Consider the following 144179-nt stretch of genomic DNA (forward strand, 5'->3'; position numbering starts at 1 on the left):
CTACAGTATAAAATCTACTCAGTAAAACGTGTCTAATAAGATGCATTAATTTTCTATAAGTAAGCATTATCCGCATTTACACCTTAAAATCCTAAAAGCAAATTTAGTAAAATTTACATAACATCTTTCAATACAATCCATAACTCTCAAAATTACTGGTGAGCAGTGATTCACTCTTTATAAAAATCAGTGAGTGACAGTTGCTGGATTCAAGGTCCAGCTTTCCAGGAATTGGACCACCAACTCAGCGCTCCCTTTGTGGCTCATGTGAAGTGAAAGGGTTACAGCTACAGCTCATTAGTGATAATTAGTATCACACTACACAGCGATCTAATGCGGGTACCTTCATTAGCACAGCTACTCTCTACACTCATGATGTTCCCACGCACAAACCCACAGGACACCATAATAAAATCATTGTGGTCCATCAGCATTGACTAATATTACTAATTAGATGTTACACTACTCATCACTTGATAATAATAAGTGATATATTTGATTTTCTCACTGTTATTGTTGTAGACAAGTGGAAGTCCTCGGCAGTAAAATCATGTAAAGTCTCTAAAAGCCTGGCTTTACTTTTACCAGGAAAACGAGCCTCTGAAGTAAGAAGACTCAACGAACATCAAGCCCCTCGCCCCCAGCACAGCGATATAGCCCATCATCATCCTCCAGCGTGAAGAGTCCACCTGGGCGGAGGCCAAGAGCCAGCTGGGAAAGGAGCAGCAGCACACACAGGATGAAGGGATAGAGAAGGAGACAACTGACACGAGATATGTAGGAAGACAGAGCCAAAGAAAACAGGTGATGCACTGGGCCCTGACGATGAGTGGAGTCAACCCACTGATGAAGAGAAACCATTGGAATTGCTCAGTTTTGGCATCTAAAAGGTCATTTCTCTTATTTTCAGGCCAGGTTTTGTGTTTTTTGTTTTCTTTTGCCCTCTTAATTTGCATATATTTGGCCAAACTGTTAAATTGCTGCCATTTTTTTCTGAGAAACAAAAGGAAAAACAAAAATGTCAACTGAGTTATTAACTACAAATTGTTTTGCATTCATTGAACTCCTCTTCACTCAATTTGTTGGTACTGGGAGAAAGCTTCGGGAGTAGAAGGTAAAGTTGAGCTGTGGGATATTAATTCTGTTATCTTCACTGCCAAAAAAAAAAAATAGTCTCCCTGAATTCAGAGTTTGTTTTAATCCAGTATTTTCCAGCCAAAAAGGAAAAAAAATTAAAAGGTGCTGTTATAGTTTGAGAATTACTGAGTACTAAATCTATAATTGTCCAACTAGATCTGACACGTTTGCCTCATGTTTTATTTATGCTTGACATCTAATGAGTCTAGAGCATTTTTATTCTTTGCTTCCTCCTTGCTCATGAATTGGAATCACTTGTATTTTCATTTTTTTTTTCTTGTTTTCACACCAGATGGAAATTTACTGTTAAAGATGTTAAGATTTAAATTCAAATATTCACAATAACATCAGCTCAAGCTTCTTTTTTAATTAGATACAGCTTACCAAAAAAAAAGAAAAAAGAAAATCTGATTTGCAGAAAACAATTTTCTCAAGGGCTGTAAAGCATAATGAAGTTCGCCCGAGTGCGTGTGAAATGTCTCCCCTCTGACTCGCTGAGCTAAAGTTTCATCTTGATGATCGCAGTCCTGTAACAGTTTCGCTGCTGAAAAAACAGATACGATGGCATAAAACAGAAAGCAGTGGTGTGATTTGGAGGAGATCACAAAGAAGGTCGCAAAACAAGGAAATATTTATGGCTTTATGAGAACAACTTCCATTAGGAAATTAATCAAACTGGTAGTTATAAAAGAAAGTAGCACAGGAGAAAATTTTACTCCTGCCTTATCTGTGTGTCCTTGAATTTCTTTCGCAGGGGAACTTCATCAAACTGGTAGGTAACTCTGACAAGGACGACATGCTAATGCCTTGGGCTGATGGTGGAACATTCAGTCTGATCATATAAATATAAATATACAAATTCCCTGATATAAATCTCCACATCCCAAAGGTGCACTAGTGGATTTAGATCTGATGACTATTGAGGTTGTTTGAACTCAGTGAAGTCATTCTCGTGTTCAAGAAACCAGTTTGTCATGGGCCAGCGGCCCGAGGAAGATGAGATGGACACAAGCGCAGGATCCAAACTTTTTTTTTCCCACAAGGTAAACATAAAATCCAAATTTAAACTATGACACTATATTGCAGCACGTTTGCATGGTGGTTAGCACTGTTGCCGCACAGCAAGAAGGTCCTGAGTTCAATTCCACCATCAGGCCGGGGTCTTTCTGTGTGGAGTTTGCATGTTCTCCCCGTGTTTGCGTGGGTTCCCTCCGGGTACTCCAACTCCCTCCCACCGTCCAAAGACATGTAGTTTGTGGGGATAGGTTAATTGATTAATCCAAATTGCCCATAGGTGTGAATGCGGGAGTGATTGTGAGCGCGAATAGTTGTCTGTCTCTGTGTGTTAGTCCTGCGACAGACTGGTGACCTGTCCAGGGTGTACCCCGCCTCTCGCCCTATGAGAGCTGGGATAGGCTCCAGCACCCCCCGCGACCCTGAAAAAGATAAGTGGAAGCGAATGGATGGATGGATGGACACAGCTCTAGAATACAGGGGCACAGCTGTGACTGTGGGGGGGTGGAAGCTGGGCCGGGGGGATGCTATGAAGAAACCGGGGGACTGAAATGAGAGGAGAGCACAGTCAGAGTGGTCCAGCAGTAATCAGCGAGTTCCCAAAGTCAAACTGAATCATCTTACTTGGTTACAGGTGGAGGGAAGCAAGAGGGGACGGGTGGAGCCCAAGGTCCAGGTGAGCTTGAGGCCGAGGCGCGGGGAGGCAGGCAGGTGAGTGACAAACAAATTGGCAATGGTTTACCAGCAGCAGGTGACCAAGGTCCAGGTAAGCGGGGATGACTGAGGCGAGAACCCCACTCCAGGAGCCGACTATGAAAACAGGAAGAAATAGGTAAATTTTCACACAAGATATAGACTGAGCGATAGTAACACCACTGACTAACATGGGATAGCAGATACTCAGGCGATGACTAATTGAGCGTGCAGGTCTTATATGCTGCTGGAATAATTGCCCACAGGTGGTCGGCCAGGGAGGAGCAACCAGTCTCCACCCAGAGGAGGAGGGCTGCTGCTGGATAACTGCAGAGACCCACCCAGACCATGACACCATTTGAGATGGCTTGAGCTTTGTGACATGGAGGCAGCTACCAGACGTTCAGTACACTGCTGTCATAAAGGGATGGACATGGGCTCCACAGACTGGACCACATTTTTCCAATCTGCTACTGTCCAGTTTTGGTGAGCCCATGGAACTGTAGCCTTTCAAAGAAATTTAAAAAAAAAAATGTGGCATACATAAAGTGCTTTACAATGTCTGCTGTTGTGAACTGGAATCAGAGGTGAAAGCTGAATCAGAGGTATTTTTTTTTCTGTCTCAATTAAATCCATCCATCCATTTTTCTTAACCATGCAATTAACTTATCCAATTCAGGTTCAATTCAACTGATATAAAAGTGTGTTTTCCTGTTCAGTGTGAACAAGAAATATTTTGGGAGCCTTGAAAGTGCTGCAGTGTATGAAGTCTTCTCTTTTAAACGCCTGTCTATAGTTACATTTACCAAACATGGGCCATTTTTCAATGTTGGTTAAGGACTGTGGTTTTAATTAAATAGACATGTTGTCTTTCCAGTCACTTTGTACTTTATCCGTAATAACCCAGACTGCAAACACACCTAACAAACATCAGCGTCCAGGAGTGAAAAATGAAGGCAATGCCATGCGTGTTGTGGCTGCTTCCAAAAGTGACTCACGCCTACTTAAATGCCCTATAAAATGGCAATTAAAAGCCAGCTTACAACGTGGTACAAAAAACATTTTTGGTCTTTGTGGATTTCTTTTTTCATAACAAGTCTGGTTTGGGCTCCCACTTGAGGTCCTGATGGTGGTACCCAGGAAGTGGAATGAATCCACAGTGGTGATGAGGGTGTCAGTCAGGATGATGTGGGGGAGTGGAGCTGTGTGCTTCCTGAAGTCCACAATAATCTCCACTGTCTTCTGTGCATCCAGCACCAGGTTGTTGCAGCTGCAAAAAACCATCTGCTTCAACATCCAACAGTTGTGCATTCAGAGATGCTCTTCTGCATACCTTGGTTATAATGAGTGGTTGTTTGACTAACTGTTACCTTCCTATCAGAAGCAGTCAGGTTGTTCACCTCTAATCTCTGAAATTAACAAAGCATTTTCACTCAGAAAACTGCCACTCGCCGGATAGTTTCTCTTTTTCAGACCATCACCTTTGTAAACCCTAGAGATGGTCGTGTATCTTCCCCATTCTGATGCTAGGTTTGAACTTCAGCTATTTAGAAATTGTATTAGTCAGTCAGCTAATCCTGGTAACTCAGATTTGATGGTTTATTGGTTTCTCCAGTAGAAATAGATTAGCCAAGGCATACATGATAAGAAACACTGTGATTGGGTAAATGACAAATTAATATGCAAGAGAGAAATAAATATATCACATCAGCTGTAAGCTGACATAACCAAATAAAGCATAAAAGTCAGCCAGAAAAAATGATGGATGGCAATCTAAAAGCTAAACTATGAAAAGCAGAGTCGAAGAATAAAACACCAAAAGCACAAAGACATGAAAAGAGGCAAATGTGTCACCTTTTTAGCCACAGTCACAGCTGCCTTTGTTTATCCACTGTGATAATGATCTTATCATTTTTACACCCTTATGATTTATTCGTTAATATTCAGAGCACAGAGCAGCCCACTGAGCACAACAAGGAGCAAAAAAAGTAAATTATGAGCATATTGTTAAAAAGGGTGTCAGCTGAAAACTATTAATTAATAGGTCACAGAGCAATTAATGTTCTCTGTCCTTTAAAAGTAAATAGAAAGAGGGCAGAAACAGAGGGAAAATTGTTACTTATTACTATACATTCAGTGAACATGCCCCCCCCATACAGTCTATGGGCCTGATACATGGATTCTCAGAGGTCTGTCAATTCATTCCTGGTTGCTAGTTGCAGACCAAGTTGACCCTCAGGGCACCAGAAAATGTCCCTGCGCTCCCAGTGGGCATGCTCTCTTTTTGCCCTCCGTTCAAGTGCAGAAGTTAGTCCTTTTCACATGTGCTCACCTTTACAGTTTTCCTCACCGACCTAAAAGCAGTGAGGGACTAAGACAACCACAGCCTGTTCTCTGACACAATCTCCACTGAGTCAATACATCTGCACACAAGGTGTCATTAAAGGTTTATTGACTGAAATCAGCTCCAGTTCAGTGAGCACACTAAAGCAAGACACATTGAAATTAAACAAACACATCATCCACTGTTGCTGCCTGGCTTTGTTTTTATTGCTTTTCTTGTTGAGAGGGTGACTTCCTGATGTCAATCAGTATCAGTAAAGCAAACAGGGGCATGGCCTCGCCGACATTAAATGCCAGAAAGTGCACAAATATTCTGTCACTCTGAGTGACAGCATGGCATGAAAAGAGGAGAGGAAGCAAACTATTTTAGTTTTTAGGCTTTAATATTAGGAGTCATTTGTCTTTGTGTGGAGGCATCACTGTTTAGCATGTCTCATTGAACACGTGTGCCTTGTTGCATTGTTGTCTTTTTGCTGTTGCGCAGTTGCAAAACAGAAATTTGCCTTTTTGTTGCCCAGTTGATACTCTTATAACTCTTATATGCAGATGAGCGATGGAGACTGCAAATTTGAGAAGGCTCCTGATATTTTTAAAGGAAGGGGAGTATAGTTTCCTTCTTCTCGCCCGCCCTTGTAAACACATCCACCTACTTTGTGTTACATTGCTGTCAGATGCAAATACTGCTTTCCTTTTTGGATTAGACTCCATTTCTGCCACCTGTGGCTTCTAGTGGAAGTTTTCTGTTGGCCTCCAGTGCATCTGTAAACTTCACCACATGCTTATATGATTGCACTGAAAGGCATGTGTTGCATTTGATAAGTCCCAGCTTTTTTTTGCAGTATAATCGAGGGAAGAGTATTGACTAGAAAGCCTGGAGCAACTCATATACATCCACTAAAGACTTTGCTTTGCCTTTTAAAAGCAGCTGAGCTTCAACCATTAGCAGGCTGAGAAAATAATCTACATTAAAAACACGTTGCCTAACATGACAGCACGACCCATATGCGGGCCTACATAATGGAATCCAGATTGTCTTAAACCGTTATCAGCTGAGAAGCGCATTGTGGACGGCTTTTTGTATCTGAAGGGATTTACTTTGACTGAATATCAGATAAGCTATAACTCATGGAAAGTCAGGCAAAGCAACAAAGAAAGTTTGCAGGAGTCGAGATACCCCGCCTGTTTCCCTAAACTGCTGCGACTTCTCTTTGTGTTTTCTTCTGACTGAACTAAACCCTTTCTAATCTGAACTCCTTTCCCTTGGATATCCTTCCCTCGGCTCTCAGCTGCGTTTACAGGGAGCAGTTTATTTTAGAAATGTTCTGAATTCAATTAGAGAATCAATTTGACTCATTTCAAAAATCCCCTATAACAAATGGAAATGTGTAATTTCCAATTACTTTCTGTCACTTTCCTAAATTAGGCCTTTAAATAATTATCATATTTAGTGATCACTTTTGAGGAGAAATCCTTTCAGACTGAGTTGATTTGGGATGAGAGAGATGGCGTATGTAGATGTGGTCTGTTTTATATTTCTGTCAGCAGAGTGACTCCACACCACTGTAAGTCCCTTTAAGCGCTGAATCAGAGCGAGACGGCTGCAAAGGTCTACGTATCAAGATGGAAGAGTAAAGAGGCAGGGTAAAGAATAATAGGCGAGACAGCCACCTCACTTTTTTCCCCCATTGCATCACTTTTTTTTTTAAACGTTCTTTGTCTCCACAGGACTTCTACTCTCTCCCATTTCTTTTCTCTGGTCAATTTCTTCCCAGTGTGTGCCACTCACAGTTTCTCCTCTTTGGTCTTTTTGACCTTTCTCACTCTTTTTGTGCATCTCTCTCACGCGCTCTTCGGGTCTTTGCTGAGCTTCATTGCTCCCGCCTCATTCGGTTGCCACTTCACAGCGTAGCCACAGCGTGACATTTAGGGGACAATTGAGTTGTGGTAGTTATAGATCGTGACTGCGACATTTTTGAGTGACGTTTTTTTTTTTTTTTTTTGTCGTCTGTTTGTTCTAAGCGACCGATAATCGATAACCCTTCCGGTGTCTTTGTTCACCCATATACCCGTCCACCACTGTAAGAGAAGCAGCTGTTATAGCTCTCATTAGCTGCACTTAATCAGAACAGGTTGAGGAGACAATAAAAAAAATATGTTGACCTAAATAAAAGTTAGTTGCTCTTGTTTCATTTTTCTACTGCCATAAAATACTTTTTATATAAGCATATAATTTTGTTATGTATTCTCCCCAAACCTCTCAGAGCTTAGTCATCCAATACAGTGCTGAAACTGAAATGTAATACCACAAAGATTATATGATTATCAGTGTTTTTTGTTGGGTTTTTTAGGTCGGGGAATTTGGGGTTTTGGTTCAAACCAAAAGCCACAAGCCATAAATGTCTCATCCAGAGTGAGAACACTCTGAGCCTAGGACGAAAACCGAGCACCAAATGACAGAAAAAAACACTTGGAACTTGCATAGTGCAGTATTTATCACTAAAGAGTGTGATATTTCCTTCAGGAATTTTGAAATCTCAATCAAATTTGTCTTTTAGAGATAGCTGACACAACAAAAAAACATTAATGTTGACTTCTTTAGCTGTAGCCCTACAGTGCCAAGTAATTGTCCCCAAACTAAACCTAATAACTGGTTTTGCCACCATTGGCAGCAAGAACTGCAGCCAAGCATTTGTCATAATTGGTAATGAGTCTTTCACATCACTGTGGAAGAGTTTTGGCCCACAAAATTCTTCCACAGTGATGTGGAAGAATTTCAAAATAATTTTATTGAAAATTGCTGTTTGCTGTTTCAGCCTGTTTGAGGTCATGCCAAAGCATCTCGGTAGGATTTGAGTCCGGATTTTGATTAGGCCACTCCAAAACCTTTGTTTGTGTTTTTGTTATTGGGAGCCATTCAGAGGTGGACTTTGCTGGTGTGGTTCGAATTATTTTCCTGCCTCATAATCCAAGTTCACTGAGTTTGGGGCACGTACTGATGGCTGGATGTTCTCCGTCAGGATTTCTGGTAGAGAGCAAAATTCATAGGTCCATCACTTACAAGCAGTTATACAGGTCCTGAAGCAGCAAAGCAGGCCCAGGCCATCATATTACCATCAGCAGGTTAAGAAATAATCAGGGCGACAAATACTTTTTCAAGCCACTGCATGTGCAAATATGCCTACTCCATAATGATTCAATCACTTAGTTTCAAAGGAAAGTCAAAATGGCATGCATATAAAGCAAATCAGACGTAGTAGAGCTGCAGCTATAGGATTTACTGCACTAATGCTAGTTAGCTAGCTTGGCTAACAAGCTAGATCTGGGGCTTTTTCCAGCTAGTAATAAACAGACTTAAAATAAATTGCACATATCAGGAAAACTGAATAAGCAAATCCTTATAGTATATATTTACTGATGTAATAAACCAAGTGAAAAGTAGCAGCATGTTGTCCTAAACTTCTGTTGAGGTTTTGCACACATATGTCAATTATTGATGTGATGTTAACTTATCGTGGTTACGAGATGGTCTAGTAACCACTACTAACATATCCCATCCATTATGATGGACAGCTACTGAGGTCAATATGCACATAATGTCATAAAGGAGCTGCTGCCTGGTGGCAACTAGGAAGAATACAGGTTTGTGTGCTAGGATTGTTGGGGTTTTATCTCTTTTCTCTGTATTCTACGGTCTTTACCTTACAATATAAAGCACCTTAAGGTCGTTGTCATTTGGCGCCTTATAAATAAAATAAAACTGAATTGAATTGACTAGACGGAGCTGCTCTCTTTTGTGGCCACTAAGAATGCTGTTTTATGTACTTTTACTTTGAGTTCAGATGTGAGTGGTCCCTGGAAGCCGATGGCAGTCACGTGGATTTGCTAAAGTCTCAGTCATGCAGGTCTACAGACCGGCCAGTGACCCCCTGGAAAGCACCTGCCACTAGAGGAAAACATGTATTCCCCAACCAGTTGGCAAAAAACTGGTTGCTTGAAAAGAACTGCCAACCACCATCACCTTTCTGAGAAGCTTCAACGTTTTTCACACGCCTACTAAGTAGTCTCCTACATAAACACATTTAATCCCCTTTAAAAATATCTATTAATATGATTTTATAAGGTATAGAGAAGAAGAACAGATTAGTAGATCCAACTAAAAATGCTTGTTTTATTTACAGGCCAATGGCAGCTCTGAAATGTGGTATTTTAGAGAAAGGAGCCATAGTAATGCTGATTATGTGATGTGATATGAATTATGAATGTTTTTGATGTTTGTAATGATCAGCTCTATCGCATATATTATAGTTTATGACTATTTGCTTTGGACATAAGTACGAGAGACGATAGAAGGACAGGAAAAGATATAGTGGCAGTCAACAAAAGAGAGGCTGAACTGACAGAGCAGTCATTATGTAAGAAGTGAGAAGGAATAGGAGAAATAATGAAAGGGAGGAGGGAAAACAAAAGCAAGTTAGTGGAGAACAGAAGGCAAGAAATGGCAAAGAGCCATAGCAGGAGGACATACGGTAGGGAGAAGAAAGAAAGGGTGGAGAAAGGTCCAGAGATGATGAGGGTGCAAATAGTTTAAAAGCTAAACGCGGAGAATAAAAAGAAGGAAATATTGACACAAACTGAAAAATACATGTATTGTCTCTCCAGTATACAAACCAGGGAAGCAGCAAAGAAAGACTGTTTAACACAAAAGGTTATTGTAGAAGTGTGTGGGGGGGTGGAGAGTTGTCTAGAGCAGAGACTAATTTCCACTGCAGCAATGCTGACGGATGGACTAAAGGAACCTTATTTTACCCCATAAATTTTTTATTCCTAGATCCTCCAAACTATTAGCTGCTCCCCCTTTGTTCCTCTCCTCTGCCTCTCTACCTTTCTTTCACCTTACTTAACCTCCCCTAAGCTCTCTACTGGGACTAAACCTTTAAAATAACCGTGGCTTTGTTCTAAGTCAGCTTTTTCTTAAAATTACTGGAATCGGGCTGGAGCTTCCAGCCTGAATGATTAAACCCTAGACAGTACTAATAAACTACGCTCCATGTACACCACATGTACTGTTGCAGTACTACTGGATAATTGCCCAATTACAGTAGCCTTTACATTTATGGGGGCAGTTATGATACTGTTTGTGTCTAATGCATTATTTAGCTGACTTAGTTTACCTTTGTAAGGAGAAATTTGTATACTGAATAGCCTAAATTCAGTGCTCTGTACTGAGGCAGACAATGCCCTCATGTACCCTTGATTTAGTACCAGTAGGCTATCTTTGTCAATGTCTGACTTGATTTATAACTTAACTCTATATAGGGAAAGGGAGCCTGAAAAAAAGAGAGTTTAAGTTATAAATGGTCAAGACATTTCAGATATAACCTTAGAACTGTGTAGTATAAATTGGATGCTTTGATCTTAGAAACAGTGTCTAATCTGCCAACATGTGCATGTAAAGCGGTGGGAGTATACAAGTATTACTTCTTCCCACTGCTCTTTGAGCACCCGGTGTGCTAGAAGACAATATTTTCCTTTCTGTGTATATGCTCTATCTTGTATATGTGTACGCATATGCTAAAATAAATCATCAATCAAACAAGCAAGGATACAGTATGAGTTTAGAGCTATGGTAAGCTTAATAGTATATGCTTTTGGAAAAGGTACATTCCTGTTTAAGACATTGATTTCCAGCTTTTCCCCCGCTAAAAATAAAGATTTTTAATGAAACGCCCTCAATGCAGGGAATATAGACTAACGAACAGCCATAATACTAAAACTCCTGATGGGTATGTAGCATCTGTAATGTTGCAAAAAAAAGAAGAAGAAGAAGAAAACACACCAAAAATTGTTTTTTATTAACCTGCTACCTACAATCAAGGGCAGCCTCTGCACCATAAAAAGGGAAATCAGAGTTGAAGTGGCAAAAAGTGCAGTTCCTCTTACAGAAAGCATAAAACATGGATGCTGCTTTACAGACGGAAAAATGAAGCAAATAGGGAAGTGCCTAAAAAGCTGCATTCTATTTGAAGACGGCCAGATGATGATAGCTGTGGCTGCAAAAAATGACTTTGGTCCTATGACACTTTCCTGCTGAGTTTATGGGCTGAGTCACTCACTTGGGTCATAGTGAATAAAAAATTAAGTCTCTTTTACAAATCTTGGTTATACCAAGTTTCAAATTGTGGTATAAAACTGCACGCTCAGTGGCTAATGAGCTGTTATTGAGCTTATGGTTTAACAGTCATTGTGAAATCCTTTTTTTTCCTTTTCTTTTTTGAACCAAGCAAGCAATCAACCAAGATGGCAACAAAGGAAAAATTCATCTCGAGACTTTAGAACAGGACTTATAAACCCCAGTCACAATCTTTTAGGCTTTATCCACTACTTTGGGTCATTAAACTGAAACTCTTTGTCATGTGTTTGCTGTTGGTGCCTTTTTTTAGACATTTTTAATAAATGGTCTGCCCGATATTTAGGATTATTGCGTGTTATTGATCATCCTTGAAGTTTGTGCTTCAGTTCTGAAAAGTGTTTTATTAGTTACTTAGCACAAATCAAAGCACCAGGCAAGGCAGGCAACTGCTTGAGGCCACATGTCAATGAGGAACCCATGTGGTCTGGCAAACTGCAGCAGTGGCAAGTTTTTTAGTTACAGTAGGAGAGACCCTACCACCCTCAGGGGGCCTCACATGACTCTGGTCACTCCAGATGCCAGTTGTGTGCATGATTCAGTTTAAACAAACCCAATAACAACAAGCTATTCAGAGAAACTAAAGAGCAGTTATCATTCTGGGAATGAAAAGGAAAGAAGAAAACAAGGAAGAGGAGAAAAAAGCAAGATAGTGGTGAGTGAGGCAGATAATAGCAGTTAAATATCATTTTAAATAACTACATGCTGTTAGTCTGGCATTAACTGTGTGGGGTGACATTAGTTAGCTTAGCTAGCAGAGCAGCCTTGAGCTCTACTGACTGTGAAAGGAGGGACAATCTGTTATCCCTGTATTAGTGTTGTTCCTGCATCTCAATAATAATGTTGGTCCAGGATCAGTATTGCAACTGACCAGTAGTTGTCTGAGCATTTATTTAGCATTAACCAAGAAGGTAGCTAGCACGTTTAAAAACTAGCAAAAGAGTTTTAAGGTTTTTCTTTTCCCTTTTCCCCCCACATTGCAAAGCTATCAGATAACATCAGTTTCAATGTTGGTCCTGGACCAGCGTTATTATGAAGTAAAAACACAGAGACATCAGATACACTCTGACATGACTGAATTGAGTGTGCAGTTTTTGGCCCAATATATGTGTCACAGCACTGGACCTGTACTACTATGCAACTTGCTAATCAAGCTTGCTAGTGTTAGCTGAAAACTAAGCACTACACCCACTCATCCATATGAAATAACGCCTGGCCTCAAAAAACCAACACGGTACCAACAAAAACGCTTAAAGCAGAGCCTAACTAATGGGTGTCGTCACAATGGCTACATCCATGTTTTATACTGTGTATTATGCAGACATGTAGTAGTCTATGCAGTGGCTTATTGTGATTCTTGTCCATTACTGAAGCTAGGTGTGTTTGTGCGCACCTTCAAGTACACGTGCAGTATTGTGTTTGAACTCAATAAGCTGCTCTTAAGCCTCCAGATGTGTGCCAACACAGATGACTCCAGCTTCTTCCTCAGCAGGAGGAAGACTTGTAAGAAAGAACACAACAAACACAGACATCTTGTCTTTGTTGTATTTGATTTGAGATAAGCCAACAGGACAAGTCTTTCATTTTCAAAGGCTTGGAACACACTTAAAGCCCCAAAAGGCAGCCCACTGAAAAGTGGAAGTTAATGTTTCCCTCAAAGACGGCCCATTCAGTTGCACAGTCTCTTTCACAGCCGTTCAAAGATAGCATTCCCATGACTACCTTTATATCTGGTGAATTTCTCAATGCGACTGAGACAAGCTTTGTACTCTGTGATCCATGTGTTGTTTGTTTGGTCTCGTCATTAAAAAAAAAATCATGGAACTGCTGAAATTGTTAGAAGCTTGATGAAGGAGTTCAGATGGACGACCAGCCTCGTCAAAGTCTGTCCAACTTTTGCATCTCCATCCACTTCCTTCGAACAACAACAATGAAACCTTCACTTTGCTGTGTGCTGTTGAAGTTTTTCATTTTAGCTCTATGTGAATATTCTCCTCCACTCGTATCAATAAAGTTGAAGTGAAGACAGGTGTGAGGGTGGATGTTTTTTTGTGAAAGCCAGCGTGTTTTCATCACATTTTTCCTGCCGTACGCAGAAAAGTTTCAAGGTTTCGCTGAAACATGACGCCGAAGGTTGAGAACAACTGTACGCTTTCTGTATTTGATTAAGAAAAACAGTCCCCTGCAGTGTGTGCTCTTGTGATGATCAATACTTGTCTTATCCTTTTTCTTTTTCTGACAGCTGAGGATCTGTTCATGGCGGCTTCACTAAAGAGAGCAAGAGAGTGTGTGGGTTTGTGGATATCTGTCACTCAGCTTCCGTTGCTTTTTTCCATCAGTGCGAATTAGATTCGACAAAGCCGAGTTCAATATTAACGTGATCACAGGAGGATTTTTTTTCTTTTCCCTTCAGCTCGGAGTAGAATCTGGTGTTTATTTAGTCTAGTTTAGATAATGATGTGGGCCCATGATTTGAGACTTGTTCTAACTTAGCAAGTTTGACTAAAGTTTCTCCTTTATAAACATACATTAAGACCTAACTTCCTCATCCTGTGCATTCACTCTCTCGTCACGTACTTTCTTGCTTGCACTTCTCTTCCTTTACATCTTGTTCGAAGATGCTCTTAACACCTGATTTCGTAGCTCTAATAAGCTGTTGAAGGTGTTGACGGTGCGCTCTCAGTATCTGAACTGCATGTCCTTGTGCATCATCTTCTTCATTGTTAACAACCTCAGTGCTTTCTTTGTGGAGCTGCCTGCTCTCCACCGCTCTACAAGCTGTGAGTGTCAGCTGTTATCCCATCAATCCCCGTTGCTTCCTCTGTCTTGTTCTACACCATCACTCTATCCATGTGGTTGTCTCTCTTTTCTCTCTGCTTGTGGTTCAGGCCGTCCACCCACGCTCTCCACCGTAGCCCTCTTTTTTTGTTTTTTTGGATTGACTTTTCAGGCTAAAATGTGTACCAGACACTGACGGAGTGCTAAAGTACTCTGTAGAGGTTTAGTTATTTGTTTTGCGCGTCACTTGTCTAGTTCACTTGGATTGAGGCGCACTTGAAAACACACGATTTCACAAAATACCATCAAAGGGTAACTGTCAGTTACACTTAGTTACATTGTGTTGGCTCATCCGTCCTCACTTTCGTTCTCTGTCTTTGTTGACTCTATTCTCCAGCGCTAGGACTTCTCTGATCTTTGTTGTGTCTCTTGGAGTGGACCCCATGGGCGCGCTGATGGAACTGGCTGAGGCCTTTTGACACGAGCAAGCACTTGAGTCTTTCCTCTGTGGGCCAGTGCCAGGCCTCAGTTGCCAGGAACATGATAGAAGAGGGCGTCAAGAACAGTACAGCACCATCATCTTTGCTCCATCTTCCTGCCTGCCTCTCTGTGATTTGTTCTGGTGCTTAATAGAATTTTTTTTTCCTTTCACAAGTGTGTTTTTTTTTCTTTTTGGCTCAAGTGTCATCTGTGAATATTTGATTGATTTGGTTTGTTCAGATGAATCTTTCACTCCCAGTATCGACCCACTGTTTCCCAGCTCTCTCGTGCTCATCAGCATGATTTGCAGCTATTTATTATACCAGTGGAGACTTGACTGTCACTTTCTGGGGTTTGTTGCTTATCAGACACGCCTTTCTGTAACTGGGGAAATGTCACTGTCATACATCAAGCGATTTGTTTGTTTGGGGAAGTCGATCTTTATTGTCTTTCCTTTGATTCATTTTCATCCCTCCATATTTACCCCCCGTTTTTGTCTTAGATATATAACAGCTGGCTACAAGTAGTACATTTTACTCTTTGTAGTCCAGTTTGATTTTCACCACATTGAATGCATGATGATCCATTGCTCTTAAAATGGCTGTGGCGTGTGCAGAAGAATATATGTGATATATGGAATATCGAGGACTAGACCCATTCATTCACTGATCTATCACCGAGCTAGTAAAGCTAGCACCTACAAAAGAAAACATTGCATAGCACAAAAACCACAAAAGAACCATCAGGACATCTAGTAGTCTTGTACTTCTGAGACATGCCATGACATTTGAGCATAAAATCCACCTATAAAACTCTAAAATTACACCAAGTTCCTCTCGCTGTGCACCTATGGATCAGATCTAATGTATATAGCACGTACAACAAACTGTTCACCATGTGGTTTTTGTAATATGTATAAAACAAACTGTATATATTGTGCTAAATGTTAGCATCAACCATGCAGCAGCACTTTAATTCTATACACGGCACTTTCTGCATTTTATATTATGCCTGTACACTTCTAGTTAGATCCTGACTCAACGTCATTGGCTTTGTGCCGATGTTTTGCACAATGACATCTAAGGCAGAGTTTTGGCCACACCAACAGAATTTTCCTTCACCACCCACCACACTTACCTGATTTTTGTCACATTTAAAGCAGGTAAGCAGGTTTTTCTTTTATGGGAAGAGTTGGGGAACTTGATGCTCACACCTCATACTGTAACTGCAGTGCCCTCGGTTCATTTCCTACTGGGGGCCATTGTTGTATGCTTTAGCTCTGCTTTTCCTTTAATAAGGAAAAAGAGCAAGTCTGGACAGACAACAGAGTGTTTATATTGCTCTTAATAGCTATTGCCATGGTGTACTTGCGTGCTTGTACCATCTAATTAGTATTTATGTTGGTAGGAGTCGAAGGTTTGGTGGAAAGAGATGGTATTATTTAGTTAAAATGAAGAGCCTCTTTTTTTTAAACTCATTCATCTAGTATGTTTATTAAACCTTGTTTCATCACCCGGAGCGCTTCACTATCGGTGCAGAACAACACACAGTTTTGGTTTATTCTCCAGTTGGAGGTATTGATTGTTAGAGGGTAAATTTATTGCGATGAGATTTAGGTCTGATTTCAAATGTAGGCTATATATCATATCAGTGCTTGTATGAAACACCCTTAAAGGTTTTGATGTAGCCTAATAAAGAATCATTAGGGATCATTTTGGCGGAGGGTTTTTGTTTGATATCTATTGCTGTTTTAATTTAATTCTTCCTTGAAGACGATGCAGAGATGAAAAGACAGAGCAGTGCACGCACTATTATGTTTATATCACTGTAATTTAACCACACATAAATAAAGCAAGGTCAACAATTGGTAGACAAATTTCTCCTCTCTGTGTCTGTCATAGATGTCTGAGCTAGACAAGCTCAAACGTGACACATAAACTTCACATTTTACTTCATCTCTACCACCCAGACCGGCAAATGTGAAAAGTCCAGATAACTTTAGGTTATTTGCTCATGCTGTGTTGCATTTGTCAGAACCTAAAAAGACAGCCCATAACCATAACAAAATGTACATAGAACCATGAATACTTAAACTCAGAATGGTCCTAACAAAAATATTTCCAGAGCAAAAAGTTTCTACCTGTCCCCTTAAGCGTGTTTAAACCAAAATAAATGAATATGACCTTCTTATCATGCTTTTTTTTAAAAACAGCATCTTGCCTTAGAATAAGTTTGCACAGACTGGTTTGAAAAACAATCCATGATAAAAAAAAACTTTGCAACCCAAAGGAAACTATGACTTATTGCCACACGCAAGATTAGATGGAATGCCATGAAAACAGTAGATAAGCTAATGCTGAAACCCAGCAAATGATACAGTGGAGTAGTGATTTTAGTTGTGATGGTGATGACTCCATGGAATTTATGCATGGCTGATGTTTCCTTGTCAGTAATCTGCTCTAAACCACAAATAAAGGCTTAACTCAAGCAGAAAGGTCATTTCATACCCTGTCAGAGTAAAGGCCAATTAGACTAATGGATAATGACAATCTCACTCAGATACATGAGACTGAAGCCTTCTTATGGCCTTTGTTGAAATGTCTTTCTCACCACTTCTATATTTACCACTTTAGTCTACACTCTGCTGAAGAACTGTTTCGCTTGCCCTTGGCATGCTGTCTTGCATTTCGAAATCAGTCGCTTAGGATCCTCGTCTTGATGCCTCCCAGGTGAGTGAGAGTGTGCTCAGTCTGCATCTATGTGTGGAGAATCCCAGGGATCCACTGGACTATCTCATAGCAGAGGTCCCTAATAAGGTCTTGTCACAGATGACTGGAACGGACGTCTTCAATGACTTGAACCGAGAGCGGACTTAAAAGCAAGGATCACACAGCACTCACAGTGAAGGTCTGTAATCACAGTTTTGATCAATGAAGCAGGGGTCACACACAAGTAAGCAGCAACAACAAAACAACAAAAGGAGCATGCAAAAGGCAGGGTCAGAGTCCCAGATCCAAGACGCAAACACAGACGCTTAGAGGGTACAGGCTGGAAACAGAAATAAGAAGTAGAACCGAAATCCATTCAACAGATAAGTAATTTCAAAATAAAAGAGGAAGCGATTATTTACAATCAGTTTATTTACGATCCACGAGAGTCATCTGATGCTGTCATAAAGCAGCCCTACTTTAAGAGAGACTGTGCCACACTGTTTATTCAATATGGGCATAACGTAACCTGATGCTATGAAGTCTCTTCTCGAGGCAGTTAACAGAGCTCAAATGTGAAAACGAGAATTATGAACAGCACCTTTAACCTCAACCTACGCAATAATAAAGGTGCTACCATTTATTTCGCTTCAGATAAATTAAAGTACGTGTTTGAGTTCAGACGTAAAACCCATTTGTTTTTTTGAGGAAGGACACAGCTGCACTTGGAGCTGACAGAGGCCATTTCATCTCCTTGCAGAAGCTCCTCACGGCCGCAGAGTGCCAGCACCACCAAGTGGCTCCTCGGAGCATTTCATCCTGGAAAATATAGACACAGTGGCACCCTGATGAACAGTGACAGGAACACTTAGTCCTTGCTTTTTTTCTTTCTTTTTTTTTTCATTTAATCACTTACACAAATACACACAGGCACTCGTGTCCACTCGTTTCATGTCCAACATTTCTAACCAGCCACTCTCAGATGATTTAAGACTGGGTCCATTCTAGTGGCAGAGCAGATAAAATGCAATTTCTTATTTACAGAACTGCAGTCTGCAGAGTGTGTTTGCACATGATCCAGCTGTCAAGACGTGATTAAAGCGTTGAGTGTACTGCGCAGTTTTATCCGTAACATGCTAAGAATACCCAACAAGAGCATGAACGTGGCAACTGATTATTAGTTTTCAGCTCAACACAGTTCAGTTTTATTTAGAAAAGCACCAAATCACAACAACAATCACCTAAAGGAGCTTTATATTGTAAGATAAAAACCCTACACTAATAGAGAAAACCCTGACAATAAAACAACCCACTTTGAGTAAGCACTGGCAACAGTGGGAAGGAAAAACTCCCTTGTAACAGGAAGAAACCTCCAACCGAACCGGACTCAGGGAAAGGCAGCCAGGTGGCATGACTGCTTGGGGCTGAGGGTATAAAAAATAAAAGTTTTAATTACTTAGGATGTATTTGTTTAATGATTTTAGTATTCTATATGTACATTTTATTAAAAGAAATGGAATAATAAAAAGAACTGAAGACTCTTCAGGTGAAAAGATGTTTTTATGGGTTTTTTAAAAAACGTACCATAGGTGTGATTTACTTTTGAGTTCCTCAATTTGCAGTGAATTTGCTTTTGCTTGGGTCTCAGTGTGTTGATAAGGGTTGCTTGCTGTTTTTTTTTCCCCCCGGCAAGTCTTCCTGTGGGTGTGTGAGTGTTGTCAAGGCAGACAACATCGGTAATCTATTACGCTGAATTTGTGAACGCGTCTCTGAAAACAGCTAACAGAGCGGCACAGACCACATGTCCTGTTGCTTCTTTAACATTATTTTTTTCATTATTCTTAAAAAAGCAAAAAATAAATCACTGTGCAATTTCAGAAGATCCAGATTAGACAGGGCGACAGCAAAATTTCCACTTTAAGTGGGGGTTATGATGACAGATTGTCAACTGAAACTGTGTTTGCGGGTCTTTTTTTTCCGTCTCCTGTGGAGCTGAAGAAAATGGTCAAAGGCTTAGCGGTGATGTCATGCAGTTTTCAAAAGTCCTTTCGCTGCATTTGTCAAACTTAGAGGTGATGTCATTCAGTTTGGAAGAGTCCTTTCACTGCATCTGTGAAACTCAGGAAGCACTACGGTGCCAGGCCCACACACACAAACATGCACAGTACGCACATTCCAGTAACATCATCCTCTCAGCCTATATTTTTCAAGGCTACTGCTACTGCTTTTATGTCTTCATTCATTCTTTCCCAACATATAATTATCAATTTATGCCGCTCCTTGAGTTTCTCCCTGAAGTGTTTGTGTCAATAATATCGAAACAGCTGCTCTTTGGAGAATGAGCCTTGAATAAAACAAACAATTTTGGGTGGAAAAAGTCACGATGAAAGCAACATTTACAAGTAAATCTTTTGTTTTTTTACATTTTTAACACTAGCTACCTGATCAGTGCTTTATTACCAAATTCAGGCAGCGAGCCAGCATTTATTATTCACATAAATAGAGTTATTCTTTAATATGATCTCCTCCTTGTATACTGTTCTGTGGGATTTTGATCTGCTGTGATTTCTTCTCCATTCAGCCAGACAAACAGCTGCCTGTCTTTGTACTGAATCATTGGTCTGTTATTAAAGGTGTATTTATCCATCACTCTGCGTGGCTGCACAGATAGAAACTCATTGTTCCCATCACTCTCACTCACACACACACACACAGAGTGATGGATCTCTGGCTTCATTATCACTGGACCTCTCTTTACAGTGGGGAGAGAGAGCGCAGGGTGCCGTCAGCCCGGGTCAAGGGGCTGGAAAAGATTCTCACTACAAGGGAGTGAGTGTGTGTGTGTTGGCTGAGCAGGGGTCGGTCAGGGGAGTATGCGTTTTAATTCATGGGTCAGATTTTTTCCTGGCTATGCATGTACAAGAAAGCATATATTCAGATGTGTGTTTGTTTGAGTTGCACCTACCTGTGTATACTTTTGAGTCCCTGCTCAGCGGAGTGTACCTCAGCCCTCTGCGGCTGAACAAAGCCAGTGTCTGTGAACTAATCGTAGTGTAATAAGCAAAGTAAACCTTCCAAGGCCTGCTCACTTTCCTAAAAAGACCCTGAGCTCATTGTACTACTTGCGCATCGCTCTGCTTGTATGTGTTCTGTCTTCACTGAAATACTGAATTGTTATCAAGGTTGCTGCTACCCAGTTGAGCTTCTCTATTAAACTGACCAATTGTAAACTAGACAACTCTTTTTTTTCCCATTCTCATTTTTAAATTTCTTCATATTTGTGCTCCTCTGCACTCACGTCTTTTCTCATTTTTCAAACTAATGCTGTATATTTTCTGGCCTTATCTGATGTAAACAGCCCATCATAGACTCCGTGTCCTATTTATCCTCCCATCCCTCACTTCTCCAGCCCTCCTTGGCCTGGCAGCCTGTCATTAGATCTGAGCTCACAGACTCATGGCTTTAATTGTGGCCTGCCTCTCTGCGTCTCTGGCAATTTTCTAGCTGGGTTCTACACAAGTGTGTAGTGTGTGTGCGTGTTTAGTGTTCATATGACGCATCCACTGTAGGTCAGGTCTGTATGGCAGGCATAGGTGCTTTCATCTGCCTAATCCACACATGTATGCATTTGTTTCCATCTGTCAGCAACTCCCTACAACCTCAATGCAGGCTGGACATTTATCCAGGCTTGTGCTGGCAGACATAATTGACCAGGGAAACAGGAGTAGCTCTGTTACTGGTCATTTTTTATATATATGAGCCACAGAGGGATGTTTTCATTTGTTAATGGCTCAGGTTTAATATTACCTAGACATACCAGGGTCTGAAATTGTAAATGCATTAAGAATTTGAAGTTTTTTGGTGGCACATTTCTATTCTCAGCAAGCACTGAGTGGAAGTTAAGCAATTATCTGATGGTTAATACTGCAGCTCTTACATGTGTAAAATTTAGTGCATGTTGTAGCAGAAACTATAGCCCAGTAGTTATATTAAAATGCTAGCAGGCTAACCTGTGATGTCTACTGTTAGATTCTAGCACATGTAGGTACCTGGGGGATTCTGGCCATGCCAAAGTTCTAAATAGGTTGCAGTTTAACATAAAGGGTGATGTCAAGGGCAAGGAGAGTATTTACAAGCCTGATTGATTTGAGAATAAAAGTATTCAGCACACAACCAGCTGTGGTGCCCCTGAAGGGAAGAAGTATGAGTCATTTGTCCCCTGTATTGCCCAAAGTAAGTAAAAGTTTGTATAACTGAAGAGTATGAGCACATGGTTATTACCTGGAAGAGGCGGTATTTACCAGTGCAGACTTACATGACAAATTCAAAAAAACTATCTGCATAAAAGATTCATTCATTCATTTCTGGTCTGCACTAATTACATCTCTCCGTGACTTCACAGGCTCATGTTCGGATAGAAATGTGACAAATTCCCAGGTTAGCACACATGCAAACGATTCAGTTAATCAAGTTGAAGTAATTAATTTTATACAAAGAGGTATTTTTCCCAAACTGAAGGAGGCAGTGACTGGAGGAGAAATTAACCTATTCAAACAAATGAATTCTAATGACGCTTCAGAGACAAGATGTTTGGAGTTGTTCATTCTGGTGAGAGACGGAGAGAAAGCCCAGACTTCCCCACTGGAAAGGACTGAAAGAGAGGAAAATAAAAACAAGAGAAGGGACCCTGAAGAAAGTAAGCTAAGAGGATGAATAATCCTGTAATGAGAGGAGCGGGGGTCTGAGTTCAAGGTTGTATTCAGATTTAAGGATTGTCCCCCTCAAAGACCAAACACAGGCTTCCTTGAGGTTTAAAAGCCTCATATCAGACAAAGCTTATTGTGACTGTGCACATACAGTCCATTGTTCAGTGGTGAAAGGTGTATGGGGCGCATTTGACAGTATGTAGAATTTAAATGAAGTCAGGCTTATTCCAAATTTGAACTATTGTTCTTTACTGTGGACTTCATTAAGGACTAATTAAGTTTCAAATTTAATAGAGAAAAATAAGTGTTTACTACAGTGTACAAATACTAAACATTCTGTAGCTATTATGCCTTACATAAAGTGAAGTTATTGTTAGAATTCTTTTTCACATTTAAATTGTATATAATCTTCTTAATCTCACTATCCCTACAACATCAGTACACCTTCACTTATGTAAATATTGTCACTTTTTTTACTCTCTTGCAATTTTACACTACATAAGTTTTTAGTATGAGCAGATCACTACGTTGTCCCTAAAAACAGAAATATTCTGTTAATCCATGGAAAAGGTTTGTTTATTCATTCATTGGCTCATTCATTCATACTGGTTCATAGCGGTTTATCAATAATTTATGCATCCCAGAAATTTAATAGAATACCTAAGGCAAAACAATAAATAAATAAATCTCATCTTCAGTCATTGAGTAGTTTATCTTTTACTTACTCCATTTATTCTTAAGGAGAAAATACAGTCAAAGTCCAAAATGTACATCTTCCTTGTCTGAACTTTTATTTTACAAAATCATGTTGTGGGTCATTGGTGACCATATTTGCCACCAATGAGGTAGAAAAACACATATTAGTAATTAAACGAATCAAAGGTTTATTTAATTTAGGCACAGAATTAATATGATTACGAACACCCGTGTGCACGTTTACCATATATGAACAATAAAGCTCTTGAATCTTGAATATATGAAAGCGCGCATGTGCACAGAATGTAGAAAAAAATTACAGATTTTTCAATTACAAAATAAATCTTCCAACAGCCCCAGAAAAACTAATTTGTAGTTTTATATACTGTGGGGGAAAAAAACAAAAACAGTATCGCCAACAATATCGCTCACGTGTCTGCCGCGCTCTGCCCCCGTCCACGTGGGTTCCCCTGGCAACCAAAGGTTTCCAAGGTGACGAGCACACACATCTACAGGGTTCACTGTAAAGGGACAGGAAGGACCAGATAGACGAACATTTGTGTAATTACCGATTAAAGTTTGGTCACAATGACCGCACGGAAATGTTTTGGGTTTTTTACTGGTTTACAGCTGTCATGTCGGAGGGTTTAAATAGAAAGGTGAAGTTAATATTTTTGCTGCCGAGGACTTCTCTCCAAAGGTAACGACGTCGCTAAAACTTTACCAACTACTATGAAAACTATTATGTGGTAAGCTAGTCTGTAACACTCATGCTACAGTAACGTAATCATAATGGTTTACTAAACTATGTGTGTGTGTGTGTGTGTGTTTTAAACTGATGCTTGATTTTACTGCTGCACTGTAGCCTGTGTCTTATATTCGTGTCCTTAATCTTTCACAGCCATAGAGAAAGAACAGAAAACTTGACGGAAAAAAGAAGAAATGGAAGAGGAATACTCTAAGGCTATTCGTCAGGTGAATGTGATTTAGAAATTAAACTTTTTCTTCCACCTTAACGAGTTGTGGCAATTATTAATCAACTTTTCCTCCCCACTCCTCTACACATACTCATCCTTTCATCTCACTATCATCTAAGTTGTTCATCGACTGTGTGGCTATTTCTGGTGTAACCGAAGAGTCATGGACAGAGGAGAATAAGAAAGCTGTGGATCAGTTCATTGAAGACACCTCTATCACAACCATGGTAGTCTACCTGGACACCAAGGTTGGACTTCGGGTGGAGTACTCGATGCCCTTACTGGTACAACACTCTTTCCTCTCAGCATTGTGGTTGGTTGATTTATTTCAGTTGATTTTACTGGTCTTGTAATGTTTGAGGGGAAAATATAAAAGTGCCTTTTTTGTTTTACTGTGCAGGGTCTTTTCAGTCATTTTTTGTAACTGTACTATAACTACTAAAAAGCAATGGTAAAAGGAAATACTGGCTAAGATTCTGTGAGCTGGTCGACCTTATCTGAAGGGTTGGAGTTCCTCTTCTTCTTCCTGATGTTTTGTTTGTTAATTCAGTTCCCCCCTTTGCTTTCTTTTTCTGTCTCTTTCACCACTGCATCTGAATATTTATCTTCATAGGGAGAGGTGGTAGAGCAGCTGTCCTATTTTGTCCGTGTGCCAGAAGCCATAATCACACTAGAAACGTTTGATACAGCCATACAGTTTGGCACGGTGCGGGGCAACCCCATCCAGAGGCTGCTTCATGACATGACCTGTTTGCACGCCCCCCCAGTTGCCATTAGTGCCTACAGGGAGCAGAGCATCAAGGACAACTATACCAAACACATGCACTTATATCTCGCCAGCCTTACAGGTGGGTGAATTATTTTTTTAAAAAGAAACAGGCATTTCACTCCTTCAACACTTAGTCTCACATTATACGGTTTATTTGACTTCTTTCAAGTTATTTATCTTTGCTTTTCGCACTATGATTTGTCATTGAGACTCTTTAGGGCTCATTAAAGAAGAGTTTACACAGGCAGTTTGTTAACTTCCTTTGAAGTATTTTTCCTCATCTTACTTAACAGAAGTACTTCTGCTTCCACAAATATGTCCCCCCCACCCCCGCTTGTTTATGCTTCCGATCTGCAAACCCTGAACATAGGCAGTAAAAATCACACTAATCTTTTACTTCCGACTTTTTGCTGCTTTCCAGTTTGACTTTAGGCTTACATAGTATAATGTACCTTTGTACCAGTGCCTTGTACTCTTGATGATAAATACGGAAGGCAAGCTTAGCTTTTCTTGGATATTTCTGCCAATATTCCTGCAAAATCATTCAAGCTCAACCCCACTGGCTGGTGAGCATCGTTAAACAGAAGTGATTCAATCAAGCTCCTCTGTGATTGTGAATTGTCTATTTATAGTATGCATAGAGTATTTCTTTAAATGGAGGAAAAGGTATTTTATGGGCCTCTGAGTGCAGATTGTGCTGTATAACAGGACTTTAGGTAGGAAGGATGAAAAGAATGGAACTTGTCAGATGACTTGAGTTGATGCCGTGAGTAGTTGATGGTCACATATGAGCATTATACACGTGGTGTAATTTTATTTTATTTTTGAACAGATGATGTGCAAAAGAAGTTTGGGAACACTGTTCTCTACATCCCAATGGAAGGCCTGCAGTGCAGTGCTGAGGAGGCCAGCAAGGACAGGAAGCTGATGCAGAGAATGGAAAGTAAGCTAGAGGAGCTCTTTGTATGCATCTGCATGCAGCTGACAAGGGTTGCTTTTGGTTTCCATGTGTCTCTGAAGGGTATGGGTTAAAAGGGTCACACTTACAAATGTCTGTTCTCTGACTTTATACTGAAGACAACATTGAAACTGCACCATGAGCTTTCTGTCTCAGGCTCCAGTGATTTTATTTCATTAAATGTCCAGCTTACAAAATTTGCACCTGTTCATGTTTTTGGCTACTTCTTTCTATTTCCATCATCTATGTTCAGAACTCTGTTGCATTCTCATATCCATGACATTTCTGTATTCATGCTTAGTAGTTATAGCATAACACCACTAGTTTATGTCTACTGATTATGTGTCTTTCCTATATTTTTTGTTCCTACCTTAATTTCATCTGTCCTCCATTCACATGTTCTACATGTTTTAGTTGTAATGATCCACTGGACTGATCAAATCAAGGAGCTACTAAATGCGCAAGACATTGTGAACATGAGAGACAGCTGTGGTCCACTGCAGGAGATATCCTTCTGGAAGACTCGCTCTACCCAGCTGTTGAACATCAGCCGGCAGCTACAGAAGCCAGGGGTCAAGCACATCCAGAACATCCTCCAGGTTGCAAAGTCTCTGTATGTACAGCGCTTCTGTCAACTGGCCCATGAAATACAGGTACGGGAAATCTGCGCAAAGTCAGCTCATAATAAAGATTTACTCAAAATAATGTCAACATTTTATTTACAAAACAAATAGCATCATAAGCACAAAGTGTTGTGCTACGATGTGTTGCAGTCTAGAGTCACTAGAAATATGCATACCTGATGCATTATTGCAGTATTTCTTTTAACTCGTTAGTTTACATCAGTTCTTTTTCACTTACAGATGGAGCATGTGCTTAACAATCATGGCTGTTACTATAGCCATTCTAACTACTCGCTTCTTAGCTGGAAGGCTTCAATATGTGAACATGAAAGCTTTGGTGAATGTGACTGAAATAATAGTAGTAATCATTAATATCACCTTGACTTTGTGTGTGTGTTCTGCCCAGGATTGTTCTCTTCAGGCACAGTCAAATCTGACCTTCTTGTGCATATTGAAGGAGCCTTGCGAAGAGCTTGAGCAGCTCAAACCAAGCCAAATTGCTTTCAAGTTGAAACACATTGTCAGTCTCATTCGAATCATCTGGATCAACTCCCCCTACTACAATACCAGTGACAGGATCGTCAACCTCTTCCGCCAGGTACCTGAAATGTTAAACTCTCTCTAGATTTCAACATTAGACTTAAACCAGTGTCATTTTCATTATACAGTCCATTTTATGGATTTTATTTTGACAGGGCAGTGCTCATTAATCAACAACTGTCAGTACTTAACACTATAGGCTAATTTTCATCTATTATCCCTGGCTTGTACTGTGTAATATCCTAAATATCAAAATGAAAAACAGTGTTTATATAAAAGCTCTGGTACTTTCATTGTAGATTTGGTGGATTGTATCTAACTTGTCATACGATATATATCAAATGTGGAATGTTCATACTGGTTGTTTTTCATCATAGCTACAATATAAGCTATATAAACTATATCAGGTTTTTGTTAAATAAACCTAAAACTTTAAAACTGACGTTTTTTTCATGACCTCCAAAGGAAGGGTTAGACCCAAAACAGACATCTAGCAGTATTTGATCAGGCATGTCAGTGCCAGCACAAACATAATTCAGGATTTGTTTTTTAGTTTTCATCTGTCAACAGTTTTTCTGGCGACCAGTCCACCTTTCTTCTATTATGAAGGTTCAGTTCACTGATAACCACCAAGCAAACATCCATCCTCTTTTAGGTTTCTGTTTTGGTTAACATGCTTGCTACTGTAGATTGCTGTTCTGGCAATCCTCAACATAATCCAGCTCCTTCAGTGAGTCCGGCACACAGTTGGACACACTTGAAAATGACTGTGTTGGAGCTGAAGTCCATCCGTGGGCCAAGAGAATCACTTGAAAGGCAGCTGACTGTATTATACATTGTTCTGTTAATTATTTATCACATATTTTCATTTTGTGATAAATTATTTTTCTTGGAGCACCTTTTTAAGCTGTATTATTTTCTGCTTTTGTGCCTTCTTTTTCTTGCATACTGGTGCTCATCATCACCATCATCATCATCAGAGACCATGAACACCCGTTTTGAATATTTAGACATCAGAGTTCTGATATCTAGCAAGTCAATGGACCAAATAAAATATCTGATCATTTTCACTGCACGACTTATTTTTACATTTAAAATGACAGCTCCACAAGCAGAGGGATAAATTATAATAATTATAAAATTATTATGTTTTGAGTTAGCATGCTTGCATTACTTTTTTTTTTTGCTCAGCTTCACTTTGTCTGGTTAATATAATTCATATAATTTGTAAATCCTGAAGGCTGCAGGGTAATGACTTGTGACTGGGGTAATTTAACAAGTATCAGACGGGCGATGCTTTCTTTGTTTTCCTTATAATAAGTTAATAAGAGCAAGAAAAAGCTTAGCTGCCAAATATTTAAAAAGTATGTTCCTGTGTTGCAGATGACTAATGAGATCATCCGTCTGTGCTCTCAAAGCATCTGTCTGGACAGGATTTTTGAAGGCTACGTGTTATCTAGCAAACAAATCCTCAGTGACTGCATGCAGTGTTGCCTGACCTGGAAGGAAGTTTACCTGCGTGCCTCAAAAATTCATCACAAGTAGGAGAAATTTTACATGCATAGAAATGCAAAGCAGAGTTTTCTTGATTGTTTTAAATTCCTAAATATGTTGTATATAGATAGTCTGAACTTGAAGCTAAATTCATATTTAGGTGAGACTATGTTAAATAAGTTCAGTGATGTTGGTTACAGTGATCATCACCTCAGATCTTTTTGTATTTTGTTCTCAACCTTGAAATAAAAGCCGAATTCCAAAAAGCTGGAGGAACATTTTGTAGCTAATTAGGTTAACTGATAACAGTCAGTCAGTAATGAGTATCTTAGAGAGGCAGTTCAGTGGTCAGAGGTTCACCAAAGAGCAAAAAAACTATTAAATCTGAAACAGTTTCAGAATAATGTTCCTCCAAGTCAAACTGCAAAGACTTTGAATATCTTGCCAACTACATAATATAATCAAAAGATTCAGAGAATCTGGAAAAATCTCTGTGCACAAAGGACAACGCTGAAAATCAATATTAAGCCTGTGTCTTTGGGCACTCAGGGATCTGCAGTAAAGAAAACAAACAAACAAAAAACAACAACATGCATGTTCCTGCCATGAACATCACTACATGGGCTCAGGAACACTTCCAGAAATCAGTGTCTGACACAGTAACCGTGTCATCCACAAATGCAGATTAAAGCTCTACCGTGCAAAGAAGAAGCCACATGTGAACATGATGCAGAAATGCCATCTTCTCTGGGCCAAAGCTCATTTAAGATGGACTGAGGCAAAGTGGAAAACTGTTCTGTGGTCAGACGAATCCAAATTTAAAATTCTTTTTGGAAAGGCACCACATCCCCTGGACTAAAGAGGAGAGAGGGATCATCTGGTTATCAGAGCTCAGTTCAAAAGCTTGATGGTGCTTGGTGCCTATGGAATTGGTAGCTTGCACATCTGGAAAGGCACCATCAGTGCTGAAAGGAATACACAGGTTTTAGAGCAATATGCGTGCTCCCATCCAGATGATGTCTTTTTCAGGGAAGGCCTCGCATATTTCAGTAAGACAAACCACATCCTGCATCTGTTACAACATCGTGGCTTCGCAGTAGAAGTTCAGACCTTTCACCAACCGAAAACGTTTGGTGCATCATGAAAGAAAAATATGACAAAGAAGAACAAAGAAGACGTAGAGCAGCTAGAATCCTCTATCAGACATGAATGTTCTCCTCAGTTCACAGATGTTTACGGACTGTTGTTAAAAAGGAGCTAAACAGTGTCAAACATGACCCCGTCCCAACTTTTTAGACACGTGTTGCTATCAAATTCAAAATGAATGTTTTTCTTTAAATGAAACACATTCTTAGTTTAAACATTTTGATATTCTGTTCTATTATGAATAAAATGTAGATTTTTGAGATGTACAAGTCCTTGCATACTGTTTTATTTACATTTTACACAGTGTCCAGACTTTTTCTAAATTGGGTTCATAGTAAGCAAACAAATTTCAGACAGTCTGAAGACTTTAGCGGGATTGAAACTCAAAGAGAGGTCAGAGATGCCCTTCATATACACAGCTGTATAATGGTATATACCAGCGGTCCCCAACCCCCGGGCCACAGACTGTACCGGTCCATGAGTCACTTGGTACCGGGCCACGAGAGTTGAGGCTCGGGTGTGAAATTTATGGTTTTCAGAGTTGTTATTTTCCCGTGTGTTATGAATAAATCTTCTTCTTTTTTGGTACCGGTACTGGTTTTATTTTGTTGTATTTATCCACACCACCTTAAAGGCTGTGGCGCAAAAAAGGTTGTGGACCGCTGGTATATATACAGTGTCCTTTTTCTTTTTAAAGATTTCACAATTGATAAACTTCACTCGTCCTATTCATAACCTCTAAAGATATATTATAAAATGAAAAACCACTTCATTTAGTGTTGCCCACCAACCTCCAGCCATCCAAGCCCATTTCCTGCCTTTTTTCTGCTCCATTGTTCTAGCCTTTTCCTTTATCTTTATCCTCTCCATTCACATCAGGTATTCCCGAAAAGGCTGGGTCCTGGACAAAACAACGTTTATCGTGGTGATTGAGTCTTATGTTCAGAGGCTCAGAGACCTAATTGAGGTAAAAATTTTCTCTCGGTAGCACAGAACAAGTAACACTGCATACTGAATCATAATTATCACATTAACCATCATGAGCAAAGGAACAATACTAAAAAGACATATTTCAAAAAAAGAAAGAAAAAAATGGCACCCACCTTGTGCTGTCCTACACTTTCAGTAGCTCTTTTGTAGACAGAACTCTTCTATAAATGCAGCTTGGGCTCCTGTATCTAATCACAAAACACCCAGAACAAAAACTGAAAAGAAATTATGTTTCTATTTAAATACAATTTCTTAAACAGTATACAAAGTATAGTGAGTTTGCTCATTTGTGTGAGTAAGGTGGCCTTTATTGTTGACAACATTATAGATAGTCTTATGAGTCAGCAGGTGATCACTTCCAATATAATTTCAGAAAATCCCTTTATGTATGGGATAGATAAATATGTTGTTTGATATGAGGTTATTAGCTTCTCTTGTCTGCTCTCAGATATGTGACTGCCAGCATCAGTTTGCCCGTTGGGAGGATGGTCAGCAGAGGGCTCTGCCATGCTTAGGTGGTTGCAAGGGACCAGGGTTTACTGGCACCCTCCTGAAGAATGAAAGCGACTTCCATCGTAGCCTGGAAAAACTACGCTCTGTTGACAAGGGCATACTTGATGTCAAGGATACCACATGGTGCAATGAATTCAACAGGTTAAGCTTTGTTTGTTTTAAAATAATCAAATGAATATGGAATATAATAGTTTGAAAGGGTTTTTTTCATGCTTATAAAAGATAATTGTTGTTTGTGGGGAGCCACGGGCAGTTAAATAAAGGGAGCACCAGAACCTATGCAACCCAAATGAGTGGTTTGGCAGAAGGTGCTTATATTGGTGAACAAATATAAAAGCTGTTTTTCTGATCTTACCTCTGCGCGTGCTTATTATGTTAATACATCCCTACACGATTTTAACTTCTCTTCTACATGAATGCGTCTCTGCGGATATCAGTGTTAGTATGCGTGTCTACACTTCTGTTAGCATGCCTTTGCTAAATTCATTAAGTATTTTGGCATGTAGACATGTTTTGGTGTGTGTATGCATGTGTACAGGTTTTGTGCGTTTGTAAAAGATCTGGAGATGAAGATTCAGGGCCTGATTGGTTCAGTGTTTACGACGGGGAACACAGTTGAGGAAGGAATTCGACTGCTGGACGTCTTTACGCCTTTGTTCGCTCGTGAGGTACTCTTTCACAAAGAGATTCACAGAAACAGTTACACAAGTTTTACCATTGGCTAAATTTGTGCTAAATTTGTGTTAAACAATGTAACACATTTTCATTTGTTTTTAATTAAATGTTACAGGTTAATATCTGGTCCTGTGTTGCTAATTATAATAAATCAACCCAGTATCATCGCAAAACCCTGTTGGGACTGCAACTTCTACACGTGTCCATAGACACGATGGAACAGCGTATTACATGATTTGCCATGATAAGAGGGTGCATAAATTGCTGTGCTCAAGTTTGTGTGTTTGTTAGAGTAAAAAGCAGTTGCACACATGGGTGAATTGTTTGCCTTTGTTGTACTAGAGACCTTTAGATTTGTTCCGATTACAGGTTTCATTCAGTGCAATGATCGATCAAATGCTATTTTTCTGTTTTCATTACAGCTAAACTTTTCTCTTTGCCCTATTTTTTTCTGTTACCATCATGTATCTTTGAATTCCTCCATCGCAGTCCATTAAGCGCACTGTAGAAGAAAAGCTGGAGGAAACCCGCAATATCTTTTACAAAGAGCTTAAAATGGGAAACAAAGAGCTGAACCAGACCTCATTGTCTTACCCTGATCATATGCCCTGGAAAGCAGGCCAGGTCTACTGGGTGACGGCCCAAAGACATCAGTTAGAGAGATTCATGGAGGTGAGGCGTTTAGACAATAAGAAAGACCTTTGATTTTTAGTACACAGTTGTTGCTTTGTGCAATTACTAACCACCTTACTTCCATCTCCTCTGCTCTGTTTGCTCTCCTTTGCCTCCAGGTGCTTCAGAAGGCCCACATAATACTGGATTCTCAGACCTGCAAGGAGTTACTTACCACCTGTGGTCAAACTATGCAAATTTTGGATGAGATTGTGAGGAAGAACTTCAGTGAATGGACTCAGAAGTTGGATGTGCAGTATCTCAAACGCCTGGAGCAGCCACTCATGGTGCGCTGCAAGGACAAGAAGCTGGACATCAATTTTGACAAGTGGGTCAAACAACACGAGCACACATGACTTAAACGCAAGAGGTACAAAGCTTACATGCTAAACTCTGTGTAATAAACCTAGATACAATATAACTGATGGTAAATACACTTCCAATGTGCTCTTACACAATAGATTCATGCAAAGACCAAACATTTGGGCACAAATACAAAGACACAAATGTGTACATGTATATTTTTTATATAAATGTGTGCAAACAGATTGATGACTGTGAAATTAAACTCTATGAGTTACAAAAAAAAATGTTATATCATGTGCAAACTATTGGGCACCCCCCTAAATAAGTATTTACAACAGCTTTGGTAGCCAGCTAAAAGTAGGCCTTGGTGGAATTTCAGGGATGCTTTTGCTCAACCTTGTATTGCAGAAGTTATACTTTAAATGTTTCCAACAAGACAGCTGTTTACTGGAGGCAGTGTATTTAATGTTTTAGCTTAAAACAGTCATTAAAGTGTATAATTTCCCAGGGGTCTCCATACATTTACGTACAACTTTACAATCTAAGGTACTTACTCGATATCGTTATTTTGTATCTTTTTTGTCTAGCAACCTGTTGAATCTATTCTCTGAGATCCAGTGCTGGGATCGACTAAAGTTTGAGATCCCCCAGAGTGTATCTGACATTTACCAGGACAGAGAGGACCTCAGAGGCCTGAGGCAGCAAGTGCTGCTACTGGTCCGCGAGTATAACAGGTCTGACTTGGAACCCTTGCTTGCAGCATTACACAGCATCACCAATCATCTGGAGAGCTTGACCTGTTTTTGTGTTGTGAACACGTTTTGTGAATTAACATCCTTGTAATTGTGAGCACTATAAGAAAAGCTTATTAATCAGTGAGCTAATTAAAATCACTTAAATTAAAGGTCCCGTGTTCTTCCACTTTTATACAAAAGCACACAGATCAATTTTTACCTGGTTTGTATTAAATCAGTGTAGGAGGAGTAGGAGAGAAGCAAACAGATGTAAATGGCTAAAAGATAGCCAGATAAGTTTAAATGTAGCAAAGCACATGAAGCACAAAGCAGCACACAGAGAGTTCTCCTCTATTCGCTATGAATTGCTCTTTAAAGTTTCCACAGTAAATAGGCATCTGTCAGCATTACATTTTCCCCAGAGCTCTGTCATCTGTGCATGCGATCAAAGATAATAATTGTGTTAGCCACAATGAAGGCAACAATACGTTGGGTGCTTTTTTTGTGTGTTTGTTTAGTTTTTATCTCTTCAAAAAGTGTTGTCTGACCTCAGCTTACATACATCCCACAGTTAAACTGAAAAGGATTTTTGTTGATCAAAATATATTTTAAGCTTTTTTTTAGAAAAAAGGCTTTTATATATCCGAAGCCTTTTTTGGAGCATTGTAACAAAATGAAAAGCGTGACACAAATACTGATCAACACCTGTAAGACTTTAATGGATTTACACACCTACAAGCACAGAGAAAGATGTACATACTATATTTGATAATCTTGCCTGTTCAGATATTATTCAGTCAGTAAACAAAACATATTTACCTAATGCCCTTCTGATCTGTGGGTCACGTCTGTGTGGCAGGATCACAGAAATGCTCTCTCCTGACGAGCTGGGTCTTTTTCGGGAGAGAATACGTTTCATTGATAAGAAGGTCCAGCCGGGTCTGACCAAACTCCTGTGGTTGTCTAAAGGAGCTTCTAACATCTTCATCCGTGACTGTCTCCTGCATGTTGACAAGGTTGTAAGATTGCAGTTCACCACTTTTTTTTTTTATTTTTTTTTTTTTATTATTTTGAGCCTCAGACTGGTGACAACAGTAACTAGACTAGCAACAATCACATTTTCCTTAACCGTAGCATATTTAAAACCTGTAATAAACCTCTGTGGATGAGTCTTACTTAGCAGCTTCACTTGTCTTCTTCCCTCTACTTTCCTCTTATTTTCAGCTCCATGTGATAATTGATAATTACAAAGTGTCCAGTCAGTCCATCTTCAAACACTGTCATCGGATTAGTGAAGCACTTCTGGTTAAACTGGATGGAAAAACTGTGTACAGGTAAGAACTGATTTAACAACTCATTTTCATTACATTATAAGTCTGTCTAATAAATACATAAAATAAATTCAATGTAAAGTATTATTTATTTTATTTTATTATTTTCATTTAGGAATCTGGAGTTTGAGGATGACCAGAAGAATCACCAGCAGAACATTCTCCAAATACTTCGCTCAGCACACCAGGATATTGTCAGTATCATGACCCGGATCTATGACATCTTGGCAGATCATGGACCTGAGGTATGTCCTCTGTTCATCTGCCATTAAACTATTTGGGGCTTTCAAATAGAAATGTTGACTCATTTATACCAAAGTGCTCTGGCATTTTGGTGAAACACTTTGAAAAACACTATGTGATAGGGTTATGGTTACGGTTAGGGCTGGAACGGAGGGCTGGAGCCTCTGTTCGATGGAACCCAGAGCGTCTCATAAGGACGTGTCTTTCGTGTGTGTATGTTATGCGCTAGGAATGAGAAAGCTCTGGATCAGTTCTTGCCTTGGAACTGTCCCATGGATGCCATTTTTGCCCAGTTACTTTCTTATTATTGAATCATGAACACTGACTCTTAACTAAGACCAGGTGAGGCCTGCAGTTCTTTAGATGTCGGTCTGAGTTCTTTTGTGATCTCTTGTACGAGTGTGTGATGTCCCCTTGGGATGATTTTGGTCACTGGCCACTCCTGGGAAGTTTCACCACCTTCCTGCATGTGGCAATCACTTTGTTAAATAGGTCTGGAAAGCTTTTTTCCCCTAATACATGACATTGTCCTTTAAAAACTGCATTTTGTCCTTACTCTGGTCATTTTTGTCAGAAAAAAAAAATCATAAACAAGTCTAAAATAGTACAACTGAAGTATAAACAAAAAGACACTTATTCCAAACCTTATTCATACGCCCTTAGTGTCTCTAAATTAATATTAGTTTCTATTGCTGTATTTTGTATGTTAAAATTGTAAAATGGTTTTTAAGGTCCAGGAGCACTGGGTGAACTACATAGAGAGGGTGGATCATATGATAGAGGAAGCTTTCAACAGTAACATCACAAACTCCTTGAAGAAGCTATCCAAAGCGATCAACGGTGACAGCAAGACTACACACAGTCCCCTGTTTAAAGTCCTCGTTACCCTCCACAGAGCAGCTCCACAAATGGCACCAAAGGTACCAGATACCTGTTTTAATCCGGTTCGGTCATTGATATTGATTTGTTTACACTGTGAAGGGACATGTCCATATATGTTAACAGTTTAAAACAAGAGTATGTGGGTCTCTTTTAACAGGTAGAGTTTTCCCCAACTCTCAGAAAGCTTGCTCAGGTTGTGAATATTATGCCTCAGCTCATCAGTCTCATCTCAGAATTTAAACGACTCCAAGAACTTCTCTCCAACCAAGAGTCCCAGAAGGATCCCATACACATCATTATAGGTCAGAACATTTTTTTTAAACATAAAAATACAGTATAAACATATATGTCACCATGTCTGTAATTCTATTCTTTATCGGGTGTAACTCTGATGCTGTTTGATCCACCAGGGCAAGATGAGGGGATAAAAAAGATTCAGGCTGCAATTGCCTCAGGGATGACAGCCAATGCCAGCCAATTGCAATCTCATTTAAAAAACTGGGACAAATACAGGGACATCTGGGAGATGAATAAGGATTCCATTATACAACGCTACCAGAGACTTAACCTACCGCTGTCTTCTTTTGATGCAGATATACAAAGGTACTGTGAAATATAATCTAAATATTTAACAGCATTCTCTCGAGTCGTACACAAAGTTTTTTTTCTGCAATATTTTGTCATGTCTTGACTTCCAGGTACTCAGAGAAGGCCAGCAGTGTTCAACAAGAAGAGACGGTGCTTAACATCCAGTTTGTCATGCTGGACTGTTCACCGCTCAAGTCTTCCTTGGTGCAGCACTGCAATGAGTGGCAAACCAAGTTCACTCAGCTTCTCAGTGACATGGCCAGCATGCGCCTAAAAGAACTTCATGCCTCCCTGCATGACAGTGCCAGCAGGTGAGAAATCAGTGAAATAACCTTATCGTACAGGGTTTTTTATGTGTGTTAGGGCATCGCTGACTCTGGGACCTAGTAGATGCTTTCTTGTGAATATAATTAATCAAGAGTTAATGTTTGAGGACTCATTTCCTACAAATTCTGTATGTTTTAATGTCAATATTTAATGTTGTTTGAAGTGAAAAAGTCTTATAAAAGTTTACCAAAAATATCATTCTGCTGAGAAAAAGACATCAGTTATATAAGTGTTATCAAAGAGGAGTTCAGTTCGTGTGAGCTGTGCGCTATCCAGTACATGCTTTGATCATGAATTACGAACTGAATGTCAGTGCTTGTTTGCCTGGTCAGGTCAGCCCACGCAGTGCAGACTGCTTTGCCCACACACACTTGCAATCTTGTGCGCTTTTAGCAGAAAAATGTAATTGTATACTACACTTAACCGGCATTTGATACAATCTTTTCCAAACTTAACTTCAGAGCAGTCGGCAGCGCTAAGTGTATTTAATTAAGCAGAGACCTTGTGAAAGAATTGAAAATAATTTATCGAAGCACAGAGGTTGGGAAGTAACATGCAATTACAATCACATAACAAGCAGTTATTTTAGATGGAGTTTGGATGCTGGGTAAAATATAAATAGAGCAAAATACAATGATTTTATTCACATTAGAACACAGAAAACAAGTTAATGTTTAAACTGAAAAAATGAAAGAAAAATATTCGCTCGTTTATAATTTAATGGCAGTAACACATCTGGGACACAGACTGTGTTGCATCCCATCCTCTGTGAATAACAATCCATTTACAGCGGTAAACTAAGTACACCAGCTGCTGGACTTTTAGGAGACGAATGTTGTCCAATAGTATTGTAGCTGTTCAACAGTCCTCGGTCCCCTTTGTGTTTTTCGTTTCATGATGCATCAAATGTTTTCAGTTGGTGAAAGGTCTGAACTCTTCTACTGTGAAGACATGCAGTTATATTAGATGCAGTCTGCTGCTTAACATTGCTTTGCTGAAATAACCAATAGATGCATTTTTTTTTTTGCCCATGTTCATTTCTGAGAAACTGTCTCTCTAAGATGCTCTTTTTATACCCAGTAATGTCAGTGACCTGCTGCCAATGAATCTAATTAGTTGCAAGATGTTCCTTCAACTCTTTCATTTTGGTACCACGCATTTTCCAGCATTTTGTTGCCTTATCCCATCTCAGTTTAAACATTTTATATGTTTTATGTGTTTTTAATGTATTAATGAGTATACAGTGTGGGTTTATGATATCACAACTTTCACAACTTTCTTGCTGGTGGGGTTACAGTTATGCAAAACATCACATATGTCATTAATTTATTCTTAATAGGCTACCAAACTGTAGCCTTACGAGACTTTTAGTGGGTCTTATAGTCTGTTGTATTTGGGTGACATGACATTTCATCTCTTCTGTCCTCTGAACACTTGCAGTTTTAATGGGCACTTAATTGACTTTTGACTTTTTACAAATCCTGCAAGTGTGACTATATCGTGCATATTAGGGCATGTTTTAGGGTACACTGTTGAGGAGTAGGTTGGCTTTATTTAAGTTTGATTGCTTTAGTCTTCAGAACACAAAGATGAAGGAAAGATCCAGTTAACATTGCCGAAATGAATGTTAATGAATGAATATAATAAAAAGCGAATCTGACTTTGTATTGTATTTGTTTGTTTGTACTATGTGTGCTTAGGCTGGAAAAATCTCCCCAGACACTGGCGGAGCTCAGTGAGAGCCAAAAGCTCTTGGAGACTCTCCAGAGCAATTTGGCCAAGACCGAAGCTCAGATTCCTGTCATCCATGAACAGTTTGCTATCCTCGACAAATATGAAGTCCCAGTGGAACAAGATGTAGGTGCCTTGTTCATCCCTAAACAAACAGAAAAAGCATATGTTTTTGTGTATGTATTATATACAACCACATTGTGTTTGTATCTTTGTAAAGTCTATCCAGTTATCTCTCTCAGTTAGAGTACTGCTGGTGTTGCTTATGAGCGACATGCCAAGTAAAATGTCCTTCATATTGTTTTGATATTGACAGTAACTGTGCAGTTAACTTTGGCCTCAGAGAGTAACAAAATATAGTTTACCAACCAAAACATTCAATTCAATTCAATTCAATTTTATTTATATAACGCCAAATCACAACAAAAGTCGCCTCAAGGCGCTTTATATTGTACAGTAGATAGCACAATAATAAATACAGAGAAAAACCCAACAATCATATGACCCCCTATGAGCAAGCACTTTGGCGACAGTGGGAAGGAAAAACTCCCTTTTAACAGGAAGAAACCTCCGGCAGAACCAGGCTCAGGGAGGGGCGGCCATCTGCTGCGACCGAAAACATATCTTTTCTAATCAAGGCCAAATTTATTTTGTACACCTTGAAGATTTCTGAGTGTCTGCTCACATATACACAGTGTTGGAACATGTCATGAAGAAATGCATTCCCTCTAATCATGATTCACTTCTGCTGATCGTGTTCGGTTTCTCTGCAGGTGCAGGAAATGCGTGATGTGCTGAATGAGGAATGGGTGTGGTTCCAGCAGGTGTTGATCGACAGTGACATCAAGCTGCAGAAACAAAAGGAAAAGTTTAAGAACAGCCTGGTAATCTCTTACGAGGAGTTGAAGAAGCAGATTGAGGCCACTGTGGAGGAGTTCAGCACCAAAGGTCACAGCCTCTATGTATCTCTCTCCCTCATTTGCTCTTTCACACATTCAGATACTTTATTTTCAAGTTTGTCATGATTTTTTGATTGCGCACCTTTCACTTGCTCTGTTTCTTTTTTTCTCATTAACGATCTAAGTTAAGCCTCTTTTGGAACAATACCCAGTTTCTAATCTTTTCTTGACCCTGTATTACTATGCTTTGTTACTCATAATACTTCATCTTTGTAATGCTCCTCACCTTTTCCACCTCCTCTGCCTTTTCCTGCTGCTTTTATATCCCATATTATCTTTTTTTCCTATTTAGAAGGTGATACTATTGTTTCATGTCCTATTTTCATTACTTCCACTCCAAGTCTTTGTATGTTCAGTGGTTGGTGAATAGACTAATAGACCAATATAAAATCCTATAAAGCGATTAAAGAAATGGTTCCACAGTTACATAATATAAACAGAAATATTACATAAGACTTACTACTGACGACAACTTTGGTAGAAACTGTATGACTTAACCTTTGCTCTTATTTTTTCAAGGCTTATGTCATAGTGTGTTCGGACAATGTTTGTTTCTTCATTTTTTTTCCCAGTGCTAAACAGATGATTAAGGTTTAAACACATAAGTGTCTGTGTTTATGTGCCTTCATGAGTGCATACCTCACTACGTTTTTACATTTGCATACCCAGGTCCATTTAACAGTGCACTGGGTACTGACTTGGCCTTAAAACAAATAGCAGAGCATCGTAGCCAACTGGAGACTCTGAAACGGGAAGAAAGCACCATCCACGATGGGCTGAGCTTCTTCAAACTAGAACAAGCCCCCTCGAAAAGCATACGGACTCTGGAGAAGGTTTGGACCAGCACTAGGCTCAGAATCTTAACATAGCATTGGCGCAACACAGTAACATTTGATGACAATAAATTGCGCTATGTGGTGTGTAGGACTTGGACCAACTGCAGCAGGTCTGGGATATCACAGAGGAATGGAACGCCAACTGGAATATCTGGAAGGCTGGCCAGTTTGGTACACTGCAGACAGAGAGCATGGAGACTGCCGCACAGGACATGTTTAAAAAACTCCATAAACTCCAGAGAGATCTGAAGGTCAGTTCTGCCATATATTCTTCATCGAAGACAGTCTAGTGACTTCTAAATTTACAAAATTTGTTGCCAAAATCACAAAATGAACTACTTAACAATACTTACAATACATTTTCATTACCCAGCCGTGAGAATGTGATCTCTGTCTGATTGCAGGATAAACAGTGGGATATTGTAGATTCCTCCAAGAACAAGATTGACCAGTTCAGGCAGGTCATCCCGCTCATTGCTGATCTGAGGAACCCAGCCATGAGAGACAGGTACTGACTGAAAACAAGCTCTCTGTTGTCATTTCAGTATATGTTGGATAAAATGCATGAAGCATCTGTGTGCGTAATGGGGTTGGTTTACAACTACAAGTGAGCATCATTAAAAGATTAGAGAATTAAGACTGTGAACAGTTTACTGCTTATAGCTAAGTTCCTAGTGTCTCAAATCAAGAACAGCCACAAAGTGTTAGCTGACACTCCCTCTCTTTCACACTTTGTTTCTTTCTCTTCTTACAAACAGATTTTCCTAGCTTTGTTTTTTAGATACAACAGACATAAGTTACATTACTGCATCATTATTACCACACTGTTTACACACTAAAAATTCATGATTGCTTTTTAAATAAAGATATGTGTGTTCTTGCAGTATTTCAAAAGAAAAGTGGGACAAGAATAACTTAACTTAAAATGCTTCTTTCAGGCACTGGAAGCAGATCTCTGAGGAGCTGCAGTATTCTTTTGACCCAACCAGTGCCGAATTCACCCTGGAAAAGATCATATCTCTCGGCTTCAACATGTATACTGGCAAAATCTGCGAGATCTCTGGAGCCGCCACCAAGGAACTCTCCATAGAACAGGTGTTTTTTTACAAATATAGACAGATGCTCAGTGGGAACTTTAGTAGCACTGTGAGTGAAACCGAGCCTGAAGGGAACAATTGTTTGATGTGGTTTAGTCAGTATTACCCTGTCAGGATCTGAAATTTAAATTCTCCATTAGGTTTCAGAAAGTGTTTCCTTCCAGGGGTTTTAAGAAGGAAATGTACTTTTTGTATTACTGATAAAATCTTTTCCCTTAATAGACATATAACACCAGAAAATTCAGAGTAAAATAAAGAAAAACTTAAGTCCAAAAAGTATCTGCCAAAAGAGATGTATGTGTGGGTCACACAATTCATCCAGCCATCCATTTTCTGGGTTATGGAGCCAGCACTCTAAGCCAAGACCTCCCTCTCGTCAGCCTCCTCCTTCGGCTCATTCGGGTGGGAGATTATATCTCCAGGCCTTCCAAAGTCAGCCTAGAGATATAATCGCTCTAGCGAATGTGATGCCCAAACCACCTCAGTCGGTTATAGTAGCAGTAACAGAGTCGCAGCTCTAATCTGAGTCCCTACCAAATAGAAGAACTACTCACTTTAGTGACAAGGGAGACCTCAGCCACCCTCTGGAGGAAGCTCATTTCTGCTGCTTGTATTTCCAACCTCATTCTTTAAGTCACTACCCAGAGCTCGTGGCCATGGGTGAGGGTAGGAACATAGATCGAACACACTCTTTCACACTCTTCACTACAACAGTCCACTACAGCATCCGCATTACAGCAAAAACAGCACTAATCTTTAACAGCACTTTCCCCTCTCCACTCTCTGATCACTTATTCATAATACCTTGAGATACTCCTCCACTCAGGGCAGCACCTTGTCCCTGACCCGGGCTGGACACTCCACCATTTCCCAGCTGAAACCAGCTCGCACTCGGAGGTGCTAATTCTTATTCCCGCCACCTCAGACCCAGTGATAGGAAAAAGAATCTCTTGGAAGAGGTCACAAAAGAGCGATTGGAAAAGAAATTTTGTCATTATGCAAATTTAAAAGTTCTCCATCCCCAGTGAATTCATACACTACAAAGCTAAGATGAATTGTGTTCTGTCATTAATCAGGTCATATGACTGTCTCATCAATCAAGTTTGGTCAATATGAAAAGAGTGGAAATATTTCCTCATTATTTAGCTAGGTCAGTGTGGTTTTTCTCTTAACAGTACTTTTTATGTGTGACATTGAAGGGTCTGAAGGGTATCACCAAGACGTGGCAGGAAATGACCCTGGACATAGCACCTTACAAAGATGAAGGCCACTATCGACTGAGGTGAGAAAGTGAGCCTTGAAGGCACGGTTTAGAGAAGAAAAGAAAAAGAAGTTTTCCATCAAACTTAAGTATCCATCATACATTTATGTACTTGCATCACCCACAGTTCAGTACAGCTCAGCACTGTCATGCGGTTAGGTTTTCATACTCTACACGCCTGTGTTACGTCTCTGTATACTACAGAGCGTATATCGAATGGATCTGAGAGTAATGTGCCTTGTTTATGAAGTTGGAATGAGCAGATGTGTCAGCGGGAATGTTTAAGCCATCAGCTGCATACAAACTGAGTCAGACCTCAGATCCAGTTTAATCAGCAGGCCTGAGCCATTGCCGCTGATTTGACAGTGCTGCTGATCCACACTGAACATGATGAAAGCAGGCAGAGGGGAAGATACACAGTGACACTGTAATTCAGCAGACTCTGTGCACGGCTAATGCAGAACAGGGCACCACAGCTGTGCAACAGTTTCACTGAAACATTGTTACTGCGTCAAGCTAACAGAGTGAAGCAACATTAGTCTTACAATCCAATTTTAAGCAGTCGTCAGGGGTCATGTTTACCCTCCTTGTGTCTCCCAGGAGCACAGAAGAGGTTTTCCAGGCACTGGAGGACAACCAAGTTATTTTGTCCACAATGAAGGCATCTCGCTTTGTCAAAGCCTTTGAACAGGAGGTGGACCACTGGGAGCGTCAGCTTTCCCATGTGCTGGAAGTCACTGAGATGATCCTTAATGTGCAACGGCACTGGATTTATTTGGAGGTACAAGCAACCCAGACAGAGTACTTAACTTTTAAAAATATATTTGATCATTTTATTGTATTTGAATACTAGTTATTTGATTTATACATGTATTATTTTTATGAATTATTTTGTGCATGCAACGGATGGAAGTTTCTTGTATTGATAACATTTTAGTTGCATGTTGTCATTCCTTTTCAGTCTTTGTCCATCGCTGTCTTGTTTTGTTTTCTCATTTCAGTTTTCTTGCTGCTCTCTTTGAGCATTTCATTTTCTTCTTTTTTGAGGATAAAATGGAGCTTTCTTTGTTCTTTAGTGTCTGTAACTATATATTTAAATGCTCTTTTATTCCCCCAGAACATTTTCCAAGGAAAGGACATCCGGGAGCAGTTGCCTCATGAGTGCAAAGAATTTGAAGACATAAGTTCTAGTTGGAAAACCATTATGGGTTGTCTCCACAAGGATAAAAATGCCTTGCAGGGAACACACCAGCCTGGTATGACATGTTACTTTAAAGAATGTGCTCTTATTAAAACTGTAGCACACAGTATTTTTTCTGAATGTCTTCAGGCCCTAAAAATCACTTAACAACTCTATAAGAATGTTTCATGAGTTCAGAGCTCAAATGTAAGTTTGAAACTTTTTTGATGTTATTAAAAAATATTTAACATAATATGTAACATCTAGAATATCAGTATAGAAGAGGTTACCAAAACAAGGATTTGGATTCACCAAAAAGACTTCCATCTAATTTGTAAAACTGAAATGTGTCTTAAGTCTATTATCAACCTCTGTGCCTTGCAGGTTTGCCAGAGAAGCTGTCACAGATGGGTTTTGAGCTGGAGGAAATCCTTAAAGCGTTGGACATATACCTGGAGACCAAAAGGCAGATCTTCCCGAGGTTCTATTTCCTGTCCAATGATGACGTGCTGGACATCTTGGGACAATCACAGAATCCACAAGCCATGCAGCCTCACCTGAAGAAGTGTTTTGACAACATTAAGAGCTTGTCTACTGAAAAGGCAGGAACAATCATACTGTGTGATCAGTGCTACACATTTACTGTTAACAAAAGAGTTAATTGAGCGCAGCCATGTAAATATGTAAGGAGCAGTAATCGTTACAAATTTTCATGGCTTGTGTTTCTTCATATCTGCTTTTTGATGCAATTTCATATGTATTTACATTTTTTGGATTGACCAGAGATAATTAAAGAGAGTTAATTAAAAGCCCTTGTGCAGTGTTCTTAAGGAAACTGGTGAAGTTTTCTAAGTGTTCTCTTTGTGTTGATTGTGCTTTAAATAATATAAAACCACATTCTATGTACTGGAAGCACTCCGCTTTGTCCGAAATAACTGGATTTTCTTCAAAATGTGTGTTTTCTAGACAAAGCTTAAAACACTAGCTGCTGGGATGTTCTCTGCTGACGGCGAGTTTGTTTCTTTATATGAAAAAGTGGAACTGAACAAACCTGTGGAGGTACAGCACTAACAATGACCCGAACTATATTATGACAGGGGTGTTGTGGTGATAAATGCAGTGGAGAAGATCATGATACTGAATGTGAGCACCAGTTAATTTGCACGTGTGCTTGCAGGAGTGGCTGTGCAAGCTGGAGCATAGCATGCGCCTTTCACTAAAGGAGGCGCTGAAGGACTGCCTTGTAGATTTGAAGAGGACATCAGGACCAAGAGACAAATGGGTCCGAGCTTGGCCAGGACAGGTATGTCTGTTTTTGGCTTTCCTGTCCTGCTTTTTCTTTTTCTCTTATATGATTTTCTCATTCACTGACACTGATGCAGTTACTGATCCTGCACATCCTGTTAATAATGTAGAAATCCCAGTGGCTTAAATAAAACTTATTTCCTTCCAGTTTAAAAGAGATTTACTCACCTTGTGTATTTGGATAGTTTAAGCAATACACTACTTTACTCTACTTATATATTATTTGTATCAAATTTATTTCATTGTCCTTTTAGTTTATAAAGTTAAGAAGTCATTACATTTGTAACCTGTATAATTTTAATATTCAAGTAAGATTAAAACAAGGATTATTTCTTCCTGTTTTAGATGATAATCACAGCTAGTCAGATCCAGTGGACTGCTGATGTCACAAGAGCTCTCATTATCTGCAAAGAGAGGGCTGACAAAGCCCCCCTGAAGTCCATGAAGAAGAAACAGGTTTGACTGACTTTTTGCCACTTCACTAAACTTTTCTGAAAGTGTGTAAATATCTTCTTTTTTTGGTTGTTGGTGTCACACTATTTTATATCCATAAAAACATTTGGGTATTCAAGTCAAGGTCGGTATTGTGTGCAGTTATAGTGCATAGCTGTCATGTTGGCAATAAAAATTGACCACGCTTTAAGTAAATTTGTCAAATTTTTGGTACAACTGTCTTTCTCAGGTCTCCATGCTTCAGTGCTATTCAGAGATCATTCGTGGTAACTTGCCCAAAGTCCTGCGTTTGAAGATCGTAGCTCTGGTGACAGTAGAGGTTCATGCTCGGGATGTTATTGATAAGCTGGCCAAGGCAGGTTGCTACGATGTCAATGCCTTTGAGTGGGTCTCTCAGCTGCGGCTTTACTGGGAAAAAGACCAGGTAAGCTGACTGCAAGACACTGATAGAACAGGTGAGTTGATAAATTGCTTTTATCAGTGGATTATGGTGGTTAAAGGAACATTTATGCAGGTGGTATAAGTAACATTTAGTAAAGATGGGATTAAATTAGCATCTTCTTTGTTATAAGTTAAAAAACAGTACTTAGTCTGAGCTAGCCTGCTGTGCTATGTTGGTCTATACAGCTTTCATATTGTATAGACAAATGAAAGTACTAGCTAATCACTTTCATTAGTTTAATGTAAGCTTAGTAATTTAGTAAAAAAATATTTGAACTTTTTTTGGTTTGGTTTGGTTTTTACTCCAGGGGAATGCAATGAATTGTATAATACGACAGACCAACACAGAGTTCAACTATGGATATGAGTACCTGGGCAACTCGGGACGGCTCGTCATTACTCCGCTTACTGACAGGTGACATCATATTACTCAGTTAATGCACCATTTAACAAATGCAGTGCCCTGTTCAGCCTGTCATTGTCACAAGTTTTCATAAAGATGTTAAATATATTTTTGGGTTTTATTTTTGGACTTTTTGGACACCTTTTTTTTTAGGAGTGATTTTCACTGGGATTAGTATTTTGTATAATTCAATAGCTAACAATGATAGAGCAGGATGCTGCTGTTAGTCTTTTACTGTAGTCTATTTCAAGTTTGGTTCACGTGTAATTGCATATAAAAAGATTAGTGAAAGCAATAGCAAAAGCAAAATTACTAATTTTAAGATTTATTAGTTACTAGCCTCGACATCCAGATATAATGATTTTCACCTTGGGCATCTTTTTGGTCCTAGAAAAAAACCTACTGTAGCACGCACTGGCACTAAAGTGTTTGTCAAAAAGTGGGCTGGAGTTAAATTTTCACTTCTTCAAATATTTGTTTTTTGTTTATCATTACATTTTCCATTTTTTTATTTGGCTAATATTTGTAAAAATGTGGAAGATATATAGCAATTCAACTTGGATGCTTTGGAAATGATAAGTAGTGCTCACAACACAGTTCCCTGACCCTTGTTGAGCATCAGGTACAGTGACTGTGTAAAAGTTTTCTGTTTTCTACATTCAATGATCAGATTTATGATATGCCAAGGTTGTGTTCTCCCACTACAGGTACACGTCTTTCCATCTGTTCTTTTCATTGACTGACAGACAGAGAGATGCACATAAAGGAGTTCTTGGATAGTCACTAGACTGTGTGTGAAAAATAAAACAGAAGACATTCTGTCTGTCAAGATGGTCTCTGAGTGCTATTTTTGCATGTAAATGTAGACAAAACCATAGCATAGCTATGTGGTGCATTTCGGTCATATGTCCTTACAAGTCCTTAAGTACACATTATACAAGACAGTCACAAAATTTTACAGGTTATCAAGACAAAAATTAAATTCACGTTTAAAGATGGCTGTGGTTTGACTACTAAGACTGGTGATGACTACGAAGCAAAAGTTATCAGTAGCCCAATGGCCCATAATATTCTTCTATAATAGTTATGTATTTGTAGCTCTTCCTATAATAAATCTTTGTCTGTACAAAATATATAGCTACACCAGCTTAACTGGTATTGTTTCAAATATGTGTCAGAATATGTATGTGTTTATGTCATAATGGCATATTGGATAACCTTATAGATATACTATACTGCCAAAAGTGATCCCTCATTTACCTTCACATATACACATCCCATTCTTAATCCACAGGGTTTAATATGATGTCACAGCTGTAACAGTTTCAGCTGTTTTGACAACTTCTGACGATTCTTCTAGAAGCGCATTTGTGAGGTCAAACACTGATGTTGGACGAGTAGGCCTGCCTCACAGCTTTTGCTCTAATTAATTCCAAAGGTTTTCTGTCAGGTTGAGGTCAGGACTCTGTGCAGGCCAGTCAAGTTCTTCCACACCAAACTCACTCAGCCATGTCTTTATGGACTTGGCATTATGCGCTGGTGTGCAGTCATGGTTGAACAGGAAGGGGCCGTCCCCAAACTGCTCCCACAAATTTTGAGCATCAACTTGTCCAAAATGTTGGTGCTGAAGCATTAAGAGTTCCTTTCTCTGCAACTAAGGGACTGGATCCAAATCCTGGAAGAAAAAAAAACACACCATAATCCCCCCTCTGCCGAACTTTACTATTGGAACAGAACAATGAGACAGGTACCATAATACCGTATAATACCACTAACAGCAGACTGTTGAATATTTGGCAGTGAGGAAATTTCACGACTGGATTGGTGGCATCCGATCATGGTACCAATGCTGGAATTCACCGTGCTCCGCTCTTTCACCAATCTTTGTAGAAACAGTCTATAGGCCTAACTGGGTGAATTGGATGGGTATCTTGAAACTTTGACATCTGAGTGACTTGAAGATACAGATAAAGCAAAAAACTTTTTTTTTTGTTTTTTTCTTGATTTTTTGCGTCTTGTGCGGGTAACAAAAATATTAATACCATGTTGCACAATTAACTAGTTAAGTATTTGTTTAATACTTGTATTGCAACATTTTTATTTGTCTGTAAAGTAAATGTCAGTGTTTTACTTCAGGTGTTACATGACACTGACCACAGCACTTCATCTCCACCGTGGAGGCTCTCCTAAAGGCCCAGCTGGTACTGGAAAGACAGAGACAGTAAAGGACTTAGGAAAAGCTCTAGGCATGTATGTCATCGTAGTCAACTGCTCTGAAGGACTGGACTACAAGTCCATGGGACGCATGTACTCTGGCCTGGCACAGGTAGGGAGTAGTAGAGATGATGATATCGGGTGACCACAATAATTGTAAAAATTGGTACATAATGCTTTTCATGGCTTGAGTAATTACTAGCTGTGTGTAGTACATGACTGTTACATGACTGGTCACTGTAATGATGTCAATATGAAAAACATCTGGCTGAAACCTTTTTGGCTTCAGTAAATTCTGAATAGCGTTTTCTTTTTGTGGTATTGACCCTTAGGCAGGCCAAAGGTTTTGCATGTCAGCTAAGGAAAAAACATAACCTACATAATCTGATTTCACATTTGTGTGTATTTCATTATGTCCACCTCAAATAGACAGGAGCGTGGGGATGCTTTGATGAGTTCAACCGTATCAACATTGAAGTGCTGTCGGTGGTGGCCCAGCAGATCCTTTCCATCCTGTCTGCTCTCTCAGCTCTGCAGCCCAAGCTCTATTTTGAGGGACAACACATCCGTCTAGTCTCGTCATGCGGCATCTTTGTCACCATGAATCCCGGTAGGTCAACAAAATTGTGCAATTGTCACCATATGTTGAACATTAACCTATAGAGCAAGAGTTGCCAGAAGAGGGGACCTGTACATGAAGATCTGTTTTATCCTAATCTAATCTATTTTCTCTTTTTGTTTTGTTTTCCTGAGGTTATGCTGGTCGTACTGAGCTTCCTGACAACCTGAAGTCCATGTTCAGACCTATATCAATGGTGGTGCCTGACTCTACTCTAATTGCTGAGATCCTGCTCTTTGGTGAGGGCTTCAATGACTGCAAGGTATTAACACACTCTATGAAAACTGTATCCCAGCACTGTTCTGGGAAGGTAACAGAAGGCATTAATGCTACAAGCAAAGTAAAGCTAAGTGATATTAGCATTTAAGGCTGAAGTGTGCTCTTTGCTAAAAGCATTAGATTTGTTGCTCTACAGGTCTAACACAAATATGTTGCTTTGGTTTTAGTGCAACAAAACAGTAATATATTCTGCAGGAATAATGCTGCAAGCAAGTGTTTGAATGGTAATGTTGTAGTCTTGGTTACTGCTTAAAAGAGTTGGAGTTTATCCTGGAGCATGAAGAGATTACATTACAGTATATAAGTGTTGGGATAAACAGATTTATGAGGTGCAAGGACGAAGTAGGTCACAGACAGTATTGCAGGTAGTTTTCATCTATCCATGTATCTACTTCAAGGTTGCAGGGGGGCTGGAACCTATCACAGCTATCATAGGATGAAAAGGCAGGGTACACCCACACACAACACAGGTTGCCAGTATACCTTAACACAGAGAACCATTCACACTTATGGCCAATATGAAATAACCAGTTAATTAATCATGTATGTTTTCAGACTGTGGGAGAAAGCCGTAGAACCCATGCAAACTCCACACAGAAAGGCCAGAGCTGTGTGGTGAATTTGAACCGAAGACCCTGCACTCATCATACCACCATGTTACTAAATTGTCATAGGAACTGTTTTTTTTTTTCCAGTGAAAAATGGCAGTTTTAAATTATTGTTACTAGTATGCCTTAAATTTATCTCCCCAGCAGGGGTGGTAATTTAATTTTCCCAGGGGGCCACATGAGAAACTGGGACGGTTGTGGAGACCTGCGCTAATAAGCTGAACTCAGTTCTGCTAATTATTAATTTTATGTCTTTATAAAGTGCTACTGATAAGAGGAGATGTTACAATTAGGCAATGGAAATGTAAAATGCACCTTAAAAACACTTATGCAAACTAAATGTGGATGTTTTTGAAAAATCTAAAAATCTCAGTGGGATGAACAGGCAAATATATCCCGTACGGCTGAGAGCGGCCGGCCCGGGTTTGAGTCCAACTCTTAGCCGCAGGTCTTCCCCTCTCTCTCTGCTTTCCTGTTAGTCTTCACTGTTCTTATCTAATAAAGCCAGAAAAAGGCCAAATATAACATTAAAAAAAGACAATTAACTTCATACAAAATGCTACTACTCTGTTGGTTAGAGTGTAAGTACTTCATTGAGTGCTTGCGTGCCAGCTCCTCCATAATCTTAAACTCTTCAATTATCCCGTGCATAACAATGAGTGACAGAGCAATCTGTAAATTGTATACACAAAACTAAAATGTTGTAAGAGTCCTGATGATACACCAGATTAGATTTTTTTCTTGCTTTTTTGTTGACAAACCTCACTTAAGCCTCTTAGGCTGACTTCTCTGCAGGTTTTATCTGCATACCTCAGGTGTCAGCCTAAGAAATGCTATCTGTGCACTAGTTTTACCCTTTACACAGTTCTGAATGCAAACAATAATTTCTTTATCGTGTTAAACTATCACAGCTTAAACGAAGAGCTGAACCAATCAGCAGATGAGATTTTTTTACACAGATAAAGATACATCTTTATTACCAGTATTCCCTTACCTTATCAAGTTCATCACATTCTACAAAGCCACTCAGTTATTCAAAGACCTGGCATGTGGAGGAGGTGGAGGGGTTAAAAACCCACATAGCTCCAAAATGATGCCTCACATTTTAGTGGTGCCTGTTAGTGTATTAGTGCTTTTTTCGTTTGGATCGACCTAAGGTGAAGCCTTCTTTGCTGTGACTTTGCTGATCACATGTGATCTCCCTCTGGTGAAAAAGGAGTGCCCTCTTACTGACCTTGTGTGAGCATTGTGAGCATGTTCACACTTTCTAGGGTAAATGGTTCTTTTTCAGTGCTGAATCCTGTTGGGAGCTGCAACTAACCAAAGGTCTAGACAATTAAGGATATTGACCAAGCAACAAGGGCAACAAAAACCCACGTACTGAAACAGCACAGCTTCTCAGTGCTGCTAAATTTAGAAGTGCATGTTGTTGTTCTATGTATGTGTAAGCTGGAGAGTCATACATACATAAAGGACACCAACTTGGGCAGGTCTTGGTTCCTGTTATTAAAAATATTTTCATATAATGCTTTAACAAGTAATAATAAGTATGCAAATGAAGCATTAGTGAAGCTTAAGTAAATGAAAGTGGTAATTGTGCATGAGCTGTGAATACTCACATCCAGTACAGTACACACTCAGACAAAAAGGGTTTCCACAGCTACAGCTTTGGAACATTTTAAATGGACGTTACCATTTTATTTTATTTTATTAACCTTGTTTTCTTGCAGCATGAAGATTACATGCCTATTAATGTTTTGTCCCACAGAAGAAGCTGCTGGTGTGGTTAAATACACGTGCTGCATTTTGTGGATTGTCTCATTTCTGTCACACTGTAATTTTAATCCTATGTACCCTTCTTCCCTTTTCCTCCTTTTTTCTGTCTGTCTTTATGCTAATTTTAATTTCCCTCTCATGTTGTCCTTGTAGGTCCTTGCTAAGAAAGTGTTCACTCTGTACTCTCTGGCGGTGCAGCAGCTGTCCAAACAGGACCACTATGATTTTGGCCTTCGTGCTCTCACCTCTCTGCTTCGCTTTGCTGGAAAGAAGCGGCGCGCTTGCCCAAATGTTCCTGATGAAGAAGTATGTTTATCTCTTCCTGTCTCTCTCACACACACACACACACACACACACACACACACACAAGTGGTTTGAAGGCAATTGAAAAGAATAAAAATATAAATACTGGAACTTTTATCTTTTAGGAACTCTTAGACATCTACAGCCATACACACTACAGAAACTAGTTGATATTGTTCACAAAATAAGAGATAAAGAAAAAACCCAAATATTTGATTTATTTACACTGCTTTTTTTTTTAAGTTTAAAAATGGGTCAAGTTTGTCCAAAAACACAGAAACAGGCTTGTTTTCTGTTTTCATATGAGTGCATAATTACTAATTTCATTACTAATGTGCTAAATGAGTTATTAAAAGTTTCTTACAGCACACGAGATGGTTACGAAGAGAAAACTCGTCTGTTACAACCACAATTCAGAGTACTCACTTACTTGCTAATGCTAGCCGTTTTTGTATAAAAAGTGAAGCTCATAACTGATCTCAGAGCAGTGAAAGCAGAGCCAGCAGCAGCAGCTTGCCTTGCACACTAATTTCCCATTAGAGAGTCACAGTCCGCATGTGCAAGCAACTAGCTGCAAACTGCTTGTCTCTGAGTCATGAACACGCCCGTGAGAACGTCAACCACGTACAGATTTCTGTAGCTCTGCAAACTGCCTTCATTCTGTTTCCAGAGATGGTAGCCAACTGCGGTCACAAGATGGCAGTAATGTAAAGTATGGATGCAAACATTCATGAATGAAGATTTATGACAAAATCCTTTCTTATGAAAGGAGAGCGATCGCTTTACTGTGTGTTTTAATTAATGCCTATTTTTATATTTCACTATATAAGCGCTGCTTGCTTCTTGTTGCTGTCCTGTTATTCCATTCCCATTTAGTGAATCAAGCTCTTAGAAATAAGCTGACCAATGGGAAATCATGAGTAACTCTGTACCTGTATTTGTATTCTTAGGTCCTACTGATGGCTATGAAGGATATGAACATTGCTAAGCTGACCTCTGCTGACCTGCCATTGTTCAGTGGAATCATTCAAGACTTGTTCCCTGCCGTAGAAACACCTGTAATAGACTACGGCAAAGTACGTTAATCTAAATCAGCAGTCAAGATAAGCATGGATTTGATATACAACTGGTAAAAAATGGAAACATTGCAGGAATGTCTTTTTCTTTCTCTGTGCGGACAAAGCCAAACAAATAATATAATATCTCTCTTGGTCAATGTTCTTGTGCATTAAGATGTCAAAAATAAGTTTAAAAAATGTGACCCTATGATCTTTCATACTGTATCACATTTTTTTCTGAATATATGCAATCTCACTTAGGGCGTCACAGTCAGTGATCACACTGACTACTTGTCTATCTTTGGTCTCTTTATTTTCGCAGTTAAAGGAAGCCGTGGAGGAGGAGCTTAATCGGAGTGGTTTGCAGGTGACACCCTTCACCGTGACCAAAGTCATCCAACTTTATGAGACTAAAAACTCTCGACACTCCTCCATGCTGGTGGGCAAGACAGGCAGTGCTAAGAGTGTTACCTGGAGGACCCTACAGAATGCCATGACTGCTCTGCATCAAAAAGGAGAGCCAGGCTTTCAGCAGGTCCAGGTTAGTTAGGACAGAGAAGAAAGCATTTCTTTTTTCTTTTTTTTTTTATTGTAATACTGCTTTTTTAATCAGAAAGAATGTTTTGTTGCCGGACTTTGAAGTTTGTATTCTTAATGGTAAAATGCATGCAAACTGATGAACCTAAAGAAATACAGTAATGAGTGAAGTTTCTTGGATGAGCAGTTCTGGAAAAAAACATAAATATTAAGTACTGCATTGGGGTTGGTGGCACTTATCAACATGATGGATTGCACAGATGGCTCTGTTCAGCATGGGTTTCCCAGGAGAGCACGCTGCAACTATGAACCTTCAACTACTGCCACAGGATTATTTTTTTCTTTTTTCATGCAGTTACAGAACAGGCAGTAAGCATCGCCGTGATTAGATCTAAATAGGCAAACATGAATTAAAGGGACTGAAGCTGGCTGCTTGCTTCAGTTTGATTAAATGAGGTCAAATCTTTTGTCCATTGTACGTTTTTGTCCCAGACAGACTACTTTTTGTCCAGAGTTTGAACCCTCCCTCTTCTCAGTGAAGTAATTGGAAGTCACATAAGTCTCTAAGTGTGTGACCTTTTGCTCCTCCAAGCCCATCGCTGAGAGGAAAACTCACAGTATGAACTCCCTCTGTAATAGAGAACAACTACACCTCAGATCCTGTAGACTCACTCTCCACCATCACTGCCACTTTTTGAATATTTATCATAATGTAGCTGAAATCCAATTCTTACTAAAGCTTGTGTTATGCTTGAGAGCTGACAAAGTGTCATATTAATATCTAAATGGTTCAATATTTCCCAAATTCAAATGTTGCATTAAGTTAACTTTCCACAATAAAAGCTGCTGATAGCTGCTGGTTTAAACATTAATGAGTAAAGAGCAAAAACATAAACAAAATTAGAACACTGTTGCCCCATTTACATCAGCATGCATTTCATCTTATGACTGATCTGTATTTACGTACATTCACATATCTAGTTTTTTTACAGCCTATAAATGATACATGAGATCCTCATGTAGCAAACTCTGCTACATGTGCTGCAAACAATGTAGCAGGACTATGATCTGCTGAAGAAAGAACGCAATTTTAAAATGAGCTCAGACTTCTCTTTTCTGTTCTATAAAAAAAAGTTTTCATACTGTCCTATATCAGACAATAAGCATGTCAAATCCAATATATCCAAGCACTGGCTGATTATAGATTGGCTACTCTTCACAAAATCATCTGACTTATGAGCCTGTTTCTGTTGGTGTCTGTACACAGAGTGAAAATTCAATAGTAAAAATGTTTTTTAAAAATGTATTTATGCAACTGGTGAACCTTGGTATGGTCAAATTCAGCTAAATAAAGCCTTGCATTTCTTTACAAGCTACTCTCAACTCATAATTTTTTAAACTCAGAATTTTAAAACAGAAAGGGTGACACCATTTTTACCATTCATGTCTCATTTGACAGGACTATCCTCTGAATCCTAAAGCCCTCAGTTTAGGAGAGCTGTATGGCGAGAATGATCTCTCTACCAACGAGTGGACTGATGGAGTGCTGTCGTCCCTCATGAGATCAGCTTGTGCAGGTGAGAACCTCAAAAAACACACAGTGGGGATGATTCTTCACCATACCCTATTCTACCTTCTAAACTGACTGAAATTGAGTGAAATGTCACAGGGAAGTTTTTTATATGCTCAGTTTTTTAAAGTCATGATGAAAACAAAATAAGTTCTTTGTTCCGTGTGTGCATACTGCCACTGAGAAGCTACAGCATGCTGTGCAGCTTTATCTGCTTAACCTTACGTAGGGTGAGCTAATTCACAAACATTTATTGGCTTCACTTGTCACAATAGTCAAAATTTAAAATGAGATCCAGCACTGACGAAGGATGATTCCTTTTTTTTGGAGCTGTTAGAGAAATAATTGATCGATCTTGATCACAACACTGGTTTCAAAATGTATATTACATAGTATTGATTTTAGAGTTTCTTGCCATCAGTGTCAGTGTGAAGCCAGTTTACAAAGGAGAGATCTAAAGATTGAAAATCAGTGCTTTTATTTTTCATGAACTATTAAACAGTACATCAACTTCTTACTGTCTTCTTGTTGGCGGTGTGAATGTTGCTATCACACACATCTCTGTCACAATATCTCCTTTCCACACTTAAGATGAGAAACCAGATGAGAAGTGGATTGTGTTTGATGGGCCAGTTGACACACTGTGGATTGAGAGTATGAACTCAGTTATGGATGACAACAAAGTGCTCACGCTCATCAACGGAGAGAGAATCTCTATGCCTGAGCAGGTGAGAACAGATCGTGAAACAACACTCATGGGCATTTTTTCACTATTTGACTTTTGACCTTTTCTAATATCATTTATGGTCACGCTGTCCTCTTCTAGTGCTCCGGTGTTCTGAATCAGTTTCTGCAAGGAAAGCAGCAAAAATGCAGTGGCTAAAATAGTTTTGTTCTGCAGCCAGGCTGTTTTAGATTCTGTTCAGTAAATCCAGAAAAGCAAAAGCTTAAACACATGATAAGATTAGTTTTATAAGACAAAGAAGCAGCATTCAAGTGGCTTAATCCTTGTTATCCGGCTCACATATGAAATGGAAGAAAATTTCAGCTTATCATCACCCAGAATCGTCTGTGCTTTATTTGATTAACTGAGGGAGGGAGCTGAATCACACATGCTGACAATAAAGCTGTGCACACGCTGGAAGAGATTCACTTGTCCACATCGCTTTGAAGCTGACAGCTGGCTGCTGCAAACATTTCAAGCTTCGGTTGCCTAGGCGACCCTAGGTGTGTTTACTACTGGGTTATATGTCAAACAGCGATAGTCACTCTCAGTGGTAGTCACTTTAGTCGGTTGACTGGAAGTTGGGAAAAGTTTATCTCAGGTCATGCTTGCCTCCTGTTGCCAGCAGTTATTTCACCTGCTGAATCGCAGATCTCATTCAGTTACTATGGACTACTGTTTGCTGCCATATTGGTATTATGTGTGCAGCTTTCGTGAATAAGTATAAAAACTACAATTCATTTGTTGCAGGTGTCTCTTCTATTTGAGGTGGAGAATCTAGCAGTGGCTTCTCCAGCTACGGTGTCCCGCTGTGGAATGGTCTACAATGATCATACTGGTCTGGGATGGAAGCCTTTTGTGCAGTCCTGGCTGGACAAGCGAATCAAAGTACAATACAGTCACTCATAATAACTCTCATTAGGACATGCATTTCAGTTAAGAGTATGTATAGTTAACAAGTATGAGGAAACCACGATTAGTAATGTTGTTCTGTTTTTTCTGGCACCGTTCTCTTTACTTCCATGTGTCACTCTATGTCACTTCACAGGCTGAAGTGAACCATTTGAAGCCCTTGTTCGAGAAGTACATAGAGAGCACGATCAACTATAAGAAGAGCAACTGCAAGGAGCTGATCCCCATCACCGAACTTAATGGCGTCACCTCTCTCTGCCGCCTCTATGACTCCTTGGCTACATCGAGCAGTGGGGTATGATGAGCAGTGCAAATGTAGATTGTAATCCCATCCATGGGTAATTGCACCACAACAGTGATGAATTGTTGATCTCTAGTTTTAACTAAATACATTTTCCTTTTGCTCTATCTTCAGGTGAATCCTTCAGACACAGATAACCTGGGTAGGATGGTGGAACTGTGGTTCATCTTCAGCCTTATCTGGTCCATGTGTGCCTCTGTTGACGACGATGGACGCAAGAGGATGGACAACTTCCTACGGGAGATGGAGGGAACATTCCCTGCCAAGGTCTTCCAGAGAACATTTTTGTTTACACACTAATGGCATATAAAATGAGATAACTGCTACACTCTAACCTCATTACATTCCCCAATAAAGGTAGGGAATTAACCAGTGTCAAGTGTACTTATTTTTAATTGTAAATAAACTATTTTTTTACAAAAATTTTAACAAGTAGACCAACACAGTAACCTGTTTTTCCCCAATTATCACTCAAACCTTTTAATTCTATGATTATGTTGAGTCGATGGTTGCACACTTGCAAGCCTGTGTCAAGTGTTAACGTATATGAATTCTTGCAGGACACAGTTTATGAGTACTACGTGGACACAAAGAACAAATGTTGGGCTTCATTTGAAGATAAATTGCCAAAAGGCTGGCGCTACAATGCTTCGTAAGTAACCATCTGGTATTATGGGCCTGACATCAGCTGCTGTATCTGGGTCCAGATCTGGATCTATGACATATTTATGTATCTCCCTGTCCTTTCCCTCAGAGCTCCATTCTATAAGATTATGGTTCCAACTGTGGACACTGTTCGCTATAACTTACTGGTTAAGTCTCTGGTGTTGAAACACTACCCTGTGCTGCTCACTGGGCCAGTGGGCACCGGTAAAACTTCAGTGGCCCAGAGTATTCTGCAGGGCTTAGATAACAAATGGAAGACCCTCACCATCAACATGTCTTCACAGGTCAGTTCATTGTATAGTCTGTGTCCAGCTGTGTATGACGTGTGTGCTGATGTTTGTCTCTGTGCTTTAATTAGGCCTCATTTGTGCCTGTGTTTTGTTTACAGTTATAAGCTGGTAGATGCTCTGAAGAAACATTTTAAAGTTTTACGATTATTCACGCTGTTTCATCTTTCGTTTGCTGTCCAGACCACCTCTAACAACATCCAGGACATTATAGAGAGTCGCATAGAAAAGAGAACCAAAGGCGTGTATGTGCCAGCAGGTGGGAAACACCTGCTGTGTTTCCTTGATGACCTCAACATGCCGGCTCATGACCTCTTTGGCTCCCAGCCACCTCTAGAGCTGCTGCGCCTTTGGATTGACTATGGCTTCTGGTATGATCGCAAGAAACAGACCCTAAAGGTTGTCAAGGTGAGAAACTGAGTTTTAATGAAGGCATGAGTGAGGCATATTACAATAGGAGAAATGGTTTTTCTGCTTTCTAAGGGCCTTGGTTTAAACTGTGTGACAATGTGAAATGTTTTCTGTTTTATATGCAGAGGACACTACACTTTTTCTGTTGTATTTCAGGACATGTTCTTGCTAGCATCAATGGGGCCCCCTGGTGGTGGGAGGACTCACATCACGCCGCGTTTCCAGAGTCGATTCAACCTCATTAATATGACTTTTCCTAATGTAAGTGTTGCTGTCTTTATGTCTTCCTGTTTTTTCTTCCAATAAATAAGCAGCGTGATATTTTAGCAGGCAGTTGTGTTTTATTTTCTCTGTGTAATGCCTTCTTTATTTACACAGGTACGTTTTTGCATTTCTTCAGTGTTGACTGTGGTTTTGCTCCTGTTGGGTTTTTTTTCTTAATGCTATTTGTTAGTGCTTTTTTCATGGCACCCTACAGGAATGACCCTGATTGTAATTATAGCCACAATCACAAATGCTGTAAAAATGTGTTCTCTTTCACATTTCTAACACCCTTGAGTTTACAGTTGTGTTGTAGCCCGCCTGTGCGCTGCCCTGCTAATTTACCTCCTACTATCTCCCCCCTCCCTCTTTGTTCCCTTATGTGTTTGTTACTCTTATTTTGTAGTTCGGGGCATGTTTATAATTTCCTTGTTTTATTGTTCAATCTCTTCTTCGCTCCCTTCTAATCACCGTCTCTTTTTAGTATTTTCATTTATCAACTAGCATCAGTTATCTGACTCCAATCTCAACCCTGTTTTCTGTTGCCTTAGAAGAGCTAAATTAAATTTGCTTTAAAAATTGCTGGAGCCATGCTGCATTCACGATCTAAACACTTGAAATTTTAGTTGCTTTTCCTGGTTTATGTGTGAATTGGGCAGCATGAAATTAGATTTTAATCTCTAATATGTAAGAAATTATCTTGCTGTTGTAACCACTACACCTGCATTATCCTGGTATGCTACTGACATGCCTGCATGTTGTGTTTTGGGAATGTTGTTGCCTTTCCTCTCTGCATGCAGGCCTCCCAGATCAAGTGCATCTACAGTGCCATGATCAACCAAAAGCTTCAGGAGTTTAAGGAGGAGCTGAAGCCCATTGGAAAGGTTCTCACTCAGGCCACCTTAGAACTGTATAATGGCGTCACTGCCTGTTTTCTTCCCACTCCAGCCAAGATACATTACCTCTTCAACCTCAGGGACATCTCCAAGGTACAGTTGTGTACATCAATATGAACTTCTGTTGTACAGCACATAAATAGTACGACCAAAGACTACTTAAAATGCATTTTCCATAAAAAACTTCCTAACTAAACTTCACCTTGGTAAGAATAACACATATCCACTTGGTTACACATTTTCTTAGCTAAACACTTTTAGGTAACAGTCTTCATGAGTTCATTCAGATTTTAATGAAAACTCTGAATTATTTAGTACCTTTGAAATTAAAATGCTCTGTGATATATCTTTTCCCCCCCTGTTTATCTCTTGTAGGTGTTTCAGGGTTTACTAAGAGCTCATCCAGACTTCCATGATACTAAAACCAACATTACTAGACTGTGGATCCATGAATGTTTCAGGTGATCACAGTATTTGAATGCCTTTCTACAGTGCTTTATAAATTAAAATTCACGGGTATTTGTGTCATGTATACAGAGAATAATATCTGGATGATGTAATTTGTCAATTCCAGGGTTTTCTCAGATCGGCTCGTAAACCACAGCGATATGGATACCTTTATTTCTCTCCTAGAGGAAAAACTGGGTTCATTCTTTGACCTCACCTTTCACAGCATCTGCCCGAACAAGCAACCACCAATATTTGGTACTTAATTATTTGCATTCTGTGCATAAAGCAGTGTTTCTCCAATGTCTGTTAAAATACTCTCACAGATGAGTTTAGGAGTTCATTTCTAATTCCATTTCCAGCCCAGAAAATGTCAAAATGTTTACATGCGTTTATTCTTGTTCTGTGGGGTAGGTGATTTCATGAGTGAGTCGTCTGTCTATGAGGACCTGCAGGACTTGAAGAGTCTCAAGAAGTTCATGGAAACACAGCAGGAGGACTATAATCTGACACCTGGCGTGGTGCCTACAAACCTGGTGCTCTTCAGAGATGCCATCGAACACAGTACATCTGAAATGCAACACACACAACCACTCACATTTGTATGCATGTTTAAAACAGGGCAATACACCTGATGCATCAACCCACAGTTTCAGTTCCACCCACAAGTCACTGTACTGTTGAACTGCTCTGATCTGTCTTTGCTGGGATCAGTTTCTCACTTTTAAGAATCAGATCTATCTTGAAACTGCTCTGAAAAACAGAGAAAAAGAGCAAAACTAAAAGCCACATGTAGCTGAGAGACAAAGGACCTATCAGCACGCTCAATACTGTCAGCATGCTGTTTTGTGGCATGGTATTTAAGTCAGTAGCAGTGCATTATTATCTAATTTACACTAACTTTAGTTTTTATATTGTGTTTCCTCCTGGGATTTCCGGGCAGGGTGAAGCTGATGTGTTATATCTTTGTGCTCTCTCTGCAGTTACTCGGATCATTCGAGTGATCAGAGAGCTCAGAGGCAACATGCTATTGGTAGGTGTCGGGGGCTCAGGTCGGCGAAGCCTGTCTAAGATAGCTGCCTTCATATGTCAGTACCAGGTATTCCAAGTGGAAGTCACCAAGCAGTACCGCAAACTGGAGTTTAGAGAGGGTGAGATCCGCCACACAACCGTTACATTGACAGACTTTTGAGAAACTGTGATTGTATCTACAACCTTCAAGTTAAAATGAAAAAAGCTAAAACCAAACATGCCAATTTAATAATATTAGGAAATTCGGGGATGTCAGCATTGCATAAGTTGAATGTGTTTACTAGTTTCCAACATACAGTGAGGGATTTTAAGTGTGTGTGTGTGTGTGTGTGTGTGGTTTCTAGACATCAAGAAGCTATACCGTTTGGCGGGTGTGGACAACAAGCCCACAGTCTTTCTGTTCAATGACACCCAGATTGTTGATGAATCCTTCCTCGAGGATATCAATAACATCCTGAGTTCAGGAGAGGTGCCTAACCTATATAAGCCAGATGAGTTTGTAGAGGTGTGTATAGCTTTCATCTTGCCAGTGTGTCTTTCTATCTCTAGGGCATATCATTTGATTTCCATACCATATTTATTCATTCTATGAAGCCAAAAGGTAACATATGGGTAGTTTAAATGAAATCGGTTTTCACAAAGCATAGATTCAAAATGCTCATATCCTCATGCAGTGTGTAATGCTATCTCTTTGCCTGTAGGTATCCAATGCTCTTTCAGAGTCTGCCAGGAAAGACAATGTGGCTGAGACTCCTGACTCATTGTTCAGCTACCTGATCGAGCGAGTCAGGAACAACCTGCACATTGTGCTCTGCTTGAGTCCAGTGGGAGAGCCATTCAGGTAGAGTCTATTTATGTAATGTATCCTGACTGACAAGAAGTTCCTGCCCCCTTGTTGGGTTTTTTTTTCTCCAGATTTTTTTAAACTACCGAATAAATGTGGGACTGGTGGAAGAAAGGGATGAAAGTGTTTTTTGCTGTGCTACAGTATTCAAACAGAGAAATCCACTTTGTGATTCCAGGTATAATGAACACAGTAAACCCTCTATGATATCATTTTAGTCATGGAGATTTGTAAATAAATACATTTGAATCCACTGGCAGCCTTTTATAGAGTGACTAGTCCCTACAGCACTCCTCAAAGTTACAGTTAGAACAGTGAGTCATCTAAGATAAACAAGGTCAAATTGTTTGAGTGATTCTAGAGCAAGGACTCGTGCTGAGACAGACAGCCAGCTGTCTGTACACACAAACATGTAGTAAGCAAACAGATGGACACACATTTTCTTTGTTGATAAAAACAGCTCTTCGCTGATAAGCATTAAGGGAAGAGCTTGTTATGAGTGATAGGCCTTTTAATCCTTGTTGCGATTAGCAGTGCAGTGTAGCAGTTGCACAATGTTGAGAAGTGGCTGTTTGCCTACAGGAACCGCATCCTCCAGTACCCAGCTCTTGTCAACTGCACCACTATAGACTGGTTCTGTGAATGGCCCAAAGATGCCCTCCTGGAGGTTGCTGAGAGGTACTTGGATGGAATGGAACTGGGCTCAATGGAAGGGGTGAGGCATGCACACACAAAGAGAGACACGTGCACTTTTACATTTGAGCATTTAAGCACAGAGGGGAGAGGATATTACATGATTTGTCTCAAGGTAACATTTCTACATTTCTGTGTGACTTTTTAGATCCAGACAAATGTTGCCAGTATCTTTGTGACCACACACCAGTCAGTAGCACAAGTCTCCCAAAGAATGAAACTGGAGCTGAGGAGACAAAATTATGTGACACCAACAAACTACCTGGAGCTGGTGTCAGGATACAAGAAGTAAGCAGCTTTTTAACCTTGAATTCCTCCTTTGCTTGTCTTCACTTTTCCTGCCACATTGAAATGCTTCACTAGTGGTTTAGGCTCACTTGGATAGCAATGAAGATACGCTGCACTCTTGTAGGTTATGAGTTTGAGGGTATTTACAGTTGCAGTCTGCCTGACTCTTCTCTACTGCGCTTCCTTGGTGGTTAAATAGCTCTGCTTTCCCTAAATGTGCATCTCTGTTAAAATCAGCTTGCTGGGCTTCTGTTTGCAAATGTGTTTGTGCCGATCCAGACTACTGGCGGAGAAACGCGGTGAGTTGGGAGAGCAGGTGAGCAAGCTGCGTAACGGCCTTCTGAAAATCAGTGAAACGAGGGAGAAAGTGGAGGCCATGTCTATAGAGCTCGAGGAGGCCAAAAAGCAGGTTGCCGAGTTCCAGAAACAGTGTGATGAATATTTGTCCGTCATTGTGCAACAAAAGAAAGAAGCCGACAGCCAGCAGAAGGTATGTGCTACAGTACATGAACATAACTCACTGCAGAGATTGAAGTAATATTTGCATGGGTTATTTCCACGAGTCACCTAAAGATCCTTTTGAATTAAAACTGGTTTATGTTTGAAATGTTGTGTGGTAGATTGTTACTGAAAAACAGAATAATGAATAAAAACATGTTCACATTTGTGTGTTTGCATTCAGACGGTGAGTGATGAAAATGAGAAAATTGGGGCAGAAGAGTTGCAGTGTAAAGCCATGGCTGAGAATGCACAGAGAGACCTGGACGAGGCCCTGCCTGCCCTGGAAGAAGCCATGAAGGTATGTTTGTCCTGCTGACTGCTCTAATGGAATAAGAGGTATGCGCTTACTTGGTTCATTATATTGTCTGGTTGTGGCGTTTTGGTATTTGGTGAGTAATTTGCTATGAGTACCACTCGGCATGTGTTTTTTGTCTTATTTGTATTGGATTTTCACATGACTGAGCCTTCTAACAACCACACATTGATGTTTTTGCACATAGGCTCTGGAGTCTCTGAATAAGAAGGACATGACAGAGATCAAATCATACGGCCGTCCTCCTGCACTGGTGGAGACAGTGATGCATGCTGTTATGACCCTTCTGGAGAAAGAGCCAACCTGGGCAGAGGCCAAGAGACAGCTGGGTGAGAGACAGCAGCAGTGCAGAAATTAATTGAAGAGACAGTTTGGCAAAAGAACAGAAATAACAGGCAAAACAGTGAAGTGAAAATGAGTACAGCACAACCAGAGAATTACAGTCCACAGTTACAGTCAGCTTTTTTGAGGAAAAAGGGTGATTGTAGATGTTATATTAGTGGTTAAATGTACTCATTCTTTTTCATCTTTAATACAGCAACTGATTGTTAACAGACTGTCATACGTCTCTGGCAGGTGAGGCCAACTTCATCAAAACATTGGTTAATTTTGACAAAGATAATATATCAGACCGTGTTTTGAGGAAGATTGGCCAGTACTGCAAACAAGTGGACTTCCAGCCAGAGATAATCGGCAAAGTATCGCTAGCTGCCAAGTCACTCTGTATGTGGGTCAGAGCCATGGAGGTAAGAGGTCACTACACACAGTCACACACGTGCACTTGTAAACATGTTTGCAAATAACAATAGTAACCGTAGACCTGCTAGCATATAGTAAGTGGTAGTTGATTATAGTTAAACGTGGCGATATATAATGGATTTTAGATAAACAAAAGATACTGTCAGCCACAGTGCAGTTTAAGCACACTACAGCAAAAGAAGAAAGCACATGCCCAAGAAAGTAGAATATAAGAACAGTAACAAAAAAGTAGCTCCATTACATATGAAGAGAGTCTGGGGCAACACTAAATCCATGAATGTTTATACGGTTTTTCCAGGTGTATGGTCGTGTCTACAGGGTAGTAGAACCAAAGCGTGCCCAGCTGAATGCTGCCATGGCCCAGCTAGCAGAGAAGCAGGCCGCACTGGCCGAGGCTCAGAACAAACTACGAGCGGTATGAAGAACCAATACATCATGGAACCACCAGACAGATATAAGCGTTTGATTGATGAGAGCTCAGTTTGCAAAAGAGCATAATGGCGTTCCATTATTATAATCGTTCTGTATCTGCATGTTTGTGAGCAGTTGGGAGAAAAATTGGAGCAGCTGAAAAAGCAACACAGTGAAAAACTGGCCATGAAGGAGAGTTTGAGGAAGAAATCAGATGAGATGGAGGTGAAACTGGACCGCGCTGGCAAACTGGTGACTGGACTTGCTGGAGAGAGGGTCCGCTGGGAGGAGAGAGTTGTTGTACGCCCCACACACACACACACAGACACAGCAATGGAAAAAGTACTGTAACTTTAGAGTAACTTTATGTGCATTGAATTTAAAAAAGCAGCACCTCATCGTGTTCCCAGGTGAGCTGTATCACCTGTGTCTAAACTTAAAATACTACTTAAAATATGGCAAAGAACAATACATAACATAAAAACCCACATTCATGTTTATGTAATCCAAATCTGTGTGTTTTTCAGGGCCTTGAAGAAAATATGGGGTATCTGGTGGGAGACTGTTTGCTGGCAGCTTCTTTTCTCTCATACATGGGCCCCTTCCTTTCCAACTATAGAGAGGAGTTGCTTGAAATCTGGATGAAGGAGGTCAGAGAGCCAAAAACACACTGTTAAAACACCCAGTAAATTTTACTGTGCAGTAAACTTCTAGTGAACGTCTAAGAAAAAAATGCCCTCTTAAAATGTTTAACTGAACAACTGAATAACCCATGTATACTGTACTCTTTTATTTTCCTTGTTTTTTATTTCTTCTCTCTTTCTTTCTGTAACTGCTTACACTCTCTTCAGGTAAAGGGCTTAGGGATCCCATGTACACCAGGATTCAGTTTTGCAGTGTTTATGTCCAAACCCACAGTGGTGAGAGACTGGAACATCCAGGGCCTGCCCACTGATGCTTTTTCTACTGAGAACGGAATTATAGTCACCCGTGGGAACCGGTCAGTACATCATTCAGTATCTTATTATAAAGTTTATTATTATTAGGTTTGGGGAATTCTGGATTTAGATATGTTTTACATTTTACAAACCATGTGTGAAGGTGTAAATACAAATTCTTATATCTTCCTCTGCTCTTTTTGTCAAGATGGCCACTGATGGTGGACCCTCAAGGCCAAGCTTTGAAGTGGATTAAAAAGATGGAACTATCAAGGGTAAGAACTGGGTTCTTTCTATCCCACCAAGTGCTGGGTGGGAACATTACATCCTCAAATATAACTCAAAATGCATTACTAAACTTTGTTTGACTGCCCATAAAGGTTTAGTAGATACGTTTTCATTAACTCTAACTGTCCTCTCTCTTCTTTCCTTTTTATTGCTGTGCCTGGTAGCAATGCATTTCCCTTATTTGAGCTGACCTTTTACTTTTCTGAGTATATCACAACTCATCTCAAATTCACTGCACCAACATACTCATGATCCCCTCGAGTAATTACTGAACCTATGAAGACTGCCTGCCAGTACTTTTTACAAAGCAAATAAGATGAACTTCACTGACATTTAAAAATCTCCACTCAGATGAGTTTATAAAGAAATACATTTTTAATTATTATGAATGAGGAATTTTTGGAGATTATTTCTGAGGCTGTCGGTATGTTTTTGTGTTTGACAGGCTGTGTTGTTGTTGTTGTTGTCTCTTATCTGCCAAACTCGCAGGGTCTCAAAGTAATCGATTTTCAAATGCCAGACTACCTGCGGGTGCTGGAGAATGCCATCCAGTTTGGGAATCCTGTTTTGCTGCAGAATGTCCAGGAGGAATTGGACCCCTCTCTCAACCCAGTTCTCAACAAGTCCCTGACACGCATAGGTCTGATGCAAATGCATGCACACACACACATAGGCAAAGTCACACTTTAAAATAGCAGCTGGTGAAATAAATCTTTACCTGGTTGAGTGGTTTCAAATCCAGGCGGAGACTTTTCTGTGTGGAGTTGCATGTTCTCCCTGTGTCTGCCAGGGTACTTCCACCCATAGTCTAAAGACCGCATGGGGTTAAGTTCATTTATAATTCTAAATGAATGTGAGTGTGCCTCTAGGACAGGTGGAGGAAACTGGATAGATGGATGGATATGAGGTGCATGAATTCATTATGTTTATGTGTCTACATGTTTGCAGGCGGCAGGTTGCTGTTGAAGCTGGGTGATAAGGAGGTGGAGTACAGTCCTGAGTTCCGCTTCTATATCACCACCAAGCTTTCTAACCCCCACTACACCCCAGAGATTTCGGCAATGACCACTATAGTAAACTTTGCTGTTAAGGAGCAGGTGAGCATGCATGTCTGTGAAACAATATGTGTCCTCTGTATGTTCTGGCTACTTAATAACTCCATATAACTCCTAATTTTTGTCTACATGCAGTTTCAAGTATTAGATGCCGTCTTAATTTTCCTGTCACTTGGATTTTTGTGTATTTTGCATGCATACACACAGGGTTTAGAAGCCCAACTACTGGGAACTGTGGTGCACAAAGAGCGTCCAGAGCTGGAAGAGCAGAAGGACTCTTTGGTGATTAGCATTGCCTCTGGCAAGAAGAGCCTGCAGGACCTGGAGGATGAGATTCTCAGGTTTCAAACACTGACCTTTGTCCTTCTTCATCAATATTTTCCTCACATAATGGACAATGTTCAGTTTAGATCCAGTCTTTTATTACCACCAGCTGTACCAGTAATAGTAATTATAACATTTTTGTTAAAGTAGTCATACCTACTGTACCTCCATAAGAACCAGGGATTATATAAGGAACAGAAAAAGTGTCGACTTCCATTATTCTCTTATTAGTACTTAAGGCAATAAGTACTTTGAAGAAGAGCAACTGATTAAGACCCTACCCAGCATTAAACATCTATATACGTTATATATATTAATATCTTAAAGATCACAAGTTGTACATATCAGCTCGTGATGGTGATCACTCATGTTTTCAGCCATGCAGTTCTACAACAGCAACTCTGTGTTTAGTGAGTAGCTCTGCTGATAGCTCCTTTTTACACTGCTACAGCTGTTTATTTTAAACCTCGAAAGCAAATTCTTTCCAAGGAATGAGATGTTTTTCAACCCATGAATGAGAGCAGGTTTTTGTATTTGGGCTGGGGGGTTGTTTTATTTTTATTGTTGTATGTTTATGTCTATTCTACCAGACTGCTGAATGAGTCAACTGGCTCGCTGCTGGACGATGTGCAGCTGGTAAACACCCTGCAGTCATCCAAAGTGACAGCCACTGAAGTTTCAAAACAGCTGGAAAGCAGTGAACAGACCGAGCTCAAGATCGACTCTGCAAGAGAGGTCAGGTCTCAGGACAGTGGCAGAGGGGATTGTCCTCCTTTCCTTGGTCTTACAGTAAATGTAGCATTTCTTTATTATTGCATGCTGTTTGGAAATGATAATAAAAAGTCTTTAACATTTTTTGTGTTGACAGGCCTACCGTCCATGTGCTGAGCGAGCCTCTATTCTCTTCTTCATTCTAAGTGACATGGGCCGCATTGACCCCATGTACCAGTTCTCATTGGATGCCTACATTAACCTGTTTAACCTCAGCATAGAAAAGAGCAAGCGCAGCCAGAAGCTGGAGGAGAGGATCACCAACCTCAATGATTATCACACATACGCAGTGTACAAGTAAGCATTGTTTTGAAATCACGTCTGCTTCTATGTGTTACATGATGTATACGATGCATAAATAAACAGTTCCATAAAAGAGGTGATGTAGTGATATGCTGCACGCTGGGCATGTAATATGTATCTGAACTTGCTGTGGAAAGATAGATCTGTACGCCTGTGTGATTTTGGTACTCATTATGTGATCTGCATTAAACTATGAATCTCCATCAGTTGTAAGATTTTGATATAATTAATCAGAAACTTACACTTAATCATTTGCTACAGCTGCTGTGTCTGGGTGAGTCTTCCTAACGCGTGGTTTTGTGTTGGGCAGGTACACGTGTCGTGGTCTGTTTGAGGCTCACAAGCTGCTCTTCAGCTTCCAGATGTGCGCCAAAATTCTAGAGGTGGCCGGAAAACTCAACATGGATCAGTACAACTTCTTACTTCGAGGTGGAATTGTAAGAAAAACAGAACACACACATTGTTGATGGTAAAAACTTTCCTCGCCAATAGATTTGCTAATATCCCTCAAAAAGACCTGATACTGTAGGATGTATGAGTGTGTTTAGCATATGCTATATATCCTATATTGATGAGATAATTAGACTACTGACTGATGATTGACTGATTGATGCTTGTAGGTTCTTGATAAGAAGGGGCAGATGGATAACCCATTTACCAGTTGGTTGGCAGACTCCAGCTGGGACAACATCACACAGTTGGATAAGCTGCCCGGCTTCCGTGGCATCATGTCCTCCTTTGAACAATCCTCTCGAGACTGGATCGTTTGGTTCACCAGCTCTGAGCCAGAGAATGCTCCACTTCCAGGTCTGAATGTGCTATAGAGGGTACATTTTTTTGTTCTTATGGAGGAAAGTCTTCTCACTGTGAACAAACTCACTGAGTGTGCTCTCCTGAGAGGCTGGGTGAACTGATGTGCAAGAAAGTCAGCTTTTTCTTACTGCTGTGCAACCGTTTTAATTACTTGACTATTTGTTTCTCTTCTTGTCTTTATGCATCACTCCTAATAAATTGTATAATTACAGATTTACATGTTTCCCCCTTTAGGTGATTGGGAGAGTAACTGTAATGAGTTCCAGAAAATGCTGATAGTGCGTTCTCTGCGTCCCGACCGTGTCTCTTTTTGCATTACCTCCTTCATCATTAAACACCTCGGCTCTCGCTTTGTGGAACCACCTGTTCTCGACATGAAATCAGTGAGTGTCAGGTCTTTTTAAACTAATTCCTGATGTTTTTTCTAAGTATCACTATTAAAGGTTCGGATTCTTATTAATATAATTTTTCTAGTTGCTTTTTGAATTTTCGCTTGAAGTGTCAAAATCTTCAAAAATCCCATTGCAGAGTTACTGTTAGGTGTCAAGTGAGTTGCCTTTTTTTTAATCATCTCACTCTCTTCCTCCTTTTTTGATGAATGTGCCATCTTTGTCTGCTCCTTAGGTTGTGGAGGAATCAACCAGCTGTACTCCTCTGATCTTTGTTCTGTCTCCCGGGGTGGACCCTACAGGCGCTCTGCTGCAGCTAGCTGAGGCTTCTGGGATGAGCAACCACTTCCAGGCTCTGTCTCTGGGCCAGGGACAGGCTCCCATTGCCAAGAGCATGATAGAGGAGGGCATTAAGAACGGTGCTAGACCAGTTGCAGTTTGTTTGTTTGTTTTTTAATGATCACCGTGTCTGATTACTCAAATAGGAATCTACATGTAGAACTAAATCCTAACAGGTTATATCAACTTACTTTCTCTTTCAGGTCATTGGGTGTTCCTGGCCAACTGCCACCTCTCTCTGTCATGGATGCCTGAGCTGGACAAGCTGATTAAGCAGCTACAGCTGCAGAAGCCCCACCCTGACTTCAGGCTCTGGCTCAGCTCTTCACCACACCCTGATTTTCCCATTACCATCCTGCAGGCTGGCATCAAGATGACCACTGAACCACCGAAGGTACATGCTCACAGACACATTTTTGTGTCACTACAGTCATACATTATATACATTCTCGTGTGTGAGTGTTTTACTTGTCACTATATACACGCCACACGTAACTGAAACTATAAACTCTAAACTCTTAACACTTCCCGCTCTCATTCTCAGGGTGTTAAAGCCAACATGAAGCGTCTTTACCAGCTGGTGACAGAAGCTCAATTCAACAGCTGCAATAAACCCGTATTCTACAGGAAGCTCCTCTTCTCCCTCTGCTTCTTTCACAGCATCCTACTGGAAAGAAAGAAGTTTCTACAGATGGGCTGGAACATTGTTTATGGCTTTAATGATTCTGACTTTGAGGTGAGAGATTCATTTGATACAGGAAAACAAAACTGTGACAGCTATTAGAAAGGACAGAAAAACAAATCTTTAGTGCAGTATTAATGTTTGTGTTTACATCTGCTGATTGATGTAGTGGAGATTACATGGTTTTGTATGTAAAGGAAACGAATGATTGATTAGGATAAATGTATGTGCTGTCATTATTAAAGCCATTTAGAGTAGTTAATAATAAGTATGTAGGTAGTTGAGTTTATTTTCCTAACAACACAATGCTCTCCTGTGTCAGAGAACAATAACATAGTAAACAAAAGTACAACAAAATGCAAATGACACCACTATCGTATCAATTTAGTTCAGGTGTGTGAGACTGATTCATTAACATTTCTTTTCTTCTTTCTGCACCAGAGAGTTTTGCACTTGTCCTTTGTGTGTTGTGTCAGATTTCAAATCCAGTCTGTTGAGCTCTTTGTCTTAATACTTCCCAGGTGAGTGAGAAACTACTCAGTCTGTACCTGAATGATTATGAGGAGATTCCCTGGGATGCACTCAAGTACCTCATTGCTGGGGTCAACTATGGAGGTCACGTCACCGATGACTGGGACAGACGTCTTCTGACCACATACATCAATGACTACTTCTGTGACGCTGCCATAAACCAGCCATTCTTCAAGTAAGATATTGTTCCGTGTGCTACTGCAAGTGTACTAGTAACTGCTTTGAAACCAGTGCACTGTGCTAATAATTTAAATATGTTTCGGTAAACAAAAGCACTTTTGCAGAAGTACCGATGCCTAAACATTTCCCACGTTTGATGCAAACTGTTGCTTCAAACTGAGGCTTTCTGAAGCACCTTTTTGCTCACAGAGTGCTAGCACCACCAAGAGGACAGCAAGGTCATCACTTCTTAAGAAAAGCAGATACACTGAGTGCTGTCAAGATCTCTTACTCTGTTCATTTACTGGCTTCACAAATCTTGTGTTTCTAACATTTCAAACCAAAGACTCAGATTTCCCCTTAGATCAATGTCAAGTGAAAACTTTGAGGCTTAGAATATACACCTTCTAGTACTCCATTCACGCAGGAGTAGTTGTAGAGCGATTGTTTGCTAATGTGGTGAGGCAATGTGAAGCACAGGAAATTACTACCACTTCATGTTGCTGCTCCCAACAGAACACCCATTTTCAGTACCCTAACACTTAATCTTATCATATGTATTATGATGATGTTGTCTTTTTTTGCCCTATTATTATGCTGATGGGCATTTTATATATTATATATATAATTATTAACCCCTTTTTCTCTGTCAGGTTATCAACTTTAACCAACTATTACATCCCCCGTGACGGTTCCCAGGCTTTATATAAGGAATATATCGACAGGATGCCATCCACAGAGCATCCAGAACTATTTGGCCAGCACCCTAATGCTGACATTGCAAGCCAGATCGCTGAGACCAAGATACTGTTTGACACCCTGCTCTCCCTGCAACCCCAGGTTACCAGCAAGACTGCTGCCGGGGGTAGTAGAGAAGATAAGGTGAGGGTGAAACAAGGTGGGTGGAGGAGAGGACAGGGATGACTCTATGAGTGAAACTACAAAACGTAATAATGTGCATATTGAGTAGTTTTGTTTTGTTTTGTGTTTTTTAATCCCTAGGCTTAGTAGTTAATCAGTGTACTGGGCCGTGTAGCCTAAATGGCATCATCTCTCTTTAAAAGTATGTGTCGTAGAACGTGGGAAATGTAATGTTCTTTTTTCCAGTTAATGGTTAGTAATTGCTTGAAAAAAGGCTGTCTGCATGACTGCAGCCAGCCATATTTGACAGATTTCTTCCCAGCAAGGCTTAGACATCCATATAGTTACATAACACTGGCTAACAGTCATCAGTGTAATAAGATACAGATCTGGGAATCTGTGCTTTATGGCTTATGCTTCACCCTGATGTTAAGGAAAGGACTCGAAAGATTTGTATTCTGTAAAACTGAAACTGTGTGTTATTAGGACATTAAACTGTTTGTTTGGGTTTGTTTGTTTTTAATAAATTAAATGAAAAAACGGCGTTCTGTTAGTTATTAACAGAGTGCTGCTGTGGTGCAAGATCAAGATCAGAGCATTTATCACAACTTTAAATTGCTTCTAACACAGGTCCCACATGCTGGTCCCATTTAGGTGCTGCTTTTGAATGTTGATGGATCTGATTATATCTAATCACCTGTGCATGGATTTGCTTTCAGATATAGCTCTGCTTATTATTTCTATGTTGTTTAAAGTCAAGTTAAAGGCACATTATCTCTTAGGATCCCTCTTGGAGGTATTGGCAGTTTGTCTCTGTGCTTTAAATGCTGTAGTTTTGTAGTAGTGTGAGCAGTCTAACTGGTAAAATCTCATCATCACCACTTTCATATTGGTTTTCCTGGAGTGTGTGTCTGTGTTTATTTTACCATCAGGAATGAACCTGTTATATCTGCTTTATTTGTGTTTGTAGGTATTAGAGCTGTTGACAGATGTTCGTGGAAAGATCCCAAAATGCATTGAATACGAGGGCACGAGAACCCTCTTGCTGGACAACCCTTCACCCCTTAATGTGGTCTTGCTGCAAGAGATCCAGAGATACAACTCTCTGCTGAGCACCATTAAGTATGAACTCTTAATGTGTGTGTGTGTGTGTGTGTGTGTGTGTGTGTGTGTGTGTGTGTGTGTGTGTGTGTGTCTGTTTTATTGTACCTTGATGTGTAAATCTACGGTTTCAAATGAGATGAATGTAGGTGTCATATGCCATCAGGTAGAAAAACAAATCTGAGGCTAAAACTGTGCAGTTTCACAGCTGAATAATTGCACTTTATTTTCACTGAATAATTCAGACGCTGCTAACAAAAGTGCTTTCTCTCACGTGTTTGATTTTTTTGTTTTTGTAATTTTTTTTCACTCCTTCCACATTAGCCTCTGTACCAGTTTGAAGACAATAATAGAAATTAAAAAAGCAGAAATTCACGTTTATTTTTGGCTGGGCCAGCTATTCATATTTTTTTAAGTTATAAAACAATGCTATTTATTTCTATTTTTAACTTAATGTTGTGGCTCAGGAGCTAAAGCGTACTAATCCTGAATTCCCGATGTATGCATCAGAGTGAGTGAGTCTATGTGGAACATTTAAGCAGTGGGAAGTAGTAAAACACATAGAATGAAGTGCAATATAAATGTGGTTGAGTGCTTATTTAGAGTACAAAAGTGGTGTATATGTATCAGTCCATTTACCAGTGTTGTTAAAGACAAATCAATAACAGAAAGATGTGTGCTTGATAGAATAAGTTAAGTATAACATGGTGTGGTTTTGTCGCAGAGCGCTAATAATCCTAGATGTGTTTTAAGCAGTGCTGGGGCCGTTATTACTTGTCTTAAAAGTAACATAAAGTCTCATTACGTCATTATGGGACGTATGCGTTTAAACCTTAGATGACTGTTTCATGTACCAGCACAAATCCTAACGAGGAAACAGAGGCATGTTTATTTTAGTGTTTGCATATGAACACAAAGCAAAGTTGAAAACCAGCCAAAAATGCCTTAAAGTGATTCTACTGTAGACACACGTACAGATAGAAATGGATGCTACAATGCTGCAAGCCTGACTTCTTATCACTCCTTTTGTTACCTGTTAAAGTTCAGGCTCTGGCTGCTGAGTTGGGTTCAGAATGCTCTCAACTTTAACATCAGTCTAGGTTCTTGGCTAGCTTTGTGTTAGCATGCTGTCTGTGCAGCTTTCTCAGCTGAAGTTACGTTAGTATTACAGCACAGCTGTTTCTGTCCTAGACGCAGTTTGGAGTTCACCATCCTGCTCTTGTGCTTATGTGCAATAAGAAGAGTAATATCAAAGGGCTTAATGCTAGTTAGTGCTGAACACCTATCAATCAAATGTATTACACATTTTGTCACCGTTGCTGTAACTGTGTATGTTTGTGTTCTAGATCGTCTCTGGTGGAACTGGAGAAAGGGATCAAAGGCTTAGTAGTGATGTCACCCAGCTTGGAGGAGACCTTCAACTGTATCCATGATGCCCGTGTACCATCACTGTGGGAGAAGGTGCAAACACACTCATGCACACAGTTTATTACAGCTACCAGCGCAGGCTAGTTAGTGCCAGTTGGCTCCTTCTTGGGTCAGAGAGTCACCATAGAGCTGTGTCATTATGCAGATGTATTCTTCTGTATATGTCTCTGCTCGCTCAACAAGAACAGATCATCAAATGCACTTTTCTTCAACTGTGGGTCAGTTTTTTTTGGTTGTAGAAATGCAAAGACCTGCAATGAGATTAGACTTCTAGACTGCCCTGTCACCAACAATCACTCACACAAGCTTAAGTCAAACTTTTAAACAAGTTCATTTGAGGTTACAAAAAACATTAACCCAAATATGCTTCACTGTCTTAATGTGCATTCACTGGTTATCTTTTCTCAGCTGCATGAGGCTGCTTCTCACTTTTTAAAAATAAATAGATGCACTCACACGTCCTATGTGTGATGCACGCGTTCTAAATCATGAGAGATGTGAAAATGCATGTGGTACTTTCTGATTATCTTACTTCATAAAGTTGACAGACTCTGTCAAGCAGTCTGCTAAGATCAATAGTGTTGAGAAAGCTACTTATTGGAAAATTGGGCGCACAGAAAAATATACAAGCCAAAGAAGATTTTGCTGAATCAGAACTAAAGTAAAACTCTGAAAAGGAGTAACAGAATGCATGTTTAAAGGCACACAGTGAAGAGAAATGTAACTTTTTTTTCTTTTTTTTGGTTTGGCTGTGCTGTACTGTATAATCAAACACTGACCAAGCATTTCTGAATAAGGGTCGCAGATAATATTTCAATACTGACAGAGTGCTATGTTTATTTTTCCATTACATATTCTGATTTAATCTGCATTTTAAGCCTTCCTCTCCCTGAGATAGTTACCACAGATTCCTTTGCTGTGTTGCTGCTTGACAGAGGCCCTTCAGATGTCTGCTCTGGACTCATATCACATATTGATCCCTGTGATTGTGATCCGATCAGTACGGATCTAATCTGCTTTGAACCACTGAAACAGCTGCATGCCTGTCTCTGTGCTCACTCACTGGTCTGTTATTAAATGTGTATTTATCCGTCACCCTGCCTGGCTACGCAGACACACATTTATTGTTCTGGTCTGTCCACACACACACACACACACACACACACACACACACACACACACACACACACACACACACAGATGGGCTCAGTGTGGCTCTGGCTGTATTCCAGCTGTGATTCTGTCCAAATGCTCCATTCTGGCTTCATTATCACTGGACCTCTCCTTACAGTGGGGAGAGAACACAGGGTGCTGTCAGCCCAGGTCAAGGGGCTGGAAAGGCTTCTGACTACAAGGGAGTGTCGGTGTGTGTGTTTAGAGTGTGTTTGTGTGTGTCCACTGACAAGGGTCAGTAAGGGCAGTTCATGTTTATATTCAAGTGTCTGACTTAGTGCTCTTTAAGAGCTGTGGATGAAAAGCATGCATGTATGCATGTATGTGTTTTTGCTCATGGGTGTATTTGTGAGAGGCTGTTAGTCAGGTGGAGCATACCTCGGCCTTCAGCAGCCAAACAAAGCCAGTGTCTGTGAACTAATCGTAGTGTAATAAGCAAAGTAAACCTTCCAAGGCCTGCTCCACTTTCCTAAAAAGACCCTGAGCTCATTGTGCTCTAGCCAGGAGCTTAATACAGCTCAATATACCGTATGTGTCTGTGTGAGTGTGTGTATCTATTTCCTTTTATAGGAGTATTGGATAGCTATTAGAGTTGCTGCCTCCAGCTGAGCGCCTCTGTTCTGCTGATCACTTGTAAACCTGACGACTCTCCTTATATTTCTTCCAATACCTGGCTTTTTATTCATCTCTTCGTCTTTTCACTTCAGTTATGGCTTACTCTTTTTCCTCTTGCTCTCATTTTGTGCACTAGTTCAGTCATTGTCCAGCTCCATTCTTCATCGTCTGTATCTCATTCCTGTTTATATGTTGGAAGTATTACCTCCATTCTGCTCTCTTTCTTTCTCTTCACGCTTCATCTGATCCAGGCAGCGACTACAGCCCCTCAAAGAGTGTCCTGCTTATTTATCCCTCCGTCCCTCCATCTCTCTCTTCTCCGCCCCTCTTTGGCATAGCAGCCTGTCATTAGTTCTGAGCTCTCAGACTCATGGCTTTAATTTTGGCCTGCCTGCCTCTCTGTCTCCGGCCATTTTGTATCTGGTTTCCTCACAAGCCTTTGCCTGTATTTGTGTGCGTATGTGTGACGACCATATAATGAATGTGTGTGTGCGCGCGTAGAAGACATCTAAGTTAATCATTAAATTGTATATTGTCAATAAAGTCTTGGTGGCTTTCCATACATTAAGCTTACATTTTGAAAGCATTTAGCTCGTCTGTGAGTGTGAGGGCCAACAAGAAAGATGTATCTTATCAAAGTCGCTAAGATGGTATTGTACAGTGAAATTATTACATCCATCTTCAACTAGGCATCTGTTTGGTCTTTTTAATCTATGACAGCCCTTCTTGGCAGATATGGAAGCTTTAACGTCAGTGACAATGCTGAAAGGTTTAATAGCTAGTTCCTCTGAAATGGAGAATTACTAAGTCATGCTGATATTTATTGTGTTGGAAAGTTACTAGGCAAGAGCCATTTTCACAGCTATATCTTTACTGTTACAGCTAACACACGTGTTTTGATTATTTTCACTCTCTGAAATTATAGAGAACTGTGACGGTGTCTGTCACACTAACCCATTGTTGTAATTGTTGCTTTTGAATAAAAGGTTTTGAAATCAGTGAGTTGACTGACAGAAAAAGTGGTTCGTGAGCATTTATTCTTTTGATCTGAGGCATCAATTTATACGCGACACGCCTTTTTGTTTTCAGCTTTCATTATACGGATAGCTTTGTTTGTAAAGCTGTGTTTGGTATTTCACCTTGTGTTTGATGTTACTGTAGATAAGATGACTGATAAGCTACTGAACAAAGGGGATATGAGGGGATATGACTAATAGTGAAAGTAATCACTACAGGAACAGTTCATCTGTTCTGCTTTTCCTTATTTTCTGTCGTATATAAAATCGTGGATACTCACATTAAACAAAATCATAGTTTCAAATATTAAGGCCATGATGTCTTTAAAATGATTCCTTCAAAGATGTTGACTGGGTTTGATTGCACTTGAGGTTTGATTGCAAAAAAATGGATATAGCTCTTTTTATTGTTATTTTTGTAGTTTAGTTTATTTTTTATAGTTTAATCATGAATCAACAAATTGATTGGATTTGTTGATTGGTTACAGTATGATGAAATCAACGCCCCTGAGTTATACTAATTGTTAGAATCATCGAAGCACAGGTGGGGTTTGTGGCAGAAATCGTCCACTCCAGCTTGTTATTCAACCAAAGACCTGGACAGAGTTTACATTCATTTGAAAGCCTGACTTGTCCGCCCTAGCTGGAAAACTGAAAAAACAGTTGTTATCTATCGTCCAGCTTACTCAGAGTTTCTGTCTGAATTCTCAGACTTTTTATCTGATTTAGAGCTCAGCTCAGATAAAATAATTATTGTGGGTGACTAACTTTAACATCCATGTAGACTCTAACAGTGACAGCCTCTAATCTGTTATTAGACTCAAATGGCTTCTTTCAAAATCTAAAAGAAGCCACCCACCACTTTACTCACACTCTAGATCTTGTTCTGACATATGGCATAGAAACTGAACATTTAACAGTGTTTCCTGAAAACCCTCTTTTGTCTAATGATTTCCTAATAACTTTACAATAATCGACTACACAGCAGTGGCAAATGGATTTCATCACAGTAGATGTCTTTCTGAAAGCGCTGTAACTAAGTTTAAGGATATAATTCATCCATTGTTATTTTCCTCAATGCCTTGTGCCAACACAGTGCAGAGCAGCTGAACGCTACTCCCACAGATGTTGATCATTTTGTTAATATCTTTACTTCTTCACTCTGTACAACTCTGGATAATGTAGCTCCTCTAAGTACGTGACTCACTGGTATAACTCTCAGATGTCTAACTTAAAGCAGATAACTCATAAGCTGAAGAGGAAATTGTGTCTCTCTAATTTAGAAGATCATTATTTACCCTGGAAAGCCAGTTTGATGCTCTATTAAGAAAAGCCCTCCGTAAAGCTAAGAACATCTTACTATTCATCACTGATTGAAGAAAATAAGAACAACCCCAGGTTTCTCTTCAGCACTGTAGCCAGGCTGACAAGAAGTCAGAGCTCTGTTGAGCCAACAACTCCTTCAACATTAACTAGTAATGACTTCATGAATTTCTTCACAAATAAAATTTTAATTAATTAATTAATGCTTCAATCTTAAATATGATCAACCTATCTCTAATAATCGGCTATGTACCACAGACCTTCAAGGTGGCTGTAGTTAAACCTTTACTGAAAAAGCCATCCCTAGACCCAGCTGTCTTAGCTAATTACAGGCCAATCTCCAACCTTCCTTTCATATCAAAAATCCTTGAAAGAGTAGTTGTCAAACAGCTAACAGATCATCTGCAGAGGAATGGCTTATTTGAAGAGTTTCAGTCAGGTTTCAGAGCTCATCACAGCACAGAAACAGCTTTAGTGAAGGTTACAAATGATCTTCTTATGGCCTCTGACAGTGGACTCATCTCTGTGCTTGTCCTGCTAGACCTCAGTGCTGCGTTCGATACTGTTGATCATAATATCCTATTAGAGCGATTAGAACATGCTGTAGGTATTAAAGGTACTGCACTGCAGTGGTTTGCTAGGACCAATTCTGTTTACATTATACATGTTTCCCTTAGGCAGTATCATCAGAAGACATAGCATACATTTTCACTGCTATGCAGATGACACACAGCTCTATCTATCCATGAAACCAGATAACACAGATCAGTTAGTTAAACTGCAGGAATGTCTTAAAGACATAAAGACCTGGATGGCCGCTAACTTTCTGCTTCTAAATGCAGATAAAACTGAGGTTATTGTACTTGGCCCTGAAAATCTTAGAAACACGGTATCTAGCCAGATGCTTACTGTGGATGGCATTAGCTTGGCCTCTAGTAACACTGTGGTTTGGCTTTGAATCTCGGAGTTAGTTGCTGCAACTACTTGTAGTCGGTCGCCAAATGCAAAAAAATGAAAATAAGAATCAAACCAATCACCATGCAACCAAGAATTCCTACTTATGAGGAGGTTACCCTCCTGTTCCATAATAGAGCCGTTTCAGGCATACAGCTCTAGCTGTGAACACAGGAGGCCCACCCACCCGTGGCTTTGTGAGGGGCAGCCAGTCTAAAGGAGGGTTGGGGAGCTAAAACAGCTTGTTTCAGACAGAGGATGAACCGAGGGGCTGCACTAAGGACCAGTGTAAGAGAAACAGTGATTATTTTGAATTGTGAATCATGCAAAGTGGAGTTGGAAATGAGAACAGGTCATCCTTACTTACTTTTTATGTATTAGATAATAAAACCAATTATCACAATCACTTTTATGTTTTGGTCAGTTATTTTTAGATTCCAGCGAGTCTTTACGTATTATCAAATCAGTCAAAGCAAGTAAAAGTTTCCTGTTGAGATTTGAAGATGCCAGCATGCTAAGACATCCAATTCTCACTCACCAGTTCAGTTTTCGTGTGCTAATGAGACCTACAGGCCATCAGTGCTCAGTGTGACTGCACTGAACAGAACTTGTTCCTGTTTTGAGTAGCTGCCAACAGCTGGAAGCATGAAATGGTTGTAGATTTTCCATGTCTCACTCGTCTCTCACACCCTCCCTCTCCTCTAGGCATACCCCTCACTGAAACCCCTGGCAGCGTGGACCAGGGGATCTTTGCCAGCGAGTCGATCAGTTTGCACGCTGGGCACAGACGACCCAGCCCCCCCAACTTGTTCTGGCTGTCCGGTTTCACCTTTCCCAACGGTTTCCTCACTGCTGTTCTGCAGTCATCAGCTCGACAACGCAACGTGAGCATTCACACAACCACATGCGCACAGGAGACGGTTATGTAATCCCGCTCACTTTGTGATTGATGGCCATATATTTTTGAGTGTCTCAGCTTGTTTTAACAGAGGGTTTTGTGAGCTGAACCCAGTGAATCGTGATTCCAAAACCGAAGATTAAACAGCGAAGATTAAATTTCACAGCACATAAAATACACATAATATAGACACCCTACTTTGCTTACTGTGCAGTGTTTATTTGATGAAAACGACTCTATTGTGTGTCCCTGCAGATATCAGTAGACATGCTGTCCTGGGAGTTTATAGTGTCCACTGTAGATGACAACAAGCTCCTTTACCCACCAAAGGTGAGACACATTTTATTTCTTAAAATTGTATAGAAAATGACACAAATCTGCCACCATTAGCTTTCAGCTGTCATTACAGCTTTACATCATATCTTTCATCTTCACTCACACACTGGCTGTTTTTCCCAGAACAATCTATTTTCATTCAAAGCAGCAACTTTGCATCTCTATTTTCATCCCTCAAATACACTCATGTTTAGATGTTTGGGTTTTTTTATAGATCATGTAAAATGTTTTGATTTGTCATATTTTCTTACATTGTAATTATTTAATTCCTTTTCCATGCCAGAATTTCTATCCCTGATCTCTTTTCTCTCTTTTTGTGTTTTCAGTGCCAGTCTACACTTCTATCATCTCTTAACTTGATGTTTTCCCTCTTTTTTTTTTTTAGCTCTGACTCTTTTTCCTTCTGTCCAAATGATTTTTTCCTCTGGTTTCTCCCCCGCCTTCCCTTTCTGCTCTCCTCCTTCACACCCTCCTTTTTCCTGTCCTCTCTGTACCACTCTTGTGTTCCCATGTTCTCTCTCTCATGACCTACTGCTTCCCATTCACCTCCTTTCTGAGCCACCCTTGTTTTATTCGTATTCTTCTTTCTCTGCCTCTACTCTAGCTTCTTCGTACTCCCCGCCACCCAACCACCACCACCTTTTGCCATCCATCTTTCTTTCTGCAGCCCTCCCCTTCCCTCTTCTTTCCTCTCCTCATTTCATTATCTAATTCCTTGGCAGAGCTGTTAGTCATGTTTTCTTTAATGCAAGAAGTCACCTCCAAGCGAGTGTTTATATTACTCCCCCTTACCCTTACCTATTTATAATCCATTTTCTTTCCGTTTTTCTGCTCATGGCCTTCCATACCTGTCTCTTTGGCCCCTCCAGGACGGAGTCTTTGTCAGAGGTTTGTATTTAGAGGGAGCGGGTTGGGACAAGGACAACTCCTGTTTGGTGGAAGCTAAACCCATGCAGATGGTCTGTCCTATACCCACCATCCACTTCAAACCAGTGGAAAACCGCAAGAAGATGGCCAAGAGTGAGTGAAATTCCTTACTTCGTCTCACAAACTTTTTTTTATGTTCCACTTTATTTATTTTCATGTGGTTTTTTTGTCACCTGTGTTATTATGTTCATCTACAAATCACTTAGTTTGGGTTCTTGTTCTTGTTCTCTGTCTCGCTCTGTGGTTTCACTGACTCAGTTGTGTGTCTCTGTGTGAAGGTATGTACCTGTGTCCGTGTTACTACTACCCGGTGCGGGCCGGTGGGGCAGGCCGAGCGTCTTTTGTTGTCGGCGTTGAACTTAAATCTGGAGCTGTGACTCCAGAGCACTGGATCAAGAGAGGAACTGCTCTTCTCATGAGCCTGGACAACTGAAAGCTTTAACAATCACGCACACACTGACTGTAAAACTTTGTTTCTGTGCAATGTTCAGGGATTAATTCTGTAGTAGTTCTTATTTTATTTTTTTATTATCTGTTTTTGTGACTGAAATGATTTCAAATGTGAGTTCTACAGTAAAGTGAATTCTATATAAAGTAGGATTTTACACCTGGGCTCGACTCGTTCTTTGACTCTTTGAAGCAGGTCAGACACATTTCTGGAAGCTCTCCTTCTCTTATTTCTTTTTTTACCTTTTTCTTCTCTCTGCTCTTAACATGACTGACTGTGCACTCCTCTCCACAGACCTCCATCAGTCTTTCCATGCTGACCCCCTCTTACCCTGCTGAAACACACACATTAACACACCACCGTCTACATACACATGCACAGGAAATCTCCGACTGTGAAGTATCGGCGCTTACTGGAAACCTACTTCTTTGTAACATCTGGATCAAGTGACTGTTTGGTCACGTAAGCGTTTGACTGTGTGCTCACTGGATTCCTTGGTAACATGATGAGCTATTACATCTATTTTATGTGTGTTTAAAAAGTAGACAGGTCTGGTCTGTAAGTGCATGAGCAGAATAGCATGATTGGAAGGAATAGTGGCCGTTTGCAGCTGCATATCCAAAATTGGCAAAAAAACGTAACGAAAACCTTTTGACCCCTCAGCCTTAAAAGGCTAATGGGCTATTGTTACCCTGCCACAGTGATGGGTGGGGGGGGGGCATAGGCATCCAAATTTGTGAATGACCTTGACATCAAGATCAGAGGTCAACTTTTTTATCAAAGTCACTATTGAGCAAAATATGAGTTTACTTGTGAGGCACCAATGTGTTGTATTTAATGTTATCTGGATTTGCTTAATAGGCCTTGGGAGAGTTCTTTACCCTGGTGCACGGTTGCATGGAAAATAGTGTCATCGGCAAGACAAGATGATTTAGATGTAAGCATTTTTACAGTATGATGTCAGAGTGGCTATCCTCCACCTGAAGCTCAAAGTGACCCGATGACCCCATGTTTAAAAGGTCTTACTGTATAGTATGTTTATCACAATATAGAGGCTGTGGAATGACCTCAAAACACCAGACACCATGACGATGTGGCCCTGCTGAAGCAGTCTTGAATAAAGTAATGGTTCAGAGTTTGTTCTGAACATTGAGCAGGTCTGATAGTCCTTTGTCATTTCTGCTACAGGAGCTTTGAACAGTTATTAAGTGGAAGATTTGACCTCATTCCTCCACGTACCCTGCAAATTTATTTTAATGGTTAGTGCAGATTAGAATTGTTTGTGTTATTGGCTTAAGCAGGCTGCGTATATATGAATGTAGTACTAAATGCTTCACATATTTTCCACTGCATAGTTCCAGTGTTTATGAGGAGGTCATAATATATTCCTTCTCAGCTTTTTCACACTTAGTGCTCTAACAGTCATGAGAATATGAACCAATTGCGTTCGTTTTACAACCTTTAAACCAAAATGACGTTGATAGAAATTTGAAAGAAATTAAATTTGTCTTGTTTTTGCATGCAGGTATGCAAAAACATGTCCACAGTGAAAAAAATAAAAAGCAAGAAAACAATGCAGTTACTCAAGGTGAGGCAGAGGACATTTTTATGCTAATATGCATGTCTCCCGAGCTTGGAAAAAAAAGGGGGAGGGGAGGGGGGTCAGTGGATGAAGGAGAAATGAACCCATTCAAACAAATGAATTCTAATGAAGCTTCACAGACAAGACGTTTGGAGTCAGTCAGCACTGTGAGAGGGAGAGAGAGGGAGAAGCCCCGGACTTCCCCACTGGAAAAGGACTCGGCCCAAACTCCTGAAAGGGAGGGAGAGAAAAACAAGAGAAGGGACCCTGGAGAAAGTAAGCTGGGAGGAAGAATGATTCCAGTAATGAGAGAGGGGGAACCAGTGAGGGGGCGGGGGGAAGCTGAGTTCAAGGTTGTATTCAGAATTAAGGATTGTCCCCCTCAAAGACCAACACAGACTTCCTCGAGGTTTAAGAGCCTCTTTATCAGACCTAGGTCTGTATATGTGTGTGTGTGTGTGTGTGTGTGTGTGTACACTGGTGGTCTCTAGTTGGGTGGGAGATGGAGGGGTGAGCACATGGAATTCAAATTCAAATTGGCTTATTCTCCATCCTGATTGTAACAAATATCAGGCTTGGGAGGTGTTTTTTTGTTTTTGTTTTTTTGGATGAGAGCTTAAGCTGAAGTAAACTTGAATGTTGATGTGCTGTGGAGTCGTTTTAGAAACACTGTACAAGTGGTACTAATTAACCCTCCTCACTGATGCGATGTGTGCAGACAGGGATTCAGATCATATTGCTCATCTTCCTTGCGAGACCTGGTGACACTGCATCACCACAGTGGATTTTAGAGGCAATGTTCTCGGAAAGGGAGTATTAATTAAGAAGACAGCTTTTCCATCTGCCCATCCCCTTAAATTTAAAACACTTCGAAGAAATGTTGCGAGCATTTATTCGGCGCGGGTGAAAACAGGATCCAGGATCCAGAACCTTTTTTTGAACTCTTTAGACGACAAGGAAGGGAAGTGTTTAATCACACGTCTCGCTCTTGAACACAGACTGTTGCTTGTCTGCGTTTGGAGAAGCCCTGACAACAGCTCAAGAACTCCTGAGAGCCAACCCGATCTCAGCTGGCTTTATTTGGCTTCGCCTTGTGCTAATTTGATTTCCCGGCATGCTTGCGCGCAACTTTTCCGTTTCTTGGGAAGTGTAAGGCACCTGACAAGATTACAACTACGAGTGGCTCTTTGGGCCCCATTCGGTTCCAGCAACTCTTCCCCCAGCTGAGAGCTGGACTCTTGAACCAAATGCTTACGAGAAGAGAGGAGAGGAGGGGGGGCGGGAACTTGCGGCTCGGTTGTTCGCAATCGAATAGTAGTTAATAATGGAATTTGGGCAAGTTGTACAGTGTGTTTGCCAGTGACTATGGAGGCGGGGCAGTTAATGTCCAAGACTCTTCCACTGAAAATAAACCTGCATGAGGGAAGAGAGAGAAGGAGAGAGAAAGGGAGCGGAGGGAGAGGAGGGAGGGAGGAGGAAGGGAAAGAGCCTTTCAGCGGGGACAGAAGGGAAAGAGTCTCCGTTTCAATGGAATAAAAACTGCGCAATTTCTTTACGCACTCCCTGCTCGGATCACTCGCACCGTTGCTGTCCATGAGACGGATATCAGCAGCGCTTTCTGGATGATTGTTGGCGTGGGGGAGTCCGTTCCCCATTGCAACCCCCCCGCTGTCTTTGAGGCTTTTTTTTAAGGCTTCACCAGCTTGCGATTTTTTCTTAACCCGACGGTGTTCAGATGAAGGAAAAAGAAACGCGATATGACTGTGCAGATGCAACATCACTGACGAGTGTGTTCGTCATGCCTTGCCCATGGGCGAACGCATCCACATTTTCTGTGCTGGAGGGGGGCGGGGAGGGGGGTCTGCGATCTCCGTGCGCAGTGCTTCCCCGTGTCATAATTTGCGCCTAAACGCGTTATTACGGACGTTGAATGGAAAGGCTTAGTATTTTTATTTTTCGTCAGTGGGGGAGATGAGAGGGCTTTTAGAGGTCTGCGTCATCCCGTGGCCGTGGAAGGAGATGGGCTACTTTGCAGATTTTCCACTGTTTTCACAGCCAGAGTCAGCGCGGCACCTCCCCAGCACGTTTTGGATCACACACAGAAGGTAAGCTCTCCGTGCCTCTGTCAGGCGTGCTGGCCTTATACCTAATTGTACGGGGGGCGGGCGGTGAGACTCCATTGAAAACAACCTGAACTACAACGTCTTCTTTCGTTAATAAACCTTGTAAAAAAAAAAAGCGAGCTGCTTCTAGAAAATGAGTCCAGCAAACTGAAAATGTTGCACAGCAGAAAGGCGGAATTTCAGTGGGGTCTGTAGGCTGTAGTAGCCTCACGTGTCCTTCTTTTTTTAACCATAAGGACACAATTTGATGGTATTATGTAATTGCTTATAGAGCAATAGGCTGCACCGCTCCAAGTTTGCAGGGATAAAGGTGGAGAAGTTTCGATGTTGCTGCTGTTTTGTTGTGTTTTTTCCCTTTTTTATGTTGCTGACAGACCCAATTTATTATACAAACTAAAGTTGGTGATGTCATGTTTTCTACGGTAAGGAAGGCAGAGTTTACAGGAAGGTACGTCTGGAGTTGGTGATGTCGCAATCACCGTGTGCCGATTTCCGTTAACATATTTGCAAATGTAAGGAAAAAGACCACGGAGCGTGTCCGTGGGTGTGAAATGCAGCGCGTCACTGGGATATGTTTTGGTCATTAGTACGGGAGGGGGGTGGCTGATAAGAGCCAGCTGAATGAAATGGGGGGGCTCGCTGCTGTCGGCAGAAGGAGTGTCGCATTTTCTTTCTGAGATGTCATGTGGTGAAGTTGTGGCGGGTTCTTTACTATTTCCAGGAAGAGCGTTTGAATTTTCTTCCCCCTTGGATTTTTTTTTGTCTCCACCCCTCTCCCTGTTGTTCCTCTAGCACTTTGGGTACTCCGCCACTGGAGGGCAACCCAGGACAGAGGTTCAACTTCGAGTAGGTTACTTTTATGTCCGTATGGAAATGAGCGTATTTGCGTGAGAGGACCTCAGCAATGACTGTTTGCATACAGTGAGGCGAACCGAGGTCACCCGGGGACCTGCTGTGGTCTGTTCGTTAATGAACCGTCCTGAAGCAGGCAGGCTCGGCTGTGTTAAACTGACCGAACACATTTATTATTGTTGTTGTTGTTATTGTGTTTAAATATGGGGACTCAGTTCAGTTTAAGTTAACTTCCAGATTGGTGTCATGTTACACTATTTAGCCTCAATAACTGTAGATGTTGACGCTAGCTTAGATGCTAACAACTTTGAATTAAAGACTAAAAACAGTCTAAAAATAGTTCATTTTATTGGTTTTATTTTTTTAAGGAAAAAATTATTATTTTTTCTCCTAAAACCATTTTTTAAATCGTTTACTAAAATGTTTTTTCCCCACAACTAACATCAGCCCTTTTTTTCTTGGAAACCCGCATGAGAAATAATGTCTCTATTAGTATGATTCTACACTTTTCACTAAATGACTTTAAATCCCATGATGCACTGAGTGTTTCTTGTTCACTTTTCACTGTTCTTTTTCACTCCAAGGTTATTGTAGTTAACTAAAACTAAACTAAAATTTAAAACTCAATATGAGTTTTAGCTTTTATGTCTGTGAGACTGTGAGTCACTGCTTACCATAAATACAATAATAATTAAAAAAGACTAAACCTAACACTGAAATTGTCCAAACAATAAATTAAACTGAAACAAGAAAACCCACTTTGAAAACTTACTGAAACTAAACTAAATTAAACACAAAAATTAAAAAGAAAATGAAGTAAAAACTAATAAGAAAATACAAAACTATAATAACTCACTATGTGCTTACACCCCACTCTGCATTTAATCATTAGTTATTATTATTTTTGCTCTTTTCCTCAGCGTGTCTTTGTCCCGTCTTCCTCCCTTCACTGTCAATCAGATGGCTGGCCCTCCCTGAGCTCGGTTCTGCTGGATGTTTCTTCCTGTTAAAAGGGAGTTTTTCCTTCCCACTGTTGCCAAGTACTTGCTCATAGGCAGGTGCGCATGCGCTGTCAAAATAAAAGACGCACCAGATAAGTTGCAACGCGCGTTTGCGTACTTAAGATTTTCTGGAGGAGGACAGACATTTGTTTAGAACTCTTAAAGATGTCGAAGAAGCAAGCTCGTTTAAGCAATTACTTTGTTCCTCCACCTCCAGAGAAATGTCAGAAGGAGTCCGAACCGCAAAAGAAGTGCGTTTTCTTGGAAAAGTGGTTGCAGGAGGTGAGCTGGCTTCAAACAAATGATGAACGCACAGAGATGTGGTGCAGAAGATGCCGTGAAAAATCCCACTCTAGCGGACAACAACAGTGCCTTTTATTACGCAAACGCACGTTGCAACTTCTTATTTGGTGCGCGTCTTTTATATTGACAGCGCATGCGCACCTGCGGACCACTTATGTGCACCCCTGCTCATAGGGGATCGTCTGATTGTTCGGGTTTTCTCTGTATTATTGTGGGTCTTTACCTTACAATATAAAACACAGTGTTGTTTTGTTTGAATTGAACTGAATTTAAATTAGGTTTAAATATTAACTCCCACAATGCAATGCATTAGAGAGGGTATTAGAGGTGGGAATCACCACACACCCCAGGATCCGATTTTGCAATTTTTAACATTTTACAATATCCCAAGTATTGCAAATCACATATTGTGATTTATCCCCTTTTAAACTGCAAATGATATCCTCAGAGTTAAACTTTGTCAGTCGATTTTTTTTATTCAAGGAGTTATGTGACTTTAAAACCTGCCATAAATGTTGCCATACGTCTGCTATCAGTCTGCCATTGAATGGGATCAAGTTTGCAATTACATGGAGTCTGTTTCTGATAATTAACTGTGATAAATCATTGAAAATTTCATATCTGTTGACATCTACATGAACAAGAATTCATATTTAAAATTACATTTGTGCTCTGCAACCTTCCTGTTCTGTAGGAATATAACCACAACACAACCAACTGGCAGTCAGCTGAGTCGAGTCTCCTCATGTTGTGCTCACTCAGACTGATAATAACATGTTGGCAGTCTGTCCTCATTAATATATCAGAGCGCACTTATTTGTAAAACATTCGACAGTCTTTCTGAGCGTGATTGCAGTCAGTCCAAGTCATACTGTGACTGTTTGTAGAAAGGTCAATCCAAAGTGGATGTGAGTGAGTCTTCCTCCAAATCTGGGCAACCATTTACCAATTTAGTTGCAATCAGTTGTAGAATGTTAAAAAAAAATCAGTACAATTTATTTTACTACTTACATACATCCTTCACATGCCACTGTCATCCATGAAGTCAACATGAATATAAAGCTTTATGTCCATACTGCAGTTACAAGCTTGCAGAGAAGCAGTTTTTCCAGTACCTCAGAGGTTCTGTCACTTTCTGTGTGGACATTGCTGTTCCAAGCTATTTTTTCTACAAATTGGTGAAATGTAAGAGCATGTTTTTACCTCTAGATGGTGCCACGCTTTCAGTCCAGGTCTTACTGTTTACGGGCTTTAAGAGCATCTGCTAATTTCCCTCACTTTAGTGTTGGAAAGGCGGATAGGCCTCTCTGAATCTCTGTGTTAAAATGCTGCTCTGTAGATGTCTGTCACTAACTGATCTATGTATACCTCTCCTGTTCACAGGGCCAAAGTGAGGAGCATGGCTAAGCCTTGTCGCGGCATGTTTAAAGAGCCGCCGGCGCCCGACTGAGGCCATGAGTTTGGCTGGCTACACTGCAGGCAAGAATGGGCAAGTGCATCAGCCCCACAGCATGGAAATGGTAAACACCCCTTAGTGATGACGGATGCTCATAGACACTTAATAGTTTTATGCATGATTATTGCAATTAAGAGCAGTTGCTAAAACACTGCTGCCACATGCAGTTTTTGATTTTTTGTGGAACAAACTTCCAAAAAATATTTTAATAGTCACTTTTATAGACTTAAAAGACTCTAATATTCACCTAGTATTTGTTCATAGTATCTGACTTATAACTTAAAATTCTACTGCACTATGTTCTATCAAACTATCAACAGCACTAACATTGATTGGTATCTGACTCTTAACAGAAATACTGCTCTGATCTGTACTAGTATCAAAGTTTTTGAGTAATTGGGCAGATTCTCGTCAGATCCATGTGTTTATCGGCATGTCTTCTCCTGCAGGGAGGGAGTCTGCGCCTTGCCCCTGCAAGTGTCCACCTGCTCAGGTAAGACTTTTCACCTTTTACCCAGAGCCTGAACTGCCAGCTCTGCAGTGACAAATGGGATGTGCATGACTAAACCCTTTAGCCATGATGGAAACTTCTCTCTGTGCTCTGTTTGTCTGTCTGGTAGAAATGTTTGTCCTGGTATGTAAGCTTTCCTCAGAATGCAGCTGCAGTTTTTGTCTCCTTTACTCTGAAAAGACAGAAATCCACTTCCACTAGAGATTTTACGTTGTAGTCGGCTATTGTTTTGCATGTGTATAGCTTACATAGGCTGAACCAGAGGCTAAGTGGCCTTGAATATGCTTTAAGTTCCATACATTTAAAGGTTTTCTTCTCTGTTCTGCCCTGCTGTTCGCCTGCATTCACGAGGCATGTACCAGACAGAGGAAAAAAATGTAGTTCTGCTATTTTACTGATATAAATCTTTCTCTGTTTTGCCGTTCTCACCACTGTCAGGGTTGGGGCCCAGGCTGGAGCCATGCACACATAAGCTTCTCTGTTTTACAGCTGTAACACCATTATTTAGGTGTACACACACCTAACCCCGCACCAGTTCTGTTTCATTTTCACACTTGAAACACTCTCTAGCATACATCTCAAACACTCCCACTCATCTAGGGACAAATGCACACATGCTGGCCAAGCCTCACACACCTGCAGTGTTTTTTGTGATTCGGCCAGCTCTGCTTTATTGCATGCATTTATAGCTGGCAATGAATCTGATCCATTAGAAACATGAATTCGCTACACATTACTCGCAGTCTTGCTTAAGGCCGTTATTCTTGCACACGCACATGCACGTACATGCTGAGCAAAGTATAGCTGCAAGAGCCTCAGAGAAGGAAGCGAGACAGGAAGGTTTGTAGTTCAAATAAGAAACAGCATCGCAGCATCAAACCCAGAGTGGTGTCAAGAAGTTACAGTCAAACTTCAGATAGTACTAACCAAGGAAATGCAGAGATTACTGCTGTATAAGAAGCAAACCATGAATGGATCAACCTGTGTGAATTAAGCAGATTGTGGTTTGCAACAGGTAGCTGACACCACATGTGCAGAACCAGAGAAGCAGTCAAATATAACATCTAGACGATCAGAAGATGTTTTTTTAGTAGTTTTTGGTTTCAGTGTCGTCAGTTAGGACTTGATAGTCGGGGTGATTGTGCTGCTGTGTACCTGTGCAGATTCACGTGTACTTAGTTGGAAATGTGTGACATGTGCAAAAGTGATGAATATTGTGGTGCTGATGTAGAGCCAGCTCTGTTTTACTGCTTTATTTTAACAGGTTTAGCATCTCCAGCAGAAGTTTTTTCAGTTCCAAGATAATCATGGCTGCCAGACTCTGGGACTCTTGCACTCTTGCCCCTTGCATAGATAATAACATCGGTGGTTTGAATTTTGGGCCCAGCAGTTATGTGGTGTAGTACTGGAGTTAGAGTTTTGGCACCGACACCCTGCAGCTGTAAAACAGGTGAAAGCCTTGCATTCGTCTTTTTATTTGCTGTATTATGTTTGGTACGTTTGGTCACCTTCCTGAGGATGACTGTGTATCAGATGCAGTTGTACTATCTTATGAAATTCCATCCATAGTGAGTGCAGGTCTATCTGATACGCTCGTCTTGGTGTTGTTCCTGTATCAACATAATAAGGCTTGTCCAGGACCAATCACATTGTTATGATGTCATAGTTTTTTGGGGGGATAAAAACCTGCTGATGTCCACTCAGGCAAAAAACCCCAAACAGGGAGTGTTTAGGGTCGGGGGTTAGGATGTGATGGGGGTGAGGGTTACGGTTACGGGGTTATGTTTACGGTTTGCGGTGCGGTGTCACAGTGTTTCCACGTTGCAAAAGTGTGACAGCACTGCACTGTGATTGGGCACTTGCAATGTTGAACCAACATTAGTTTTGTTGATCCAGGAACAACACTAACAGGATGGTATCAGATCGAGCGTGAGTGCATGACAGCCTTTTAATCAGATCATATGTCTTTCTGATTATTTTATTATAACATTCTTTCTTTACGTCCTTCGAGTTTATGCGTCTTTTTTTCACGCCCAGTTGTTTGACTGTTATACAAGCAGCAGAGGAACAGGCTGGGTGCTGTATGTGGAGTAAGGCTGAAAGTGTACTGTGGCCCAGGCCCAGTTTGAGCGTGACTGACAGCCTTTTGTGTGAATTCCCCCCCTCTTAGTGTTGGTTTGATTCCAAGAGAGCCACCTCCAACAGTAATAATAAATCTAACGCTATGATGATGTCACCACGCTTCACTTTTAGAGCTTGGCAGCACCCTCTCCACTTTTTGGCCGATTGTAAGTGAAACAATTCCACATGGAGCACCTGGGACCAGTTTTGCCAGATGGTTTATTTGGACAGGGATCTAGTTTAAGACCTGGTAGATGAGTGGCACATGTTCGGCTGCAACCCCGCAGAGAGAGTGCACCATAAAAGCACAGCCCTGCAGACGCTGATGGAGTGGAATAAGCCACAAATGTAATTTTAACAGGAATGACGGCTCAGATATGTCCACATTAAAAAAAACAAACAAAACTGCTTATAAAGTGAGGTGAATAACAGACGTTTCAGTTGGTGACTATTTGATACTGGGTTTAGGGTAGGCCTATCAAAGGCTCGTGTCCACAGGCCTTTAATGTATTCATCAGTTTCACTTTTCTCTCACCAACCAATCAAAATGAAAAAAAAGGCGGTTGGCCTTTGATATGCGTTTGCTGTCCTTTTGGAATATCACCGCTGTAAATAATTGAAAATACTCTGACGAAGAAGGCTTTTGTAACCTAGCAACAATAAGCGGTCTGAATTTAAGGTCAATGGCACAAAAAGAAAATGCTGTCTGTGGACACAGACGCTAGGATTTGGCATCTTTTCATCACCATCGCACTCCTCCGCTTCTTTCTTTTAAATACAAGCAAACATGTGCAATCCACATATGAGTGCCCCAGCACAGACATGTTAAATTAAACATGCTGACACTGTTGAATTTAACTTCAATTGGGATGAAACTAAAAAGAAATGAAGCTTCTGGTTCAAGGGAGAGCAGACTGTGAGACAGGATATAGAGGAAGGGAGGAAGAGAGGTGGTGAGAGCTGAGTCAGGATGCCCGGGGGTAGGACAGCAGGAAGCAGTGGGTGAGGAGGAGGAGGACAGGAAGTAAAGGGGAGGGGGAGAGACTCCTCTTCATCGTCGTTGTTCTCATCCTCCTCCTCCTCCTCCTCCTGTCATCATCAGCAGTGTCATTGAGGGAGGAGTGGCGTAGGGAAGAACAGTAGAGGTGGAGCTGACATCATCCACTTCCTGGAGGTCTGTGAGGGCGTTTTGCAGCTGCATAAAGCACATTACACACACACGTTTACAGGATCAAAGGCATTTTAAGGCTTTTAAATAACAGCTGGCAGAGAGGGGGGAAAATTATATTTCTTTTTTTTACTACAAGAGACTGAAGGGTGAAAAAGATGGAACGAAGAGAAATCTCACAGTGGAAGATGAGATAAAGCCAAGATAAAGACGTGATGAAACCAAGTGTTCCTCTGCCTGTCGGGTTATATAACGCTCATGTGAAAAGAGGGCACTGGGTTTGTGTGTGTGTGTGAACTCTTTTTTTAGGCTGTGTTGTTATTCGTGTTTGAGTGTGTAGAGAATGAGATGCCTCTCCTTCACTGCTGGCCTTGTTGTTTTGGCCTGCGTTTCGCAACCGTCACAGTTCTCCGGTGGTAGGCTTCATATTCGTGCGTCTGTGTCCGTGTTACTACACGTTTAATAGGCCAGCTACTTAAATACTTGAACGTCTGTTGGTGTTTGTGTTAATGTGTGCACCTGCGTCTGATCCTCCGCAGGGTTTTTTCTTTTAGGCAGTTAGGGGTGGTTAGATGGTGCAAGATTAGTGTGAGATTGTGGTAATTTAAGCAAATGGAGGCAGTATGGAGAGGGTTGCACTAGTTTTTAAAAAGAATTACGCGGGGTAGGTGCTGACATAGCTTTTTAATGCAATACAACAGCCGCCCACAAACAAAGCTACAAATGAGGAGAGCTGCTGAGGAAAGTGACTAGGTGTGTGATTATTAGACAGTGTGGCTGTCACGTAACTTTTTTGTTCATATGTGTGGTTTGATTACCTTCAACTTTACTTTTTCTGCAACTGACCAGTGTAATATCAATAAAAATGCAAGACATTATACAGTTACTTTCGATTTTAAATCTTGACAATAGCGAAAGGCCTTAAAATTCATGTTTTAGAACAGGGGAAAGTCCGCCCTGGGCCACTCCAGCTCAGATTCTTTGCTAATTTTAAGTTTTCTGTTCGACCGTCTCTGAGTTATGCACAAATTTCACAGTTAAAACATAGTTATGAGTGCTATGGAATTTAGCATCCATATTTACTACTCAATATAAAATTTCACTTTCAGGCCTTTTTTTCACACAAATCTCAGGCGATGTTTGAACATGAATATTTCAGAAAACTATTTAAGATAAAAGCCTGAAACTTTCACTGGTCTTTCTTACTTTCAAAACAAATTAGGATCTGTAATTTGTTGTTATAAATCATAATTGACCTCCAAAACACACATCTGAGGCCTCATTTATAAAAGCCTTGAGACTGGTCAGTGACCAGTTGGCAACCTCTGGTTACTAAGTAAAAAGGAGTATTCCCAGAGTGGTTTTGGCAGGTAAAATTGAGTACTGCCCCAAAAACCTCTTGATTGCTTTCATTGCTAGCAGATTTCCAAAGATGCCCATAATTTGCAAGGAAAGCACAACTACAAACACTTGCCAACTACTCTACAAATGGTAGAAAAACTGTGAAAAGTGCGACACAAACAGAAAAAGGAGAATGTTTGCATGTTTTGAAGTTGCACTGGTGAGGCACAGCTTTGATTTTACAGGTAGAGTGTCTCCCTTTCTGGTTTGTTTTGCACCTTTTTGAGATTTACTACCAGTTGGCTAGTAGGGAGTCATTGATCAGTCTCTAGGCCTGCATGACTGGAGCTTTAGTGGTTGTTTTCACAACAATTGCCATTACCTCCAGCATCCACTCTCCATCCGCTTGGGAAACACACATTTTATCCTCATGACCAGTGTTTGCCAGATGGTCACTGGCTGCTCTCTAGGTCTGTGTGATTGCAGCCTAAGAGACCAATAACTACACAGGGGCTCTCTTGGGGTACTGCAGGACGTTTGACAAAATGCAAATGAGGGATGTTAAATCTAATATTGTAACTAAGGGAGAGACGGTGTCATAGCATAAATAACAATACTGATTTATTTTTAATACCCTAACTTTGCGTGCGCTTTATTTGTTCCCTTGGTGGGAGTTCAAAGTTGAAGACTTCTGAAAGAGAAATGTTTGATAGAAGAACACTGCACGGACAAGACAAGTATCATCTACTCGCTTATTTCATTTCAGTTTTTTGAAGTTAGCTTGGTTTGTCAGAGGTTTCCAATTAATTTTCCCAAGTGGCAACAAATAAAAAACTGGGACTATTTTGTGGGACCATGCAGATAAGCTTATAAAGACATAAAATTAATAGTAGGCAGAATTCAATTCAGTTTTATTTATACAGCACCACATCACAAGTCCCGATTTCACATGTCTTCATGTGAATTGAGCTGCACCACTAAGCTAAAGTGATTTCAGCATATCGGTGCAACAACAGTCCCAGTTTGCCTCCTTGGGAAAATCAATTGCTTATCTGTGCTCTAGAGCATACTTGTCGGATCCTTTTATGAAGTGCAATTTGTTGTTATTGGCGAAATCATAATGACTGTAGTTACACAAAGTTCACTGGCAGACAGTCGCCTTTAAAAGTGTACATGATCAATAAACACCTGCACTCATGTTGATGCTGAATATGACGTTTTTTATATCACTCTCTGTTGGACATCTTGAACTTGGCTTGTCTCCCACTATAATAAACCTTGATAGCTGAACCACACGCTACGTGACAACTTTAATTGGATTTTTAGCATCTGATCATTGGTTATGTTGTCTAGCGGGAAAAAAAGAACACATTTGTCTGTTTGTCTTTGTGAGGACTTGAGAAAAAACTTGGCTGTAGCTTTTGTTGCTGCCTTAAAAGACTCAGGGCAGAATATGGGAACGGTCTCTGCCTAAAAAAGCCCAAAGAGATGTGGCTAAAACGCTTACACAAGCTTTAGTAGATGGTGGATGTGCATTCCTGTCGAAGAAAAAGTGTAAATCTCATCAAATCCTAGCTTCTTCTGACTCTCCCAAACCAAATCCCTTTCTCGAACAAATCCACTGCCAACCCCCTTCAAAGTGGGGGGAAAAATCACTGCAGCTATAAGCTTTCTTGTGTTGTGCTCTCTCACCCTCAGACCCTCCCTTCCCATCGTCGCCTCCCCATCTTTCTCACCCAGCTCCTGTTTTGGCTTTCTGCCTCTCAGGTTTCTCCCCACCCCCAGCTCCTCTATCTACCCCCACCCCACCCCTCTGTGGCCCCCCTTTGACCCCTGTTACCTCGCATATACCCCCCTCACCCTCCCTTTCCCCAGGGCAAGCCCACAGCTCCCAGTCCTTTGTGCCTTCTCTTCCCTTCCCTTCCCCTCCCTCCATCCTCCACCTCTCTCCCCCTGCCTTTGTGTGCGAGAGGCCAGCAAAGGGAGAGAGAGAGGGTGTAGAGGAGGAGAGACGGAGCGACAGGAGCTAGGATGGAGAGGGATCCTATAGATGAGATGTGAAGCTGGAGCATGAAGTCGTTTATTTATACATGTTCTGTCTTGACCTTTGGATTTACACTGAGAAAGGTGCTGCGTCCACCTTTACCCTGCAGACATTTTCAGTGTCTTTGGTCTCTTTCTATATTATAATGTGATATGTGACAAAAAGACATAAAAAAACAAAATACTCACACCATCTCTGTCTAGAAGGCGTGGCCTAAATAGATATACCTTCAGTTCTCTCTCTCCTTTTCCATTTAGGCACTTTATTGAGTTCTTGCACAGCTGTAAACACAATCGCTGTAGTTCAATGAGTGAAACGGAGGAAAGTAGCCTATGTTTATAGACGGAGAGTACAAGAAAAACTCTGGCTCTCATGTCACTAGTACAGATAACTGGATTGACTTAAAATGTGAGTGTATGTGGTCAGTCGAAACACACAGCTGAAATATCCTCTGTGGTTAGAGCTTTACAGGTTCTAGTAATTTTTGCTAGTTTGGTTGGACTTACAATAATATACATCGGTCACTGTGGGATGGACACAGGACCTCTGGGGTTGTCCTGTGGTATCTGGCACCTGCAGATTGAGAGCGGATCTCTTCAGATCCTGTGGGTTGCGGAGCGGGAGTCTGTGGATACGCTTCGTTCCAGTGCATTCCACGGATGCTTGATTGGATGGGGATCCAGATTGTTTTTGTGTTCAGGTCCATGCACTGGCCTCCTTGTTCCTCAAGTTGTTTCTGAGCAGTTTTTGCTATTTGGCTGGCACATCCTCTTGTTTGGAGAGGCCACTGCTTTTGGTAATTTCAGTTGGTCTCCAACATTTCAGCGAGTGGATCAGGTCCAACTGAAACCCAAATGATTGCAAAGGTTTCCTGGGAGAGCATTACACTGCAACGTGATGATCGATGTTGGTCGCTTCACTTTTAACCGGTTTCAGTGTTGTAGCAGATCAGTGCGTATATATTATGTCCAAGTCAACAGGGGGCGATATGTAGCAGTTCTAACACAGACAGTATGAGAATCCAGTATACTGTAAAATCAGACTACAGACAGTGTAGCGCATACACAGCTTTTAATTATCTGCCGTAAACAAAAACAATGCTAGATTTTAAGTGAGTCAGTATTCTTGAAAATCTTTCGAAGTGCTTGTATGTGTGTCCGTACATATTTATGAACGAGAAACTTTGTCATTAGACGTCCGTGCAAGTTTACACTTTTTTTTAACAAGGTCAAATGTAAATAAACTAGATGCTTTTAAAATTTGGGTTTTCATGTTAAATGTTTGTTATTTATATTAGTATATTAATTATTATTATATTAATTATTGTTAATTATATTATTAAAATAACTGCTCACTTAACCACCCTTTAAAAAAAGGATGTTTCTGCAGAACTTTTATCTTTCTGTAGACTTTTTTTTTTTTTGATTGGTCGTAGAAGTACTCATGAGTAATTGAAGTCATAGTTGACTTACCTAAGCTTTTAAGAGCTGTGTTTAAAATCACGTGCCACCCTCACAAACATAAACAGAACAGAAAAAGACACAGGTCGCCAAACTTAGATACTGGAAATAGGTCATTATGCAGCTTAGAGGGCGTGTTTGTCTATTTATGTTAACCAGACAAGATGGCCAGACACCAAAGGCGTTATTCACCTACTGACCTACCAAAATGACTCGCCAGAGCTGCTCGCTTTGGCAAGTCATTTAAACATCGGCAGAAAGAGGAACACATAAACTCGTGTGAAAGTGAAACCTGTTAGACTTGCGTGTACAGAGCAAGTGAGCGATGGCAGCCCGTGAATGTCGAGATGAATGTATTAATAGGTTTGTCTCAGCGCGTGTGCATGCATTATACATTTAGCATCCAAAGACCCACAGCACTGCACATGCATTTTTAAAACGCAGGAAACAGAAAGGTGGGTCACACTGGGTGCGTTTGTGCGTGCTTATCTGTGTGCAGATGCATATGTGAAACCCACTTGCTCAGAGTGCACGCTCAGAGGAGACCATGTTCCTGGAAAGCTGGTTGCCACCCCTGTTATCGCAGCTAACTCGATTAGCGGAGCTTCTGCCGCCAAGCATTCCTCTCAGAGCGCAGCGATGAGCGCAGTTAAGGAGCCCCCTTCGCTAGATTTAATTAAATCCGCCAAAATAATATACACCCAGTTCCCAGCTAATGCAGCATCATAAATGTGGCACTTACTGTAGTGCAAATATGGCTCTATCAGCGATGTGTAATATTCGAAACATCAGCATGAGACACATAACAGAAAATCTCCATTTACCATTGTTTTAGTGACTGACTGAAACATAAAAACATGCCTTTAGTCTTCAGGAAAGTGTTCTGCATTGGATCTTTAAATTCACTGCAGCCTCCACGATGGCATCCTAATACGTACTTAACTGAACTGTTTATGGAAAACAGCACTTTGCTACTGTCGTACCAATTAACCGCAGCTAAGCAGGAATGTCAGTTAGGGAGCCAGCCTTTCATGTGAGGTCCTGACCTTTCCCCACGATCACGCTAATCACTGATCACTTAGATAAACACTCGTTACCGTAAGATGCCATTATTGCCTCTCCCGAAGCCTTCCTATGGACAGTAGTAATAATTATGCCCCCGGGTAATTGGCTGACTAATTGCTGTTGGTGGGATACATACATTGCCTGGCGTCAAACCCAAGAGGAAGCTGTGCTATTACTTTTAATTACCTGCTGTTAGGTTTGACAACTGACCCTGAGTGCTGTTTTTGGCGCTGATGGGCGAGTTTTGGCTTGTGGGAGGGGAAGGGATACTGGGTATCAACCTCCTCTCCAGTGTGGTCACTGCAACAAAGGCCCAGATGGATCGCTTCTGTCCTCACACACACACATGCTCTCGAATACACACATGCACACACACTGTGGGATGAGCAGACACACTTTCCTTGTTGTCCTCTGTGCTCTGGCTTTTTAGGCAGCAGACCCATTCATCATGTGTCTGTCTGTAGAGGAGCTGCTATTCATCGTCTCTCCTCCCTCTTATTCTTCAGGAGCCGGCCTGTCTCATACTCTGTCTCTCTACCTTTCTCACTACTTGGCTCTTTGTCTTTTGCCCCCCTCTCTCTCTCCTCCTCTTTTTATATCTTTGATTCCCTCTCTCACACCCTCACTCACACTCGCCTCACCAAGAGAACAAAGGGGACCTAGCAACTTACCTTGTCTGCTTCTGCCTGCGTGCATGTGTGATGCTGAGGGCTCAACCCACAGAGCTGGTTTCCTCCACTGACACAGAAATCACTGGAACAGTTTTTGGCCTTTTATGGGTCACAGAGAGCGACAAAGCCCGGACGCCCACCTACTACATAGCGCAATAGTTTCCATCAAGCTTATCAGGACTGGATGCCATACTGTTGATGTGTAAGGAAGATTATATACACAAACAGTAAAAACATTATCAGTGACTTGAGGTGGTCACACATTTTATTAAAACAAGTAATCTTAACAATATTTACTGTATTTATTTATTTGTGTCTATGTTGTTTGGAAGGAAGAGTGGTCCTGTACAAAAAAGGAAAAAAGGATGGACTTTCCATTATTATTTTTTCGAGTTTTCTTGGTATTATCCTTGTGTTTTGAAACCTAGTGAACTTTTTTAAAGGGAGAGCCTTGGCAGAGATGTGTTTTCAGTGTTGATTGATTGCTGAGTCAAGATAATGTAAAATCTGTGCAGAGGAAGAGCCCATTACATTCTTTCTTAAAATTACGAGATTTGGCTTGGTGTTAGCATTGGTTGTGGAGGCACTCTGAGCTCCCTTCTTGTTCCATGTGATGTATACCTTCTTTAAAATAAGGCGTTGGTGCTCCGGTGCAGAGCTGGTTGATATATCTTCTGAGAACCAGCCTACATTTAGACAGCTATGAGAAATGAACCTTCTGTTGCATTATGTAGCAAAAGATGGGATACTTTGAATTCATTCAGTGAATTCATTGGAGAATTTCTTCTAGAAGTCCAAAGTCACAGACAAGATTAATGACATCTTTGGGCCCAAAAAGTTTTGTGGTTTTGCACATGGAATCGGGTTTAGATAGGGAACTGACACTGCCATGGGGGCGACAGGTGGGGTACACCCAGGTAAGGTTGCCATTCTGTCACAGGGCTAACAGAGAGCCAGACAACCATCCACCCTTACATTTACAACTGTGGAATCACTATTTAACCTAACCCCAATAACAGAAAGGCCCGAGCCAGACAATGGAGTCAAACCCAGGACCTTCTTTTTGTGACGGTTAGACCAACCAAGTCCTTGTAAAACATCTTAAACAAATGGCGACCAGAGACCACAGAAAGCGAATGATATTTAATAATAATGGATTGCATTTATATAGCGCTTTACAATTCCACTATTCATTCACACACTGGTGGAGGCAAGCTACAGTTGTAGCCACAGCTGCCCTGGGGCAGACTGACAGAAGCAAGGCCACCATATCACGCCATCGGCCCCTCTGGCCAACACCAGTAGGCGGTAGGGTAAAGTGTCTTGCCCAAGGACACAACGACCAGGACAGAGACAGCAGGGGAATTGAACCGGCGACCTTCCGGTTACAGATGAGCTTCCCAATCCCCTGAGCTACGGTCGCCCCATATTTGGCAACTTCGAGCAGCTAGGGGTGAAATAACTGCTAGCAATGTGAAGTGAGTGAGACCTGCGATAACCTTTCAGACTGAAGAGACTACCAGTGAAACTACAGTGAGTGTAGAATATCGTTGATTGACACATGACCTGGTAGTAAATACACTAGAGGCTCACCTAGGCAACCAGAATGTCTCCTAGCGACCAGCTGGCAGCCCGAAACTGCATCACTTCCACTATGTACAGGGCTCAGGACCACTCTTTTTAAAACCCACACCCACTCATGGTACATTCTTTGTATCGTGAGCATCCCTGATGAATTCCGTACCATTCTCTGTGGCTCATACAAGCAATAAACTTCAGTGTTCAGCGACCTTCTGCGGGGTCATCACCTGTGCCAAGCTCGCAAACCATATCATATCTTTTCCTCATCTATCTCCGTCTGCTCCCTGCACAATAAACTCATTACACCAAATGCTAAACTTTAAAGCCCTCCATAAACTACCTTTTAGACCATCCTCCCACCCATCCCTGTGCTTTACGATGCTCTCCAACAACTTTTAGGACTACGTTAACCAGGTTTTTTTTAGCTATGTACGCAGTGGTACGCCAACTATCATCATACAAATTATTTTTAGCAGTTGTAGACAGCTCATTTTACCAATCTTGGCATCGTAATTGAAAATGCGTGTGCTGTTTTAGAGGGTAAACGATGCAGTTTTATTGTTTCATTTGGAGGAATTTTTGAATTCACGCTGTAATACAGCAGGTCTGAATGAGTAGCATTTGGCAAATCGCTGTGGTGTGAAGTGTATGTTTGCATGTTTTAGCCACAGGCGTGCATTAATCTGGAAAAAAACTGACACGTCAACTGGCCATGAAGTTTCCACACTTTCCATAGTAATGATATATATGTGCGAAATGAGCTTTAACTCTTGCACTTTGTGTGTATGTGTATTATTTTTTCTATATTTTATAGAATTTCGTGGTCTGCTCAGGGGCCATGTGTGTAAATTAGCATTTTTGCTAACTGTTAACATGCACTGTCCCTGTGAAAGAAAGAAAACTGTGAGGATAGTTTAGTTTCATTTGAGCAAACAGAAGAAAGAGTGGAGAGGTTAGCATGGTGTTTCTTCTCCGTGTGAATTTATGGAGTGGTCTGTGTAGGATCTCGCCCTGTTCAGACTCAGTGTGCCTCTGTCTTTCTAACAGCTGGGCACATAAATTTTACAGATGTGGAGACGGTGCTGAGTTAGCTTGTCTGCTGTGTGCCTTTTGTTTATATTCTTAATGATTTTCAGACTTATTGTTTTGCCTGAGTCAACTTTTTACGGTATGTACATTGTGTACAAACTTACAGGCCACATACAGCGCTAAGGCCAGGGTTGTGTTGCCATGGTGAAGATGAAATCCAAAATGCAGACTTGTAAGGAAGCCTGCAATTGGCTTAGGTGCCATACATGGGATTGTGAGCCGGCCAATGGGATACAGGCTGAGCTAGGGCTGTTGCTAAGGGGAGTAGCTTGTAACAGAGTCAGCTGGGTGTTCTCTCTCTCTCTCTCACAGTCAGTTTCTCGCTCACTCACTCTATCTCTCCTGCTGCTAGCTCTGCCTTTGCCCTCATTGACTCCTCTCCCCCCTCCTCCTCCTCCTCCTCGCCTCCCCATCGCTCTCTCCCAGCAGTTTTTTTTTGCACTTGTACATGTGCAGAAGGGGAAGGAGCACATGTTGGAAATTTTACTGAATATTTCATGCAGCTTGTTGTTTGTTAGAGCCGTCGAAATCCTATACATGAAGCAGTGTGTGTGCATGTGTTCGTGTATGTGAGTGTTCACTTGAATCTGTGAAAGTTTACATGTTTTTTTCCTGTTTATTTTATCGTGTATGTTTTCTGAGTACATGCATCTGCCTGAGTTGTTCTTTGGGAGATTTTCCTTCCCTGTGTTTTTTTCCTTCCATTCTTTTCGCGCGTTGTCTCTTTGAGCCTCTTTTGGCAGCACGCCGTCGTTCACCAAGTGTTGATGTCTTTGTTGTCTTGTGGTTGCGTGATGAGGTAGCATGTTTTTTTGTGTGTTTATTATCTGAGTGTTCATGTTGTGGATCTCTCCAGGGACTTGTGGCCCAGTAGCTAGGTGGGTGGGGGTGGGTTTGAACGCCAGCCAGATAGTATTGGGTACACACCTGGTGTCACACAGGGTTGAACCCCACCCACTACCACCATCGTCACCCTTTCTTTACTCCATATGGAACTACAAAGTCATAACCACTGTTAACTTCACTTTATAAATTCCTTATAAGTCCTTGATTTTTATATGGGAGCATGTCGTTAAGGGTGTGATCCAGTCATAAGCAACATGATGTAATTTCACTTACCTGTTTCATGCTGATAACTCCCATAATTCATAGCTCTATGTGCTTTGGTGGTTGTGATACCAGCTTTACAGTCAAGGTGTAAGTTCACAGTCTTTGTAGGTTTCTCTGGTTTTGTAGCTTTTAGAGAAACCTGAACCTTGTATATACATGCATAAGTAAGATATGTCCTTTTATGTGGCTTTGTAGTTTACAGAAATGTCTCAGATCAGTGTCACAGACTCCAAATTGCAAAGCTACAGTTTTGTGATATTTAGCATTAGCATTAGCATTATAAATGAAATACCTCAATCGAGTTAAAGCTCTTTAGCTGAAAAATAAAGCCAGGCGTGCGAGGGCAAAGACAGTGTTAGAATGTCGAACATTCATGGGGTCTCTAAATCATTTCCCTGTTCTTGTCACCTACATTTATTAAAGTTTGAATAATGAGGGCCATTGCTGCTTTTCTGACAGGTGCACCTCTCAAATGTGTTTGAGCTGTGCCGCAATTTATAAACAATTTAAATGCAGTTGTCTTATAAATAATATGCTTTGCTGTAAAATTAGTTGCAACTGGTTGAGGGTAAATTTCAATACTTCCAAGCAAAGTTCGATAATTACTTGCTCTGTTTATCTTACACATGCTTTCCTTAGGCAGTATTTTTAGAAGCCAGATGACATAAACAAATAGGTTAAACTGCAGGGAGGTCTTAAAGTCACAAAGGTCTGGATGATCTCTAATTTCCTGCATAAAGCTGAATTTGGTCCTTAAAATCTTAGAAACAGTTGCCTAGCCAGTTACTTTGTTCTCCAGGAAAACTGTGAGGAATCGTTGAGTAGTTTTTGACTAGGATATGTCCTTTATATTGAATAAACCTTGATGCCTCTTGCAGTTTAATTTCCCCACATCCAAAAAGCAGCATTATTGTTGCCTGTTACTTTGTGGTTTCAGTGAACTCAGCTGTGAACTTTGAGCCAATTTACTCATGCAAAGTGTGAACCTCCACAACCCTGATGACTTCATGTATCTCCAGGACCGATTGTGCGTTAATGACAAGCATGGACAGGGAGTAGGACGACTATTGCGCGTTCATCTGCTTATGAAACTGTTGGTCAGCATCAGTCACAAAGTCACCATCATTATTTATTTATTACAGAGTTGCTGCATGAGTTATCAGCTAACCCTTTTTATATAGAGAGCGTTTTATTCGTGCATGCAGGTCTCCCACTAGAGTTTAATATCTAGATCATAACTACTGGACTGATTCATGCCGTACGTAGGGATAGTGAATGAACTGTGCCAAGAGGCTAAGCTCTACAAAGAATGCCTTTTTTGTTTTTGGACAAGCGGAGTTATACAGCACGTCATCCCACAAGTTGACAGAAGCAGAAACAAAGGCTCTGCTCTCCCTACATTATTTGTGTCTCTCCCCTCCTCCTGTTTCCTTCGTCCTCACATTTCCTCCTTCCACGCTTCCTGCTTCCTGATTCTCATCCTCTCTTTGTTCATATTTCTCACTCCCAGGCACATTTTTCACCTTCTGCTGTCATTTCGAGCCTCCTTTTCCCCTTGTGCGTGTGTCTGTGCATGCTTAATGGATCAACCTGCCTACTGATGCCAGGGGAATCACTGAACTGACGCTTCCCACTTATGAATCAAACTCCCCTAATAGAGCATGGCTGCCTTTGCAATGACATAACACACACATTCACACACGCCATGGCCATCCCATAGCCCCCAAGCATTCATTCATAATAATCTTCACAATCAGTTATTCAGAGCCAGAGATGGAGAGAGATGAGTGGGAAATTGGGAGAGGAAGGGAGACGGTGGACCGCACTTCATGTGAAAACAAAGCAATTACAGGCATTATTAGTAGTGTTAGCTGTGTGTGCGTGTGTGTGTGTGTAAAGAGGAGATCAAAAGCAGGAGCCCCATCTGGCTCTTAGCTCTCCCACTGGTTCCATTTGGGTTATCACCACGGTTCTCGTATTGATACTGTGTGAGTATGTGCGTGTGTCTCTTTTGTGTATTAACACAGCATAAACGTAACAGGTCTGTTGAAATGGTAACCAAATGCTCGAAATAACAAAAACTGACCATTTGTAGACACGCTTTAGTAAACAGGAGTGACACGCACGTGCTCCACCTGAACAGTCGGAACAACGGAAAACATTATACACATGTGCACGGGCACAGACTGAGAAAGTTTCCTAGTGTGCACTTGTGCAGTCAGGGGGACTTATTGAAAAAGAAGCAAGGAGTCAGTCGCTGTGTAGAAGTTTAAAAATAGAAGTAGCACACACACATTGAGCTTGCAGCTCAGAAATAGAAGAAGCAAAAAGCATCTGACTGGCTGAGCTCAGTGTTTTTTCCCCGCTTTCCTCCGTTTTCTGTTTTTTCCCTCTTTCCCTCACTGCAGTCTCCATCTGAAAAAAAAAATCTAAACTAAAAGAGACAGCACAGAAGAAATGGCAAAGAAGAGGTAAGTGAAAATGGACCGAGAGCAGAACGAGTGTTAAGATCAAAGCATTCACGTATCTGTGGAAATGTCAGACAGTCTAAGTTTGCATCGCCACATTTCGGCGAGCATGTGTTTCAGTCATAGTCGCTCGTGTGCGTTTGTGCATATTCTGTGTCTCGCCTGCGTGTTCCCGTGCACGTTCTGACTCTTCGGCTCTGCACACTCTGAGACGTCTGAAAGATGGATTTTCAGTAATCTCTCTCTCTCTCAGCTTCACAGGCAAGATTTCGAGAGAAGCAGAAAAAAAAAGATTCAAATAGAAGGAGGAGGGGGGGTAAAAGACAGTGTGAGGGTAGAGCAGGTGTCATGGTGAATTTACAGAACACACTGTTACTGCCAGTATTTATCTGTGTACACAGAAATTCTCTTTGCCACTCCTGTGTGTTGCCATTCGGTGCAGTGACAGTTTATTATCTCTCTGATCACTGCTGACTGCCCCTCCACAGAGACCCACAGAGAGAGAGAGAGAGGGAGACCGGTGGAGGATGAAGAAGTAGGAATTTAATGTCAGACATGAAAAACATGGAGGGAGGGGAACGATGAAAGCAAAAGATCACACTTTCCATGTGCTTCACTCTTTTTCCTTCCCTTGCTCTCTGTCTCTTTGTCTCTCTGCTCCAGAGTTATTTTTGTCTCTGGCTTTCTGTGAAAATGCCAAGCTACCCTCTGCAACATTGCAGTAGATGGCAAATTCACTTCTCTCTCCTGTATTAGTCTCAGGAAAGGAAATACTTTTGAATTCAAGCGCAGATAAGACTCTGCCTCTGCCTTGATGACTGCCGAATCTGTAATTATAGTAAGCTGTGCATGAATTAGACAAAAAAAGAAGTAAATACAGATGTGCAGGTCAAAGTTTCTGTGGCATCTGAGTCACAAGTTTGTGATATTTAGAGAAAGGAGAGTTTCAAGGGCCATAGTTCTCCTTATTTACACTGCAGCTCACATTTGTTCAAATGCATGCTGTGGGAACAGAATGCATTATACAAGACTGAAAGATAAAAAGACGAAGCTGTCATGATATGTCGTCACACACTGGACATGTGTAGCTCTACTGCATGCTGGCCACACTGTACAAGTCCCTCAATGTTAATGGGATTAAGTGGTCTACATTGCTGTTGTCCCCATTAGCATATGCTATAGTCTGCAGTGTAGTAACAGACACTGTTCAATCATACAAATACACAGATATGCAGTATATATAATAACAAATGACGTTTAGGTTCATGACGTTTGTGCCCCTTCTGCACACGCCTTGTGACAAAACACTTAATTTAAAACAGCTGTAAGAACGGTTATGGAGCAGGCAAGGTGCTGTGTGATGACCCTTTTAGATAAAATGCTTAACATCTGCCCTTATTTATTTGGAAAATAGTGTCATTGTGAAGCTGTAGAACAACTGCTTTTACATGCAGGTTTTATAACGCTCAGCTTTTCATGTCGTTGCAGTGCCGCACACCGTTCTGCTTTAGGTTTAACATTTATTTGGAACCAAATCAATTCCCTTTTTTATGGCGGTTCCTTATTTCCACCCTCAAACGACACTATTGTTAATACAATGTTATACATGCCTCAGACTGTACAGGTGCATTTCAGACCTCTTCAGTGTCCATGGTTCATCTCAACACTTGAAGGCAGTGGTGATCATACACAATACAAGTGTGTGCTGAGCAGCGTTATGTCAGTTCGTTTCTTGTAATAACAGCCTTGTCGCACAGATATACGCGCAGTTATTAGAGGAAGCACTGGACATGTAAGATGGATCACAGGGCTTGACATTAGCTTTTTGTGATAATTAGTCATTGATCTTCTCTGACATGTAATAACGACGACTGAGGTATTTCTGCACAGCTGGCGTACAGGTATATGTGATAAATTAGAGGTATAGAAACTAGAAATAGCCACAACCATCTGAGGTTGCACGGATGAACCTATCTACATCAAATTTGGATAATTGTAATTAGGCTTGTTTCCAAAAACCTGAGATTTTTAAGATGTAAGTGTAACTTTTCATCCTAATCATGAATCTACAGTTTTAATCATCTGAACCCAGTTCTGCTTAAAAATGATGCAGTCTGAGAGCCAGATGTCTTGCCTGTGCTAATGGCTTTATTTGAGAGTTCCAGTGAGCGGCAGAAAACATGGAGACAGGAAACTGTTTGGAGAGTGCAGCATAATCAAAATGATTGCAAGGATATGCAATTAACCAGCAGTCTCGTTGCCTTTGAAATGGTGACGTGGATCATGGCTGTGACCACTCGTCTGACTTGTACTTCATGTTTTTTGGTGCCCACTCTACGTGCTTCATTTCGAAACATGAATCTCTGTCTGACTCTCTCCAAGAGTTTGTGTTGTATTATCTTCAACTGCTTAATAACAAAATACACCAGCTATCAGTTTATGTTTGAATAGGGTCAAGTTGGCAATTACATGCAATCCTTTTGTAATAACAATGGTTAACTATGGTAAATCAGCAAAAATTGCAAATCCGTTGCTATCTACATACACAGAAGGTCACTTAATCTTTACATTTTGAGAGTACAGCCATAAGTTCATCTGATCTGAAACAGAAATGTAGGAAGTTCCTCCACAAATAGTGACAGTTTACAGAAAAATGACATAGGAGGTCATCAACCTTGCTTTTAGTGTTACCAGTTAGTGAAGTCCCTGATTGCAATTAAATGCATCACAGACTAGTTGGGCTTATTGGCGCTGACTGACTCATATTGATTGCAACATGATGGCAATTATAAATTACACAGCAAATCAGTCTGAGTCGGACTGTGACAGGTTGGAGACAGTTTGTCTCCCATCAGGGAACCTGTGCAATCTCCTTGTGATTGAGAGTGTTCGCCCAGAACGCTCTGGGTGAACAGCTGGTCACCACAGCGACTTGCAGTTGGTCCCAGAAAACAGCAGAAAAACTCAACGCAATTCACGATTGTTTCCTTTCCTTTCTGTTTTCCTATAGTTGCAAAGAGTTTACCATCCTGGTTTTACTTCAGTACGACTGAACCATTTACCTCAACAAACCTGTCAAGCCAAGTTATTAACAATGCACTTCCTCCACACATAGACAGTTACAGTCAGCCGTTGAGCTGTTGATGAGATTTTGTTCTCTCTTTGACTCATATAATGCGATGCAGTTCTAACATTAGTTCTTCTTGCTGCTGTCTGGCAACTGACTTTGCAGTGGAGTCTGAAAGAAAAGCACTAACACTGACATGTTTGACCTGCTGGTGATTTCTAGTCTGCAGAATACATACCCTGTCTATTGAGACCTTGTTTAATTTATAGTTTTAATTTGTTTCATGACTTCCTTAATCTATCTAGTGGGCCAAGTAAATAAGAATATAATAAATTATGTTCTGTACATTTTCATACTATATAGTTCTGTTTATCTGAATGAAGATGAGAAACAGCAGCAGACTTGTGTGAATGATGCTTATCAGTGTGAAAAATGAGCTCTTCTTGCCGTTTCCTCCTTTGTCTTTTTTTTCTACTCTGCTTTTTCAATCTCTCCATCTCTCTTCCTGTCGCTGGGATTTGACCTCTCATCTAGTGACCTCATCAATATGGAGCCCATTTGGGGGAAGGGTGGGGTCAGGAGTGTGTGTGCCTCTGCGTTTATACGAGGGTGACCCCAATGGGGCCCCTGGCATAGTTCAATTAAGAGGAGGGAAGACGAGCAGGGGAGAGGCGGTATGGGCCCCCCGTCGGCCGCCATCTTAGGTTTCCGTGTATTGACTCCCTTGGCTGTCCCGGGGTGCATCTCGCCCTCCTGTCTGTTCACCTCACGACAGTCGTGCAGGTGGACAAGACAATCACCGCTTCTCATCTTTCTTACGCCTGTTATATAAATTTCTGCCTGTCTGAGTGTCCGTTATCCCTCCGCCCCTCCTTTACATTCTCCGTCCTCCTCATCCCTATAGTCTGTCTATCCTCCCTGGCTTTTTCCTTCCCCTGGTCAGGTGAGACTTCGCTGAGGGGAGAAGGAAGAGGAGGAGTATTAGCTTCACTGTCTGGAGCCAGTGGTAATCTTATATCTCAACAGAGACAGACAGAAAAAAGAAGGGCCGGTGGTAACTTGAGCTTTACTGATTGTATATTCAACACAGAGGTCATTTTTTATAGACACTGGATACGAGTATGCATTCGCACACACTCACACACACACAGGGAATACATTTATATGTATACACATTGGAAAAACATATTTCTTGCCCACCATTAGTGATGTAACCCCCATGCAACAGTGCTGTGGCAATAGTCCTTTTCCCCTGATTGGCTTGTCCAGGCAGCTGGAAAATGGAGTCTAGTCAGCTTTGTCCCCTTGAGCAGTTACGTGCTCTGACACACATACATACAGTACATGTAATCAACAAAGAGCGATGAGCTGGAGGAAGGATAACAGAACACAGTGGAGAAGAAAAAGAAATGCACAGATTCAGAGCCATGGTGGAAACAAAACATAAAGGAAGCGAACAGGCATGTTTCAAATCATGGCTTTGTTGTTTGCCATGATTATTAAAACTCTTCTCCGTGGCTTAATTAAGTGAAACTGTTGTTTCTCTTGTGAGTTGCTTGCATGCATTCACGCTGCTTTAATTCATTAAAAACATGTCAGGTTGATAGATTCAGAGGAGAAAAAGAAAGAAAAAAACTGTTTAAAAGAAATTATATAGAAATAAAATACAAAGCTGTGCTCAGCTGTAATCTAAAACGAGAGACCGAAGGAAGGTTTTACTGGGTTTTAATCAGTCAAAGCGAGCAATGGTGAAACAGCGTTCATTAGTAAGTGGCTCTGGGCTCAGTGCTTCAGTTGCTTTCAAGTTACTTTCTACTGAAGTCTGAGCTCTCTCAGCCTCTGCTGCAGCTGCTGCAGCTGCTGAGCTGATCTCAGTCAGACAGTTTGCTGGCTTTGATTCAGAGACTTTTGCTTTTTAGCTTTTTCATTTATGTGTAGTGTTGGTGTCAAGTTTGGAAAACTTGGCCCAGTTTCCTCAAAGTTCCCAAAGCCTGGTCTTTCAGCTGGTTTGACTAGTTCTTCTATTGAACACACTGGCCTATTTTTCTACACACAGGAAGTGTTTTGAGCTGTTACTGCACACACGTGATCATAGAAATGATTTCTTTAGAAGTCATGAGCTACTGTATAAACACACACCGCATAACCATGTGCTCTCATTAAAGATCATTATCAGATGTTTTCAGACCAATACTGATATCAATATTTGGTGATTTAAAAATCTGATATTCCAATAAATAAATAAATTCCAATATTTGTTTTTCCTTTCCGAAATACGAAACATACATGGCCTCCCCAAGTATTCATTACTTGTATTCATGTCCTTGCGTGCACTCTGCATAACGCTGCTTGGATCAGCTGGTCTTGTTTGTGATGTGTCAACAAGGAAGTTGCTGTGTGCCATGTGGTGGACATGCTATGCAATGTCAACACACTGAATAGTTTTTCTGTGATGGCTCTGCATCATTTATTGGCAGTTGTAAATGCCAGGACATAATAATATAGACCTTAGGCTTTAGTTTAATGTAGGCTTAAGTGTATCGGCTTTGTCGTATTACATTCTGTTGTATTGAGCTACGTGCCATTCTACTTTTTAAAGTAATTTGTGTTGTAATTGAGAGAGCATTAAGTATGTACTGACGATATCAGCTGAGCAACTGATATTAATGTCTTCTAGTAGCTTTTTCCTTGTGTTTGAGTTGTATTTATATGCATAGCTCTACGTCATGGTTAACATTAACACAGGGTTAAAAGCACGAGCTAACCTTTACAGTTGAAAATTGTTGGTAGAAAAAAAAAAGCATTGTTTTAAAAACAACAACACCGCATTGGTTAGACCCAAGGGTTTGGGAAGATGGTCAAAAATGTTAATGCAAGTTGTCTTTTTTTGACCGGATTAATAACCAGGTTGTTTTACTACCTGCCCACATAGCAAAATTGGTATGACCCGGATCTGGCCCACACAATGTGCCTACACATGGCCCACATACCGCAGAGAATGACGGCCCTTTGGTGGCCCAGATCTGGTTTGCCAGAGGTGGCCCACACATGGGCCAGCACAAGGCCAGTTGTAGACACACTGCTGGCCCTATGCTGGCCCAGAACAGTTTCAGCTTGGCCCCAGATGTCAGCCTAATGTGTAGCTTAATCAAGTCATGTTATAACAACATGTGCCGGAACATAATAGTGCAAAAGTAACTTGACAAAACTCAGTTCGGACAGTGAATGGACTGATTCTTATATAACGCTTTTCTACTCTCCTGCATTACTCAAAGTGCTCTATACAACTTGCCTCATTCACACACTGTCTCCAAACTGAGTGCTTCCTAACTACATTCATACACATTTACACTCATGACTGAAAGAGCCAGGGATCGAACCACTAACCTTCCGATCAGTAGGTGACCTGCTCTACCTCCTGAGCCAGTGGTAAACCACCCGGTGGTAAACATGAGTAAACCCTCACTAGGTTTTGGATAAAGTGTACACTCACAAACCTGTCAAACCTGCATTTGAAACGTTGGCTACCATAGCAGTATAGTATTGCAACATGGCATTTGGGTCTTCTAAATAAAATAGGAAAATAGGAACATAAATAGTGCCATCGTTGCCACCCCTGGTCCACATCTGGTTGACATACACCCTGCCATGACACCAGTCAGTCAGAAGTGCCAGCTTGATGCCAGGTCCGGGCCAGACCTGTGTTATATGAGCCTGGGCCACATAAACCAAACCATAATCGGGTCTGATATGGCATGCCATCACATAAATAGTGTCATCTATGCCAGGCCTGGCCTACATGTGGATGACATACCACTTACCATGCCAGAAGTCAGCCAGCAGTGCCGGCTTGACACCAGATCTGGGCCAGACCTGTCTGCTATGTGGGTAAGATCACAAGACTTCTAAAAAGGACACGGATCATGTTCATCGAAGACACTCGTCACGGCCTTTGTGCCGTATCCGCAGACATTTTTTAGAGCACTTCTCTAAACCATGTATTGTTGCTAGGTTACAAGTGCTAGATCAGAAGTAACTGGCTGGTTATTGACAGCCAGGATCGGTTTCTCTGCCAATACAGTCCTACCCCATCTGATTTTGATTGGGTGGTGGAAGAGAAGTGACCTTGACGAGTGCAGCAGTGTTCCAAAACCTGAAGTATTTTCATCTGAAAGCATTGTGAGTGCGAAGAAGAAAAAAGAAATGAGCCAAGGACTTTGAGAGCTGTCAATCCAGAGCATTTTTAGAATTGAAATAGAAAACAGACTGGCTGAATAGAAAACTGACTGCTGCTGCCGACGGGTCACATGACCGAGGCCAGAACATTCCTGGTGTACATCTCTGTGAAGCCAGCTTTTTGGTGCAAAAGGCAACATTTGACACCCTGGGATGAAAGCGTGCTGGTCCTGAATAATTCTCCTTGTTTGATGAGTGGGACTTAAAATATTACAGTTTTTCATCAGGACCAATGAAATATTTAGATTTTTGATGGTCTATAATCCATAACTGCATGTTGCAGTGAGTACTTTTGCCTGGAGTCACTATTAAACATTGTTTTGATTACAGTACCGAGCAAAAGTCTTGAGCTAACCTGTAATTTCGCTATTTTCTTCTAAGAAAATGTGAAATAGACACAATATGTAAGGCAAAATAGTTTGCATAATTCTAACTAGCTTGAAGGTCGATATTTAGTATGATCACCTGTATTTTTCCATGAGAGTCTGAGCTCTCTTTGGAAAGATTTGTAACTTCTTTATGTAGTCTTCAGGAATATTTCTCCAGGCTTCTTGACGCACATTCAAAGCTTTTCTTTGGGTGTTGGCTGGATTGTGTTGTGTTCTCTGTCAGGATGGTCCAATACTGCTTCAGTAATGCTCAGGTGGATCAAAGTGTGATGGTACTTTTCTATGTTCATAATTCCATCAATTTTGACAAGATTGCTAACGCCACTCACTGAAACGCACCCCCGAACCTCGGCAGAGCCTCCACTGTGTTTTTTACATGGCTGTGGACATTTACTGTTGTACTTCTCTCCTGACCTCATCTGAACATATTTATAATGACGTAAACCATAAAACTTCTAATTGGGATTCATCACTTATCTTCAGTTCTGCAGCCAAAGCCTGCAGAACTATTGCTCAAGTCTGACCCCTTGGAAGCAAGTAAAGATAAAGTAAAGACTCCGAGGCACCTCAAGAATGTTGTACAGTACATTGCTAACAAATCCACACGGGGGGTCTGCCCTTTCGACTTCACTGAACAGTGCCTAACTTGGTAACCAGTCATCCCCATAATTCAAAGCTGTGGATGTAATATAGTCTGTTATATTTACTCTGGTATTTGTATTGTCAGTTCCAGTCTCCAGTTCTACCACAGATGGGCTTGTAGCTTTACAGCCACAGCACAGTGTCAGGGTGAATGAGTCCTCAGGCAGGCAGAGGGGACCAGATGTGTCAAGTGGTTGAGCTTGGGGCACAAAAGGCCCCCCGGGGCAACGTTGAAGAGCCTTGAGGAGGACTGGACTTGGGATCTCTCCATCACCACCCCTCACACCCCCTTCCCTCTCTGGCTGGGGCTTTTCCTGGGCAGCGTGGCACAGTGTGTGGCCTGGCCCCGGGCCAGAGCCACTAGCCTGCCAGCCTCCCTCCCCTGAGACCAAAGACAAAGCTGGGACATGGCCAGGCACTCCACGCTCTCCGTTTATCTCTCCATCATTCCCCTTTCTCTTGCCAGACTCTTTCTTTTTCTTCTCAATCATTAGAGGTCATTTTGTCTCTCCTTTTTTTTCTCTTCTTTTCTTTCCTTTTTTGTCATATCAGCCCAGTTTTTTTTTTTGTTTTTGTTTTTTTTTACCTGAATACACTTTTTCTGTTCCTTTTGTTCTATGCTGTGTTTTTCCTCTCCGTTGTTTATGTCAATCTCTCTGCACTCTTCCTAATCACTTCTTGCTCGGGGTTTTACACAGATCATTTCACACATACTTACATATCTCAAGTCATTGTTGTTACACCTGCACATATGTTTGAACCGGCGGGCAAGACTAAACACACGCAGGTGCACAGGTATCAACACCTCCAGGTAAACTCTCACACTATCCCCACACAACCATTTTTTACACAGAGTCTTCCTGAAGCCCTCTCACACACGTCTCCCACATAAACAGGCATACAGCACAACTTCACAGAGCCCATTTCCACACCCACACATACACCTCCTCCCTCTCTGTGGTGTGCGTGTTAGTTTGCCTGTCATCCTGTCGCCTTGTGTGGCCTCCACATCAAACCAGCTGCTTTACCCAATAAAGGCTAGTGCTAGCTAACCGGCTAGCATGCATCATTCTTAGAGAGAGTGTGTGTGTGTGTGTGCCCACTCCATCCTCCTCAACCACCCACGGTGCTGCCACCAACAGCTCTGGTTGACTCTTACGTTAAAAAGATTAGTGATTTATTGGTTTTGTCTTTCACTCTTACTTCATTAAAGTCATTTCATCATTCAGGTTTGATGTGTGTTCTCAGTGACTGCTGCTCTGACTTCATCTGTCTCCCTTGTCCCAGAACAGAGAACTTCTTTTACTTCTTTTATATTTATTATTCAGTCTTCCTGTGTTTTCCAGTCTAATAACTTACTAACTTAATCCTCTGCCATCTTATAATGAGTCAGAACCACAACCTTCACACAAGAAGGAAGAGCACCCACACACGGAGGTGTCAAACTTTTTACTTGTTATAGATTGTAGTTATGTTCTTTTTAACCCTATAAAGCATGTTGGCTCAGTGGTTGTTAGTGTTAACCCTATAACAATAGTGGAACCTCAGTTCAAGCCTTTTTGACTCTCCTGTGTGGATTCACATTCTTCCTGTACTGTGCAGTTTTTCACAAAGAGCTGCTAAGTTAACACTGCCTGTGTTTGTGCAGGACAGTCTGGCAAAAGAGATTGATGACTGGTTAAATAACAGCTAATAAAAAATACATTAAAAAAACCTACATGACTGGCTGCATGGGTTAATATGTTCACACAGTGACACTGGAAAATATGACAGCGTGCCCTTAGAATTTGGCAAATGTCAACATTTCCATCACACCTGTCCATGCAAATTTTGTAACCATGAACTTTGCACTCATCTGCCTGGTGATGGTAGATTTAAGGCTTTGGTTGTACAGTCTGCACTTTGGATGGCCAAATGGATCCATTTGAGCAATCATCACTTTTTATATGGACAGCTTTGAATGTGGCTATGTGTAACAGGTACTAGCTTCTGTTAGAGTAGCTTCTGAGCAGATGCAGCCTATATTAAAGTAATGAAAAAAAATCTAGTCCATGAACTGAAACCAAAAAATAAAAGTATGATGCCCAAGCTACTGTTGATAAGCCCACATTCCTCCCATGAACTTATGTGGCCTTCAGGGTTTTATCCCCTACTCTTCAGCCTCATCTCACAAACTTATTCTCATCTCAAACACAAATTCTCTCAAAGACAATCAACAATCATGCCCCGCTTTTGTTCCTCTTAAGAAAAACTACCTACCGCAGTGTACTTCCAGATGGCGTTTCTATAAGTCTTTGCTAATGACCAAGAATTAATTGATTTCTTAGAAAGGGAATGGAAATCCTTTTTGGAAATAAATGATTCTCCGAACACTTCTCCAGTGCTTCTTTGGGAAACCAGTAAAGCAGTTTTAAGGGGTATAATCATTTCATATTGCTCCCATTAAAATAAAAAAGATATTGAACAGGAAGACAAATTAGAAGCCAAAATTAAAGAATTAGAAAATTCATTGCTCACTTTTCAATCTGAGAAAGTACTTTGTGAAATAATAAAATATAAAATGAAAGATAATGACCTAATTAATGGAAAGACAAAATTCCTCATTGAGCGACTCAAACGTAATAAATTCCAGTACAATAATAAATCGAGCAAATACCTCTCAAACCTAATCAAACAGAATAAAGAAAAAACAACAAGGACTCAGCAGGGAAGCCCTTCCACGGTTCAGCAGATATAAACAATGTGTTCATGGACTTTTATAAAAAACTGCACTCTTCAGACCTCAAGCCAAATAATGATGCTATTCATGAACTCCTCAACATCATAATCCATCCACATTTAACACAAGGTCAAGCCCAACAACAAGGCCCTGAACCTGATGGCGTCCCTGCTGAGTGCTACAAACATTTCTGATCATTTCTTTCTCCACTTTTCACAAGAATTATCTTGGATATTAAAACAACCTCTATAATCCCACCAAGTTTGAACGCAGCAATGATCATCCTACTCATGAAACCAAAAGTCCAGTCAGGAGTCCAACCTTCTAGCTTATTATCGATCGCTTTCTCTCGTAAATACGGACAATAAAATTATAAGCAAAGCTTTGGCACCCAGGCTAGATAAAGTCGTCCCGACTGTCATTCACCCTGATCAGACCACCTTATTAAAGGTAGACATTCTGCCACTAATACTTGCAAGGTTTTTATTTTAATGCAGCTAAATTTAACACCTTAATTATATGATTAGATGCAGAATAAGTATTTGACAGAGTTAACTGGAAATGTCTTTTGCAACACTTCATAATCTCAGGTTCGGAAAATCATTTATCAACTGGATTAAGGCACTCTAAACTACACCCACAGCCATAGTAGGTGTAGTATGTTACGGCCAATGGGTTGAGTACGTCAAGCTTCACTCCCCACATTGGTACGGACAAGGATGTCCTCTCTCTCCATATCTGTGCACTGTTCATTGAACCACTAGCAGCTATAATTAGACAGAATGAAAAGATCAGAGGCATTAAGAAAACTACTACAGAACATAAAACTGTTCTTTATGCAGATGATGTATTATTATAATTGCAAGACCCACAATCTTCCCTTCCAGAATTATTTACAGTCATTAATTCTTTTTCAAAAGTTTCCAACTACTGTGTGAATTGTTTAAAGTCTACAATCTTACGGCTCTGTATAGATAAGCCAGATGCGGCAGCCCTGGTATCACCTTATTATCTTCACTTAGGTAACATTAAGTATCTTGGAATCAATATTTAGCCTTAATTTCGCTCCACTACTCTTAAAGGTTCAAGATCATTTAAATAGATGGTCTAAAGTCCCAATATTACTTCCTGAAATTATAGCAATGATCAAAATGTTAGTTCTACCAAAAATGAATTACTTGTTTTCCATTATTTCCAATTTTCCCAAATATGGTTTAATTGTTTAAATCTCTTAACTCCGCTGTATCAGAATTCTATTGGAAAAATAAAAACCCTCATATAAAGCTTATAACATTACAAAAATCCAAATCCAAAGGGGGATTAGAATCTCCTAACTTTGAATTATATCATTTAGCTAATCAGTTTAAATACCTTATTGAATGGCTTAAGTTCTCCCAACATGAAACTGCCTGGTCAGGTACCAAACAAGAACTTGGCAAAGATATACATTTGTTAGACCTACCAGTTATCACCCAGTCTGTTAAAAAACATAAATGTTTCCAAAGTATAACAATAGCTTCAACTCTGACAGCTTGGTGCAATGCACACCAAAGCACACACTCTGTAGTTCCACCATCCCTTCAGGCACCAATCTGGAATAACCCTGACTTTATATTCAATTATAGCTTGTTCAGTTCAACTATCTGGAAAGAAGAAGGAATTACTCTTCCCAGTCATTTATTTCATGATATCTCCTTTGTCAGTTTTCAATATTTAAAGCGGATGTTTGGTATCAGAAATTCACAATTTTTGGAATACTTACAAATAAAATCAATTATACTTTCTAAACTTTACATTACTCCTATTAAATGTAATTATTCAACTCCAATACAACAGGGGTGTCGAACTCCAGGCCTCGAGGGCCGGTGTCCCGCAGGTTTTAGATCTCACCCTGGGTCAGCACACCTGAATCAGATGATTAGTTCATTACCAGGCCTCTGGAGAACTTTAAGACATGTTGAGGAGGTAATTTAGCCATTTAAATCAGCTGTGTTGGATCAAGGACACATCTAAAACCCCCTCGAGACACCTGTGCAATAGAACATCTCTTAAAACTTACAGCTTAGATAACATCTACTAAAACTTAGATAACATCTCCAATAAAACAACAATATCCCTCCCTATGTCATTAAAATGAGAACAAGATCTCTAACTTGGTACTGATACAGACTTCTGGATTCAAAACTGTAATAATATTTTCAGAAACTTATACAATATAAAGTTCTGCGCAGAGTACACTATACCAAGGAAACATTATATAAATGGGATTTAGCAAAACAGATACTTGCATACAATGCTCTCAGATCACCACTGACACCTATTTACATGCAATCTGACTCTGCACCTTAGTCAAGCACTTTTCAGATCACTGAACAGCTGTCTGACTTGCTCCCACTGTCTTCACAACTGTGCATCCTAGGTGACTTGTCATCTATTCAGGTCCCAATGACGCTATTCTCTAAAAAATAGTATAAACATTGTGCAATGGAAAAACCTTCTAACAGATCATATATCCTTGGAAAAAAATTCTGCATCACTACATATGAAAACTTGCTATAATAATCAATAAACTAACTACTGAATTTGCTTGATTTCCAATACTTTAAACATTATGTCCACATATTGTAATTACTGCTATTTAAACTGACATTTATATACGTATAGTATTCTTAGCCCTCTACTAATCCACAGCAGAGACCCTAACTCAAGGGCATGCTGACCCATTGTGCATTGATATAACTGTGTTTGTAGGTGTGTGTGTGTGTGTGTACAGGGGAGGTAATCTTTTTAGTTCCAAGAATTGTTTGAAGTTTCCCCTTGGTTTACTCTAAACTTTAACATCAAACAGTTAGGTCAACCTTCCTGCCTTCATCTCAGTACCCTTCTCCTCCTCTCAGTATCCCCCCTCCACCTCTCTCTCTCTGATCTGGTGAAAGTAACATTGGAGTGTCCTGCAGATAAAGAATGAGAATGTCAGGTTAGACATACTGACATCCCTAACGTACAAACTAAGACACATCAGAGGCAAGGGGCAGCATGTTGTGCAAATAATGTCCAATGAAATGAGACAAAGACTTTATGGAGTTGCATGCATTCGAATCAGTGTGTGTGTGTGTGTGTGTTTGTGTGCAGCTGGTACAGCCAGTTGTTTCATCATCACTCTGTTTCCATGTTTGACACACTGGGCTATTTTTACCCCACAGTCAAGCCGTAGCCCGTTAGATGACTCACGAGTACTTGTGCAGCTAGCTTGCTCGTGCACACTGAACTTGAGGATTTCCACTGAGATGCACGTGCTGTTGAAAAAACTCACAGATTTACTTTACCTCTGTTGCTATGGTGTCTGTTTGCATAGACTGTATGTGTGTGTGTGTGTTTGCGTGTTTGTGTGTTTGTGTGCATGTGTCATGTGCCTCTTGGGCAGACAATGAACAGCTGCATGTGGCTTGTGTTTGTGTATCTGACAGCAGCTGGCCCCTCTCTCTCTCTCCTGTCTGGACTCATTGTGAGCCCTCCTCCTCATTCTCTGGCTAACAGAGCAGTGACCATTTATTTGACGCACACACAACGCCACATTCACATATGATGCTTATTTGTTTCTTGGTGTAAGAGGAACCAGATGCGATGCATCACATGCGCATGCTTGTGATACTTAAAGTGGTGTGTGCCTTTTCGCATCATGTGTGTCTGCAAGAGTCCTTCTGCTTCCTTTGTTCTTGGGTGTTTCAGTGTACACGTTTCTGTTCTTGTGAGCGTGCCATATGTCATCACGCTGTAGAAGATCAGGAGTAAACTTTTGTGCGTGTAACCCACGTTTCCTGGTTACGGTGCTCTTTGTTTTGTCTTAATTTCCACTCTTTTTTTGTTGTTTTGGCATGCTGACTCAGCTTATCTGAAGAATTAATAGGGTGTGTATTGCAGATCCGGCAAAGTTTAATAGGGTCTGTGTGCTTTCTGGGCTCAGATTCATGGCCCAGTGAGCCAACAGTCTCTGAATACTGTGTGTGTGTCTCCTGTGATAGCGTTTTAACGAGTCATTACAGCATATGTGTTGGCAGGGGTATGCTAGCAAAGTATTTACTGTATATGGGCCCTATAGGTGGACCGAAGGGGGTGTACATGCTTGTGTGTTTGTGCGTACCCATGTATACAAAGATGTATTGACCTTGTCTCTCATTGCCAGTTCCCAGAAGGTTGATGAATAAATAAAGGCGTGACGCCTTCCCAGTGAGCCTGTGTCTGCTGCTGGCAAGACAGAATGACACACCACACACACACACACACACGCACGCACACACACACACAGACGCACACAAAGCTCCCTGCCACTATGTTTGCAAGCCCATGTTTGCACAGTGGAATAATGTTGGTCCTGTGCAACACTCTGACCCAGTGTCCTACCTTCTCTGTGCCTCTGCATTCATGGCCATTTCTTGGATGTGTGAGTTTGCTTGGCAAACTGCCCAAGTTCTCACCCTCTCCTGGTGGCCTCTTTGTTTTATAGCCTGCTTGGTCAGGTTTCCAAATTGCATCCAAGGCTTCTGGTATAGATTTTACTTTGGAATTTAGCACTGAGCAGATCTACATTCTTTCAGGAAAGTCGAAGCTTGTTTTAGAAGCACTGCAGATATTACCTGTAAGCTTGTGTGCTGCAGATGGAGAAAAAAGATCACTAAACAGCCATTAGCTGGGATATCTTCTAAAGAATAAAGACCTTGCTCAGCTTTCTAATGTTTAATGTTTGTAAATGGGGTCCCCAACTCCAGGCCTGCAGGTTTTAGATCTCACCCTGGGTCAACACACCTGAATCAAATGATTAGTTCATTACCAGGCCTCTGGAGAACTTCAAGACATGTTGAGGAGGTAATTTAGCCATTTGAATCAGCTGTGTTGGATCACAGACACATCTAAAAACTGCAGGACACCGGCCCTCGAGGCCTGGAGTTGGGGACCCCTGCTGTATAACAATGTTTTGTGTGGAAGCAGTATAAGTTCAGTTCAACTTTCAATTCACATTCATTCATTTTACATTTAGTCAAATCAAGGCTCTATATTGTAAGGTAAAGGTCCTCCAATAATACACAGAAAATCCCAAGAATCAGACAAGCCACTATAAACTAGCAATTGGCAAGAGTGGGAATGAAAAACTCCCTGTTAACAGGAAGGAAGCTCTGGTAGAAGCAGTTTTAAAGAAAGTTTTAAGCCTAATCTTGAAACTGGAGAGGATATCTATCTCCTGACTCCAAAATGAGAGCTGGTTCCACACAATAGGGGCCTGAAAGCTGAAGCCTCGGCCTCCCATTTTACTTTTAAGTACCCTCACAAGTAAGCCTGCGGTCTGAGAGTGAAGTGTTCTGTTAGCTACTGTCTGTAGCTAAAGATCTGCACAAGCCAGAGCACTGGTGAAACCATATTTTGTGGATGGATAAAACCAAAACACATGTTTTGGTGTCATATTTGGGGAAAAGGAAAACAGAACGTCATCACGGTAAAATATGGTGGCAGTATCTGTGAACTGAATCTCAAGGGACAGACACTTTCATTATAAGTAATGTGTCCCACAAAAACACTTTGGCCCTGTAAGCCGGACTATGGATATGCAATAATGATATTTACTCAGGATGTATTATTGACAAAGTCTGATGTTTTTGTCTGGTTGAGTTCCCTTTAACTAGATTTAGAATGACATTTGTGTCATAATTGAGGGTTAACACAATTTTCAAACACCAGTGTAACTAGTGAGTATGATGTGCTCAGACTGTCATGCACAGACACAAGAAAACACACACATACAGAGCGGTAGGGGTGGTCGGTATGAACTCAGACCACTGCTGAGGTCATAAGGTTTAGAGTTGTTTGGGGTCAAAAGTTAGGCCTGACAGTCAGGCTGCTACACGTGCTCATAGCAGGTGTCCTAGCAACCAGGCAGAGGGAGGGCGAGGTTACGAATACACAATGGAAGAAATGTGTGTAAGCAGTGAGGGACCGACAAAAATATCCTCTCTCACAAATATAGCACCGCTGAACAGCACATGCTGCACCATATTGAACACAGTCGTGGGATTTTTCTTTTCGGCTTGATTTAATGCTGTTGCGTCATTTGGTCATCTCCACCCACTTCATTTCACTGCATTCCATCTTCTAATTAGTAGCTCAAACAAAAACTATGCAGTCACCAAAATATACCTTTGTACACTCAGCAGTTAAATCTTAATGGCATATTTGGCTGTCACTATTCCCCTGAAACAGTTAAGAGTCAAGCACACTTGAAGGTTTTCAGCTGACCTCGTGTTTGTAATTCAATGAATAACATGTTACTCAAGGTAAACCATGTTTATTCTTCCTACTGTAGCTTTCATTTGTGGCCACATCTTACGAGGGTCTGGTTGGTGTTTATTTTTGGTTTATTTTTTTTGCTAAAAAAATGAGCCTAAGTAACCGTGTTACTGAGTGTGAGTGTTATTGACTTCCCCTTCAGGGGTTTGGCCCTGTGAGTAACTTGTGTATGACATTGGTTCAGTGGGTTTTTCTGGGGAATGATAGACTTCCTTTCTGAACTTCACCAGTTCACAGCTGTACCTACTGTAAAGTGGATGCCAACAGGGATAATTGACTACAGGAAGCCAGAAAGTGTTTAGATAGGCTCAAGTTTCAGGATGCAATTATCCATGTTTTGTTTTTTCTGTTGTGTTTTCTTCTGTGTGCTCTTTGACACCCTTGCAAAATTTGCTCATCTGTCACGCATCAACCACTGAAATCACTTTGGCATCGCTCCACCTCTGTTCTGTCTGTGTGCGTTTCTTTTTGGGATCGTGTTGTTGCATTTCCCATGTTGTTGCCCATTTAATCTGAAGAGCTGTTCCTTTTCACATCGACTTGGTGCTTGTAAACTTGTTATCTTTACCTTCAGTATAACTTATTCAACTGGGGGCACCTTAGTATTTGTCATTTCTGCGGAAAATCTGGTTATTGACTTAATTATGTTTTGGGTTTTTGTGGTTTTCTACCTATTCATGTAGACACTGCTATAGCTCTCATTAACACCACTATAACTCATAGTAATGGCCATCATGAAACCAAGTAAGCTGAGGCATTATTGGACATCATAAATCATGAGGGTGGAAGGTTACACTTGTCTGTAGTGTATTTATAACATCTTTTCAGAATGGCTTAGAGTCCTAACTGGGACATATACAACCTTAGTTACATTTCCATATACCATATACCAGAAAAGTTTTACACTGACTTTTCTCCCGGCTTACTTGGAAGTTACAAAAAGGGTTAAAGGTGTTTTAAATGGTTATCTACATTTTTTTTTATACATCTCTGCTTTAAGTGTATGTTTCCTTTGAACCTCGGGGGGAACTTGTGTATCCTATTCATGAAGGTACTTTTTTGTTTGTTTGTTTTTCTCATTTGAAAATGCACATATACAGTTCAAAGAAAGTGGACATCTTTGATGTGGGCTTACTGGTGTATGGTCTCAGTAATCTTAGTGAGTTATAAATTCCTTCGTACCCTGTCTCAGTCCCTGTCAGGTACTCTTCACATGCATATAATGAATTGTCCCTTTTGAGGTCAGGGCTGCACACATCAAAGCGAAGCACACTTTCAAATGTGCACTTCACTCTATATGTGTTGTTTTCGCTGTTCACGTCATGTTCGAGAAAAAAAAAAGCACCTCATAGTAATTCCTTAAATGTCACTTTGCCAGTCTAATTCTATAATTCAACAAACCTACCTGGTTCAAGTTGAAATTGATTATTCTCACAAAATGGATATAGAAGAAAAAGCCTTAAATGCACAAATTAGAGTCACTTGTAATTATTTTTATTTCTTTGTACATGTAAGAAATTACAGCTAAACAGAAACAGAGATACAGAGTGATAGACCAAAGGCGGCAGAGAAGAGAATTTGTAGGTGTTTCTGTGGTGTGAAGGCAAATTTTAATTTTGTATCTGCAGAATTAAGATATACCGGATCATAGCTGTGTTTTAACATCCCAGAAGGGATATTCGAGCCTTATCTCATGAGCTAAAGTCAGGGCTCTTACAAATGAAAATATGCATAAAAATTCTTAATTATTCTTGATATTGTCACAGTTACATATTTACATAAAATTAGACAATAAGACACAATATATTGTGACCCTCCCGTCACCTGAGAGTGGTTTGATGAGTTTGATGATATTCTCATATCATTAGAGTTTAGTGTCCAACAATGTTAGATCCACTTCAAAGAAAATTTCACCAACTCTGGCTAAGAGCAGCTAACAGCGGCAAAGACAGCAACTCTTACCAACCGAAAAGTTCAGGATATCCTCAACAAAACACCTCAGTATCACTGTGTAACCAGAGAGAAGTGAGCTTCACTGACTCATCGACTGATATTGGAGTCCTTTCACGAAGTTTTAGAGCCTCCTCCAGAATAAACAGACGTGGACACAAAACCTGAGGTAAACAGTGGACTGACAGGCTACACTCAGTACAAATGAATGGCAGCCAGAGTTGCTTGTCCTACAGTGGCCACCGTAGCTAGGATTATGCGCTCTACTTGGGAGGAATAAGAAAACAGAATTCAGTTGACTGCAATCTGCAATTTACTGAGATATAGCGTTAAGAGTTTGAAGACTTTAACTTTAAGCTACAGTAAAACTAAGGAAAACAGTGCTTTGAAGCCACAGCACGACTAAAATTAACCACGTTTGACCATGTGCAATAAACTGGCAGTCTCATTGCCTTTGAAATGGTTGCTACAAAGACGGGGACCAGGTCTTTGTCCACTCACTTTCAGTTGGCATCTTCAAAGGGACTTTGGTGCATCAAGAAAGTAGTAACATGGAGACACTCAGTATCAGTATGCTATCTCCTTGGGATTGAATGGTGGCCAAGTTGGCAATTACATGCAATCTGTTTGTACGGCTATTAATTGTGATAAAGTGGCAAAAAACCAAATGATTTGCCTTCTAGTTATACAGAAATTCCCATTAACTACTCACACTCAGAATACAGCCAGAACATTAAAGCTTTAAACCACAAATTTGGAAATCCTTCCATGAAAAGTGATGTAGTTCCTGCAGGATGGCAATTTAGGGCCAAAATCACATAGACACTAGGCAACCTTGCCAAGGTTAAACTCTGGTTGCATGCTCTGGTTATGCATATTCCTATGCATAACCAGAGTTTAACCTTGGCAACCAACTCATTCAAGTCCAATATTGCAGAGTTATTTGCAAACCTTCGCCTGTCTATCTATCTGAGAGTGATTACAGTCAGGTTGAGTTAGGCTATGAGTGTTTCGAGACAGGTTGCCTCCCACGTGGTGAACAGTCATGTTGCAGAAAGATTGAAAGTGGTCACCCAGAGGTTGAGGTTTTTCTGCTTCTAGTTATTGCTACAACTACTTGCAGTCAATCTCTAACAGCAAAAAAATCAACAAAATTTCAATGCAGCCACCGCACAACCACATTTTTCTTCGTGGTCAAGACATTGCTGTTGTAATTTTACTGTAATGTGGCTGAGCCATTACTTAATTACCTAAATTAGTTAAGCAATAATATGTGAGAATAGTTCATACTTTCTAAAACTGCATCCCTGTGGCCTAATCACCACATGCACACAAATACTGTAGCTAGAGAGTTAATGTGGCAAAGAGAGCTATACATGTAGATTTATCCACCATTTAAATACTGTGTTACTATGTTATGTTAATGCTGTAATTTCAAATCAATAATTGGACAGGAAAGTTGTAGAAGCAGGTGTGTAAGAGAAAAATTAGTTCAGTCTGGTAAGATATCGTCATGAAGGCAGTTTAAAGAGACAGCAGATTGGACAGACAGATGATAGCATATGGATGAAGAAAGATCGAAAACTAATTAAAAAAAGGAGAGTTAGTTTGGGTGTTGGTTCCTCTAGGAGTAATGGTCCCAGGTGTGTGAGATGAGGGGAAACAGGAAGGGAGGGAAGGCGAAGGAATCTAGGTCCCCATATGCTCTATGAAGTCTGTCTTTCCTTCCCTCTCTTTCTGGCTCTCTTTTATCCCCTTTCATTTCAGGCTTTGCACAGACTCAGTGAAACATGCTGATCTTAGATTGCCTTTATTCCATTTGTGCATCTTCCTCACCGTTCTGCCTCTCTCTCAGCATCTTTACTAGCTCTTATAGTGCACTGCAGGTTAAGTGAGGTGACAGTGAAATTGAGTGGGTGGTGGTTTGGCGATGGAGTGACTGCGTGGCTGTTTGCATATGTTTTTGTGTGGATTTCAGTAAGCTTTGATGATTTGTCCTCGCAGTCTAAGGTGTGTTTGGTGAGGATTCTGTTCGCTGTTCTCTTTGTGGATATGGATTTCAGCATTTGTTTCTCACATTCTCTTGTTTTTTTCCCAATGTAACTTGTCTGGTTGCTGAAGTGGTTGTTTGCAGGTTTCTACTTTGTTGCACAGATTTGCGAGTACAGTGCAAGGCCACGTATCCCCACCAGTGTTTCCTTCCTTGACCACAGCGCAGAAACATGCCACGGATTGAAATGACATGTCGTCTAAAAATAGCCACTAAACTCACTCACCCTTCCCTTAAAGCAGCCCCACTCTGGCCGGATGATCACCTCCCCAATCACCGATCTCTCCACCCTAGCATGAAATGCAGGCTGCTCCCACTGTACATTCCACCCAGAGGAATGAGCCAACTCCCTTGTAAATTAGAGAGAGGGGGATTGTCATTGTTTTCTGCCAAACAAAGGCAGCTAGCAAACCGGAGCAGAACAGCTTCTAACCACTGGTTAGTTTGGCTTAGCAGCCAAGGGGGGGCGGCTGCTGCGTCACAAGGTTGGAGTGCCTCAAGGATTCGTCGCAGGGCCCCTTATTGCTTTCTTTTTTTTCCTGCCATCTCAATTCTCTATTATTGTGGGCATGTAAGTGTGCCCATGTGTAGGCCCTCAGGCTGTTGTCAGGCAGATCATGGGAAATGTTGGAAGCTAGCCTGGCTGTGTGCATTTACCTACATATCTCTGTTCCCTAAAGAAGGAAAAAGAAAGAAAGCAGAAGGAAAGAAGTGAGACTAGGGAATCAGGAGCAGGCTTACAAGAGAGGAATCCAGTGAATTCCTTGACGTGTATAAAACATGTCCGTAGGGGGAATTACAAGCACAGCAAGATTCACAGACTTCCAACTTCTTAAAACAACACTCGCTGTCCCACACCCCCAACCCCCTCCTTCGCCATTCTCAGCCTGCACTCCACTACCACCCCTTCCACCCCTGCTCCTTGCCCCTGGAGGAGTTAAAGCCAAGGGATAATCTGTGGAGGAATTCCAAAAGGCAGGAATCTGGGGATTATCAAAAGGAAGAAAATGGTAGATGATGGAATTATTTAGGGTTTACCTGAAATCATTGCTCGGGTTTTGTGCTTTTGAAATGGAAATTGGAAAAGGCTTGACTAATTTTTATTTTGAAAATTAAATGCATTTAGAGCTTTGACTGTGTTAAAGTCAACGTTTGTGGGGTTTTAAGAGTTTCCTAATGCAGACAGTAGGCAGATTAATTTAAGGAGAGTTAAAATCATTGTTTGTTGTTGCTGGATTTTTTTAAACTCTAAAGGTAAAGATAATAAAACTGTTTTAACCAGCACTGGATTATGGGACATTCTTACTAGATTCATTGTTTTTTTTAAAAAACAACTTTCTTCCGACTTATTTAAGTCTCCAGGTTACCTTGTCTGACACATTATTAGAATTAAATAGTTACACAATACAAATAATCTGATATTCTGTATGGGCTCGTTTTCTTCTGTTGCTCCATTTTTCTCTGAGCCACCAGTGGGCTGGCAGCAAACACAAAGGAATTGTGGGAATTGTTATTGAATTTAAGGCTAATTGCATTGATATGATAACAATTTGATTTTGACGTACTATGGCTTCACAAAATAACACACTGTTTTACAAAGCTGTCACGCGAGTGCTATTTATGCAAAATAATTTATCGCACATACAGTTTTTTCTCATTGCATGTCGCATTGTAGAGCTCTACAGGACCAATTGAAGTAACTGAGAAGTGTTTTAATAAACTGGAAATTGTATAATGAGTTAGTTTCTGACGTACTAGTCCTACCATGGCAAATTTGTTGCCTTCACCCTTTATTTCAGTGCAGATCTTTGGGGTTTGGACTGATAAAATGATGAGTACTTATTGTATCATTGGAGTTAGGAAACCCTGAGTGAAACTCAGGCTGTATCTGTTCAAAGCTCTCTGTGGTGCAGGGAAATAACTAATGCTTTCTATTACTTTATTTGACCTCCAGAATTTGGCAGAGAAAAATCGTCCTTGTGTTCCTTATGTGGCTACGGTAAATATAGGCTGGCAGCAGAACAGTGTTGTGTTACATTATCTGTGTATGGCTGTAAACAGGCTACATCTTTGGGGCTTAGCTCCTCCTGTCCTACTTAGCTGGTCGATAAACAGGCTTTAGCTTTAATTATGTGATGTCTGATATTGCACGTTCTTACATCATGCTGGTATCTTGTTTATGTGTTTTGTCTGGCCCTGTGTTATTTTGTGCATGTGCGTGTTTGTCCATCACTATTTCTCCAAGCCTCTGCCTGTGCATGCAGTTTGGATATCTGAGGATATAATAACCGTGGGTGTATGTCTGGCAAATGTAATCGCTGCCACTCTGCACGGCTGGTCAATAGACTAGTACTGTGTGTGTGTGTGTGTGTTTGTGTGTGTGTGTGTGTGTGTGTATTTTCATATTTACATGGAGAATTACATCAGATCCTTTTTTAAAAAATCTAAATGTCAGTACATATTTTCTGCTATAGTTTCATCTATGTAGTTTTAGTTGAGACATATGATTGTGTGTATGTGTTTTCGTTAATATACATTCAGCACCAACTTTAGGTACAGTGGTAAAATATTATCCACTCATTTCAATTCATTTCAGTTTTATTTATATAGCATCAAATCTCAATAAAAGTCACGTCAGGCACTTTGTAAAGTAAAGACCTAAAATTATATAGAAAAAAAACACAACAATCCAAGACCCCATGTGAGAGGGCAGTTGGCGACAGTGGGAAGGAAAAACTCCCTTTTAATAGGAAGAAACCTCTGGCTAATGCAGTTCTGTGCACCGACACTAGTTACTTTAATGGTAAACAAAATTTGATCACCTTTTTGACAAAATCAACTGAAAATTAGATTTGAAAAGCTTCATAAAGGTGAGTCAGCTGCATTAGATTTGAGAGGCATGGCTAATAAAATGTGTTTTTCTTTTCCTCGCACTACTGAAGTATGTTTGAGTGTTACATTTGTTGCATTGTGTTCAATGGCATTATAATAGGCAAATAAATTAATCGGCTTGGAGTTCAATATTTTTTTTAGTTAAAAATACTATAAAACTATAGAAGTCTCTGCCAGGATTATTTAAGGAATGTGCCAGAAAAAAAAAATCAAGGGAACAGTGTTGTGCCTCATTATGCAAGTTGTGTAATGAACCAAGTTCCAGGAATGGGTCTATAAAAATGAACAACCATAACTGATTTTGATTCGGCCAATCTCCCAATCAAAGTCTTCTTCATCAATTCAAAGTGGTCCGACTTTCCTTTGGAGGATTATCTGATGATGAGTCAACCCGCCATTTTCAGTTTAAGAGTTTACACTTACAAAGCCGGGGGTGTGATCAGGTGCATGGATTTTGGGGGACAGAAATGTAACTTCACTCTAAGATCCTGAGGTTTCTGGGAGAGAGCTTTCAACACAAACAACCTTGACTGCAACACGTGCCAGCACACATCATGAAAATAGTAGTTTTATTTCTTTGTCCACCACCTGCCCCAGTTTCCAGCTTCCTTGAGAATTTGTCCGCTTCCCAAAAATGTAAAAGTGTGCTCTTCTGGCACAGTGGAGGAGAACCAGGATGCATCACAGAGATAAAAGTTCAAGGGGACAGAGCGATACTTCTCCTGAATAATCTGTCGGCGCACGCATGATGACTTTGTAGACAACATTGCCCAAATTTTCATCTCGGTCCCATTGTTTTTTGATATTCATGTCCAGTTTTGTAAGCATTCCCATCTCTCACATTACCAGAAAGAGATTCTGCTCAAAGCAGGAATTGGGTGGGGTGGGGTCAGGGGGTAAATTATATACAAATTCCTGCAGTTTTGATGCAAAATATTAAGATAAGTGCAAAGTTCAGTATCTACTTACTTTATGTCAATTGGGTGTAACATGCAGTGGAAGTGATGGTCTGTGTGAAGTGGCTTTTTAGTCAGCTCTACTATGTCTGATTTCTATTGGCCAGTGCTGCTGTGGAAATGTGTGAATTATTTGTAATCTCTGTGGTATGCTCGCTTTTCAGGTACAGGCATTTGGCCACCCACTTGGTCCATACGCATCCAGAGTGTTCTCAACAGTGGCAGGTAAGATGAACAAGCTTATCCGTGTGTGCTTGTGTATGTGTGTGTGTATTTTTACTCTAATAGATTATCGATGCACTGCTGGGTTGGTTGGCTGCAGCAGACAGTGGAAATGGGCCTGGCCTCCCCTGAGGAAACAAGATATCTCACACAGGCACGCTACACACAGTAGCTACAGACACAGGCACAGTGTGACTTGCGAGAAGAAAAAGCTCTCACGCGCAGGACTTTAAAGCGCATTTTGCACACTCACACACACTTACGAACAATTAGACACACCACACACCTGCTGGGTTTTCAGATGAAGCTGAGCTCCATTCTGGCTCTAACCGAAGATGAAAGGGGGAGAAGAAGAAAGACAGGCAGGAGGGAGAGGAGGGACTAGAGAGAGGGATGGGAAGGTTGAGGAGTAGAGAGGAGGTGGGTAGGGAGCTATAAGACAAAGACAGAAAGCAGATAAAGCAGGAAGAGGAGGGGCGTGGATGAAGAGTGATGGCAAACTCTTCCACCTCTCCTCCCTTCTTCTGTCTCACTCTCCTTTGTGAACAGATGGATAGAGGTATCAGATTGTAATGAGAGCCAAAACAGGAAAAAAGGGATAGAAAGACACATATGTACGCTACATACACACATGACTGAACACAATACTTTTAACTCTGCTGACAGATGCAGTACTTTGCATCCCATGTAGTTTACTGGCTCTACGTTGTCCACAGCCATAATATTTACATGCATTCAGGTCAGACAGGTTATACAATACAGTGTATACCAAATGTTACTCTAAATCTGAGCAGTGCCTAGTGATGATGTTTCTCCTAGATAGACACACAGGGAAGAAGCTAGAGGCTCCAGGCGTGTGATGCATCAGGCGAACAGAGGAAAGAAAGAGATGAGGCGAGATGAGCCCTGTACATTTTTACATGCAGAGTTATGAGGGTATGGTGAAGGATCCAAAAGTCACAGTGTCAGTGAGTTCAACAGCAGTATGTGATGAATTCTTCGTGTATCACGGCATGCTTCTTCTCTGAGTTGATGGACATTAATAATGTTAGTACTGTAACATAACTGTGGCTCGGAGGGTAGAGCAGGTCATCTACTCACCGCGTGGTTAGCGGGTCGATCCCTGACTGCTTCATCTCGAAGTGTCCTTGGACAAGATGCTGAACCCGATGCACTCATCAGCGTGAGTGTTGGATAGAAAGCACTTAAATGTGTGTGTGATTAGTGTAGAAAACCACTATAAAAGAACTCAACCATTTACATTCAGCAAACACGATTTAGTTTTGAGAGCAGAGGTTGGGAGTCCAGTCATTTATACGCCAAGCAACATCAGGAATGCTGCTTTATTTAACATTAACACACATTTAAGGGGAACACTAGTGGTCTTTAATCACTTCAGTCATCAGTTAACAGTTTAAACATTAACAATCTTACGAGTCTTTGTGCTGTCAGGTGCAAAGCTGTACATAGCCAAGCCTCTCTTTCCATCTCCAACTATGTTTATATCTAACTGTCAATTTAAGGTGTGCAAACTTTTAAAACATTAAAGAGAAGCGAACTCTCAATAAGATGTTTTCCATCAGTTCTTTTGAGATTGCTGTCACAGTTGAGCATCCACTACAAAGCTGGGAAGTGTCTTTCGACAGTCGATTGGGGTTAGGTTTCCTTGGACATCATTAGAGGATTTTTCACTACTCCCAAGCTTTTCCATAACTTTTCTGAAAGAAGCACGAGTGCCAAAAATGGCCTTTAAAAGCACTTACCGACGGCCTTGCCGAGAGTTGGATTTGAAGATTAATGTCTCTCTCATGTGTGTCGGGTAAATGGCCACAGGCAGCAGCTGCTTAGCTTAGCACAAAGCCTGTAAACAGACATCCTGAAGCCTTGTCATCGCTGTGCTTTTGGATGTAATCCAGTTTAGTTTTCAGGAAGCTACTGTTACAGGGAAAGGAAAAGTGTGGCACATAACCCTTTGGAAAACCACAACTTGTCAGTTGCACTCTTCTTCTGATCTAACTCTTGGCAAGGAAGCAAGTCTTTCTTAAAGAGCAGTATTGTAGTCGTACAAAAAGAGACGTACATGTGTCTTCGCAGAGGAGGGTTGTTTTAGCTCTGTGTGTGTGTGAGTGTGCGTTGACGCTTATTGTGGTGCCTTTGCATCTACTCACAGGGTAAATCAGTTACTTTTCTGTAGTGACTGATGAACGCACTGGTAATCCTTCCAGTTGAACTTGTTGTGGCAAAGAATCAACTGCAGAAGAAGAGTGCAACACATTTCAGGGAAACAAAGAGGGAGGGGGTGCCAGGAGAGGCAAAGCCTAAACTAGTATTAAATGAACACAGCTGTGCCTCGTTAAACATTAATTGGCAATTAATCAGACCCCCACCCCCAGTTGATTATATCTTTATATCTTAAAAAAAAGAGAGAGAGAGAGCGAGAGAGGGAGAATAAAGTAAATTATTCACCAGCATCAGGAAAATCTGTTCCACCACAACCTCTCTGTCTCCCTCCCTGCTTCTTCTCTCCTCCATCTTCTTGCCCGTCTCCTCCCTCTTTGTGCTTCTTTCATTTCATTAATATAGTTTTATGCCTTTATCTGCGCTTCCTTCCCCTCATCTGTCTATAGTTCATCCAAAGATGGAAAAGGAGGGAGTGAAAGAGGGATGTCATAGAACGGAGGAAGTGCCAGAGGGGGCGAAGGATGGAAGACGGGGAGGAAGGAGAGGCCCCCGGATGAAGGATTACAACAGGGAGAGTGGGACTGTTAGTTAACTGCGTGTGGGGATACATCCTCACTTGTTGATTTCTTTGTCTTTAGGTTATAAAACCCTGCCGAGTGAATAGAGTAGCCATAGCATAGCCAACATCTGGCAGCAGTGAACAGACGCAGCAGAGTTTTAGCTGATTACATTGTAGCTCCACCCCCTTCCGCTCTGCATTATCCGACTGTGTTGATACAGCTAGAGCCAGAATTTGTTCTCCTGACTTAGATAGTTTACTTCTTTGCTGTCAGATGAATAACAGAAAACATGCATGCTGGTTATTTTGTAGTAGCCATTGATGGCTTCCTTTAATCTGCCCGCTTCTGAATGTTTCAGCTTCATGTCTGAATGCACACCCTGCTCACTTTCATGTATTCCCGCGTGGTCCGACCCAGTAACTTTAACCCACCACATGATGGATGGTGTTACAGTGACGACCAGGAGACTCATGTCTCTACTGTGTGACCTCTTAAAGACACGGTTTAGGAAGCAACACATGCATTTGTGCATGGAGGAAGATAGTGTTAACAGGGGTGTCAAACATGAGGCTCAGGGGCCAGAGTCGGCCCAGCAAAGACTCCAAACTGGCTCATTGGGCGGCTTTGGAAAATGCAAATGATGGCCTAAAGTTTGGACTTTGGACTGTTTTCATGTTTTGACCCTTCCCCAAAGCCCAAAGAGTTGTGCTGAGATATTTCTCTCATTTCCTTTTACTTACTACAATAGAAAAACTGTGCAAAAACTGAAATTTGCAGTGTAAAGGTATAGTTGCACATCTTCACTCTGACAGGGGAATTGGTCCAGGCGACTGAAGATCAAAGTGGGTCAAAAGTTTGATTTTGGTGATTTATAGTAAACGGAAACAGGACTCTGACAGTTGAGCTGTTTTTTAAAACCTGCAGTTCCATGATTACTGTTACTAAACTGTACTAAAGTGTGTGTGAATGCATTCCTGTAATTATATATCGCATGTGGCAGAGTAAGTTTGTAGATATATAGCCAGCAAGTTAATAAACGTGTCACCTGATGTCCTACCAAATCCCAACCACTATATATGAGTACTGTCAGTGTTGTGTGATGTTACATGATGCACCTCTAAAAGGCAGAACGACATCAAGTCGTCAAACTGACGAGGCGTCCGTGCCTGAAAAGTGCTAAAGTGAGAAACTTGTCAGATGTAGTTCTGACCCCTATCCTGCATGAGTTAGGAAGGACAGGTTTTGAGATGCTGAATCGACAAAAACTTGAAACACGAAACCAGGAAAAACCTGAAATTTTGGTCTGAGGCAGAGAGGAAACGTGTATTTTCAAATGCTCCCAGGCAGATGTACTCTCAGAGCAACCTGCGAACGATGTTGAGGTTCATATGCAGCATATGTGGCCGCAGGCACTTTCTGTTCCTACTGTAAAGTGTTTGAAGACGAACTGTGCGCACCGTGTGCGTGCAGTAAACCCAGTCTGTCCTGCAGATCCAGTGCTTCAGGCTGTTCTGCCCAGTGCTACAAGCTTATATAACAGTACTGATTACAGCAGCAAGAATAACCTGCCTTGCACTCACTGACACACTTTTTTTTTCCGCCTCTCCTCGATCTGTCGCTATCTCCTCATCCCAGCTCACACTTGTTTCCTCTCTCCCACAACTAGGCTATTTCCATCTCACTCAATTAAATGATCTCTCAAACATGCTCCCTCTGTTTCCCTCTGTGTCTTTTCATTATCTGCCGCTGCTTCCTTTCTCTTTGCTCTCTTTATTGGTGTCACTTTGGCTACATCCCAAAATTCACGGCTATTATTCACCCTTTCTCCACTCATACCTCTGTTTCTCGCTTCTTTGCAGTCCTCTCTAACGGTTGCCGTCTATCTGCCCTCAGAATCTCAGTCTCTTTCTCTCGCGCTCTCAATCCGTCTGGGCTTCGGCTCAATAATTACAAATGCTATGAATATTGGCTAGAGGCCAAATCAGAACAGCAATCAATACAGCGAGAGAATTATGTAACGTGGCACCCAACTGACTGGTTGTCTCTCCTTGTTCCTTGCCCGGTAGTTTCCTCTTTTGCTCCCTACCCTCTGCCATTGTCTCACCTTGTTTACTTCCCTTTATTTGCTTTTGCCCTCATTTAGCCAACTGGATTGTCAGTCGTATTTATCCCTAGATTCAGTTTTAGGCTGAAAGCATATTATACACACTGGTGTGCAGGCTTACGCTGTTGTCATATCTGAATAACTGCCAAGAATCAAAGTCTCAATATGATTTCAATAATTATAATTAGATCTTTAACCTGGTGGGTGTGTGACATGGAAAATAAGGTTTTTAGAAACAACACAAGGGGACGCACTCTGGAGTTTAGTCTATGTAAAGCTCATTTGTTTGTGATCACTGCCTAATTACAGTGTAGCTTGAAGCCAGGGAGAGCATTGGAAGTGAGGCATGGACAGGTAGAAACTACACTAAGCAGTTTGTCAATTGTCCTGCTTGCTAGGGTAAAACTGTAAAAGTGCTTGTGCGCCTTCAAGTCGGTTCCCAGGATTTCTGGTTAAACAGACTCACAACAACATTTTATCTACTTGATCAAATGAATTATCTCACATCTTTGTTTGACTTCCTCATTGGGCTGTTGCCAAGCTCCTTTGCTTAGCCATTGAGAGTAGAAATGCAGCAGACTGCAGATGTGCCTGCACTCGGTTATTCTGGGAAGCGTGCAGTTTGACTCCTCTGTGAGCTAGTTGCCTACACCAGATCCCTTTTGTATTAGAGCGCTATTTATGTATGTCGTATACACGATACTGCCAAAAGCGTTCACTCGTCTCACTGCACATACTTGCGTGACATCCCATTCTTAATCCATAGGGTTTATTATGATGTTGGCCCGCCCTTTGCAGCTATAACAGCTTCAAATCTTCTAGGAAGGCTTTTACAGGGTTTAGGAGTTTATTTATAGGAATTTTTGACCGTTCTTCCAGAATCACATTCCTGAGGTCTGACACTGATCTTATGATGAGTAGGCCTGGCTCGCAAGCTTTGGTTTAATTAATTACAAAGGTGTGCTGTCAGGTTGAGATCAGGAATCTGTGCAGGCCAGTCAAGTTCTTCCACACCAAAACTCACTCATCCGTGTCTTTATGGACCTTGCGTTATGCACTGGTGTGCAGTCATGTTGGAACAGGAAAGGGCCGTCCCCAAGCTTTTCCCAGAAAGTTGGGAGCATGAAATTGTCCAAAATGACTTGGTAAGTTTAAGCATTAAGAGTTCCTTTCACTGGAACTAAGGAGCTGAATCTAAACCCTGAAAAACAACCCCACCAAACTTTACACTTGGCACAGCGCACTTAAACAAGTACCATTCACCTGGGAACCGCCAAACGCAGACTCGTATATCGGGTTGCCAGACAGAGAAACGTGATTCATCACTCCAGAGAGCACTCCAACATGCTTTTGTACCACTGATCATTTTTGGATTGCGCTTGGTGATGTAAGGCTTGGATGCAGCTGTTCGTCCATGGAATCCCACTCCATGAAGCTTTCTATGCACAGTTCTTCAGCTAGTCTGAAGGTCACATGAAGTTTGGAGATCTGTAGTGATTGATTCTGCAGAAAGTTGGTAATCTCTGCGGACCACGTGCCTCACCATCTGCTGACCCAGCCTACCAATTTGTGGCTGATTTGGTGTCATTCCACTTTTTTGTAATTCCACTAACAGCTGATTGTGAAATAGTAGCGAGGAAATTTTACAAATGTTTGCCAAAGCAGTCTGCATACCTAGGTGCTTGATTTTATACACCTGTGGCCATGAAAGTGATCGGAACACCTGAATTCAATGATTTGGAAGGATGACAGAATACTTTTGGCAACATAGTGTATCTTTGTCTCACGTACTCCTCCGAGGTTACCGAATTATACCGCTTGCTTTTACGTTTGAACTGACACCTGTAAGTAATGTGTACGAAAACTTGTATAAATGTCCATCATTTTCTTTTCCACCGTGCAGATGATGAAGAACCTTTTGTAATGCAAGTAACGACAAAATTGTAACTTTACTGTGACGGAAGTGTTATAGCAGTGCGTTACGTTACTGCATCACAGCCGAGTGCAATGAAACTGAAGTAAAGCGCTCCTTTGGTACGCGTTACAGCCAACACTGATCAGAAGTCATAGTCACTAATAATACATTTTAATTTTCCGCTGCAGCTGAAAATATATTAAATATTTATGGATCTACACGCTGTGCATCTATAGCAGTGATGCAGCAGCGTTTAAGTTGTCCTGTTCAACTTTGTACTCAAATGCTTGTTATTGGAAAGAGAATATTGAGACAGAAACACTGAGGGCTCAGTGTTTCTGTCTCAATATTCTCTGTTACCTCACTATTCTGGTCATGCAGCGTGGAGCTGTGTGTCATGGTACCCCTACATTTTTGTTGCGGGTGGGGGGGTTGGGGTCTATAGGAGTCAGGCAGTGCAATAATGGTGCCGATATTTCCTCCAGTCTGTGCCCTGGTCAGAGAGCAGTGGCTCCATGCTGTACTTTCCATACCGTCACCCCCTAACCGCCAACCCCCCCTCCTGTCTCTCTCCCTGCCGGCTTTCCGACTGTACTTTTTCTCTTTGCTCTGGAATTCTTCCTGCATGTGGACAGCACTTAAAAGGGCATTCTGTGTTTATGTGGGTCTAAACGTGAGCTTTAGGAAACAACTCTGTGAGGAAGAGGAAGCATGGAGTATGTATTTTTGTGTGCAACATGTCAGCAAGTGGACACTACTGTCTCTAACCCTGAACTTAGTTTCTGTGCCTGCTGTACATGCAGCACATTTTGTACCCACTCATTTAATAAAGTTGCCCAAAGCTGAAATTTCTCTGAACAAAGTGTTACTTGTTAGAAAACACTTTAAAAGAACATTTTGAATAGCTTTCCTTGTTCATTGGTCAGCCTTGCACGCTCAGTATCAATCTGAAAAGCTCTTCATTAGTTACACAAATGTCTTGTGATGTCCTCAAGATAACAAAAACACTAGCAAAGCAGTGGAAGAAAAGAAAGTAGTGGAAAACATAAAGGCTGACATTCAGTCTAAATAGGGGTCCCATATATATGTGTATATATAGGTGTTTTTACTGTTACATGTATCAGTAAAAAGTTGAGCAGATGAGGTTCCAGTTAAATCTGCATATCAAACATACGTAAACAAATTAGCCACACTGTTCAGTCTCAACTTTGTTTAGTAGTTACACACATGCAGACTTATGCTATGAAGGATCGTTACAGCTTTATGATGTGATCTGATTTGCCTTAACTGTTGGCAGAACTGGAGCAGGTTGCAAGTGAGCCAAGTCGGACCATTTTCTAAACGCTGGATCAGTGACTCAGATTAATTAAGGTTAAAAACTATGAAGAATTAGGCCAAGTCGTCATAAAATGGGAATTATTCTTTAGGTTAAAATTTTGCACAAAAAACACCCCCAAAAGTTTAGAAGGTGGAAACGACTGAATGGAAATCATCCGATGGGGTCTGAGTAATTCAATTAGAAATAAATCCCAAAGTCTGTAAACGTAGGTCGGGTTGTTTCTTAAACTGGACACCGTTGTTCTCACTAAGCCTCGTGTTGGTTCCCCAAAGCCTCCCCACTGCGCAAAGTGACGTCAGAGTGACGTCTTTTATAAGTCACTTTTGGACGTAGAAATTTGGTCCACTGAATGGGTTGCTTTGTAACGCCAGATGACGTCTTTTTTTTAGTGTCTGCTGAATGTCTAGTGTTGACTTCAGTAGGTCCTCCGTGTACACGCTATTTATAATCCAAACGCGGTCGTTGTAGACGTCCTTTCATTGTCCAACTTCGACATATTTTAGACGTCGTACCATAGGCGCTGTAGTCCCATGCTTCCAGAGAGTGGAGGACATGTTTTCTGCACAGAAACAGTCATGTGTGAAGGAATGCAGGAAGCCAGAGTGATCAGCAGACATCTCCAAGATGGCGCTGGGCTCTTGACGCTAAAACAGAACTGAGCAGCTGCTTGGTGGCTTTGGAGCAGAAATGTTCCCAGCGTCTTACAGGCAGTTTGCAAAATGTGGGCATCGACAAAGACCGTGGAGCAGATAGTCGAGTTCAAACATTCATACTTGCACAACCCGTGCATCGCAACTTCTCTCAGTCCAGCTACCGATCACAGCCAAATTCGCTTTCTCTTACAAAGCTCTTCACAATAAAACACTATACTCGTGAAAATGACTATATAATGCAAATGCTCTTTTAATCTTGTTAAACACATTGTACTTCTTCTAAACGGAATTCCAAATGTTTTCCAAACACTTTAACCATTATTATTTTACATTTTAACATGGATTTCAATGTTTTTAATATTTCAACACATTTTAATAAATGACTTTTTTAACCTGGTTACAAACAAATAAGCCGATTCATTGAAATAAATAAACCAATTAAGGAAAAACAGGAAAAGGACAAGTACTGAATAAAGTAGGCTAACGCATAATAAATCATGTTTGCTTATAAATAATCTGTATTCATATGTATCGTGTTGATAACGACAGTGTTGCTATTCATATATATATATATTAAATTACATTTATTAATCATGTAAATTTGATGATGCAAAGTTCAAATGTTGAACGTCAGTCATATTGACGTCCAGGTCGGGTCATGGTCGGACGTCGTATAGATGTCAAGAATTGACAGAGGACCGATGGACCCAATATAGACATGATCTGCACGTCCAGTGTTTAAGTGGGTCATCACCGGCTTCTCGCATCATTCACATCTGCATGGCAGCATCATCAGAGTTTTATAAAACACCACCAGTTTTCTACATCTGTATTGATTATATTTTTTGTAATCATTAGTGCGTCTACTGTAGGTCAATGCACGTCTCCATCAGGCTTACATCACATTAATGAAGAAGAGAAATCGAGGTGGAGAGCGAGCACGGAGGCTCCTTCTGCTCTCCAATCCCATCTGCTTGACACAGAGGGAGGGAGGGAGAGAAACAGAGAGAGCGGTGGTAGACGAATGAGAACGAGGCCAGATCAGGCTGAGGGAGGGATGGGGGGTGGGGGTGAGGGGGGTGGAAAGGGGGGAGGTGCTGTTTAGAGAAAGGCAGGGAGTGAAAAAAAAAAATCAGAGGGAGGCAGGCTGGGGGGTTGGGCTCCGAGCTTGTGCATGTGAGAGAGAGAGAGGGAGAGAGCAAGAGAGAGAGAAAGCAGCCGAATGTGTGTTATATATGTATGTGTGTGCGTGTTTGTGCGCACGTGTGTGTGTGTGTGTGCGCTCGCTCTGTTCCTTTCCTTTCTTTGTTTGACTACTGAGTGGGGGAAAAAAGCGAGACAGAATATAGAAAGATAGAGAGAGAGGGTGAGGAAGAGGAACACAGACCGAGGAGAAGAGCAGGATCTAAAAGCAGTGTCACTTTTATTTTATTTAGAGAAGAAAAAGAAGAAGAAAGACAAAGAGGATTTCTGTTTTGGTGTCTTTTTTTTCCCCCACTCACCCCTTCAGTTCTTCCTCTGCAGGCTGTAGAATAAGAAATATACATATATATATACAACAGCAACAACAACACTGCACTGAATGCTTTTGACAACAGTGTCATATTCAGGAGCAGTGAGTGTTTTGTGTGTTGGCTCAGTGCGCGTGTGTGCGCTGAGGAGGTGGGGGGAAGCAGCCTGTGCAGTTTAAAGGGAAAATACAAGGCACGCACAAAGCTGGGAGCACAGGCAGGCAAGACAGCAGGAAAGGCGAGGGAAGGGAAGGTAGTGGGAATCTGCTGAGCTGGCTGACGCTCTAACCGACAAGCTGCTTTTGGAATTTTTTTATTTTTTTATTTTTTTTTATTTTTACACCACCGATCCAGCCCTGGGTCTCCCCTCTGTGCTCGGCCTGGACCTGGCCACGGTAAGGCGAGCTTCCTATCCACAAACCTCTCAGCTGTTTGACCACTGCCGCTCTGCAGACAAAAGCAGGAGAAAGTTGCTCTGTGTGTGCGTTTGTGTGTGTGTGCAGATGGAGAGAAGCTAAAGCTAAAGGCTGAAGCTAAGGCTGAAAGGCGTGAGGAATACAGCACAAAGGGAGCTTGTGTGCTCCAGCTGGGGCTGTGTGTGTGTGTATGTGTACGCTTTTGTGGACAGCCATGAGTGTTTATGTCTCGCGGTGTACCCAAACTTTTGCATGTAAGGGATGCCCCCAAAATAGACAAGCACTGAACAACTAAGCCCCCTCCTTTTTCTTTTCTCTCTCTTTTTTTTTTTGAATTAGGAGTTGTCCTGCTCTGGCTGATTGTGTGTAGAGTTAAGGCTTCTGTCATAATAGCCATCATATGGCAGTTCTTGGTGCTTTTCATGCAAGCAAATATTCTGAAATCAAACTATTGTTGGGAAGCAGAAGAAACCCAGTAAGAAGAGTCTTAAAGCTCCCAGCATGCTGGTTTTAAAACCAGCGGTTCGGTTCACAGCAGGGTGATCTAAATGCTCCAGGAGGATCTGCAGCCAGCTGGCTCACAAAACAAAACACAAAAGTAGGGTTTTGGTTTTTTTACTTGTGTCTTTTTAAAAAAAATCTTCTTCATCCTTCCTCCTCTCCACTCTTGCGTTTCTTTTCTCCTTCTTTCCTCTTTACTCTTCACTCCATGCTGATTTAAATGCCAGCTTTGCACAAAGGCTTTCTCTATTTCTTGCACATTCTTCTTCTGCTTTTTTTCAGTGCTTTCCTTTTTCTTGCACTTTCTGACTTCATCTCTCTGTCATGATATTGGCAGGTGACTGTGCTGGAACATGGATCTTGTGACTTTACTGCTCAGGCACTGGGTGAATGCCTGTCTCTTCTGCACACACAGATGCCGACTCCCATTATTAGTTTTTCAACACACACAGCTCACTAATACAAAGTGTGCGCTGTCCTGTCAAGTGTGTTGTGGTCTGGTGGTGGTGGCGGGGGTGGGGGGTTTGGTCTGGTCTGGTCTTGTGGTTAGCACTTGTTTTTTAAAATGAGTGTGTGTTTGTGTGTGTGTGTTTATGTGCACACTCCTCAGTGTAAGCGTGTGAGAAACTCAACACTTGTGCCGGCGTCTGCCTGGAGCTAATATTGGTGTCACTATGTGACTTTGTGTGCATTTGTGTGAGTGTGTGTGTGTGTATTGATGTGTCGGTCCCTGTCCTAATTAAGTCCTTGCCCCCCTGTGTTCAAACCAATACAAACATTCCTAGAATAAAAGCCTGACTAGAAAGACATCTCACGCGTCCTACTGTAAACTGATCCCTCCAGTTCTCCCACTCACACACGTGAGCGTCCGGGTCTGCACATGCGCACACACACATTTCCACACACAAGGCAAAAAAAAAAATCTCTGTTACTATTTTATTTGCTGCCCCCACCCTTCCTGTTTTCCCTGGGGAATTTCCTCCTTTCTCTCTCTTTTTTTTCATTAGTCCATTACCAATGGAAGTAGAACATCTTC

General features: G+C 40.9%; 1 protein-coding gene across 1 annotated transcript; it reads left to right on the plus strand.

Annotated features, from left to right (window-relative positions):
• Positions 1-23240: 23240 nt before the first annotated feature.
• Positions 23241-82742, plus strand: dnah2 (dynein, axonemal, heavy chain 2). The gene is given in 90 exon segments (XM_013265664.3): positions 23241-23442; positions 23644-23717; positions 23839-24003; positions 24333-24567; positions 25321-25431; positions 25861-26099; positions 26476-26667; positions 27993-28150; positions 30129-30216; positions 30688-30893; positions 31291-31420; positions 31917-32099; positions 32219-32427; positions 32993-33139; positions 33999-34155; positions 34364-34473; positions 34586-34715; positions 35445-35633; positions 35753-35897; positions 36006-36198; positions 36294-36494; positions 38211-38367; positions 39015-39189; positions 39870-40033; positions 40126-40287; positions 40441-40544; positions 40975-41131; positions 42333-42415; positions 42995-43175; positions 43512-43650; positions 43959-44176; positions 44541-44633; positions 44752-44877; positions 45225-45335; positions 45562-45756; positions 46082-46188; positions 48313-48502; positions 48820-49000; positions 49144-49271; positions 51826-51978; positions 52926-53051; positions 53356-53574; positions 55030-55147; positions 55732-55868; positions 56615-56752; positions 56913-57071; positions 57192-57344; positions 57638-57729; positions 57832-58027; positions 58214-58438; positions 58598-58702; positions 59503-59691; positions 59974-60059; positions 60173-60303; positions 60460-60609; positions 61029-61196; positions 61422-61582; positions 61779-61918; positions 62504-62636; positions 62763-62902; positions 63182-63392; positions 63585-63701; positions 63904-64045; positions 64293-64462; positions 64774-64890; positions 65022-65186; positions 65414-65536; positions 65738-65886; positions 66033-66099; positions 66602-66752; positions 67061-67209; positions 67375-67508; positions 68082-68226; positions 68360-68559; positions 68876-69002; positions 69186-69372; positions 69613-69761; positions 70003-70186; positions 70310-70500; positions 70651-70842; positions 71310-71494; positions 72132-72360; positions 73310-73461; positions 74787-74901; positions 80655-80693; positions 80695-80736; positions 80738-80833; positions 81103-81177; positions 82053-82203; positions 82389-82742. Coding segments are annotated over 89 exon segments (13320 nt in total). The 5' UTR covers positions 23241-23442; positions 23644-23684; the 3' UTR covers positions 82544-82742.
• Positions 82743-144179: the final 61437 nt, after the last annotated feature.

The sequence above is a fragment of the Oreochromis niloticus genome, linkage group LG3 (assembly GCF_001858045.2).
Source record: "Oreochromis niloticus isolate F11D_XX linkage group LG3, O_niloticus_UMD_NMBU, whole genome shotgun sequence".
NCBI classification, from domain to species: domain Eukaryota; kingdom Metazoa; phylum Chordata; class Actinopteri; order Cichliformes; family Cichlidae; genus Oreochromis; species Oreochromis niloticus.